The sequence below is a fragment of the Ciconia boyciana genome, chromosome 14, assembly GCF_034638445.1.
Source record: "Ciconia boyciana chromosome 14, ASM3463844v1, whole genome shotgun sequence".
Lineage (NCBI taxonomy): Eukaryota > Metazoa > Chordata > Aves > Ciconiiformes > Ciconiidae > Ciconia > Ciconia boyciana.
The window spans coordinates 11,357,998-11,484,116 of NC_132947.1; the positions used below are offsets into that span (position 1 = coordinate 11,357,998).

At 50.5% G+C, this 126,119-nt stretch overlaps 5 protein-coding genes across 20 annotated transcripts; 3 read left to right on the forward strand and 2 right to left on the reverse strand.

The window, feature by feature from the left end:
- The first annotated feature begins 15,167 nt into the window (after positions 1-15,167).
- On the forward strand, positions 15,168-32,738 carry HNF4A (hepatocyte nuclear factor 4 alpha). 3 transcript variants are annotated; one of them, XM_072879136.1, is made up of 10 exons: positions 15,168-15,288; positions 19,029-19,206; positions 21,051-21,145; positions 23,712-23,818; positions 26,356-26,511; positions 29,864-29,951; positions 30,463-30,618; positions 30,903-31,139; positions 31,803-31,925; positions 32,596-32,738. In XM_072879136.1, the coding sequence occupies exons 1-10, from the start codon at positions 15,168-15,170 to the stop codon at positions 32,736-32,738; spliced, it is 1,404 nt and encodes a 467-aa protein (XP_072735237.1). The 3 variants fall into 3 exon arrangements, with proteins under 3 accessions (XP_072735237.1, XP_072735235.1, XP_072735238.1); XM_072879134.1 differs by having other exon boundaries at positions 15,174-15,288; positions 19,032-19,206; positions 31,803-31,951; positions 32,592-32,738; XM_072879137.1 differs by having other exon boundaries at positions 15,174-15,288; positions 19,032-19,206.
- A 10,148-nt stretch (positions 32,739-42,886) lies between these two features.
- TTPAL (alpha tocopherol transfer protein like) lies at positions 42,887-57,274 on the forward strand. 10 transcript variants are annotated; one of them, XR_012045099.1, is made up of 8 exons: positions 42,887-42,940; positions 44,253-44,705; positions 45,422-45,615; positions 47,510-47,620; positions 48,368-48,565; positions 49,860-49,903; positions 50,731-50,794; positions 52,374-52,471. XR_012045099.1 is itself a non-coding variant. In XM_072878855.1 (7 exons), the coding sequence occupies exons 2-6, from the start codon at positions 44,267-44,269 to the stop codon at positions 49,857-49,859; spliced, it is 963 nt and encodes a 320-aa protein (XP_072734956.1). In that variant the 5' UTR covers positions 42,887-42,940; positions 44,253-44,266; the 3' UTR covers positions 49,860-49,903; positions 50,731-52,300. The 10 variants fall into 10 exon arrangements, 5 of the variants coding, with proteins under 5 accessions (XP_072734956.1, XP_072734958.1, XP_072734955.1 ...); XR_012045098.1 differs by lacking the exon at positions 52,374-52,471 and adding an exon at positions 51,735-52,303; XM_072878855.1 differs by lacking the exon at positions 52,374-52,471 and having other exon boundaries at positions 49,839-49,903; positions 50,731-52,300.
- SERINC3 (serine incorporator 3) lies at positions 52,651-60,966 on the reverse strand. Its single transcript, XM_072878851.1, has 10 exons — positions 60,884-60,966; positions 60,149-60,310; positions 59,482-59,675; positions 58,260-58,339; positions 57,413-57,550; positions 56,374-56,543; positions 55,551-55,641; positions 54,985-55,156; positions 54,328-54,555; positions 52,651-53,546 (listed from the first exon to the last, which is right to left on the reverse strand). Exons 1-10 carry the CDS (start codon positions 60,920-60,922, stop codon positions 53,408-53,410), a joined length of 1,413 nt encoding a protein of 470 aa, XP_072734952.1. The 5' UTR covers positions 60,923-60,966; the 3' UTR covers positions 52,651-53,407.
- A 419-nt stretch (positions 60,967-61,385) lies between these two features.
- Positions 61,386-95,218, forward strand: PKIG (cAMP-dependent protein kinase inhibitor gamma). Of its 5 annotated transcripts, none has more exons than XM_072879025.1 (4): positions 61,386-61,597; positions 83,121-83,188; positions 92,963-93,138; positions 94,285-95,218. In XM_072879025.1, the coding sequence occupies exons 3-4, from the start codon at positions 92,988-92,990 to the stop codon at positions 94,362-94,364; spliced, it is 231 nt and encodes a 76-aa protein (XP_072735126.1). In that variant the 5' UTR covers positions 61,386-61,597; positions 83,121-83,188; positions 92,963-92,987; the 3' UTR covers positions 94,365-95,218. The 5 variants fall into 5 exon arrangements, with proteins under 5 accessions (XP_072735126.1, XP_072735127.1, XP_072735125.1 ...); XM_072879026.1 differs by lacking the exon at positions 61,386-61,597 and adding an exon at positions 74,193-74,211; XM_072879024.1 differs by lacking the exon at positions 61,386-61,597 and adding an exon at positions 75,873-75,944.
- Positions 95,219-98,152: 2,934 nt separating this feature from the next.
- Positions 98,153-120,627, reverse strand: ADA (adenosine deaminase). Its single transcript, XM_072879145.1, has 11 exons — positions 120,578-120,627; positions 112,553-112,614; positions 109,148-109,270; positions 108,855-108,998; positions 107,895-108,010; positions 105,468-105,592; positions 102,891-102,962; positions 102,521-102,622; positions 101,704-101,771; positions 101,087-101,216; positions 98,153-99,838 (listed from the first exon to the last, which is right to left on the reverse strand). Exons 1-11 carry the CDS (start codon positions 120,611-120,613, stop codon positions 99,737-99,739), a joined length of 1,080 nt encoding a protein of 359 aa, XP_072735246.1. The 5' UTR covers positions 120,614-120,627; the 3' UTR covers positions 98,153-99,736.
- Between the last annotated feature and the right edge of the window lie 5,492 nt (positions 120,628-126,119).

Here is a 126,119-nt window from a genome sequence, read left to right on the forward strand (position 1 = left end):
TTTGACTGATTGAAAGATTTTCTGATTTTTCCATCTCCCCATCCATCTCATAGGCTTCAGCATTTCAGCATCCATTTGAAGCCAGGGATATATTCTAAGGGGAAAGCTGGGCGCCGGCACTCGGCCTCGGGACGGTGAGTGCGTCTAGCCCACTTTTTGCAGCAGTGGCATCAGTAAGAGCAGAGAGCGGGGCATCCCCCCGCTGCAGTTACTGCAACCCTCCCAATCCAGCCCTGCCCCAAACTGCCACCGGCATTCCCCCTAAACCATACCTTGGGGGCCCTTATTTCCCTCCCATCAGACCTGTGCCTTGTGTAAGGGACTTGGAGGACGCCCTGCCAGGCAGTGACAAAGGTGTCCTGTCCCCAGCACCCTGCGTGGGTCTCTGGGGGAGAAGGGAGAGATGCCGCAGCTCCCGGAGAGCCGCAGGGCTGGGGGCACGTTCAGCATCCTCACCAGCACCCGCTGAGGATGGGCTGTGAGCTGGAGAGGCTCCTGCGGGCACGCGGGCGCTGAAACCCCGGGGAGGCTGCAAATGGGTGTGCGAGAGGGTGGGGGATGGAGAGGGGGCAAGGAGGCAATGAGCCCCCGGCTCCACCTTTATCCTCCCGATGAGACTAGGGCGCAATGCAGGCAATTGCCCTCGATCCCCGTGCAGGCAGCACCGCTCCTTCACGTTTTGGGAGTGGCTCTTGAAGCTGGGGATCCCTGGGACCGGGCATTACAGCAGGGACCGGCGCATGATCGGGGCCAGCTCAGTAAAGCAGCTTTGGAAATTGGCTGAAAAATGCAAGATGTCAGAGCTGCTCAGGCGTTTTGGTCAGATGTGGTGAATGGTTTCAGCTGAAGAACATAAGTGGAGGCAGAATTTCTGAGTATTTTTACTTTTCACTGTGAAGCAATTATTTTTCATTGCCAAACAGATCTAATTTTTTATATGGTTCCCCTAGATACAACCCAAACTGAGCTTTTCCCCCTTGATTTCTCATGTCAGCTGCTATTTAATACCTCTTTACTCCTTGTGCTCTGTGTCCATGGCCTGGAGGCTGTCGGGGATCGGTGGGTGTTAGGACACCCGACACAGCCTCCTTCCCTGTCCCCGCTGGCTGTTGGGGGTGGCCGTAACACTGGTGCTGGCAGGGTCAGCACTTACCAGGGCAAGAAATGGCTGAGCAGGGTCTTGCTGCATCCAGGAATAAGCACTGGCATTTAGATGGGATGCAAAAGGGACAATCACTGCTTTAGCCGCCTTGACCCGATCCTGAGTGCTGTTTGCTGGTGCTTGCTGGAGGTTTCCTTGGGGAAGAGCTGGGGATGCTCCCCCCATCGTGGGGTCTGCAGGGATGCTGCTCAGTGTCACGGGGTGGCTGTGCTTGCCTGCAAGGGCTTGCCTGCAGCCGCCCCACCCCGGCCGCTTATTGGGCCAGCAGCACACCCTCGTCTTTGGCTTCGCTCGAAAACACGATGGTATTTTTATAAGGGGGAGTGAGCACAGAGGGCTGCTATCAGTGGGCAAGGAGCTCCAGCTCTGGGAGGCAAGTGGCATGAGGCTGGGGAACGTTTGAGGAGTGTCTGAGGGCTACTTTGAGCTCCGCAGGGCAGGTGTAGATCTGTAAGCCACCCTTCACAGGGACATGCTCGGTTAGTCTTCTGCTGACATTTTGTAAATGCCATTAAAACCAATTTTTATTTAAAGTGAGTGCGAAGGGGTGGTGAGTGGTGGCGGTCCTGCCAGACAGCAAGGTCTGGGTGATTTTCTTTTAAATACAGCAATACTTGCAGCGGGACTAGGGCCAGCAGTGGGGGACGGAGCAGCGCATAGGCCAGAGCCAAGGGGTACATCGGGCAGGGGGGACACCTGCAAGTATCTCTGCCGGTGGGCTCGGGGTTAGAATGGGGCAAAGACTGCAAAAAAATGTCCATGACTGTTTGTGTTCAGGCTCCTTCTCTGTTTGCTTTCCTGAAATATTCAAGCAAACAAGGTTCCTGGCAGAAATGTTTGTGGAAACGGCAAATGTTGCAGAATTTTCATGGAAGGCAAATTTCAAGGTAGTGGCTGTATCGTGAACCCAGGGCTGATGGCTCTGCTCGCTGGCGCTGGGCAGAGGCACCACATTCCCACAGGGGCCTCTGAGCTAAGCCGGGTCCCAGGAGCAATTACCCCCAGGAACGGCTTGTGTCCAAGCTTCAGCCTGAGCATTGAACAGAAATTACCCATCAAATCCCTTCAGGAAATACATCCCTCAGAAAATAATGGTGGGCTCTGGATGATGCACCAAAGGTGCGAGAGGAGCAGCTCCATGCAGAGTGAGCGGCTGTGGAAAGGCACCAGCAGCCAAGGAGCAGATGGATCCTGGCTCTAAAAACCTGAGGGTCTGCACAGCCGGGCCAGACTTATCCCAAAATGCTGCAGCCGCTGGAGGGAGTCCGGCTGCAGCCCCGCGGCACCAGGAGCCCTGGTGCCAAGGGACGGATGGGGGCCGTCACCGTGGGCTCAAGCTCCCAGTCCCCAGCACCAAGGTGCCCCTGTGGGCTCAGCCAGTGCTGGCATCTGCCGGTGGGAAGAGTGAAGGTGGGGAATGGGAATACTGTGGGCCTCATGCTGGGGGTCACCATGCATGGGCCATCTCCTCTGTGGTGACGCTCTGGGAGCTCTGACACCTTTTCCCTCTCTGGACATCCAAGCTAGTTTGACACCCACATTTTCATCGCAGCCCTGCAGATCTCTCACCTTGCTCATCCTGCCCCAGCCTGCCCAGGGCAGCACCTTACCCACAACTTTGCCCATCTACCCTAAAACTCATCCATCAGGATGGGTGGCTCAGCTCCTGCCACTGAGTGTAGGGCACCCGAACCCACCAACATGGGACCAGCGGGCACCTTTCACCTGCCTCTGCACCAGAAACCTGTCCCGGCCATGGGCGTGTGCGAGATTTTATAGGCGATAACCCCCAGGAAAGTGGGAAATGAAAGGAGAGCCATACACTCAGCTTCCTGGCATGGCCCAGCGCTCTGGTTAGGAGAGCCAATGTCAACAGATAGACCTGAAGGAAGGAGCAAAACCAAATACATGCGCACTTCTCAGAACAAGAGCTGTAAAACCTGCGCAAACCTGAACAAGTGCCACAACACTCTTTTATACAGTTGGAATCAATAGTCGAGCCTACTCGATGTGTTTGCCGACACATAAACGACAACCACCACGCCACGTTTATGGCCCAGCGCCTTTCACGGAGGATGCAGAGCCCGGCTCCTCCCACCCCATTCGGCCACTTCTCTCCCCCTCTGCTCCCAGGGGAGGCTCGTCATTTTGCCGCACGGTCCCCAAAGCCTTGACACCCCGTGATGAGAAGCTGCTGCTGCTCCTCTCCAGCATGCCAGCCTGCAACCAGTTTCCAGACAACTGGGCAAGTCCTGCATCCCACCCCGTCATGTCCATGGGGACAGCAGGGTCCACCCCACCACCCCCGGTGAAAAGCAGCAGCCCAGCCCAGGAGGAGGATTCACTGGTGCTAACATCACCCAAGGAAATTTGGCCACGGACTGTGAGGCTGGGCAGGGTGTCAGGGTGTCAGGGGGTGAGGCTGGGCAGGGTGTCAGGTTAATGGATAGGGCAACACTGCGGGGCTCAGCAGAAGGCAGAGAAGAGCAACCACCCTATGGAAGAAACCCTGCCCGTGCTGCAGGACCCCGTCCAGCGAGCTGCGTGGCCTCTTGCTGGCAGCCGCTGTGGCTCGTGCGCAGGAGCAGGTCCTGCCCCAGGGACGGGCAGGCTCAGCCAGGCTGAGGTGCCCCAGCAGGGAGGAGCAGGGAAGGCACCGATGGGCGCCCGAGGGAACCAGCCCATGCAGAGGGCCTGGCGTCGGCAGGGCAAAGGCAGCACCGGGAAATGAAGGGTGGAATAAGGAGGCAGGAGGGGCAAGGGGACAAACAGCCGGGCTTCTGAGCCACAGCCCTGGCTGCTCCCCTGCCCGGAGTCTGCTGCCTTCAAGCACGGAATGCTGGTGGGATGGCGGCGGTGGCTTTGCCAGCGTGTGGGCACCCTGGTGGAAGAAGAGCCGGGTGCTGCCTGCGGCTCGTCCATGGGCGTGTGCTGGGGACTGCCACCGTCTGGGAGAAATCTCTGTTGACCTGGGCGTGTTTCCATTACAGGTGTTAAAACCGGTGTGGAAACAAGAGAGGTGAAGGGAGGTGTCATGGGGTTATGCACAGTTCAGACCTGGCCCTGCCCTCGATGCTGCTCCCTGCTCCACGTGGGCATGCTGGGCATCTGCCCCCGTCGCCAGTGCACCCCTTCCCCGGGCACGGAGCTGAGGTACGGACCTGCTGGTCATTCCCCATCCCTGACCCATCAGGAGCCTTCCGGAAGCTGCTGGCATCTGTGTGCTCTCCAAATTAATTCGAATGCACCCCAGGCAGCCCCGGGTGGGAGCGGAGGCTCATGGAGACAGGAGAGGAATGGTTTAGGAATGGTTTTCCTCCATTAGACTCGTGCCGTCAAGATGGCGCTCAGGGTCCGACATCTCTGGAGGGAAGGAATGAACTCTCTCCTCCTTGGCACAGCGAAAGCAGAGGCGGGCTCAGCGGGAGGAAAGTCATCGGAGGAGGAAAGAAAGTGCAGGAAAGTGGGTGTTTCAGATGGGCTTGGCCCCGCAGTCAGCTCCTCTGGGCACAGAGGCTGACCAAGGCCACACTTGCTCCCGGCCCTGGTCGGGGCCACAGCCGTGCAGCACAGGGCTGCATTGCAAAGGCGCCCAGTTCTCCCTTTCAGCATTGAATTCATTGCTCAGTGCCTGTGAAAACCCAGTGAAGTGCCGCTCTAATCCCTCACCTAATTTTCCTCCTCGGGGCTAAGCAGGGCCACACATGCCAGCACACATTCCCTGCAGAGGAGAAAAATCTTGGTGCTCAGCAGCCCCTGTGCTCCCCTCTGGACTGGTGCCACAGGAGTCAACACCAGACGGTCGCAGCAGCTTCATCTCCAGAACAAAAAGCAGAGAGTGCAGCGCTGCGGTGGCAGAGGGGGATTTCTTGTAGCCTGCCAGTTGGAAAATCCCTTTTCTTCCTGCTGGGCTAGCCTTGGCTGGGCCACGGTGCAAGACACTAGCCAAAATCTTGGGCTGCTTGGGACATGGAGGCTCCTGGATTGCCCATCAACAGCACCAATGTGCACAGTCGATTAAGCAATCTCAGCCCTGAGAGTTTTCCAGATCCTGTTTTCCATGGGAGAGGATAGGGAGAGGAGGGCACCGGCACAGAGCAGGCAAGCGCCCGGAGAGCCGCGGGAGAGCTCTGGCAGTGATGCCCCGAGGTGGTTTGAACCACTGGAGATGCTCTCCGGGCTCTGCAGGACACAAAGCTTGGGGCTGCCCAAAGATGGGGAGTACCATGCATGCAGCTCCCTGCCTGCTGCCCTGCTTCATCCTCGCTTCTCCCAGCCCCGCATGTTGTGATGGCGGCTGGGAGGGCACACAAAGGTTGTTTCTCAAGGATACGGTGTTCTGGGTATTTATATAGAAACACTTTAAAGCAAAAGCAGCCAGCCTCTCCCCGGAGAGGGAGTCAGACCCGCTCCTGCTGTTAAACACACTCAGGCACATTTTCCGGAGCAGCCTCCAGAGCTGCATGTGCGGTTGGGCACCCCCTGCCCCGCAGAAACGCAGCGGCAGGCCAGAGGCCAGGGTGAGGGCACCTCAGAAAGGTGGCCCAGAAAGCAGCGGGCATTGCTGCGGGCACCGGCAGCGGGGCGCAAACCCAGAGCCACCTTATAATTCCCCTCCGGGTAGTGGCCAGAACCCTTTAAAACCTGCGGCTCTGCAGCACAAACTCCTGCTCCCCATCAAATCTCATTGTGACCAGCATTAAGGGATTAGCTGGTCCCTGCCACCGCCCCACAGCCAGCTCCCAGGCATGGCTCGTGCCCTGCAGCCCATGGGGGGCTTGCCGGCTGGACGGCCCCGTCCGAGGGCGAGACTCCCCTAGCTCTGCCCGCAGAGCTGAGCGCCCCTGGAAGATGAATGGCAGCAGATACAACCTGCTCCAGGAAACACCAGGTACCCCCCGCGTTCCCCCGGCACTCGCAGCAGGGAGAGAAGTAGCTGCGTAGCCAGTGCTGCGGAGGTTACGTGAACGAAGGGCACTGGCAGCCCCGCCACGGGGGCTCCACTGGGATTTTGGAGCAGCTGAACTATGCTCATCCCCCGAAGCATTGCTGGTCCCCGTCCGAGGGGGCCCCCAAGCCTCTGGTTTCTGTTTTGCTTTGTGCAGGGTGAACATGCCAGGTTTATGGGTGGCGATGGCTGATGTCCCCAAGCTCGGTTCTGGGGCTCTTGAGAGAGGTACCCCAATGTGGGCGGCACGGTGGAGCAGGTGCTGTGACTCCTGGGGGAAGAGGTGGTGGAGCCGTGCTGGCATCCCACGGACGCCCCAGTGACTGCTTGCACCATTTGGGAAGTGAATTGGTCATTCTCAGCCCAGTTCCCAGTGTCTGGCATTACTGCCCCGTGCTGCAGCCTCGGCAGGCCCGGGGACGGATCCTGCCAGCTTGCAGTGCAACCTCAGGTCCTGCCCTGTTTGCTGCCTGCTCCTTAGTCAAAGAGGTCTGCAGCGGGACTTACAGAGCCCTCATAATGAAAGCTTAAAAACAACTAAGAGAAAAACACTTTCAATGCAAACCTTGTCGGCTGCACAGAGCTCTGACTAGGAAGGTTTCCTGGGTCCCCCTCTGCAACTCCTCCAGTGCAAGTCCCCCACCTCTGTGCTCAGCCCATCGGTCCCAGCACCCACGGGGACCCTGGTGCGAAGGTGAGGCAGCGAGGAGGCCGGCTGGGCTCGGGGTGCTGCAGGGGGGTTTGCAGGCACTCGGACATGTTTTGAGCATCCCGAGCCCCAGACTGCTGCGCCTCGCAGAGCCTCATCCACAAAACACCCCACCAGCCTCCGCTTGACCCCGGGGCACTGCAAAAATCCTGGGGCTCCTCTTGCTTGAGCAATTTCCCCCAAGCAGGGCTTGTGCTGGTGGTGGGGTTTGTGCCTCCTGGGGCAGCCTGCACCCTGAGCCACCACACCGCGGGACAAGGTCCCCACGCCAGCGCTGTGCAGGGAGCCGCGTGCTGGGAGCTGCTCCCAGCAAATACCTGCGCTCTTTATCAGCTGGTGATTGATTTAGAAAAGTTCATGGCTTTGGCGTCCCATGATACGTTTACTAGAAATGGTTCATTTCCTCAAATGATGTAGTTTATGGTCATGATATATTTTAATTTCTTTATGATACAAGAGGCCAATGGCACTGGGCCTTGCAGGAGTGTAAAGGGACAAATAATAGCGTTCCCCTGTCTTGGAGACATAGGTCGAATACTCAAAGGCTAATTAGCAGTTTGCCATGTTGTTTATAACAGGCTGTTGGCACTGCAGTGTCCTGGCCATGGGTTTATGGGACTGTGGAGATGTGTGACCCTCCCCTTGCTGTCCCCCATGCAACAAACCTTGCATGTAGAAAGCTCCGATGTTCCCGTACAATGCTTTCCGCTGTGTTTTTTTGTTTCTGTAGTAGTAGACAGGCAGTAGACAGGATGGTTGTGTTGCACAGGAGAGTGCCGTGGTGGCCATGTGCTGCAGGGGTGCAAAGCTGCTGTGGACGTGGAGCTCCTGAGGACTGTTTTGCTCCCACTTACCCCTCTGGCACTTGCTGTGCTCTGGCGATTGCGGGCACTGGGGAGAAGACAGGCTATTCAGGCACTCTGCACACTCCTGCGGAGAAAAAGCATTTTGCACTAACTTGTTTCCTTCTGACTCCAGAAACCAGAACCTCTCAAATTGTAATTTACCACCTCTTTTAAAATTATTTTTCCATGCCCAGCCTACCTTTCCCAGTTCAGACCTGACCAATGCTCCCACTCTCGGCAGCCCTCCCCCTCCTCCTGCTGCCTCCCATCAGACACACATGTGGCCCTTTCCTGAGGTGCTCCCCCAAAGTTCAGCTCCCTGGCCAGGGCTGACTTTGCCAGCCAGCCCGGGGCACAAGGAGGGCAGCTACAGCAGCCCGCGGCTTCCTGATTCAGGAAGATGCTTTTTGCCCTTGAGGAGCCCTTGACTTGCCCTCCTCCAGGGACACGGGCTCAGACTGTCCCCCCTGCCGCCCTCGCCCCACTGCAGCTCTCCCTCCACAGCCCCAGCAGCTTTGCAGTCTTTTGCCTTAATTTCTAGCGAGGGCCGATGCCGAGAGCCGCAGCAGTGATTGGTGGTCACTTACAGCAGGCATGGCATGCTGATGCATCCACCTTTGCAAAAAGATAAAATAAATTTTTAAAAAAGTAAAACTTGCTTTGTAACCTTTGTTGATTCTGGCTGTTCTCCTCCTCTGCCTATTGCTCCACCAGCTGGAATGATTCAGGGGCTGTTTTGTGTGTGTACAACAAACGTATAAAGTCGATGAAACCTAAAAGCCCTGCAAACAGCTGGCAGGGGTGAAGGGAAAGACTCGCTTGCCTGCCAGACTGTGAGCTCAGTAGGGATCTTTTTCCTGGGAAGCCGCAAGATTACTTCAGTTCCAAAAGGATCATATTCAGCTGCTAAACAAGTTCCCTCCAGGTCCAGACATGGGCCGCTGAGATCCCTGCCATACTAAACGTGTGAGCTGGCAAGGCATGGAAGGCAGTAGGTGCTCGTTGCTGGCAGCAAACCCTCTCTCCAGCACTGCTGCTTCCCCATGGCTTCTGCTCCCCCATTTAAATAGGAGTTAAACCGCTGGATTCGAGCTGAGCATCTGCCAGCGTAGACAGTGAACCTGGAACAGCACGTGGCAAAGTCAGAGTTTTCTGGATTTCCTCCCAAATAGGCAGGAGGGTGTTTTTCTGGAAAGCGTCTGGGTCTCCATTGGGTTGGGGTTTGGACGGCGTGCAATGCTGCAGTGTAGGGTTTGGATGGGGCAAGCGGGATCAGCAGTGGGAGCTGTAGCTTAGGCCAAGTTGTAGCCTGTGGTGTAATGGAAGAAGATGAATCTAACAGTTCCTCTTCCTTGTTTGGTCTTGGGCTCATTGTGTGATTTTGTGTAAAAACACAGCAGCCAGACTTCCAGAGTCACAGAGTTCCCAGAGGACAGCTGCTCTTTTCGAGGGCTGCCATGCAGGCAGAGCAATTGCAAATACCAGCAAATGCACTGGCATTTCTGAGCACGGCTGCCCTTCTGAGAACAGCTCAAATTTACTGTCCTTGCAAAACAACAGCTCCCAAGAGTACTAATAATGACTTCCTCAAGTGTTCAGAGCCTTTGTTAGGCAGGATAATAAACCCCTTTCTGGTCCTGGGATGAAAGGCATGCACAGTGTTACTGCTAGAGCAGTATATGCTGAAATGGTCTGTCTGTCCCCAGGTTTGCAGTTCTTTCCCTACCACTTTTGCATAGCAGCTCTTTATTTTAGCTCCAATAATTGCCTCCAGCTCCAACATCCATCCCAGCTTCGGCTGAAACGCACATGTTGCTTTTGGAGAGGAGTTCAAGCAGAGTCTGCTACCTCCTTTGAAGCGTCTCTTCCCCGTGTCCAAAAACTGCCTTGATTCTCCATATGGTGATTTTATGGCCTGGAGGCCTGGACAGTTCTGGTTGGTTTGGCCACTTTTTGATAACTTTGGCATTGGTGAGAAATAGCCTGAGGTTGCGGTGAAGCTGCCTCTGTCACCCTTAGCTGTGCCGGGGAGCCCAGGGTGCCACCACCTGTCACAAGCTCACCAGTGACAGCGCGGGGGTTCTGCTCAGGCATCGCCCGTCCTGGGCATCACCCCCAGCCCCAGACAGCATCTGTCCCAACCACAGCGACCGGTGCTTCAGCGCTGGGGAAAATAAATCACCAAGAGCGATTTGTTGTTGAAGAGGACGATAAAATGCCTGCTTCTTCCCCCGGGCACGGGTCTGGCACGTGGCTGTGGTCACCTCCTGCCTGTCAGGGCTGGATCTTTCTGGTTCACCTCCACAAAATGTTTTGCCGGGGCAGGGATGCGCCGTGTGCGGCTGGCAAGGGGCAAACAGACCCTAAACAACTTCTGCTGAATCATCGGTTTTCCTGGGGACTTCTTGCTGCTGCTGGGGACATTCTGGGGACGGACGTGGGAGCAGAACCCTGTCCGTGTGTCCGTCATATGACTGCCCAGAGCGGAGGCAAAGATCCTCCGCTTGAACCAGGGCTTGTTTCAGCTGCACTCACCTGCAGCCCCCCAGCCCCTGCCAAATTCCTTGGAGCTGCTTATTAACACACTGACAACTCTGCTCCGGAGTCATGGCACACCGAGGCAGAAGGCAGAGAGGTTTGACAGTGTGGCCTAAATATCCCTGTTTACAAAAAGTCTGACAAAACGCAAGCCCTTGGCTTTATCTTTCCCATTTGGAAATCGCCACAGAGCAAATATACTTAAGGCATGAAGGGAGGGGGATTTCTATTGACTTTAGAAAAAGCTGTTCTTTAAAAACAGGAAAAAAAGCTCATCCTCGAGCTGTGCAGACTGGCTGCTAGACCCAAAAGTCTTGCACGGAGGTTTAAAGCCAGCCTGCTAATCTGTAGCAGTTCTGTGTGAGCAAGTCATGCAGTAAACTGCTCTCTGTTAATTTTTTAATGCAGAACAAACAGGTCAAGAAATGATTAGCATGAGAATAAGTTGAGCTTAATCGGGAGAATCAGAAAAGATGAGAGGGAAGAGGCAAACTGGAGTTATCAGTTAACCATATGGAGTGGCTCTGCCTCCACGAGCTCATGTTCCCTCTCGTTTTCATCCCCTCTGAAGCTGCCTTTTTTTTCCTCTCTTCCCTAATTTAAATGATGAGCTAAAATTGCTGGTATAAGCACAATGGAAGCCCTTGTTTCTCCTTCTCATTTTCTATCTGCAATGGCTGCCCAAATGAATTGCAGGTGATAAGGCTCCTACCTGGTTATTCCCGATGGTCCTTCCCATTCCGCGTGGAGAAAGGGAGCTGCTGATGTTAAGGCTGAAACATGCAAAATCCGCTTTGTGCATGTACGAGCGCTCTGCTCCAGTGCAAAAGTTTCAGTGTGATCCCGGCAGATCTGGGGACCGAGTGGAGGCATCTGTGGGCAAGGGGAAGAGCAGCCCTCGGGACTGCTTGGAGTGGAGTTTGGTCAGTGGTCGGAGATCTATATTCTCAGATAGGCAGGACTTTGTCCACAAACTGGAATTTGAAATTTCAAAGGGGAAAAAAAAAAAAAAAAACCAGAAGGGACCTTTGCATGTGTGGAGATGACTACACTGGCGACGTTCCCCTGGGACTTCTGTTCTTTGTCTTGTAACTTGGCTTCGTGCTTCCCCGACAGCTCCCTCGGTGAAACGGTGGTGGGCTCAGCAGGGCCCCCGGCCTTGTTCAGGGCTTTCCTGCTCTGGAGAGGTCTCAGACCCAAAGCCCGTCTCTGCTTCACTTGCATGCCAAGAAAAGGCCACTCCAGCCCCGCAGCGGCCTTGGAGCTGCGAGTGACAAGGGAGGAACGATCTGGAGTCAGGGCGGCAAGGGGCAGTGGTGGCATCGCTGATGACCACGAAGTTGGTCCTGCTGGCTCTGGGCACTGGCATTTCTGTCAGTGATTTCCTGAGAGTGCAGAGCTGAGAGAGAGAAAGCAAAGGGCAGGAGGGCCCCGGGCTCCCGGCTGCAGCCGGATCACTGTCCGTGCTCAGAAGTCTGCAGGCAACCCCAGACTGGGGGTCCGGTCGATAGACTGGAGGGCAGGGCTGCTGTCCTGCAGCAGGCTGGAGAAATGGGCCGGCAGGAACTGCAGGAGCATAACCCACACAGGGGCACCGACGGGGTCAGGCTCCTCACAGGGTCCATGGCAGGAGGAGATCAACGGGCACAAGAATTGGAGAGAGGTTCAGACAGTGTCTAAGGAGAAACTTACCATGAGGACAGTCGAGCATCAGTTGCCTAGAGAGGTTGTGTGGTCTCCGTCCTTGGAGGTGTTCAAGACCCAACTGGATAAAGCCCCAAGCTACCCATGCTGCTCTCACAGCTGGCCCTGCTTCCAGCAGGAGGTTGGAGTAGAGACCCTGAGGTCCCTTCCAACCTCAATTATCCTTTGATCCTACAACACCCTGTTCAAGAAGGGCAGGAGGAGCCCCGTGAGAGGAGCCTGCTCACCCACTGGACATGAAGAGCTAGTAAGCACGGTACCTGATGGCATCCTTACCATAAATGCTCTATTAAATACTCTATTCCTGATCCTCATTTACTGGGAAGCATAGATCTTATTTTCAGGGAATCCCCTTTTGCTTTGGATGAATTTGCCAGTCAGGGATATATAGATAAGGCAGAATTAGTGTTATGATGTGCCAGTGTGGGAAAGGATTTACTGCTCAACAGATAAAAATTAAATAATCGCTTGGCGCAGAACCCTTCATCCCGCGGAGCTGTCACGGTCTCCTTTGCAGCCGTCTCCTGGCGTAACAAATGGTGGGTGGTGGGCACAGAAAATGGGGACAGGAGAAGAGAGGAGATAGCCTGAAAGCTGAACTTCCCCTGAGCACCTGGTCTGGGAGCAGCCTTCGCCTACCAGTGGGGGTTTGCCAGCTACAAGTTGTCTCTCTCTGGAATAAAAACGACAAAACATCTTCTGTAGGACAGAAGCATGTGAATCAGCCCCACAACCAGCTGCTGACTTGAACATCTCCAACCTAAAACATCTGCAGGGCCACAGGGTCCTGCTGGCTAGTACAAGTCATGACTACATTGGCAAGCTGTCCCAAAACCCACTGTGCAGGGATGTCAGGGGGAGACAAGGACTGTCCAGGCAGAACATCCCCGGGCAGACATCGTCTCCCGCAGCAGACTGTGCCCAGGGAGCAGCCGACGCGTTTCCATCACAAGCCCATCTCCAGGGCAAAGGAAGCGTGCGGTGTCCTTGGCTGGTCTGGTCCTCATCCTCCATGCTGAGACAAGGGATTTGGGAGGGGGCACTGGCAGCTGGTGGAGGACACCGGTAGTCAGAAAATGACAGTCAACATGACCCCGGGCGGAAAGCGCCGCATCCCATTGACAGTCCCAGCCTCATGAGCCAGCTAATGCTCTCCAAACTTCCCCGCTTCTTATCTGCCGCTCTCCCGCACACGCTGCCTCTCCGATTTCTATTCCTGGCCCTTTTAATCCTTCCTGCCCGGGGAGCAAATGGCCTTTGCAGCCTTCCTTGCTCAGCAGGCTATTTAAGCAATTTAAGATTTGTTTTGCTGAGCAGAGCAAAACAGGCCATGCTTTTACGATATTTTACTAGACGCTGTGGCAAATCCTGCACATATTTGACCTAGTGTCTGTAGCATTTATCTAATCAAAGGGATCACCGTGGCCCAGCCAGGATTGGGATGGAGGTCCCTGGAACGAGGCCACGGAGGGGGCTATGCTCTACCTTAGCATCCCCATCCCAGTGTGCACATCGTAAAAATTTTTGGCTCGGGACTGCTCCTGCTGAAGAGAAGAGCCATTGGCACGTGAGTGTGGAGAGCTCTGGCCTCTCTCTTGGGAGCACAGACCGGATGACTGTTTCCCCTGCAGCAAAGGATTGTTTATCACGAGTTCCAAGTGAGAAAACAGGGGCTCTCCCCGGTGCTCAGCTCTGCTCCTGCAGACCTGTAGCCTTAGGGCAGAAGAGCTGTTTGGGAGTGCTACATAGGTTGTAGTTTTGGGGGGCAAGGGCTGCTTGAACAATCCTTTGTGCTCCTAAAATGTGAACAGCAAATCGTCGCTAGCATCACTGCCCGAAGGCAGGTGCTGTTGTGGAGCCAGAGACCTTGGTGTCACGTTGTGACAGTGATGCCACCATAGGCAGGGCGGCTCGGGGTGCCAGCGGGGCCGGGGCTGCACTGGGGTGCCTGGGACGCACAAATCCAAGCCAGCTGGGAGCCCAAATCAGCAGCGTGTGGACTCAGTCCCCCACTGCTGGTTGCGAAATCAGGGGGAAGTTTTCAACATAGAGCGAGCTGATACCAAGCCATTAATTGCTGGTTCTCCTGCGCCATCCAGCCGATGCCATTCAGCGATCGATTAAGTGCCCACTCGTTGATCTTGCAATTACACTGAAATGTCTCGGTCCTGTCTAAAGTGGAATGACCTGCCCAGGGCCAGCTGGGGAGGAGAGCACCTAGGTTAGCAAGGAGGACAGCACAGGCAGCTCTGCCGGTCGCTCCCGTCCCCCCTGCCCAGCACCAGTGGGTCGGACCCCAGGTCTGGGCGAGGCAGCAGAACCATCGCCGGGGCGGGTGGCGGAGAGCTGGCGGCGGCTGCCTCTGCAGGAGGAAAAATCCCGCTGCAGAGCAAAGCTCTGCTGCGTTGTAAAACACCTAATGAAAATTTTAAGACATGCTAGTCAAAACCCGAGGCCGGAGGGTGTCCGGCACAGGGTGGCTCCATCGGTGGGACAGGAGCAGCCCCAGCCATGCCCAGGGCACCCGTGCCACCCCTCGGCCCTGCTCACTGTTTGGGCACGGCTGCAGAGTGGGACCTGTTTATAGGGCATCCAGCCCCTGTAAAACTCGGTTTATAGGGAAGTAAAAGGAGTTGTACATCTTACTTTGCATAGCAACGTGTAAATTGCCAGGCAGGTGCTGACCTTCTCTGACGGGGAGGGAGAAAAAGGAAAAGGTGTGGGAGGGATGGAGGGAGTGAAAGATGGGAAAATCAGGGGGAGAAGGCAACCAACTGTGGAGAGGGGAAGGCAGTGACTGAAGTGAAGAGCAACCTTGTTCTCCCGGCGGGGTTTTTTCCAAGTTTTCCACCCCAGGTACAATTAAGACCAACACCGGCAGCTCAGCATCAAGGTCAACAGCCCGGGAAGGTGTTCCCTGGGCGGCGAACGCCTGCTCCCACGGTCCTGCCTGCGCCCGGGAGCCGGGATCGGCAAAGCACCTCGAGATTCAGTAATAAACAGTCAACAAGAATCACTGCTGCTCCACCAAAAAAAAACCAGCTTAGCAGCGTTCGGCACTGGGTGAGATGATTAAAGATTAACCCCCTGCCTCCTGCCTCCACCCCTCTGGGGAGTATAGGCCTTGAGGCTCAGCAAATCCTTTCAGAGAAATATTTGAAATAAAAGACAACAGATAGGGGACGCAGCAAAGGCAGAGGGAGGCAGAAGGGCCAATAGCCTCGGACAAGGGAATCGGTACAATCTGGCCCGTGTTTGCTGATGATAATGCGCCTTTCCAAAGCCCTAATAGACATGGAGATGGCAGATTATAGCGCGGCGCTAGACCCGGCGTATACCACTCTGGAGTTTGAGAACATGCAGGTGCTGGCTATGGGCAACGGTAAGTCCCCTCCATCTTCTCCCCTCCGCAGCGGTGGGACGAGCCGGGGGCTGCAGGACAAGTCCCCAGGGTGGCTGCTGAAATGCGGGGAGGGCTGGGGCACGGCGGGGGTGTCAGCCATGGGGTTCCCAGCAGCTCGCTGCGGGGTTTCTTCTTCCCCCGGGGAGAATTCGAGGTGGTGGAACAACGCTGTGCTCGGTGCAGGTGGGATGGTGCCCTGCAGCCCAGACACCTTGGGGACGGGCACACGCCAGGAGCTGGGTGCAATGAGAGGTCCCCACCAGACCTTCAGCCCAGGGACTGGGGCTGAGCGCAGGGCGGTCTCACCTTCCCCAGACCCCAACCAAGAGAAAAGACTAGCCAAAAGTTTCCAAGTGAAACGCTGCTGAGGGCTCACCAGACAGACAACTGAGCCTGTGGCTCCAGAGCAGAGACAGTCCCACCCCAGCAGCAGCTGGAGCTAGGCTTTCTCAGCGCAGAAAGCCATTTAATGCCTGGCAAGGGTGGAAATCGCTACGGAAAGCGATTCGGGCACTGCCCCTAGGCCACGGCCCTTCCCTGTGCACGCTGGGGTGCGGGGTGGCATCCCCTTCCCTGGAAGCGCTGCTGGGCCAGGAGGCTCAGCCCCCAGGAAGAGGGGCGAGGGGACCTGGCCGGGATAGACAAGCGTTCCCATCCCCTCAGGAGGGTAGGACCACACTTAACCCACCAGGATTCGCAATACTGGCCCACCCATTTGGGGACCAAGGAGTCCTGGTGATTAAATGCTCAGAGATAACAGGAGATTCCTCTCCAAGTCCCCCCTAAAGTCTCTCTAAATACGAGGTTAATGACTAAACGAAGCACACCGCAGAAGGCGACCCCCCGAGCCCTCTCCTCCTGCCTGCTGCGTCACCGAGGCTGCTGGGGCACCCCTGTCCCAGCAGGGCTGTGCCGGCAGCGCGGGCTCTCCCCTCACAGCCTGTGCAGGTCTTCCCTGGGCTATGGCTCTGCTCCGTCACGGACATGATACTGTGGTGCCCAAGGGGCTCTGCTGTGCCCTGGGTCGCAGCCCCTTCTCTGCTCCCAGGGGCTGGTCCTACCCACCCAGGGGTCTCAGGGCCGAGAGCAGCCCCCTTCGGCTCTGCCGATGCCCATCTGGACCTGCCGGGACAAGCCCCGGTCTTGGTCCCTCTCCATGCCCCTCTCCCACCCAGCACGCAGAAGCTCCTGCACAGGGGGCTGTGACTCGGCCCCCGCGGACCGAGGGCTCCGCAGGGCAGAGGGACACAGTAATTCTACATGACGAGATCAGGTGAGATATGAAATATGCCCTAAGGATGGACGAGTCAGCTGGGTCAGGCAGCACCAAGACCTCTCCTCCTCCTCTGCCCAGCTCCGGACCAGGGGCAGGTCTCGCCTCCAGGGCTGCTTTGGCGTTCCAGCAGCTGCCCGCACCTCCGCCTGCAAAACCTCTGCCTGCAAAACCTCTGCCTGCAAAACCTCCGCCTCCTGTTCTGGCCGAGGACTGCAGGAGAGCTCAGCCCCTGCCCCGCACAGCTCTGCAGCTCCAGCCCCGGTGGCTGCTCAGCACTGACCAAGTTTGCCACCATCACAGGCCAAACACACCCTGTGTCCAGACAGGCCTGGGGACCTCTCGCGGAGCTCCTGTCCTAACACAAGTCTCAGCTGCGAGGTCTCAAAGTCAGATTTTTTCTTTCCTCCACTTACCTTAACTGCAAATCAATCCCGTTAAACCCACTTCACTGCATCAGCCAGAAGCCCGTATTTCTGGCACTATGAAATAAACTTAATTGGAAAATTATCCATTAGGCAATAATTTAATTATTGGTTGGTTATTAGACTAAGATGCTGTAATTTCTTTGATAACAGTGCCAGTTTTTCCTGTTCTATGTTCATCTGATTACAGCATGATATACTGCTAAAAAGAGATTTATCTGGGCTGTCACAGATACACAAGTAATGTGATTATAGGCAGATCAGCTCTTCCTCTCTCGTGCAAGTCCTATGTTTAGCTGAAACTGGAAGTCTAACTTTCCTTCTGGAATGACCTTCATCCAGCCGAGCCCTTGGGATGCACTGGGAGGAAGGATGTTTTTGGAGGCAAGCTGCTCGTAGGGACGAGAGACAGCCAGAACAGGCTTGGGAGGAGCCCAGGGCTTCGGGAGCGGAGAGAGGAGCTTTGCACGGGCAGCGCTGCACGTACAGAAACGCAGCTGTGTGACAGGGTGTGCCAGGCAGGGATGCAGCAAACTGACTCAGAAAGAAATACAGGAGGGACACAAGGAATTAGAAAGACAGAAAGCAGGCAGGGAAATGAAAGGCGCTGCCAGAGCCAGGGAAGGGCCTGGCTCAAGATTCCCCGCGCTAGCTCGCTGCTGGATCCACACCAGTTACTCCTGCCGAGGGATGGCACGAGCAGGCTGTGCAGCCCCTACTGCAATACCCCTTTCTCTGCAAAATTAAAAGCTAAAATTGTAGCCCTGCCCCAGGCAGCATTGCCTTGGCCTCTCCCAGCACCCATGCTCCAGCTACCAAAGGGAGCCCTGCTGGGACCAGCCTTTTTATAGCACCCAGCTCCTTGCTGCTGGGTGCCAAGTGGGAGCGGCTGTGGCCCTCCCCGGGGTGAGAGTTAACTGCATCCCTGCCAGACCCAGAGACCAGGGACCAATAGACTCAAGTATTAAAAGCCCAGCAGGTCTCCATGGCTTTGTAGCTCCTGGGTATCATTTGTAACTGGGATTTCCACTGAGGCAGGAGAACGTGCCCGTGCTGATACAGGAAAATGTACATGGGAGGGGACAATTAGATCAACTGAATTAAGGGCTGATCCCTTCAGCCTTGAGGTTTGTTTGGCTTGCTGGAGGGGTTTTAGTGTAGGGCTTGTAGGGTTTCGAGCCTTTCAGATGTCCTACAGAGGCTGCTGCAATTCCCCATCCTCCCAAAAGAGCCGGGCAAGTGCCAGCCCCGCCAGTCTGTAAGGACTGTAAGACATCAATCTCAGCTGTGGTGCTACCAGACTCTGGAAGATACCCAGCGTACGTCCTTCTCCGTGCCATAGCATCACCCTTTCTTTCTGGGTTAGCTTGATCAGTCCTTCCTTGCATGGGTAGTGTTTGCCCACATGAGTTTTCCAGCTGAAGTCATTTGAGTTTGTTATGCACTTAAAGTCTTGTTCTCCTGAAGAACCACCCTGCAGGCTGGAGCTCCATGCCTGGCAGAGAGGCTCTCCAGCAAAGGGAGTTGGTCACCTCATTTCTCTTATAGCTCCTGCTCAGGGCTGTCTTGGGTTCTTTCGGTGCTATAACACAAACACCTCTCTAATAAATCAGCTGCTCACCCTGCGCTGTAATACCTCAGCTTTACCTCTGCACCAGCTTTTTCTCTGGCCACGCTACTGTAGCCCAAAGTGTCTGCAAATCCCCGAGGAATCGTGGCTCTGCTCTGTGACTTCTGCTAATGGGTTTCTGCTTTGTCCGAAGGCATCGCTGGAGTCAGGCCTTTGGGAGGAGCTGTCTCACCCTGTCACATGGGGAGCTTTTGCACACTCAAAATGCAATGACTTAAGACACTCGGAGCACCCACCACTCCTTACACACCTCCCTGACCAGCCCCTGCCACACAGCCTGACTGCAGCTGCCTGGTTCCTCCAAAAATCAAGTCTCTCACTGGAAACTGAGTTAGGAAATGTTGGCTGTCTGTCTCACTGTCTTCTTCTTCTTCCTGTGGCCTTCCCCAAGCAGACACGTCTCCATCAGAAGCAGCCAACCTCAACAATTCCAACAGTATCGGGGTGAGCGCGCTGTGTGCCATCTGCGGGGACCGCGCCACGGGGAAGCATTACGGGGCTTCCAGCTGTGATGGCTGCAAAGGCTTCTTCAGGAGGAGCGTCCGGAAGAACCACATGTACTCCTGCAGGTAAGGACAGAGGGGACAGAGTCACGTGGCTGAGACAAAGCAGTCCCTAGGAGCTGAACGGCAAAGGCCTCAAAGCGCAGCAGCATGGTCCTTCGTCCTCTTCATCCTCCCCGTGCCTTCCACCACCTTCCCTGACCTCACCCTCCAGCTGGGAAGGGTCAGAGACCGCTCTCACTCTGGGATTGCCCTCCAGTGATCACCGGGGAAAGACCCAGGGAGGTCTTGCCCCATTCTTTAGGGGCCAAGCATGTGTTCTGGCAAATGGATATGGCCAACCGTGGATGTGGCCAGCAAGCAAGGTGATGTCGGAGGAAGCCCTATTACAGGGGCTGAGCACCTTGCTACTCAGTGCTCTGAGTGCAGCGCAAACCTCACTCGCTCCCTGGGGGCACTTCAGTGGCCTCCCATCCCTTCTCCATCACGAGATGGAAGTCTGTCTGCCATCTACCTAAAATGCTGTCACTGCCTGTTACAGGATAAAAGAACATTTAAGGAGCAACAAGCTGGGCAGCACAGAGTTCATGTCTCTGAGGATGAGGCACCCATGTTGCTCCTGCAACTCATGCACTGCTCCTTGTGTTGTTGGTGGCAGCCCACGGCTCTCCCGTGCCATCAGCGGCTGTGACCTGCCTGCTCCGTGCTCTGAGCAACCCACACGTAGAGAGTTGCAGAGGAAACCGAGGAATCCTCAGCTCAGAGTGTCTAAATCACTTGGGCTTTTTGAGTGAGTTACTCCTGATGGCCTGACAGCCACTTGGAGAGCGTGAAGTGCTCAAGACTCATGTCTCTAAAATCTGAGTGACAGAAAGAAGCCCCAGGTTTCTGAGTGCACGTGAAGCACATTATCACTTGCACTCCAGGGCAGTTTAAGCTGGCTGCCCAGGGAGCCCCCTCCCCACAGCTCCAGTGGAAAAGCCAAGGTGCCCAGTTCTTTGGAGACTAGGGATTTTATTTAAGTGCTACAGAAATGCTTAAAAAGCTGCTTTCAGGCACGCATTTGGGCAAATCTTAGCTTGGGGCTTTAAAAAGCACGGTAGAAACAAGCCCTTTCCCAGCTCTGTATGCCTTTGTCTTTACTTTGCAAGCTTGATCAATCGGCAGCAAATTAGAGCAAATTTGCAAGTGAAATTCATGCTGCAAATGGTCACCAGGCTTGTTCTGCATGCAAGAGCCACACATGGGAGATCAGTGTGTGCCCCACCACGTGCGATGGATTTGGTGATATAAGTGTGGAGGAAAGGAGCTGGTTGCTTCCCAAGTCCCCTCTGAAGTGCAGGTGGCTGCAGAGCTGTTTGCACACCAGCGAAGCTGTCCAGAGGTCAGAACCAACCTGCCTGGATTGCAGACACAGCCCTGGAGAGATGCAGGGACTTAAACCCACTTCTTAACCTTACTAGCTCAAGAACAACCTTCTATCCTTTTTTTATTCAGAATAAATGCATTCCTCCTCCCTTCTAACTGGGATCTAACTTACAACAGGGGCTACCAAGTTGGCTCTGACCCTCCTGGCTCACGCTTTTGACTTCACTAGGGCTTGCTAGTCCATCAGGAGCATCCTATGCCTAGTGGTTAGTGAGTAAGACCAGCAGCCTGAGCTCCTGCGTGCGACTGTCAGCTCTAGCCCCTCCTTATTGAACATCCAGAGGTAGAGCAGATGGCTGAGATGCTCAGTGCAAAGAAGAAACCTCAGGTTAAAGCAAGGATGGAAATGGCACAGACCTGGGCTCCTTTCTCAGGGTGAGCCTCTGGGAACCTGCTCTGAGCATATCTTGGAGCCTGGGGCTCTGTCTTGTCCTGCCTTCAGGCTCAGTCTTGCTGCTCCTAACACCTCTCTTTCTTCCCAGGTTTAACAGGCAGTGTGTGGTAGACAAAGACAAAAGAAACCAGTGCCGATACTGCAGGCTTAAGAAGTGCTTCCGAGCAGGAATGAAGAAGGAAGGTGGGTGACGGCGTGGCTTCCCCGTGCTCCCCCCAGCAGCAGTCATGCTGGCTGCATATGTTTGAGGAAGCCCTCACAGCCCAAGGCCATTCCCTGCTGTGTACATGCTCGCCCAACCGTCTTAGCCCTGTCTTCCCTCCACAGTGCTCTCTGTGCACAGACCCAGACCCCCATCACAGGGGGGTTTAAGGAGAGTTTTGGCCTCCAGTCATGAGCCCTGTATGTGGTCAACCTTCCCGCTCCCATCCATGCAAAGTTCTTGCAAGCAGCCATCGTCCCAACAGCTGAGGGCAAGGCATGGGGGCCCTGCGTGCTCCCAAATCCAATTTCAGGGCCCCTTCTCAGGCCACCTCTCAAATGCCAGCAAAGACAAGCCCATGAGAGTGTCACAGGGCCATGCTTGTGTCTCAGAACTGCCAGTGCTTGTACACACAAATCACACCCGGGCCTCTTCAGCTCACTGTCGCTCACGCTGACGCACACATCACCTGTGCTCCCACGTAGACGGGCATCCGAGCAGTTTGGGAATGCTTCCCAACATCAGTGAGAAGCAGAAACTTCAAAGAAAACCTGGGAATTTGGAAACACTTTGGGGAAACTGCTCTAAGTGCTGTTGCCCCAGAGTCACCATGAAATCCACAGCTGGATGGGTGAGTCCAGCAAAGGTCCAACTGTCATTTTGCCCCTTTTTTTCCTAATGTGCATATAGGTTCTTGCTGACCATCTGCAGAGAGCTTAGTTTTATCTGCTACATCAGCCACAGCAGAAAGGACCCAGAGCAAGGTGGAGCATTTTGGCTATTTAACTCCATATGAAACAAGTAAAAATATCCACCCCCCTGCATGGCCCAGGCTCACCCACCAACTTCCCTGCCTCTCTGTCTCTGCAGCCCTTCCAGGTCCCCACAGCTCAGACACGACGGGACAGGATTCACCCCTTGTTTAGCCCTGCTTGGTTCTCAGGAGTATTCACAGTGGCAAGGAAACCTAGGGCTGCTGTGGTCCTGCTGGTGGCCCCGCTGGTGGTCCTGCTGATGGTCCTGCTGGTGGTCCTGCTGGTGGCCCCACTGGTGGTCCTGCTGATGGTCCTGCTGGTGGTCCTGCTGGTGGCCCCACTGGTGGCCCTGTTGGTGGAGGGACAAACTGCCAGGAGCAGCCCAGAGGAGCTGCCTGGCGCCCCGCAGAGCTCACCCCATTGATGTCAGCAAAGGGAGGCATTTGGCCCTGTTGTTCCATGTAGAGAAATTAAACCCTGTGCTCCCCCCAGTTCACACCCCCTCGAGGAGAAACTAAGGAGAAAAGGGGTCCTTGAAGACAACAGGGAAGTACCAGCAGTACCGGGGCAGCTTCCCCAGGAACACCAGCCTGTGAGAACACCTCTGAGCAGGAACATTTCTTCCCTGTTAAAGGGGACGAGGTATTGCAAGGAACTTGGCTTGACTTTTCCTGAAGAACATAGGAATCCTCCTCTCTCTGCAGCGCTCGCTCATCCCATGCCCAGAGCTTTGCTGCTGTCTGTTAATATTCAATAGAAGTTACATTAGGTGCATGACCAGCTAATACTGAGCAAACATTTGGAAAACATCATGGCGTGACTGAACTCGGGGGCCTGCTACTGATAACAAGCAGCATAACCTTGAGAGCTCCTATTTACAGCCGCTGACTGCAGGGCTTTTCTTCTGGCCCAGCCTAATTATTACTTTTTATCAGGTGGATTTATACATTGAGAACGTATCAATCCAGAGAGCCACCAGCCTAAGGCAGGGACTGTTCTGTTTCCCCTGCCATCGATCAATACCTTATTTGAGCAGATGGCTTTAACTGGCGTGGCCGTGGTGAGTTACGGCCAGCCCACGGCCTCGTGGCAGATAGAGAGGCAAATCCTCCCTCTCAGCACTTCTGCTCTGGCTGCTGCCACCTCTAGACTCAAAGCCCAGGTCCTCAAGACTAGACCAAGCAGGGAGGCACGTTGGGGTCAAACCTGTCCTGGGACTCTCTTTACAGTAAGGTATGAGAGAGCTCTGTTGCTCTGGATAGATAAATAGGAGCTGTTCTGCACTTCCTTCCTTATTGTAGCTTAGATGGAAGTTTTCCAACTGCACCTACCCAGTGCAAGAGCTTCCCAAACGGAGCTCACAGGAGTCAAGTGGACAGACAAAGAAGCCAGGCAGATACTCGACTCCTCCGTTTCACACATAAGCTTTGGGCTGCATGCGTGAGCATGACCACTGTTTCAGACCCCATATCTTGAAATCAAAAAACTCAGAGCCGGAACCTTTGAAAGGAAACTTTCCCATTGAACTCTACAGGCTTTGAACCAGGTGTTTGGGTTCTGAAACAACCCCATCCCAGGAAAGCCTAACAAAGCGAATGTGAGAACAGACCACCAGATGTAGTCAGCTCTCGCAGGCATCCCGTCACAAACCAGACGCAGCTGCACCTCCGCCCTGCCAGGCAGGGAAGCTGGGAAACTGCAGCTAAGGAAGGGGAACGCCAAACATCTGTGCTAGTTTTCGGTGTGCATTGCCATGAACGACCTGCCGCTCAGCCAAAATACTCTCTTGCAGCTGTACAAAATGAACGGGACCGAATCAGCACCCGGAGATCAAGTTACGAAGACAGCAGCTTGCCCTCCATCAATGTCTTACTGCAGGCAGAAGTCCTGGCACAACAGGTATCTCTTCTTTCTTCTTTGGCAAATACAAAAGCATCAGGCACTACTGGCCAGCGGAGCCAGCTGAGTATTTAATAGCTGAGTCTTCAAATTACCACCTCTTTTCTAAGTAACTTATCTGCCAACTCAACACTGATTTTTCACAGGCATTTGTTACCTGAAACGATCCCTTTAGTGCTCCTTGGTCCATTGTTGGTTGTAATAATATGCAATAATCTGTTCTGCTTTGATGGGACACATGAAGGCTGGAGAGCCTGCTGGAAGAAAATAGGGTAGAATCATTGAAATCCAAGGAGCTGCGGCCGCCAAAGCCAGCTGAGGGGCTGGCCTCACACGAGCAGCCTCCCTTCCCCATCGGCTCCTAGGAACTTCAGATTCTGGCTTCCTGCACAGTTTCACAAGGAATCAGTTTCATGCTTGTTTTATGCAGATATTCTTTCCAGTGTTTACTTGAAATTCCCCATTTCCACAAGCATACTGCCAAGACATTTCCTAGAGTGTTCACCTGAAAAGATGACTCTGCTTTAAGAATCTGGATATTGCAAATGGTGTACATCAGATCAGCACTGTCTGGGAGGACACAGGGCAGGACAGGAGCGCACAGGCTGCGGGGAGGGTTTGTGTGCGAGAACAAGTGATGAGGATGGGGCTGTGCTGGAGGCAAGACCTGCCACTCTTCACGGGAGCTGGGGAGAGCAGCACTCCCTGTCCCGGGGAAAATGAAGAGGGGTCCGAGTTGGCAGTCCCTGCTCTTCCTTGCTTCAAGGGCCACATTACCCCGACGGCTGCCCCTGGAGATGCTCCAGGACAGGACGTGCCGAGCTCTGGGCTCCACGCTAGGGCTCAGGCTGTAAGGTCTGCTTCCCTGAGGAGGGGATATGCCAGAAGGGCCAAGGGCCAATCCTGTACACAAGAAGCATATCCAATCTCATCCCACATCTCACCTTGTCCTACGCAGGCCCCAATATATGTATATACCCTACAAAGATAATATTGGTGCTGCTCCCAGAAGTGTGAGATAATGGGGTCTCAAGTCACCCGATCTGCAAGGGGAGGACAGTCCCGGGACTCTGAGTCCTGCAGTGGCACAATATGTAAGTCTTGAGCAGGGTCTGCTGATAAAAACTACAACCATCGACAAAGCCAGGGGAGCTCCTGCTCTCCCGCAGAGCACAGAGAGACTCATTAAACAAGGCAGGCTCCAGCACGGTAATTGGTAACTTTTATGTGCCCAGCTAATTAGAACAAGATACTGCTGAGGACCTGCTTTCTCCAAGACCTCGGGTCACTCACTCAGAGGTCTTTATTTATTTGCTAAGCCTTCCGGGCTCTCTGATTAGGGTAATATGTGGTGAGATTTTTACAATCTTATTTATTCAATAATAGCTCGAGAGCTGGAAAGCTTCCAGGTAATGCAACCTGAAAAAAAAAAACCACAGGTGGCATTTGAACTCCCTTTCCTTGGGGAGGCTGGCAGGGTCCAAGCTGAAAATGCTGGCAGGAACAGGACAGGAAGAGCTGATGTTGTACAAGAGCAGAGAGGGCAGGCGGAGGGCAGCGATGGGGTTGAGTTAATTGCTTACAGAAGCATGAGGATAAAGTAGTGACTAAGGGCAAATTTTTAGATGAGCTGGGTGAGCAGCAATGCATGAGAACCGGCCAGGAGGTTGGGTGCCTGGTTTGGGGGAGATGTTCTTTCCAGCCCTGTGTGACGTACTTGCAGAGCTCTCAGGCTTGTCCTTTGCAAATGAAATGGCCCCATTTGCCTCTGCAATCACAAATAATTCGACACGCAAAAAACGCGACCTGTGTTGCGGGCATGTTTGCACATGCGCAGTTTTGCCAAAAGGGCCTAAAGCTGGGGGGAGGTGGGAGGTTGTTGTCTTTAAAGTCTGTCTTTAGCATTTCAAATTGGGTAATGTCAAATATTAATGACCTGGTGCTCACAGAAAGCAATCTCAGACCTGGAAAGCTACCTTCAGCAGAGACTCCTTGTGCTGATGCTGACTCAGACAGGAGGAGAAGTAGACCCTGCGTGTCTCTGTCAAAAGCAGACAAGGCAGGTCTGGCCAAGCACTGGCTCAAGCAGGGTGGAAGGGGGAGCAGTTCTCTGCGCTTCGGTGGAACCAAGCAGCTTGTGCAGCAGCACTGGGTGGACATGTCCTTGCTACTGGCGAGGCTGACTGCTACATAAGCCCCTCTGTTCCCTCCTGGATCTTGACTGAGAACATTTGTTCAGTAGAAGACCTTGGCTTTAGAAACATTTCTTCTGCGCTTTCCTGTCTATTCAAGGCATGCCAGTTTACCAAGATGATCCACAGCCTCAGCTCTGAAGCATTTCACGTTCACAGATCCCAAGGTTGATCTCAATATAGATGAGTTGTGCTGGCCCACATATTCTGGGGGCTGGTTGTGCAACAGAAAAAAGTAATTGCTGATGCTGGAGTCTGCATCAACACAACCCATGCGCTGGGGATTTTCCCGTCTATGTTTCCTCTGTGGCACTGAAAGCTGAAGGATCTCTTCTCTCCTTCCAGATATCATCCCCAGTTCCTGTGATCAACGGAGACATCCGAGGGAAGAAGATTGCCAACATCTCCGACGTGTGCGAGTCCATGAAGCAGCAGCTGCTAGTGTTGGTGGAGTGGGCCAAGTACATCCCTGCCTTCTGCGAGCTGCCCCTGGATGACCAGGCAAGTCCCCCCCATCCACCCCACCTCGCTCTGCCCTGGCGAAGGCAGCGGGGAGCCGAAGGACAGCCTGGCAGCTGAGACCTTCAAAGAGAATGCGCATTGTCCACTCTGTTATCCTGACTGCTGCAGCTGATTGGGAACGGCATCCATACAATGCCAGCGCAGGCCATTTGCATGTGCAGCTAATCAGTCGATGAGCACAGTCACGATAACACTGAGCTCAAATTAGGTACATAATCAGGTGCGCATTTTGCATGGGTCTATCAGTCAATTATTAATTATAGTTTGTGCACCACTTCGAAAACCTGAAGTGCTATACAAATACTTAGGGTAATCAGACTTAGTAGGACAGATTTCTAGCCTAAGGTCTGCTCAAGACTTAAAACCAAATCTGCCTGTCTACCTATCTTTCTGCTTCTTGCCTGGGGATATGTTTGTATCCATTCTCCTGGTGTGGAATTTTTGAAACGAAACACTAGTTTGCTCTCAAGGCAATAAGAAAATCTCTCTTCAGAGTTAAAAACCAGAAATATATTTGCATTTAACACAAATTACTGAAATGACATTTGCTGATTCCATAATCAAGATAAGCACAGTGGGTTTGAAATCCTCTCTAAAACTATACTGCAGGATCTCAGGCAGCCTCAAAGAGATACAAGGAGATGTCTCCTGTGTAAGTCTAAATTTCAGAGGCCTGCAGCAGATGTTGCAGGACATGATGTGTGCCCATCCTTGAACAGCACGTCTGGATGGTGGGGAGGCTCCAGAGGGAAGGGATAGCACTTCTGGCAGGGTATAGCACTTCTGGCAGTGGCCAGCGCAGGTCCTGTCACAGGTAGGAAGGTATTTCCAATCTTCCCAGTGTTTGATCACAAAACCAGCATGGATCCTCTTCAGCTAGGATCAGTCTCCAGCCCTGTTGATCTAGAGGTAATTTTTACATCATGAAGAAAAACAATATCCAGAAAGTGAGAGCATCCAGCTGATGAAAAAACCCTGAATCCTAAAACCGAGATCTTCAGTAATAACCCAGCAGCACAAAGCCCCGGGGAATTCAGTGCTGTTAACACAGAGCATATTTCCCTCTTTACTATTGTGTGCAAGTGCTAAATTGTTTAAAATGGTAAGAAATCTGTTAAACGCCTAAGGCAAATACAACTCAAAAATTATGAAAAACAAAATGGACTCCAATGGCAAACGACATTTACACAGCAAACAGGCTGCAGCCCAGCGGACGCCTGGGCAGCTCTGCATAACCCATTGTGTCCTTGTGCCATTTGGAACAGAGGCAGTAAACCTGGCGTCCTGGTTTAAACCACGACACCTGGTCAGTAACTCTGCAAACGGCAGCAATTTCCATGTGAGCTCATTTTACAATTGTGGGGCTGCAAAATTTCTCAAAGAAGAAAACAAAGCCTAAAGAGGACATTGTCTGAACCCTGCCTTCCAACAGAGGAGAGGCTGCTCTCAGCATGCTCCACAGGCTCGTCTCGACTGAAATAGGTATTCTCTTATGACCAGCCATCCCTCATCATGAGCAGTTCCCAATCCCAAAGGGCCTGAGAGGAAAGACTGAGCTGCATTAAAACTAATCAATTAATGCCATCAGTGCTTTCGAAGGACAGTATGAGAACAGAGGCAGCAGATACTCAGGGGAGTGCAGGAGGAAGGACAGAAATGCCAGGGAGCAGGAATGAACAAAACTAAGTGCAAGCCAGCTGCCCAAGGGGCATGAGAGCCAGTCAAGACATATCCAGTGGGAACATTTAATGTTGGGAAATGTTGTTATATTGTAATTAAAATATTGCCTGAGAACGAATCATCTCTGCCAGCATTTTTATAGGAAAGGTCATACCCAACCCCTCATTATTCCTCTGCACCAAAATGTCAAAGTACTGGGTTTGTTGGGGCAAAGCCATTTCATTTCAAAGTTAAAGTTCTACTTTGTTGTGTTACAACTTTTATATTTATCCTAGTTCACAATGGGATGATGTACCTCAGGTTGATCACTGCAAGAAAAAATATCAAATGAGATAGTTTTGCCTTGTTGAAGTAATTTACTTTAACCCTGATCAAACAAGCAAATTTTGTGGAAACAAAAATGGTGGTTTCAAACTGAGCTTTCTTGTATTTACATTAGGCAGGAAATTTCTACGTGAGGGCTTTGCTCCCCCGTAGGACTCACAGTTTTTCCGTCCTTCTCAAAGTTTCATCAGACAGGAAAGCTCAGGTTTTTGCTGCTCTGGTAATTACAAGCAGCTCGGCTAACACATCCGCCCATGTTTGGGTAGCGATAGAGAGAGGCTAGATTTTGGCATATAGATAAAGGTTCCCCAGCATCATGTGTGTGTAATCTTTTTGCAAGGACCTCCACTCTGTTTATTTTGCATAACTCTTTTTCATCCTCCGCAAAAAAACCTCCTCTCTCAGGCATCAGTGTCTTTTCTAACCAGAGATCTCTTCTACGGGTGACACATTGTCCTGGCATTTCTGGTAGGGTAAGACTTCTCTTGGCTTTGTCAAATGCTGAGGGATAACACACTAGAAAAGGGGACCATTTCCAACAGGACACACTTTTCAGAATCTCTCCATCAATGTTTAATGATTGTTTTCTCCAGCAGAGGCTCCTGGCTGGACATTAAGAAGCCTCTGTGTCAGGCTGTCCAATCGTTAACTTCTGTTTCTGCCTAAATCTCTGAAATTTTTAACTGAAGGAGGGCAAAAGATTCAGAACATTCTCAGGAGCCACTGGAGGGTGTAAAATTAAAGACTTCAATCATTAACGTCAGGGCAGAAAAACATCCCTTCAGCTTCCGTGGCCCAAATGCCCATTGCTGCGGAGGGAATGAATGACCAGAGGGTGACCCCACCAGCCGGGCGGACGCGAGTCCTCAGGAGCGTGATTTCAGTGGGAGGTGGGCACGGCCCAGAGGGACAGCAGCTGTCCACAGCAGTGGATCGTACTTCTCCCCACTTCCCGGGCTGGAGCATGGTCCCTGGTTCTGCGCTTGGTAGGAGCTGCCTTGTCTGCAAATGGCCTGCTGTGAACATGTCCCACCGCTGGCGTGAGGTCCTGGGACAGTCTAGCATGGTCTTGCTCATGACATGTGCCATGAATATGGGATGTTTCAGGTGCTGTCTATTATCTACTGGTTCTGCTGGATTTATAGCTGTTTATGCACAGGAGTAAACAATTTTTTGACCTCTTTCTCTGACTGTGACTGGAGAGGGACTCTCATTCCCCATCCTTGAGTGCAGTACAGAAATGCTGGGCTTTCCCTCTTGCTTATGTGAAATCACAGCCTTGTCTCTGTCTCTGCATCACCCAAATAACTTTTTCTTGCTTTTGCAGGTAGCACTGCTGCGAGCACATGCAGGAGAACATCTGTTACTGGGAGCTGCCAAGAGGTCCATGGTGTTCAAGGATGTCTTGCTGCTAGGTAAAGAGCACACTTCTGCTCCCGGCCCATCTGCTTCTGCGAAGCTTCCCTGCCAGTGTGAAGGACAGGGAGGTTCAGTGGTTCCGGGCATCCTTTTTGCAGGGGGGTGGCTTGAGCTCTTCCGTATTTTAGCAAGCCTAGCACAACCTTTGGGCCTGGCTGACATTCACATCAAGGCCACGACATGTGGCAAAGTTGGGGGACTATGAACAGTCACATTGCCCCGCCCCGGTTTGTGTAAGCAGGCTGTGGTGTGGTTGAGAAAAAGGCTCTCACTCCTCGGTCAGCTTTCCCTTGCTTGAGTGACTCCTGAGTAAGGAGAGGCTGCTCTGGCAACACAGTTCATCATTTCTGGCAGCCTGAGCGAGGGAAGGGGCAGAAGGAGGAACTTCTTAAGTCCTCCACCCTCAAAATTATCTCACCATTGGTTACCTGGGTTTTGAACTCCTTGCCACCCTTGATAAGTCTTGGGCAATGACAAGGCGATGGTCTCTGTGCTGCTTGTCCAAAGGAAACGACCACATCATCCCACGGAACTGCCCCGAACTGGTGGAGGTGAACCGCGTGGCCATCCGTATCCTGGACGAGCTGGTCCTCCCCTTCCAAGAGCTGCAGATAGATGATAATGAATATGCCTGCTTGAAAGCCATTATCTTCTTCGACCCAGGTATGCTCCAGCTTGGTGAGGGTTACCATCAGAGGGGACTAGTCTGGGTTATGCCGACTAATACTGGTCCTGAGTTGTGGAAATGCTGCCTGGTCCCCTCTCCGGGCCAAACTGTTCTTAGAGGGAGGGGAGAAGTCAACCTAAATAGAGAAAAAACATCCATTCCAGCAGACGATAGAGAATCAGAGACAGCTCACCTCGGCCTGCGCCCAGACTTCATGCTATTACTGAAGGGCAGTTCCCAGGGAAGCAGCCTGGATAGTCTGCTCTGTGGGTTGTTTCAGATGCCAAAGGACTGAGTGACCCCTCCAAGATCAAGCGGATGCGGTACCAGGTGCAGGTCAGCCTGGAGGACTACATCAATGACCGGCAATATGACTCACGGGGCCGCTTCGGCGAGCTGCTGCTGCTGCTGCCTGTGCTGCAGAGCATCACCTGGCAGATGATAGAACAGATCCAGTTTGTCAAGCTCTTTGGCATGGCTAAGATCGACAACCTGCTGCAGGAGATGCTGCTGGGAGGTGAGTACTTGAGGGTCCTACAAGAGGCCTCTCAATGTTCCCTGATCACCATCCCCTAGAGAACCTCTATAGCCATCGTTCCCTACCCAAAAAAGGTGGAGACAGCCTGTATGCAGGTTAGCCATTGACTCACACAAAATCATCTCCCCCTGTCATTGGCAATGGTAACAGAGAGTCCTCCACTGCTATTCACCTAAAGAGATGCATTAGCTGTGCATCTGTTTACAGAGAGGTGTCCCCAGCCCTCTGCATACAGACAAGCTTTGCTGTGCAAACCCAAACACCTACCAGCCAGCTGTTTCACTGATCCTCCTCTGTGTCCGAAGGGAGTCATCAGAACAAAAGGGTCTGAAAGGTCAGGTTGAAAAAGTGTCCCAGATTTTCTACTGGGAGCATCCAGTAGGACAAAACAAAATGAGAAGTTGCCACTGTGCTGTTCTCAGGAGGAGAGGAATATAATCCTGTATAAGAGGAAATGCAGGCAGCGGGCAGGGGTTAGCGAGCCCAAGGCATCCATGGTGAAAAACAGGAAGGGTGTGCTCCAGTCACATATGCACAAGCTGATCATGCACAAAGCCTTGGAAATTTTGGTGCAGTGGGTCTGCCCTGCTGAACTGTCTCCTTCTGTTATTGTGGCAACTAATGTCATATGCACGTTTTTAGGCTCATCAAGTGAAACGCCGCATGCTCACCACCCCCTGCACCCTCATCTGATCCAGGAGAACCTGGGAACAAACGTCATTGTGGCCAACACAATGCCTCCTCAGATGCACAATGGGCAGATGTGTGAGTATTGCCAGAGAGATGGAGAGCTCTCAGGAGAAACCAGGAGCTTTCCAGCATGCCTGTGGAGGTAGTTTCTACCTTGCAAGGACCTTTCCATGCAAGACAGAGTCTCTGATAATGAGTGTGTGCGAAATTCCTATGCAGAAAGGAAGGAAAGACAAACAGAGAGGTGGGTTAGATTAGATTAGGCTACTGATTCAACAAGATGTTCCCTGGCAGACTGTAACTTTTACATAGCCCTTAAATTTAGGGATGAATGATCCCATCCAATGCCTACTGAAATCAGTTGAAAGGCTCCCCTTCCCTTGAATGGTTCAGACACACCTCACTTTGCGCTCTGCAAAAACACAGGAGAATCTGGTCCACCACACAGGGCCACCACATGGGGCCACCACTTGGGAATTTGGGCTCAGATGACCTCAGCTGACCAAAAAAGTGGCCAGTAGAGGTCAAAATGCCAGTAGCTCCCCTCATTCGATGTTTGTTATTGTGGCTCTTCCAGGGCATCTAACCATGCCTGTGTGTCTGGGCTGCCTTGCAGCAAACACACAAGCCATTAGGAGCTATGGTTTTGCTACAGAGCCTTTGCTTTGCTTACACCTGAACCTGGCACAACTGAGGACCGATCCCAGTGCTGTCAAGTCCTCTAATTTTGTTTCTCTCTCTGTAGCTACTCCAGAAACCCCACAGCCATCTCCACCTGCGGGCTCAGGACCAGAGCAATACAAGCTGCTGCCCGGAGCCATTGCAACCGTGGCAAAACAGCCCACCTCCATCCCGCAACCCGCCATCACGAAACAGGAGGTCATCTAGCAATCTGCAGACCAACTGGCCTCGTTTAGAAGACCGTGTGGGAGAAAAGCCCAAATTGACTCTGCCACTGTGAAAAGAGAAGCCATCCAGAGGTCCTTGGGTGCAAACACACGGACTTGCTTATTGGACTAGTCCACCACCACCAAAAGCTGTCTTCCTGCAGCTACGGACAGCGTGTGCCATGGGCAGCCCCCAGTCCCAGAACTAAGGTTGAAGCCTTACTGAAACCCTCAGTCCTTGTAAGAAGGGCCAGATTTCTGCCTCCCTCCACGGGGAGGTTGCAGTGACCGACCGGGGACAGTGCAGCTGGCTGTTCCCCCATTGCCACCTCTCAGCGTTGGTTCAGCACACACCAGACCCTGAGAACAAGCGATTCTCTGTGCTGTGTGAATGGAGGGCTTCCCTCCCGCAGCCATGCCAGCTCCCCAGAGAGTCCCTAGTCCAGCCAAACTTGATGGAGATGGAAGCTCCCCCAGAAGCATCGCAGCAGGTGAAGCACGTGGGTTTTGCCCAGGCAGCACTGGCAGAACCGCTCCTCAGTGTTGGCTAGTCCCAGGTCTTTGCATGGTGTCACCCTCCAGCAAACTAGCCACCCCAGCCAGGTCTAACAAATCTGTTCAGCTGACACTGGGGCAAAGTCTGGCTCACCAGGATTCTCCACTATTTGGATCCTTCTGCCTTTTGAGGGGTTTTGCTATTTCCGTGCCAGGACTGCCCTCCCACCACAGGGCTCAGGGAGGCAACCACTGCCAAATCCTTCCCTTACACCACTACTGCCTCCTCACTACCTGGACTGGGAAGTTGGGGGACCACGGGATTCAGGAGATTTCAGCTAATGGGACAGGGTCACACCTGCACAGGGCTGGCTGTGGGCAGCACTGCCCAAAATATCACCGGCCCCACTACTGCTTCTCAGTGGTCAGAAGAAGACCACTGGATGCCTGTTTGGAAGGAAGCAGGGGGGAAGGACGTATGAAGGGGAGAGACCTGTGAGGGTGGGAAGAGCCCGAGCCTCACAGGTTGGACCAAGGTCTTGGGCTGCCCAAGTGCTGGGAGTGTCGTGACCCAGGATCTCAGTTCAGACCCAGCTGTAATGCTAAGATATGCCATATAATCTACGCATCCAGTCCAGTGCCACTCCCTCAGCTTAGAGCGAGTGGCTGATAACAGATTTATAGATCTTCATAACACGGTAAGAATTCATTATGGCTCCTTCAGACCTCAGAAGGTTTGAGGGCAGCAACCTCAAAAACACAAAGCTTTGAGTCCTGCAGAGAACAACAACAGAGGTCAAGAAAAGACCCTGTCTCGCGCAAGCCTCTTGGGTCTGCCCCAGCCTTGGGTCTGCACCCACCTGCCCTGCTCCCTCCCTGCCACAGTCCCTGTTTCTCTGTGCCTGCCTGTGCCAAAACCATGCAGATCCGACCTTTCGTTTACAGCTGAAACCAGGAAAGGAGCCCTCCCACGCCCAGCGCTTGCCTCTCCGGCTGCCGGCAGGGCTGGAGCTCGCAGAGCCCTGCACGACTTCAGGCCTGAGTCATTTTTGGCAGCGCGAGGCAATAGCAGCTCTAACTAACCATAGACTAGGTGGGGTGCTGGCCTCTCGGGAAGATGAAGCTGATGGAACCACAGCTGCCGAGAGGTTCCTGGCAGGGACGAATCTGAGCCAGCCCAGCCAGAGGAGCTGCAGGTCTGTCCCTTGATTTCCAGTGCAAAAATGAAACACCTTGCCTTGTGCTGACAGCGTCAGAAGTATTGTATCGTCTCTCAATGCTGGTGGCATCGTACCGAGTAATTTATTGCAATGATGAATCCAATCATTTTCTGTAAATTATTTTGTAAATCACATTGATTATTTATAATTGGGAGATTAAATGAAAAAAAAACATAATAACCAGGCTGTCTTTTCCAACTGCAGCAACCTTTTTTCCTGTACGTAGAGATACTCTGTGGGGAATCCTTTTTGGTCCATTTGCACCAAGCATTCTTCGATACTGTACATTAATTTTTGCTGGTTACTCCCTTCCAATGGAAACAGAGGAATATTTCTTCACTAGAGTTTGTATTCATAAAAAAAAAAAAAAGAAATAAATGCAAAAATATTTTCTAACTTTTCCCAGACAGATGGATTTCTTTCTTCTGGGAGGATTTATTTTAAATCAAGGGGCTCACCTCCTTGTTGGTCTGAGCACAAAGCATATGTGTATTAAGGAAAAAGCCCAAACAAGTGTTTGATGCTGTCGCCAGCTGTCACTATTTCCTGCCAAGCCTCATGTTAGCTGGTGTCTGTCCTGAAGCTATGTGTGCTGGCACCATAAGACTGAATGACAATCCCAATTTTCATTAAAAGAAAAACAAACATGAAGAATAAATATTTGCTTTCACGATTCCAGAGAGACTAAAGACTTGAAGTAACCACACTCGGAAAGCCAAGCAAAGGAAGCCAAAATATGTGATTAGCATTTTGGACCTGTTCATTTTTAAGTCCCTCTTGTATTTCAAAGGTAATTTCTGACCACTTTGGGGTGATATTCTGCTTTGGTTCACACACAGCCAACCCACTGCCCAGGAGGAGCGCAAGGCAGACTGAGCCTACAGGGCACAATAAGACAATAAAGTGAAAGTTAATTTGTCTCTGGCTGTAAAGGTGAAGAAATACACTGACAATTAGAGAAAGCTCTTAATGACATGCTCTTCTCATCACGGGAGCCTGCTCTCAGCTGTAGCATGCCCAGGAAGATAATGAAAAGAGGGGAGACAGGTCTAGTTGGCTGTAAAGATTAGGTTTCTGGGGAGGAACAACATTCAGCATTTCCAGCTCTGATCTGCAGCAGATGCCCCTCATGTTCCCCCATCTCCCACCCCTGATGAGAAATGAGGTGGGCTGTCTCATCCCAGGTATGAGGGATGAGAAGCAGCCCGATTTCCCATCCCACTTGCACATCCAGTAGCCTCCCAGTGACAGTCATACTGGTGAAAACTGTCAGCAGGTATGAGATGCAGGGATGAGATTCAGAGCTGCGTTTGGGGAGTGCGTGGAGACAGCACTTAGAGCCTGCCTCCACTCTGGGGCCAAGGACCCGGGAGAATAGGACAGACCTCAGATAACATGCCCTCAATACCTGTGCACCCGTGATGATACAGAGCCCCAGCACCATCACCGAATGCCTGAACAAGGTCAGCAAAGGCAGTTGCAGGACATGCGTTATCTCAGCACACACATAGCGACCGAGTGGTTAGTCCAGTCAAGAGAAGGAAAAGGAGTTAGTTCCTTCTCTTTAATGTGGAATAAAAACCAGGACTACTCTGCCTGCCACAGGAACCCTCTGGCCCACAGTTGGCTTTGCCTGGGTATATGCCCTAAAAACTCCCTATATGTAATATCAAATCTTTGAAGCAATAAATTCTCCTGGATTCCTTCCCATGAACTGCTCTATCAAGGTTGCCCTTTACCTGGTTAATCTTAAATCAGTGCAGTCCTTACAGGAGGTTTCTTATTGCTGGATTCAGCTCACTTGGAAAAAACCCCACAAACTGCCCCAGAGACAACCTTGTCCTTAAGTGGCGTCCTTGATCCCAACCCTCAATTCTTCTGTCACTCCAGCCTGGAATCACCCTGAGGCACTGGTCTTGCCACTTGTGGACTGTGTTTTATCCTGCTGGGCTCCCTGGAGCCCACAGGCAATGTCCCGTGTCACAGGAGATGGCTGCTGTAAGGACAACTAGTATCGGCCTTTAAGACACAACTTCCTTACGTTGTTTTTGGACACAAGAGCTTTTTACTGTCCTCTTCTGTGCTTGCAACCTAGATTAAGGATGATTTCCTGGAGAGCAGTATCTCCGGCTGCGGAATCTTTTCATGACGTCCAAGCAAAGATCTGTGAAAGTGGTATTTTTAGGTCCTCTGGCCACTATGAAATGCATTCTTTTCATATTCCTTATATAACCTTCATCTGAAATAGCCAACAGGCTTTGGAGCCTTTTCCACAGCCTTCATATCTCAGCAGGGGGAAAAAAAAACCAGAATGGCAAACGAGTTTTATGGCCTGCATATCATCTCTGACAAAAGCAACTATTGCTGCTATTAAACTTGCAAGTGCACACACAGGCACAGATAGTCATGAACAAGAGGAAGCAGGGACAGCTCAGCAACGTGGCACTGCTGAGCCAGGCAATTCTGTGTGCCAGGCTGGCCGGTTCCCTCAAGGCTGAGTGCAAATACCACCAACCAATTTGGGAATTCAGGCCATGCACTGCACAATCCCTTTCCACTCGGAGAGGCTAGAGGAGGAGGGGTAAGGCGTGGGCATGTTTAAAATCCCTCTCCCCATTCCTAATTGAGGTGTGACCCTGATAATCATAAACACACCTAGCACCTGAAAAATTGCCAGCCAGGCCAATAAAAATGGCAATATACTGTCAGCTTTGTTAGGTGTGGAGTGAGCAGGAGAGCTCGGCACAAACAAGACTGCAGTCACGTCCTTCAGTTCAGTGTCCTGTGTAAGCGAGAAGAGGCTGCTGGGGTCAACAGAGTGCTCCCAGTTCAAGTCCAGGGGGAGAAGAGCTCTGAGTCTAACCTTGGTCTTGGGAAGGAAGGTGGTTTGCGAACTGTATTTCCAAGGCTTACTCTGGCTTTGGACCTGGAGTGATGCCAGGCTTGCCTGATCATGGCTGCTTCATCAGCTTTCAGAGGCCACCCCGAACTTGGGAGATCAGTCACAGAAGATATGAGTTACACAAACCACTGGGCCCTGCAGGCCATGCTCCAGTTCAGTCCTTCACGTCTGGCAACTCTGCCTGGCTGGGACCTGCAGTCCCTTGTGACCCCACGGACACACAAAGACCAGAGAGCCCTTCTGAGCCTGGGGGACCCCACACCAGATGACTCTGGTCTGGGGGAGCTGTTGTGATTCCCCACCTCCTCCTAGAAACTGCCACGGGTGCAACAGGCAGTGCAAGAGCTGCCTATACAGCTGCCTGTATAGACACCCACAGCAGAAAGCATCGTGACCCAGACAGGAATTCCTCATTGCAGCTGCCAACCTAGGTGTTAGCACTGGCTGGAACATGACCGGGAAAATCATTACAATCAAGTAACTCAATAATACAGTTCTCTGTTGCTCTCCAGGACTCTCCAAAACCTCACTGTGCCTTAAAAACACCTATTAATTAATCCTGCCCATGGGTTAGTATTACCATTAACTACTGATGTGGAGTGCACTGGTTTGTGGATATCCTAGGATCCACTCAGACTTGATTTGCAGAGGATACAAAGCCTTAAAGGACGTGGAGGTCCCCAGCTCACACACCAGCTAAGATGGCAAGCAACTGAGAAAAAAGCTTGAGGCAGAAGCAGCGAAGAGAAACCTTAGTGCCAGACCCAGAATCCCTGACTCTGGACTGCAGCACTTCTGGCACAGATGAAAGACAACCATTGGGATCCTCACTTCTGGGTGGTTTTTAGCCCTCTCTTAAAATTACCTTAAGGTGTGGGATTAGAGTGGCATCTTCTCACCTGGGAGAGCACGCTGGAGACATGCTGTGCTGCATACCCATGGAGGAGGCGGTGGAGACAGCTCCAGCATTGCAGGCTCTTATATTTCCACTGAAATCCTACTATTTCCTGCGTGCAGCTCCTCTCCCCTCCTCACAGCCCACCACACAGCTGCTTCCTTCACCCCAAGGCTGTACAAGTGCCTGAGATATTGCTTAGGGGTTACTCCAACACCCAACCCTGCTTCACTCCTTCCCACCGATATAAGGGCTTGTGATGGGCACCAGGTTGAAAGCCCCAGGAGCAAAAGCACCGAGTCCAACGCAGGGAGCAGCAGTGCTTCCCTCGTCCTGCCCCTGGAAAGTATCCTACACCATTTACCAACCGGGTTTCTGCAGGAGCAAACCCGAGTGCTTCTACTGCTCTAGCTAACACACTCAGCAGCGCTGCAGCCATTGCCATGAAGGGGTTGGCGAGACGCACAGGTCCCTGAGCAGCACCTTCACAGCCCCCCGCGAGGGCTAATCCTGCCAGGGACCCGTCCTACCACGGAGACAGCTGCTTTCCTTCCAGTGCACAAGGACACCACAAAACATGATGAAAGACTGGGAAAACACTGTCTCAGTTCAGAGTAAATTGGGGGTTGGACTAGATGACCTTTAAAGGTCCCTTCCAACCCAAACTATTCTACGATTCTATGAAATTAAACTACAGAAATCCCGTAATATTTAAAACATTCAGAGGTCCTGCCAAGCACATTCCTCACCAAGCTTTTGCAAAAACATTGCTGGTCTTGAAGCTAGTAAAGCCAAGGAGAGGGGAAGTCTTCTCTCAAAGCCTGGCCTGGGTACAGCTGCATGTCTGTGTTGCACCGCACACTTGGCTTCCTGGTGGTCTAACTGCACGTTAGCACGACTTTATGTGCCTGGGTGGGGGGTGCCTACGTGTGTACAGCTGCTTCGGCACCAGATGCTACAGATTTGTGTGCATTTGCATATTAGTGCCTGCTTCCATAGCTTTGCATGTGGGTCTGGCCTGCCATACGTGCGTGGGGAGAGCACGTGCAGAGCAGGGGCAGTCCTCTGCAGCACGGCATCTGCTTCTCGCAACTGAGGTTGTCATCTGTGAGATCCTCTCCTCACACGCAGGGTGAGAGCAGGCATGGAAGCCCATCCTGGAGGATGTACGCTTCCAGGCTTTGAGACCATGAATATTTATGGTAATTTAGGGCATATTTTCTTAGTCACTTCACCCTTTGAGCGCAGAGGAATAGCTGTTGGATTTGTATCACAGCCAAGCGCCCCACGAGCCAGGCACCATGTCCGGAGCAGGTTTACGCCAGCCTGGTGTGGCCCTGCCTGGGGGGATTAGTAGGGGCTGCCATTCCCCTGCAGCCCTTTCCATGCTGCTGGACTGGTGCAACAGAAGCAGCTCAGGCTCGAGATACAACACAGCCCCACGCGCGGGCAGACCTCGCCCAGCACAACGGGACTAGTGGCTCTCTGCTCTGATGCTGAGCTGCCCAAAAGGGTTGTGTAATTTGTGGGGCCCAGAGGTTCTGCCTGCACCCCAAGGACCAGAGCCCCTCTTGGCCTGAACTGCGCATAGATTATCTTTATTACAGGACTTTTCGTTTGCACAGTTTAGTGATTTAATATCAGTTTAAAGCCTTCTCTGTGAGCAATGCTGTTTGAAGTCATGCTCTCTTTTCAGCCTCAGCTTGCCAAGACTGTAAAATGTTTATTGCTAATGGTGGAAAAGCTTAAAGAAGCCAAGATAACTTTCCCAGGCTGGGTATTAAGACTGTTTGGGTAAGTAAATGAGTGAAGACTATTACATGGACTTCATTAAATATCAACCAACACCAACAGCCATTCATTTATAACACAACGGCAGGGTGCGGGAGCACCCAGGAGCAGAGCTGAGAAAGGTAGGAATTGCATGTGATAGGAGAGATGAACATGAGAAGGGCCGGATTCCCCATGGCGCTCCAGGTGTGGCTCCCAAGGTCAGGTAACACAAGTCCTGACTGAAGCTCCTGCAAAATGCTGTAGATTTGGAGCTGATGAAGTGGCAGAGTTGGTGCGGTTCATCTCCCGTCGGCTGGGAAGGGTTGCATGTATGTGGTGCAGTATGTCCTTCTCCCTCCTGCAGCTGTGGGTAAGGACAAAACTCTCCAGCCAGGGGAGGACTGTCAGTGCCTGGATGTTTGTTTTCAGTTTTTAGCTTTTACTTCCTTATAGACAGGTTCTGCCTTTACTGGTTTCTAGTCACAGGTAATTTACCAGGTAGAGTAAATTACAGAAACTCTTGCTACCATTCCTGTGATTTCATGTGCCAGTACTTTAAAACTCCCCCTACAACTTGGCTTGGTGCTTGAACCCCTCACTTCCCACCACTCTCCTTGAGTTCAACATTGCCCACATAAGGAAAACTGAGATAAGGTAGTTACTTCATTTGGCGACCATCCCCAAATTATATTTCACCTCCAGTCCTTCTTCACTATGCAGTATTCCCACTTCTACTTTCCTTCCTTATTCTCTCTTACCTGCCTAAGGCTCCTGCTCTTATTTTAATATACTTTTTCACACCTCTCTCAATGTAATTGCCCCTGATTCCCACTTGTTTCCTGCCCTTCTTGTCCCCCAAAGCAGAGCTTCCTTCACATGTCACTCCTTTCAAACATCCCTGCTTACTCCTGTTGCAGCTTACTCCTGTTGTTAACTGGTCAGGTCTGGAACTGCCATCTCCCTGCTAAATTTTCCTCCCTTGTTTGAGGGGTGCAAATTCCAACCAGACTTTGCAACGTGTAGCATAAATTCCTGCTTGCAGCTCCAGTATTTCCCAGCTGTTTGGTGTTTTGAAGCCTTTTCTCAGATCAGCCCTGCCTCCCTGCTAATTTCAGCAATTAGCTGGATCAGGTGCACCTGGGAACCTCCTTCATCCCTCCAGCTGTGAGGCCACAGACCCATCTCCCCAACACACACCTTCTCCCTCCCTCCAAACTGTGTCTGCAGCTGCCAGCTTCAGGCTCCTACCTCTGCCCTGGGGCTCCAGGTCCCGCCTGGCTGCTTCTCTCATGCTTGTGCTGCAGGTCTCTGTGCCCAGGAGTTGTACGAATGGATATGGGAGCAATGCAAGGTCTCTTGTCCTCCTGAGGTCCCTTCCAACCTCATTTATCCCACGATCTACTGGAAATGGCATGGAGCAGCATCACAAACAGGTCTAATTCACACAGATCCAAACTGGTCCCAGCTTAGGGCACCAGCTTGCCAGGCTGCACCCAGCTCTGAGCTGGCTGGGCCCAAAGCAGGGCTGGGCTGGAACATCAGCATGGGGTTGAATCAATGTACTCCCCTTCTCTGAAATGTCTCTCTGCAGGTAAACACCTGTGGCACACTCAATTTGTTTCCATGCTGGCAGATCTCTTGCCAGGCACGGTGTCACTGAAACATTTTCCACTTTGGAAGGATGAAACCTTGCAAGAGAAATAAATCAGAGCTGAATCTCAGATGCTGCAGAAGGGCCTTGTTTCCCATTGCGGGCTCCTGGGATTCCTGCTCTTTGTCCAACTATCTTTGACTCCCTCTCCTGGCTGAAAGCACGGGCTACAGCCAAGAGAAAAGAGCAGAGCCCACCGAGCTCGCAGGGACCCTCCAGCCTGGGGCTGAGCCCGTTTTGCGATCTAACTCTGCGTCCCTTGATCCATTGATCTGTGGGGTTAAACATGTGTCATTTTTCCTCCCTCCCCAGGACTCTCTGTTGAACCCTTTTTAATGCAGCAAGCCTGGGAGTGATCATCTTTTTTATTTTTACTGCAAATTCCACGCAGAGAGGTCAGGCATCACCATCTGAACTGCTGTGGGATACAGCTTTCTGTCCCCTCAAAAAACAAACCAAACCAAACCAAACACCAAAAAAATCTCTCTCTATTAGCATTTAGTCCCTCTGTCAGCATTTAAATTCAGGCTACGGCCAGCACATCTCTTGGGCTACGCTCTCATAACACTGCAGGAGCCACCTCTGCTTGCCTGGACCCTGCTTGGAGGCTCCCCTAGCTCTGACCAGGTAATTCTGCGCCTGCTCTGGCTTTCGGCTCACCGGGGAGCTCTGTCTGGCAGGGAGAGGCTCCGGGGCCCGCAGATGGTACTGTGGGCTGCCTTTCTCCTCTGTTCGCAGTCTCGGAGGTCGCCACGGTCTCAGAGATACCGGCTTGGCCACAGGTGAGGAAGGAAGGCCCAGCTCGGCGGGGAGAGGCCCTGAGGACGTCAGGCAACCGCCCAAGCACTCCTGCTTTCCAAGGTCAGCTCCAGGGAGGCTTAATATATATATATATATAATACGTGTAACAGCGCCTTTGTGCCTCACGGCTGGAGGCAATGAAGTATCGTTATGAAAGAGGACGCGGTGGAATTAAAGGCCCGAGGTGCCCCCCACGAAGCGGTCCCGGGGTTCCCTCACGCTGTACTGCGCACGTACCAGGGACGGGGCAACCCCCACGCTTTCGTGCCGCGCCTCCCCCGTCAGAGGGGAGGAGGCCTACGGGGGCGGGGGCCCGCCGGCAGCCGCTGCCGCCGGAGGGAACCGCAGCTCCCCAGACAGCCCGGGCGCCACCGCGCATGCGCGGCGGGAGCGTCATTTCCGGGCGGCCGCTGTAGTTCCGGGTCGCCGCTGCCTGGAGACGGCGCTGCTGCGCGGGAGCGCTCCGGTACGGCGGCGACGGGACGGGGCTGGGCCCGGGCCCGGGGTGGAGGTGTGGGGCCGAGGGCGCTGGCGGAGGGCGCTGGCGGAGGGCTGCGTGATGGTGCTGGTGCTGGGGCTGTGGGGCGTGTGCGGGGGTGGTGCTGGGACTGCGGGACTGCGGGGCTGCGGGGGCCTCCTCGCCCCGATGGCCGCCGCAGTGCCAGGAGCGCGGCGGAGCGCAGGGGCTGCTGCGCCGCCCGCAGGCAGACACTCGGGTCGTCAGGGCAGGGGCCAAGGATTTGGGTCTTGCACAGCCCACGCTGTAACGGGGCGAAGCACGTCCCTGTGAGTGATCCCGGCGCCCTGGGACCTTCCCCGAGGAGCCTGGGGAAGGTGTGGTAGAAGTAAGCAATTCAGATGTCTGTCACTGCAGGAGGAGGCTGGTTACGTGGGACAGGCATTATTCTGACAGGCGATTCCTGTGTGACACCCAAGAGTGGTATAGTGTGCTGTGAGTGACTCCGGAGTAGCTCAGGAAAAAAAAAGCTTGTTTTTCCCTTCCAGTCCCATGCCAAGCTATAGGAAGTACGCCAGGCTTGTAATTTTACAATTTTTCACTCGTCTCTATCCACTTGCTACTGGATTTGGAAATTCAGCTCCCAGTTCAGAAATATTGGCAGCACACTGAAAACTAGATTAAGCCTACCTTAATACCCACGCAGTGCTGGCATAAGAGTCCATCATTTTCTGACCTGCTTATCCAGCCTGTGAACTGCAGCCATTTCTTGTATTCCTGAATGCCGCTCCTCCTGCATTGCTCAAAATGTTCACGTGGGCAGACACGGTGGCCAATGCATGTATTTGCCAAAGAAGTAAGCAAAAACTCCCAGCTGTCTGGGCTCAGCTAGGAGAGTTTCGTAGAAGAGGGTGTAATTTGACCAAATGTGAGAATCTTGCTTAACTGGGATGTGTTTACTTTCCTTTAGTTTTCAGTTGGACATAGGAAATAAATAAGGCAAATTAAATTCTCTATTTTGCAATGAAGCTGTGTAATTCTGTAGTTTAATTAATTTTTTTTTAAAATTTGGTTAGGTTTCATCCAAGGTTGTTTTCTACCCACTATGCAGGATAAGAGATTAGAGAAACCTGCACTTTCTAATCCTAGGAAGAGAATTAAAATGTCTGAACTGTACTTCTGGCTGTAGTGCTGATTCTTGCAAGGGCAGTCTCGTCAGTAGGGAAGTGGAGGGATACTGGACGTAATAAATATGTAAATAATAAATATGCTTGTTAGTCTGTAGGATTGTTTGTCATGTGTAGCGCTTGGTTTTTGACAGATTCCTGCCACATTATGTCAGGAGACAGCGACTGCACCAGGACAAGTCCATCAGCGGGGTCTCCATCGGACAACAAGTTCCTGCCAGATCGGCCAAAGTATGTTTGCTCGCTGTCTCCTGATCTCGTTACCAAAGCCCGGGAAGAGCTCCAAGAGAAACCTGAATGGAGGCTCCGTGATGTGCAGGCACTCCGAGATATGGTGTGCAAAGACTATCCCTCCCTGGGGACCTGCCTGGACGATGCTTTTTTGCTAAGATTCCTCAGAGCCAGGAAATTCGATTATGATCGAGCGCTTCAGCTTCTGGTGAACTACCACACCTGTAGGAGGAGCTGGCCTGAGGTCTTCAATAACTTGAAGCCGTCCGCAATAAAGCCTGTGCTAGAGTCTGGTTTTGTCACTGTGCTGCCTCGTCTGGACCCAGAGGGACGGCATGTTGTCTGCATCCGTCCAGGTATTGAAATGCATGAATGTCTTTGTTCTCCGTCTTCGAGACGGGCCAAAAATCCATTTCCTGCTCTCCTGTGAACACTGGTTACTTGCGCAGAGTACGTGGGTTCTCTTTGAAATTTGAAAAGCTAACTTGGGAAGGGACACGTTTGTCATTAGCCAACGTTATACCAGTTCCTTTTCCTGTGTCAGTAATAACTGCAGTTATGTCAAAACGAAAATGCAGTGAGGTGGGTTGATGAAATATTGGGTGATTCAAGAAAAATTGATGTGTAGTAACTCAAATTGAAACAGGGCTGCTGGCCTACAGTTAGAAGCTTGTAATTTGTTTTGACAGTAAGTGGAGAGAGGAGCCTATGGCTTTGACTCCCATGTAAACAATCGGAGCCTTCTGTGTGCTTTTGGTGCTGCCAGGCTTGCTGTAAATTTGTCTTCATTCATTCTCCTCTTTTCCATTTACCTGCTTTCTTTCTGAGCTGAAACTGCTTCTAATAAGCTGTGCTGGGTGGAGAACGGGGTTCTTAAAACCATTGCCTTTGCTCCCTGAAGTAAACATGAGTTGCCATTTATCTCTTGCTTAAGAAAGGCTGCTCTGAACTAGGACTGTGGCTACTAAAGACTAACTTTTAAGAGTCCAGGATTTAGAAAATCAGTTTTTGGAATGTGTATTGTTAGCTTATATTTACTCTCCGACTTACCATCCATGTCTTGTAACCTCAGACAGATGGACACCCAGTAATTATCCGATTACTGAGAACATTCGTGCCATATACTTAACGTTAGAAAAACTCATTCAGTCCGAAGAGACCCAGGTGAATGGAATTGTAATCCTGGCAGACTACAAAGGAGTCAGCTTATCTAAGGCGTCTCATTTTGGTCCTTTTGTAGCCAAAAAAGTGATTGGAATTCTTCAGGTAAGACCTGAACTGGTGGGAAAATAAGCTTGTGCATTGTAAATGACTGCTGCTGTGTCTAGAGTTCTTGACTATGTCACCAGAAACTTAAGCATCTTGGCTTTTACTAGCAGAGTTAAAATATGTCTCTGCCCAACCAGTTTCTCAGACCCTTGCCAACTTACCTTGCTTGGCCTTTTTTCGACTTTTGCATCCCTAAAACTAAATTTGCATTAGAAATGCAAACTTTTGAGTTGGAACAGAAAAAAGTAGTTCTGCTAGGTAGTGCTAAGGAAGAGAGAGAGCAGTAAATTACAGTTGGAGAGAAGACACCATTTTGCCTGAATGCTGAGGAATAGCTCCTTATTTAAATGGTTCCTGTCAGCCGAGATGGAGCTGACCACTGGGCAAGTGCAAGTTCAAGTACTGCTGCAAAAATTTTGCAGAGAGGACTTTTGAATGGGTGTGATTTGAGGAGGATTTCCATCTGCTCCCTGAAGGAAGAGAGCCTTCTTCAGCATAGGGGGCAGCAAAAGAGACAGTAATAAAAAGGATCTCCGACTAGATGTGTAGAAGGAAATTGATGGAGAGCAAATTGGAGCAAGGGTGTAAGCGCAAGTGGAGTTGTACAAAATAAGAAGGTGAAAGGAGTGAGGGGTAACCTGGCCAAAGTGGCAGGAAAGCCTGATGATTTTACTTGATGTTCCACCATGCTGTCTGGAGGAGTGAGATGAGAAAAACTTCTCTTGAATGGGTTCATTCCCTCGTTACTTTTATTCTAGCCTGAGCTGGTTATGTTCTTTGTTGTATCTGTGGGGCGATAAGGAAGGATAGGGGGAATCAGGGGAGTTTATGGAGATGAGACTAGTGAATTTATGAATGCCTATATAAGAAGTTGCTCCTTTGAATTATGATCTAAATGTGTCATTTAACTGTCTGAGCCCATATTTAATTTGCACAAATAAAGTGATGGGTGTCCTGCTGTTACTAGTGGAAGCTATTCACAAAACAAAAGCTGAGCTTGGTGAAGGACATAAAGGTATGGTTGGTATACAAACATGTTGCATCAACCTTGCTGAGCTGCATCTCTTGTAAAGATGAGCTAATTCACTGACCTTCATAAGGAGAAAAATACTCCTGCAGTCCATGTTATCTGCTTTTCACTCCAAGCATTGACTGCTTGCTTTGTATGTGTAGAGCTGGTTATAAGGGAAAGAAACTTTGCTGTGGCACATGAGAGCTTAATTGCTGATTGTGAGCTTTTGCCCTGGAAAAATGTTTCTGCAAATAAATTTTTTCTGGCAGAAATGCCATAACTAACTGTTGTTTTAAACTGTCTTGTATAGGAGACGCTGTGTGTTCTTTTGGCAGTGAAGTCTGTTTGTCTTCTGCAGTTAGCATGACAGAATAGTTGGAATGGCAGAAAAATAGTGATATTAGATTTCTTCCTTATATAAAAACACATTTTAGAGTATCTTGGGCACCAAATCTTGTAGTTGGACACACTGTTAGAACCAGCCTGCTCTGCCTCTGAGCATGGTGCACCCCTCAGAAGCTAGGGTCATCACTTTGTAACTGCATCATTGTCACGGTTGGGAATACCCGAAGGACAGTGGTTACCTAAGTGTCTTTGTCAGGGGAGATGAAGAACAACATAAGAAATGAAGATTTACTGACAGTAATATATTTGTTGATGCAAGGTTTTCTTGTCTCTTGACTTTATGCTCACGGATCTCATCTTAAGACTATTCCCTATTACAAGGTGCATTTCTGTTGCCGTATTGGTTGGTACCTCAGATGAAAGTTTGGGAGCCAGTGGGTTGTGCTGGCAGTCAGTCTCAGGAGATTTTAAAAAGATGAATATGGCAAATATTTTTTAAACTGCATTATAAAAATGTTCTTCTTTACCCTTCAGGATGGATTCCCCATTCGAATAAAAGCCGTTAACATAATAAATGAGCCTCGTATATTCAAAGGCATTTTTGCAATCATCAAGCCTTTTCTGAAGGAAAAGATAGCAAACCGGGTAAGGATTTGTGTCATTTTAACATTAATGTTGATGTCTGTAAGTTCCTTTCTTGGCCACTGCAAGTAAAAACCGTTGAAAAACCTCACAGCTAGAAAAATGTTGGTGCCACTTACTTGATCTAACTGGTCCTTTCTGCTTTAATTTTTAAAAGTATGCCTGTTGGGAAAATTCTTCATGAGAGAGAAGCTTTGAGGAATTTAATATTGGCATAACATTAATATGGATCTTTAGTACATATGCTGTGTATTCAGGACATTAATTCCATCCCTGGGGGGTGGATTATCTTGGCAAGTAACACTTCGTTTATGAGGTGGTGTCACAGGAGATCTGTGTTGCCCCTTCCTTGCTCTTCTCCCTTCTGCAAGCGTCCTGCACGGCACTAGTATTCTCACCATAGGACTGGATGTAGTTGCAAAGGATGACGCTTCTTTCCACAAGGATAAGTACTTCCCATCCCATGAACAAAATGGGGGATGAGCTGAATTTGGAACCTCAGCACAGACTAGCAAATGTCAAGTCTCTCTTCCCGGGATTTAAGCTGCACTAGACTTGGATCGTCTCAAGACTTCTCTCACTAGCGTGTCTAACTGCACCTGCCCAGTGTTGTACACTGCCACTTGCCCATAAAGACATCGCTTCTAAAATTTGCTCTTTAACTCAAAATAAGCTCATTAGCTGTTTCAGTAATTTGCTGTAAAGTGTTTGATATGCACTATTAAAGCTGTCTTTTGCTGTCTTCTTCAGTTTTTTCTTCATGGCTGTGATCTGAATTCCCTTCATCAAAACATTCCTCCAGTGATCCTTCCTGAAGAGTATGGTGGTACTTCAGGGAAGCTGGACATCTCCGCATGGAATGAGCTGCTGCTAGCCTCTGAAGAGGACTTCCTGCATGATTTCTCACAGCTGGTTCTCCCATGTGACAGCTCTCCCCATGACATGCTAGTGAGTGGGGATGCTGATGAAAAGCAATGTGATGATTCTCTGCGAGGCCTGAAACCTCAGCTCTATTACTGTTATTGACAAACTAGTGAAGGGAAGTTTTCCAGCACAGTTAAGATCTGTTCTGCTAGGTGATGTTGTGAACTCTGCCTTACTCCTAAACCTGCAGTTTAGGAACAGACTGCTGAGGCACTTTACACTGTAGAACCAAAGGAAGCTGAAGAGGGCGCAGTGGGGGCAGGGCAGAGTTCGGGGAGGATAAAGGCAAAGAGCACAAGTTACGTAGAATACTTGAGGCTCATCAACCTGTGTGTGAATGATGCAAACTGGCCTGTTCTTTCTAATGATTAAAAAAAAAAATATTGCAGGATGGTAAGCTTGATAGTTTCTTATCCTCTCCCCACCCAGGTGAAAAGTGACAACAATGATTTACTAGTTTTCTGATGATCTGTTCCCTTCCCCTTCTGAAAACATCAGTAATCCAAGACAAGAAAATTGCTTTGGACCCCTGCAAAATGTAGCTCTGTCAGTGAAGATTGCTTAAAAAAATGAAAGTCTAACTTGTCCTGTCCTCTCTCACTTGGTTCAGACTGTGAGTTGGCATTTCTGGAATATCTCAATGAATGTTTGGCTCAAATTAATACAGAGCAAAACTTTCTTATTCATGAATAGCAGTATGGAGATAATCTCTGAAACTTCCTCACAGTAGGAAGAACTGTAACTGTTGTAGTAGTTAATCCATCATCTATACCAAGGCTTATTATAAACAGATGCAATCTTCATTTTCAGAAAACAGGAAGTTTTTCAGATCAGGTACTAAGGCTTTTGATTGGATACAGCTTCAAATAATGAGGTTCAGGACCAAATAAGAAAAAGCTGTGTCAGCCACCTTCCCACATTATCAGTTGTTCTTATCTTCAGCTGGTTGTGATGAGGGATTGGGTAACTCACTCTTACACAGAATTTGTAAGGAGGCTTTGTAGCAGTTGGCATATGATGTATAGAAGGCAATACTTCATGTAAGACAGCAAGGTGCTTCTTTAGCTTGTTACTTTGGGCAGAATTTGAGTTTAAGTCTGTGAAACCAAATGCAGACAGGCTATTTGAAAGCACATTCTTAAATTTCCTGGTATTGTAGCATTTTGTTCACTGTGCTTGTTGGCTCTTTTGTGAAATGTTACAACTTTGTTTTCAACTTTATTGACCTCTTTTGTCTTTGGTTGTCTGTTCCTGTATGAAGTTAGACTTTAATCATCTCTGTAATATTTACCCGTAGCTTGTATGCCTGTGCTTCTAGGTCTTTGTCTAGAGACAGAACTAAGACTCCGATGTCAAATCAGGGTAAGATACCTATGTCTAAATAAGCTGTTCCCACTCCCCAGGTTCAATCTGTTTAATGGTCTTGACTTAGAACTTAACTCTCAGCACATGCTTTGCACATGTTTTTCTGCACTATAATAGTGGTGGAGATGGGAAACCTCAGTATGACCAGGAAAGCACACCCAATTACTTCAAGGTGAAATATTTCACTCTTTGGTGAAAAAGAACATCCCTTCTAATTGGAGACTTATCTCTAGAGCACTTTCTCTGGATGAAATCTTTATTTAGTGCCAAGTGTGATTATAGGTACCAGTTATGTTTCTGTAAATATAAAACTAAAGCATCTTGAGGATTTCAGACATCCATTTTTCAAAGTGCCAAACTCTGTTTTGAATGTCTGTCTTCCTCTCAGTCCCTCTACAGCATGATTGCACTGCCAAAAAAGACCCCTCTTCCATGATAATGACTTCCTGATCTGGCAGCAGACCTCATCCTGGAGCTAGGGGGTAGCAAATGCCATACCTGTCATCCAAGCATTATAAAAGGAGACTGGGTTTTGAAAAGGGGTAAACCATTAAGCTTTTTTCTGAGTGGTAATTCAGAATTTGTGGGAGCAGGGAACTCATCGCTTGAACTGTTTAAGAATAAGATGGGAAGAGATTAATTTCCCTCACTAAAGCATGTTATTTTTTCCTGCCTTTATAAGTCAATTCTTACTCTTCTTTGACAGCCATTACCTTTAGTGCAGAAAAATCCCATACCATTTTCAACTACTTAAAATAAGGTAGAAGAGTACTGCTAGCCACTTCCTCCTCATTTCTGACCAGAATGTGCTGCGTGTTTTGCAGAAATTAATTCAGTTCTTTGTGCCACCTAGCAAGACAGTAGCACACAGCACCAGGACTTAGAAAGGTAAGTGGCTGCCCATGCTGTTTAACTGCCAGAATGTAGGGACTGGTGTTTATGTTGTTTTAGTGCCTCTTGATTCCAGCCACAATGTACAATTAAAAAAAAAAAAAAGGATGGACCGTTTTTCCTAGAGATGAAGGGATGACTGGTATTTGATACTCTTTCCTTAATTGTGCTGCAGGGTTTGAAGCAGTGGTATTTTGACAGCTAACCTGTAAGAACAGCTACTTTTATCCCCTTATGTAACTACTAGAGAGGGAGGTTGAATATTCAAAATTCAATTTAGTGTCCTTCAAAAAAAAAAAATCTAGTGGTGTTCAGCAGAAGGCTGAGGAACCTCTACAGAAACCAAACCCTTTTTCAGGCTTTTATATTCTCTTGCATGCCTTAAATACCAGGCAAACTAGATCCATCTCTCCCTCCCCTTTTCTCCTCTGCTCACAGAGAAACTAAGAATAAAGCATATGGGTTAAACATAATAGATAAGGCTACATTATCAATGCTGAAAAAAGCCTGTGTTATGCCTCCAGAACTTCTTTTTCTTGAAGCTGGCTGCTGGGCAGTTGATGTCAGGATGCTTGAACTAAGCCAGGTTTACCTTTGTCAAGCATCTGTTACTTCTAATTTGCTCTTTCTTGGCTTTAGAACTCAGAGAGAGTTGCAACTTTATTGAGCTATACCTCTACCCTTTTTTAGGTTCGTAACCAGTGCTTGGCTTGTCTTATAGAAAGCATGGCTCTGTCTTTTATGCACCTGACTACTGAGCTGAGAATGCTCTTTTGAGCTTTAGCTCTTACTAGCAAAGAAATCAGTTTGTTCCCAAAATTTCTCATGTCAGCATTTGGAAAATAAACACTTGTTTTAAGTATAGAGTCTCCTTATCTGCAAGTTAAGAGATAGGAAAAGCTTACAGGGGCTTTTTTGTTTGGTTTTTTTTCCACAGCACTAAAATGGATCTGTTCTTTTTTCCACTTGAAATAACTTTGTTTCCAGAGGTTATATGCCTTGCCCAGTACATAAGCCATCCCTGCCAAATCCAACACAAAATAAGGAAAGATACTTGAACTGCATTGGGCAGCCATGGCTTTTGGCATTAAGTGGGACAAAAGGTAGCTGCATACTGTACATAAAAGTACTTGAATTTATACTCTTGCAAATGGGTGTTACAAACCCTGAGGTATTTTCAGGAACTGGGTGAAGTATTTTTTTTGTTAAATCTCATTTTGGCATGAGTTAATCGTAGTGTTATTCAAACTAATAATTTTGCCTTCTGTTGTATGTGGGCCTAGAGGTGTTGGGTGGTTAAGTGTACATCTTATTTTGACAAAATTTATTTTTATATTGCATTTTATAAAATGGAGTGGTCAAAATGTGTAATTTTATGATGCATGACTGGGTGATTAAACACACTGTAACAGCTGCTAATTTGATATTTTAAATGTTTGCCTCGTGTTGTCTTGGGGTATTTTATTGTAAAAGTCATAAAAGCAACATATACTTAGTTCCACACTAAACACACAGTTGCAACTAAGTATAATTGCCACAGCATTACATTAGAAAAAGATGTTGCTTTCTTCTGCAGAACTAAATTTTACTTGAACAACTGTACCTGAGCTACTTCAAGGAATAGGATTTGACATTCAGAGAATCACATGGAAGATACTGTTTGTTTCAAAAGAGATGTTATGACTTACTGTTTGCTATATGGAGAAAACATCCAGTCACATCCAACTGGACCCTGCAGCAGCTAATTAGCATTTTAATCATTGTATGTAGTATTTTGCATTGGAGAATAACTGCTGCTTCTTAACACTTCTCAAGAGCTGGGACACTTTCAGTAGTTAGTCCACTTTATTCAAATGAGTTTACAGTGCAAATGCCTTAGTGCCAATAATAATCATTTCATGTACATTATTTTTATAAGCATATTACACAAGTGAAATCAATTAGAAGCTCTATTTTTCCACCATAATCATAAAGTTGTTTAAGCTAGTCATACACTTACCACTCAATATTTGGCAAACGTACTAAAAAAGAAGTTCCCATAGAAGTTGCCTCTTAGGAAAGGGCAAGTTTGTTCTTAAAAGGAATTAGTTCAACCTCAAAGTTCTCTTCTTTTGGTGAGGAATAAAGGGGTTTTTGCCACAACACAGGAAGGTAACTATAATTTAAATAAAACTTTTGCAGTGGAATGTAGAAATCAAGCAGCATGGCTTACACTTCTAGGAACTGAAGCATTAGCATACTAGTGCATTATGCTGAATATAATTGTTCTTTAAAATATATTACTAATCTAGCTAAATGTTGCTTCTATTCAAGAGAAAGGTTGTGGCTATTGGACAGAACAGATATTTTCTTTTGTGCTTTGACAGCAAAGCTGTAGTGAATTTTAAAAATGTAGCAATAAGATAAACACGACTGAAGGTTAAAATAGAAAGATAACCGATAATTTTGATCCTGCATCAAGCATTATGCAATACATAACTTTCTATCCACCTGCATGTTCCTATTAACGTAAGAAACAGTAACATAGACAGTATAACTAAAGCAATACATGAACATTTTGGCTTTCAGCAAAACATTCCCCACTTTGTAAGCTCGGACAGGTGCAGCAATTTAACTGAAGTCCCTATTCGTAAGGACAAGAGGAGCCACTAGGGTCCAAAGATAGAGAAGGAGACAAACCCAGCTGGAGGTTATCTTCACCCACACGGCTGGCCACTTACTTGTCATTGTTTTAAAATCAGCATCAGGGCTAAAAAGTAAAGAAGTCAATTAATAGATATAGAAGGCACCTTCCACTATGCCTTGCCATGTCTCATATGAATCTGAAGTTAGAACAATGATTTGGGACACTCCAGTGCAAGAGGCTTCGATGGGAGGAGTAGGGTAAGACAACTAAACCAGCAGTTTCCTGGTTGCATATTTTTGATGTGCTACTCCTAAAGGAAATATTTTTGATGTGCTACTCCTAAAGGAAATATTTCAGTGAGCTATGCAACAGATTCCTGATGGCTGCTACTCTGTAAGCATATTTGCTAATTTCTGCTATATGGCAGTCCTGGGGAAAGCAGTTACAAGCTGCAGCAGCAGCAGATGTGTCCAAGGGCTCCCAACAGATCTAGGAAATCGTATCTCCATTTAAGTGGCATGTATGGCTGTCCCTGCACATCTTTCCCAGGGTTAAGAGCCAGTAACATTAGGCTGGCCTCTGACAAACTTCCCAGGAGGCCACCCTAAACCAGTTTCATATGTGTCCTTCCTGCTGCCTGCATATCTGAAGGATGGTAGCCACCCTTTCTGCCCTTGCAGCTGTGAAGCAGTCTGCTATGACTACAGCTGCTGATCTTGTCTTTTTGTACAGTTTTTTTACATCTTATTCAGCAACACAAAATTGAGAAGGCACAACTCCAGTGCAACTGTCACAGGGACGACCCCTTATCCAGCTGGGCAGGAGTAGCCTATAGGGCAGGGTCTCCTATCCACCTAGAAACACTGTCTGGCACATACAACCCATCACTTTGTCTTGCTCTTACCTGTACCAGTTCGTGAGCGTCATCATGATGTAAAGAGAGGCAAGGAAGAGCATGAAGTGGAAGAAGGTGTAGCTGTACTGAACACCATCCTTCTCATTATCCAGGACACGGCGCACTTCTCCTTCCTCTGCAGCCCCACTGCCTGTTCCCCCAGTCTCCTCCAGAATGGCACTGTCACTCCCAGACAGTGTCAGCTTGTTCACCTGGCTGTTACTCGAAGAGCGAATGCTGCCGTGTAACCCAAAGATAGACATGGTTAAAAACTCCCTTTTCAGTTAGCTGTGTTTGCTAATAAAGCCAGCACAACAGACCACAATGAATGTCTGGGACTAGCAAATAACATTTTTAAAATCCATCTGGAAACACAAGGAAGCTCCTCAGAGAGATCTGTTTTCATCCGAGCTTTTGTTAACCTAGTTAAACAGTGTTCCTAGTCCAGGTCTTGTAACACATTTTGTTCTGTTACCTGAATCGGGCTAATAAAGCCTATCCTCATCCACAAAACAGAATGCAGTTTTATTAGCCATATTTGGGCTTGGACCTGAGACCACAGCTAGATATGAATAAACGCAGGTACCTTTTTCACTGGACCCAGATTCAAACAAAAAAGCAGACGGATCCCCATTGTTTATCATTTGATGGCGGTGCACATCCTACCTGGAATACAAGAGGCAAAGGACAAAGATAACCAATCCAACGACACTCTGGGCATCCCACCACTGCAGGGACTTGGGCGGAGCTGGAGTAGCAGGTACAACAGTGGTATTTGCCGGAACAACTGTAGCTATCTGGGTAATGATGTCCAGCAAACTTGGGTTACAGCTTCGTTCTGAAAGGGATTTCAAGGCAGGTTAAAGAGAGATGAGCTTTGCCAGCATTTAGCTAAGAAAAGATTACGAATAAGCTTGCAATTTTTCATTCCCTTTAACTGCTGATCTCTTCAGTTCCCCAGAGGCAGCAATGACAACGAATATTTTTCCTTCCTGTGAGCTAGGCCAGGGTGTAATAAATAAATAAAATCAGAATGCCCTGACACTGTTCTCTTTCCCCTCACAAATGCCCCAGTTTAGTTTTGGCAAGGGTTTGATGGTTTCAGTAAAGTTGGCTTTACTGCCTCACTAGATTTTACCTAGGCAGATCAGTGATGTATAATAATGACAAGCCCCATCAACAGCTGCTGCTTTCACACCAAAATACGTTACTCAAGACAGCCTATTGCTTACCAGGCTCATTGGACATGGCTGACCAAGTGAGATACATGGTGTAGAGCGTGATAACAGAGGACTGGAGGAGGCCAGAGCGAGGCTGATGTTCCTATTCAAAGACAGAATACCAAGCCAAAGTCAAAAGGGCAAGTTTTACCTATAGTTGGATAGCTTTACCCTACTGCCACAGATTCAACAATTATTAGCATGAAAAACTTTATTTTTTAGAAATGCATTGGGCTTTGTTCTATGTTTAGAAGACCAGAAGAAACTCCTTAGAGTAATACAATTTATGCAGTGAGTAACTCAAACATGGAAGGAATAAGCTAACCAAATCCAGTTTTTCTGTGTCCAAGACTTGGTTATTAACTTCCTGAGTTAATCCCAATTTGCTTAACAGTTTTGTAGATGTGAATCTAGCATGTGATTTATTTGAGCAATACCAGTTCAGAATCAAGTAACATGCAAGCTTCCTCTCATATTAAACACACTTACCCATAATTTCAAAGCCACAATATTAAGCCAATAAATTCCCAGCTTATTTTGCTTTTCCCTAACAGGTTTCTCTGTTCTGCCAGAACCTTCACCACTAAAACCACACCAGCAGTGCCCCATGTGGAAACAAAGTCCAAAACAATGTTAGCCAAAAAAAAGCCTATTTTCAGGAAATATGTAGTGCACTACATAGTGCATTTGTTTCAGAGCAATTTTTTTTTTAAATGTTGCTAGCTAGCATAGCTATGATAGCCAAATTTTAAAGTTCTTATATCTGACTGAATTGGTACTGTATCTTTCTTCCCTGCTTTGTACGTCAGAAGAAAATAGCAGAGAAAAATAATACCTGAACTTTTGGAAGGATAGAAACAATGGAGACAGCAATGCACAGGATCATATTAATGCTTATGAAGAACTTGTTCTCAGTGCAGTCATCAGGCTTTGTGTAGAAAACATAGAAGAGCACAACAAAAACCAGTGACAAGGCATAGAACAAGCTTGTACAGGACAGCAGAGCTGGAGGGAAAAAAAATTAACTGTTACAATATGCATGTAGTTTCTAGGTCATTAAATCTAAGGTGATTTAATGACCAGCTACCACTGTAAGGAGATAGTCCCTCTTCCTCACTTGGAAGTCTGGTTCAGAAAACTAGACTAGCAGAATGCATTTTTATTAGGTACGGCTAACTTTCTGCTTTGGCTCACTACGTAGTGTAGCTCAGACTAAAGCTAATGCTGTCATCAGGGGAATAACACCTGCCTTTCAGCGGGAGTTTAATTGGTTTAACTGATGTCAAGCCACAGTGTCAAAAAGAGAGTGCTTTTTGCACACTTCTCATGGACTATTTATAAGCCCTGAATTCCCCCTTCTATGCTAAAGGCCACCCATTTTCATTTCCATTCTGCTATGTTCTTTACAAGAAGCTACAAAATGCTGTTGCAGCATTCGTAGCTATGAGCAAAGAACCACAACAATTAGCACTCTGTAATTTAGTGGTCAGCTCGGGAGCATGCACCGAGGCGTGCTTTGTGTTGTACTGCAGCCACGGTCATCGACATAACTGACTTCCTGAGGACCTCAGCAGGGGAGATGGCAAAGCAAAGTCAGAGCTGAAGAGATCCAGGCTACTAGCTCTGCACTCACACTGCAAACCAGGCAAGTGTTGTTTATTATGACTGTCAGATCTGCTGATCACAAGCCTAAAATATTTTGCATTTTATTTAATGAGAGAAAGGCAACACTGCAGCTATTAATTCCAAATGTTTACAGCAGTGACTCAAGGAGACTGTGGAGTGTAATTCTAGGTATGTTTGCAAACTAGCAAGTGATATTCTGTGGAGTATTGGCCAGCAGAAAAAAAGCCTTTAGAGTTTAAGATTCCTACCTGCATACCAACATTTAGAGTTTCCCTCCTCCATTCTCTCAACCCAGCTCTCATTCCAGGAGTGAGCAAAGTCCACAAGAAGCACCAACTGGATAAGAATGAAGCAGAAGGCTCCACAAATACCAATAGCAAACCAAGCTAGAAAATGGAGCAAGAAAAACAGGGTTAGCTTTCATCATTTGCATGCTACCCCAGTTAAAAAAAAAAAGCTCCTAATTATACTGCAGACAAATAATGAAAAAATCTGAAACTATATTTAGAAATGCAGATACTGTTAATCACTTTGGCCTCCATCCTGCAGAAGCATGCAAGAAGTCCCCGCTATTCAAGGGTGCACCCTATGCTAGTCAAGCTGAGCATGGGAATGTTTAGCCCAACATATCTTCAGAATGAATGCAAGATCTAACACAAGACATCTTTGCGTACATAAGTACCATCATGCCACATTTCTTTGAGGATAAACAACCCTTTCAAGTTCCTGTGATGTGGCCAGACATTAAAGGTTTCTTGCACAAATTTTTCAGAGACTAGGGAAGTATTTAGCGCTTGTCAGTGTTCTGAGCTGCCTCTAATCTAAGGAGTGTCAGAAGACTCAGCCCAGTAGTGATTGTGTCATGGGAGTACCGAATTATTAATACAGAACACTTCTGCACTTGAAAAGAGATTGCTTATTGCCATAACTTCAGTTGGTCACCAAAATACTGGATGAACCAAGATACTCTAATGAAGTACGACAGAATCTGTGTCTTCTACACGATAACTTTCACTATCACAACTATAGCCTGGTAAGTCTGTGAAAAGGTTTGAGTTTATTAAACAGAATTCCATGACGACATATTAACTGTACCTCTTGTGAAAGGCCCTTCAGGAATGTAAAACGCTCCAACCATGATAGCCACAATGGCAGCTATTTTGAAGAACCAGAACCTTTAAAAGAAGGTAAAGTTGAAAATATTGGCCTTACTTTGCACACAACAGTCATGTTTTACATGATCTGCAAGCAGCTTGCTGTACAGAGATGAGTGTCTAACAGAAATGTAAAGAAAAAAAACTTGTGTTCAGTGGGATTACAGATAAAGATGTTCACCGAATCAGGGGGAGAGGGTGATGCAACGGTCAATACATTGGAGTCATGGGCTGACAGAAACCTCAAAGTTCAACAAAGGCAAATACAGAGCATTGCACCTGGGACAGAAAAATCCCCTGCAACAGGACAAACTAGGGGCCGATTGGCTAGAAAGCTTTGCTGAAAGAGGAGCTCCTGCTCCAGCAAACAGAACGTGAGTCAGCAGCTCATCGCTGCAAGGAGCAAGGCTAACTCTGTGCTGTTCAGCCTGGAGAAGGGAAAAGGGAGATCTAATTACTGTTTTCAACTGCCTAAAAGAAAGGTGTAAAGAAGACAAAGCCAGACTTCTTGCAGGTGCACCGTGGAAGGACAAGAGGCAACGTATGCAAGTTGTAAAAAGAGAAACTACAATTAGGTATTGGAAAAAATTGCACAGGTTGCCCAGAGAGGTCAAAGCATCCCCATCCTTTCAGGCATTCAAAACTCAACTAGACAAGCCCCTGAACAACCTGCTCCATGTTGGCCCTGCTCTAACCAGGGGGTTGGATCATATGATCCCCAGAGGTCCCTTTCAAATTAAATGACTCTCTCACAATTCAGTCATCTATCCCAGAACTAACCCAGTTAAATCAGTGAATCCAAAATCAGAAACCAGTTTCTGCTGGCTTACTGAGTCAGACTGGCCTAGTGAATGACCAAATCAGCACTAGACTCAGCGCAAGGACGGCGATATAAACGAGCTGAAATCTAGCATCTCTGTGGAAACGCAGAGGGGTACCCAGAGCACTGCCCTTTTGGTTACCCAACCTCCGAGCATTATCAGTACATTGAACATATTACATAAACAGGAAGCTTTTTAGTAGACTAAAATGTTACTCTCTACTCAGTTCAAAACAAACTTGAGGCTGTCAATGTATACATAAACAATTTGCCACTGTGTTCAGCAGAGAAACTTGAGAGAGGAAACAAGCTGGAAGACCAGACAGCTGGCTCACACACATACCCATTGTGTACTGAGGCTCTTGGATCATTACTTGTTTTCACTTCTATCATGAGCAGAGAGAGGAGAAAGAAGAACACTGCCATGGCAAAGCTGATTCGATAGACAGCTCTGTATCCAACAAACACGTCGCAGCTGACAAAGCCATCCATATGCGGTATCCGAGTATGAAGACCCTCATCACAAAATCCAGGTATCTGAGTAAAAACGCATTTAATTGTGAATTTATGTCTGCATTTGCAGTTACATTCTTTAAGCACTCTAACAGCTAAGGCTTTCAGTCAGCTGTCTCCTGGGAGATCTGATAACAAAAGACCTTGCGCTCAGCCGGCCTGCATAGACCTTATTATCATCTTTCTTTCCCCATGTCATCACTAAAAGCATCCAGGAAGATTAAGATACCAGAGCAGCAGGCCTCTGATAATGACTAGCAATCTCCAGGTCTGGTCTGGTTTCAGAGACCCCAGGCACGTACTTAAAAATGTACATTCACTGAATTTGCTATTTCAGCTAGAAGCCATTCTGCACATGCAGTCTCTTAACTTGGGGGACATGGCACATTTGGGTGTTTGTGTCTCTCATGTAATCTATTCCAAGTAAAGCGAATCAATAGTCGCTGGCACAAGTAATGGTTTTGCATACAGTTAGAAAGAGGTTTTCCCCTCCATACCTTTTTCAGCTGCTCTTCCATCCCTGGTGCCAGCATAATGCAGGCAAGAACAGTGCTGAGGAGGAGGAGGAAGGCATAGATAAGACGCGTCACTGTGGAATTCTTGCTGTTGGGACAACATCGGCACAGTAAACACGAGGCACCGCTGCACAGGCAGGGAATCTGAAGGACAGAGACAGAAATAGCAAGGGCATTCCCCTCGCAGCTGACACCGGCGGGGTCAACAACACCGGGAGAGGAACACCCAAACTCCATTTAGAGACGCTCCGCTCCCGGCCGGACCACACAGATAAACCGCTTAATCGACATTTCTGACTGACACCGTGTTTGAGAACACCCGCGGGTAACCTGGCTGGTCAGCCCGGGCTCTCTTCCTGGGGCTCTGCCGCCTGGCAGCGGCCAGCAGCGCGCCGCGGCCCCGCGGCCCCCGACACCGCCCGAGGGCAGGCCGCGTCTGTTAGCGACCGGCCGCCCGGCCAGGCGAGGAAGGAGCAGGGCAGCTACCGCCCGGCGCCCGCTCCGCCCCGAGGGGCTGAACCCGCCCCCGGCTCTCCGCAGCTGGCGGGACCAGGCTTCTGCCCACAGGCCGCGGGAGGGGAGCCAGCAGGGCCACCGGCCCGGGGCTCGCCCGCCCGAGCCGGGCCCCGGCGGAGGCACCGCTCCGGGCCGGGCCCGCTCCCGGGAAGGAAGGGGCGGGGGGTTGGCGCGGCAGCCGCAGCCGCCGCCGCCACTCACCCAGCTGGCCAGCGAGCAAACCCCCAGCGCCGCCCCCATGGCGCCGCCGCCGAGCCCCTCCGGCCGCTTCCTGCTTCCGCCCCCACCCCGCCGCGTCAGGCGGCCGCCGTCCGGCGCCGCCGCTCATTGGCTGCTCCCGCCATGCTGGCGCGCTCGGGGGCCGGCTGCCCGCCAATGAGAAGGCAGAATGGAGCCGCGCGCGAGCGGGAGGGCGGGTAGGGAGGGCGAAGGGCGGGGGAGGGGAGGCGTTGCGTGTGGACGCTTCTTCCGCCTTCTCCGGCGCGAGGCGGCCGCACGGGCGAGCGAGTAGGCGGTTCCTCCAGCAGCCCAGCCAATGAGTGAGGCTGATGGGCAGGCCCGGCAGCCATTCAATACCTCCCGCTCCCTGAGGCCGCTGGGCGGTGCCTCGGCCCTCGGCGGTTGCCATGGCAGCAGCGCGGGCGGGCAGGCGGCATGGCGCCGTGGCGGGCTTGGCCTGGCCTTGCCGGGGCTGCCACCGGGGCTGCCGCTGGGCCGCTCCGCCACCCGCGGGGTTTGGGGCCGAACACATTGCGTTTCCCTGCCCCTGAGCGCCAGCAGCCTGCAAGGCACCCTGGCGCGTCCCGTGCCCCGTCTGCACGGGTAAAACTGCCCCCCCTCGGGTTCCAGAGGGCACAGGGCGTTACCGGCGCGGTGACAAGCGTCACGTCCCTGCAAAGGTTGCGTTGAAGCTGTGTGAGTTACACTGCGTCACCGCGGAAGCACTGACCTCCGGTGGGAGGGACCGGGACCATCGGGACGCCTGAGGAAGCGGGCGGGCGGCTCCGCCGCTTCACGTACAGCCCTGCGTGGGTCACAGGGCTGCGAGCGGTGGCTCACGGGCTGGGGACACGGCTGTCACCTGCCCTGCCTGAGGCCCGGGGGCCCGGTCAGCCTCTCGGAGCTGTTTGACTGGGGGGAGAGCTGTAGTTCACTCCTGTTCTTGTCCCGTGGCGATGGGAACACAAGCGCTGGTGCCACAGAACTCACACCACGTTGCTGCCCCTTTTTCCCTGCGTGCTTTGCTGAGCGCCGAACGGTGCCCGTGGGTTTTGGCCTGTGCAGTGTTGTAACGGGGCTCTGCGTGGAAGCGGGAAAGCTCACGAGCCTTTCGGAGGTGGGTTTCTCAAGGAGTCGCTTCTGCATCCGTTCACACTAGGCTCACTTCGTGTGTGGAAGGTGCACGGCTGTAAAAGCTAGAGATGTACTCCTTTAAAATGGAAGAAGAGGTAGAGCAGCCATGTGGAAAGAGACACCGTTCTGCCGCTGCCCGGAGCACGGGGGCCTCTCTGGTTTTGGGTTACCGGCAGTTTGGAGGGGTAGGAGAGAGACAGCTGAGTGACTACACTCCTCGTCGCTAAAGTCTGGGAGCAAATGAAATGGATGAGAGATGGCTGTGTGGGTATAACAACAGTGAGAAGGTGACAAAAGTTTACACAGAAGGTTAGGAAAGCAGTTTGGAGCTATTTAATTGGCCCTAGTGTTGCAAAATATCAGAGGGCAGGGTCAGGACTGACCAGTTTGAGTTACAGGGTATGTTCTGGCTACGGCAATTCCAGGTATTGCACATCACTTCCCACTGTGTCAGACCCTTCTTTCCTCCACAGTCCCTTTCCAAGAAACCTGCTTCCATCACAGAAAGGGACAAATAATCAGAATTACAGCTTTATTGCCGTCTAAAATTGCCAAGAAATGACAAAAACCAACCAGTAAACCAGCCGGCTTACATTCTTCAGCAGCTTTAACACTCAGAATATATGAACATTATGTTAACAGTATTATCTCTCTTGTAATCAGCCTCATTCATGAAGACACACAGGCTTCTTTCAGAAAAGGATCACACTGTAAATCATTGAAAGTGTGCTTCCTTCAGATAATATAGGAGCCTTTATTATTAACATATTTTTATTACCCTTTTGGGTGCACCAGCTGGATCTGTAAGAAGGCTTTTGCCACATCCCTGCTACTTCACTGTTTGTTCACATGAATGTAGGCAGAATAAAGGCAGAATCCAAAATTCTGTGTTCCCTTCCCAGTCGTCCTGGGTAAATAATTTCTTAGGTATGTTACTAATACAGTGATGAAACTCAGCTAAATCCTGAGTCAGAGATGTTTTCTTCACAGGAAATTTGTGAGACTAATAGTTTTGTTAAGTACTGTGGGATCCTCCACTGGATTATGCCAGGGAAAGACAAAGGATACAGATAAAAAGCTCTTTCCTTCCACTGTCCACGTAACAAGAGATTTCCAAGAGCTCATTTTACTTCCCAACATAAACCCCCTCTGATTCTGCATAACATCACCTCAAACCACACGTGTTTAACAGGAGATAAGGATGAAGTCAGCCTAGTGACTGTCAGCTATGGGAACAAGCCAGGATATGGCAGGAGGTTATCCTAGTTTGTACAAAAATACCCTGCTCTGGTATGTTAATCAGTTCTGACAGAAGAACGAAATGGTGCATCCCTTATGTATCTATACGTTACATCCCATACATAGCTATATGTTAGTTGAAATGCCTAGAATAAAAACCTTGAAATTAGGTAATGTTTGAAGGAAATGTGTCAGATATAGTCGTTTGAAAGTAGTTCTCCACAGTTCTTTGTGCAACTGAGCTCATAAAAAAATGTCACTCAAGCTTGTGCATTAGTGCTATTCTTGTTAATCTCAAGGGTCTCCCTGTCATGATAACAAAAATCCAGAACTTCTCCTGATGTTCTCCGGAGTATTTGAAGGTCCCTGCTCTGCATGGGCTGTATTTTTGCAGGTTACAGATCCCATATACAGGTTATAATAGAATAATCTTTTGACCATCCAGGATCTTTCAGTCAGGTGAAGGGAACTGCAAATTGGAATGACTGGGTCAAACCAACTGTAAAAATTAAAAAATCATACATAGTCTGTGTTTCTGCAGTAGTGTTGCCTTGACCCATATACAGGTCTAAATGCCTTGCAGTGCTCTGGCCTGCATAAACTTCCAAATTTTGAGGTATTGGCATCAGCTTTCTAATATAACCCTCCTAATTATTGGGCTTCTGTAAAGTGTTTGGCTTTAAACAGTATTTATAACTGTGCTTTGATTAGATCTCCAGAGCATCAAGAATTACGGAGTTTTCTTTAGGGACAATGGCTTTTCCAGCTGTTTAGTTCAGTCTTTGGGTTGAGCTCTATTCCACCATCCAGATTGTAAACTGTGCTTTGAGAACAGCCGTCAAAGTCCTCCATCTGTGAGGAAGTTAGTCATTAGATAATGGGCAAAATACTGCTACGGCTGAAACCACCAGTGGGTTTATTTAGTCTTTAAATGGTCAGAGTTAATAGCTTCTACAAAATCATGATGTTCCAGCAGGGTAGTAGGTTCTCACAAGTATAAATATCGTTAAGTTTGTGGAGGTCCCAGATGACTTTTCACTAGGGTCTAATCTAACTGTGTGCTGTAGATTCAGGGACGCACTCACCACTACCCTGCAAAGGCCAACATGTGCTGTCTGCTGCGGTTCCCCAGGGAAGTGCAGGTGACTGGTGCCAACAGCGTGGCTCTTCTCTGCGTACAAGCTGGCTTTACACTCACAAGCCCCTGCAATTTGAGATCAATAGGAATCAACCTAGTCCACACTCTCAAGTCTTCAAATATGCAAGCTTCTTTTCTCCGCAGTCCTTTGCTCACGATCTTATAATTCTCATCTTCCCTTGACTGCGTGCTCTGTGACTGCATTAGCACCTGCCTCTGCACTTCTCAGACTCTATTTTCCTATCATGTCATGGATATGTGAGTCATCTTATTTGTGATCTGCTGAGCTGAGTGAGAGTCATAGTAGAGTTGTGCGCTTCAAGGCCATTAGTAACGCTGCTAAAACTTGCATAATACATTCTTCTGTGTCTAAATCCCTGAGAGATTGAGTAACTGTTTTCTTTTTCACCCCAAGTGACTATGCAACTGGATGAGTCACTGCTGTTATGATAGAGGAATTGTGATCTTTGTGCCTTTCCAGTTTTGTTTGGCCAGAAATCTATTTTATAGGACACCTTTGTTCAATCTCCTGTAAGTCCTTATATGTCACCAGAGACCTTTTCATTGACTTCAGTTCACTTTAGATCATGTGCTCTGGTCTGGAAACTGCGTTAGTTTAGATTATTGGTGAAACAGATGGAGAGAAATGTTCACTGTTATCCAATGCCCTGGAATGATATTACCAAGCTGTTTCATCTCATTCTTTATGGAAGCATTAGTAAAACTTAAATGTATTGAAAAGTATTTAAATAACATTAAATAAAAGCTTATTTTTAAAAAAAACAAACCACAAACAGAGATATACCGGAGGGAATATTTTGTACAAAAGATCTGCAGTGACATCTGTGAATGAACCACAGAAGGGACTAGCAACAGATGGCTGGTAAAAAGGAGGAGGGAGTGAAGGGTGGCCTTTTGTGATAGGTGAACGTGGTATCCCTGCAAACAGCACGGGATGCTCAGACAGGGCGTTTGGGGAGCAGGATCTGACCCAGAAGGGGCTGGCACCATTGGAGCAGCCTTAGCCCTGCTCTGGCATGAGCTAGTAGTGACTGTCCCAGGAGGAGCCTTGCAGCCAGAGGCATTGCTGGAGCTTGGCACCTTCCCCATGCCCGTAGGTGAGACAGTGTTAGTGCAGAGCCAGGCATCAGCCCCTGCTCCACCTGGCAATGCTGACCGAGGCTCGGTTTTGATGCTAGAGCACCTCAGGCTGTACAGGGCATCCAGGCTCCTGCTTTTAAGTAGCCACTTCAAGGGTGGGTAGCCACAAAGCGAGCCATTCTTCTGCTCAAGCATTGTCCAAGCACACGTGCAAATGTTGCTGAGTTTATTGTTTCAAATGTTTTCATTATTTTGCCTTGCCTGATATATTTTTTTATAAGGCAGGATTTATTTCCCCTGTCTCTGTGACCCCATCTCTCCCATGAGACCCTTCCCTGAAATCCAGCTGGCCAGCCTTCTTGTATCAGTGATCACTGCAGCAGAACAGCTTCTAGTGAAACAATAGTGGGAGGAAGTCAGGAATTTCTGGATTTAATCCTGCCTCGAGCAGTGATGAGTTGTGTGGCTTTAAGTGAGCCACAGGACTATGTGAGTCAGTATGTAAAGTGAGAAAACCAGCATATCCCAGAGTCATGGCAGGCTCTGTTCGTTCATCTTTCCACACAGCTTAAAATCAGATGAATGCCTGACCCAATTTTTTCTCATACTAAGAAGAGCAATACAGGATCATACTAGCCATGGTCATTTCTTTTAGCTGGAGATTTCTTTTCCCTTCTTTTTCCATTGTCCCCCACACTGGTGCTGCTGCTTTCCAAGATCCTCTGAAGCTAGTGAAATAGTTTTTCCTCATAAATCTTTTAAATCATGTAAATCCTCCTGGCGTACCAGCTGACATTTTAGATGTTGCATTTTTGCACTTGAGCCAGGAAGCATTTAACATGTTACAGTTGCTTATGTTGTTGTATTTTTTTAAAGAAGGGAAAACAGTTCCTTCCTCTTGTGTCTCCAGCAGAGAGACTGTTTCTCCTTGAGGAAGGAGTTCACATGATCATATAGATGCGTCAGATAAATCCCTTCCCACGTTTGATATTTGCTAAGTTACATGATTGATATTCCAAAGCCAATAGCTGGGATGGTTGTGCGATTTAACATCTCTGGAGCAATTTTTTCTTCTGTTCACAAGCTTTAAAGAAATGAAGTCTAAAAATGAAATCCTTCAACTTAGAAAGATTCATTAACCAAACACTCTCAACCATGTTATCTTCACAAATATTTCTCCCTGTTTGTTTGTTTAAAGCTGGCCAAAAGTTCCAGAAATACTTTTAAGATAACAAAAATCGGCATCCAGATCGGAAAGGAACTCTGTATTTAGAAACTCTGAAATACTGCTGGGGGGTGGCTGCGCTGTTAACTGTTTTCTGATTGCTCTGAACCTCCATGGCGTTGGAGGGTGAGTCATGGCATTCTTCTTTATATAAATGTTTTTCCCATCCTAGATGATTTAGAAAAAAAGTACCCTAGGGGAGTCTAATAATACAATACTCTCTCTAGTCCCATCATTGAGTTCAATAGGGTCGTTGCCCAAGAGAGGCTCAGTCAAGCGGTTTCCCGAAGGCAGAGTAGAGCAAGAGCTGACGAGGCTCAGTATTCTCTGCGTCCACGTGCACTGGGGCAGAAACAGCCACAAGCTTAATTCTGGAAGGGAAGGAAGGGAAAAACTGAGGGCTGAGTGTTGGTTTATCAGGGGATCTTACAAACCAGCTTCCTGCTGCAGAACACACTTGAGAAAACTGAACCTTTACTACAAATTCACATAATTTTTTAAAACATATGCTGAGGGTGTCATGTTATTGCAAAATTTAGAGTGTCCATAGGACCTTGCTAAGCTTGACCTCCACAGGCGTTTCAGTGGCAGAGGCAGAATGTGGCAGAGTGATTTTCCCTTAATGTAAGTAATAGTTCAGTTCTGAGTTTACTGTCTTTGTGAGTGTCTGTCACGGTTTAACCCCAGCTGGCAACTAAGCCCCACCCAGCCGCTCGCTTACTCCCCCCGGTGGGATGGGGGAGAGAGTCAGAGCAGTAAAAGTGAGAAAACTCGTGGGCTGAGATAAAGACAGTTTAATAGGGAAAGCAAAAGCCACTCACGCAAGCAAGCGAAACAAGGAATTCATTCACTGCTTCCCATGGGCAGGCAGGTGTTCAGCCATCCCCAGGAAAGCAGGGCTCCAGCACGCGTAACGGTGACTTGGGAAGACAAACGCCATTGCTCCCAACGTCCCCCCTTCCTTCTTCTTCCCCCAGCTTTACATGCTGAGCATGACGCCATATGGTGTGGAATATCCCTTTGGTCAGTTGGGGTCAGCTGTCCCGGCTGTGTCCCCTCCCAGCTCCTTGTGCCCCCCCAGCCCACTCGCTGGTGGGGTGGGGTGAGGAGCAGCAAAGGCCTTGACTGTGTGTAAGCACTGCTCAGCAGGAACGAAAACATCCCTGTGTTATCAACGCTGTTTCCAGCACAAATCCAAAACATAGCCCCATACAAGCTGTTATGGAGAAAATTAACACTATGCCAGCCCAAACCAGCACAATGAGATAATGGCAGAAGTTTTTTTCAGACTCTGAAGGATGGGTTACAATGTTTAATTAAAATGCGTGTTAGTATAACTGTGTTTGTTACCATGTTTCTAGGGGCTTGTGCAGGACCCACTGCCTTGACAGGCCTGCGATGCAGTTCTCATGGATATTTTCTTTTCACAGCTGTATTTTCCAAACATGTATTTAATATTGTTACAGTCCTCAACTAATTTCATGCAAGAGCCATCAAAGCAAAGCAGAAACGGACATGCTGGTGCCCATGTGTATGTCAGAAGATTTCATTGCACTAGAAGTGGTTTCTGGGCTGAGAAATAGTCCCTGTGAGAGCACAGAGCCTTTGGTGAGATACAACAGTATAAAAGAGGTGTCTCTTTTCCTTTCCTGCTTCAATGGGTTTCATATCACTGCCTTGAAGCTGCCTACAAGGTAAGTATCTAACCCATGGCAGTTATCAAGCTCTCGCTAGCCAGTGAAGATGGACAGATGGGATGAATTGCTCTCTGATATCTGATCTACCACCACTCCCCTAGTCCTGGCCACTACTTACTGTCACGGGAACTTTGATGTCTTATTTTTAGATGAGCTTTTGTGGTTTTAGAATGAAAGTCTGATTGTAGCCGGATACTAATTTCAGTGAAGAAAATAACGTGCAAAACCTGACACATGTTGGTCAACAAGGAATGTGCTGGGCAGTGGCAATCTTGACTCAATTATCTGTCTGTAGGGGTTGAAATTTAGTTAGTGTTTTACAGTTAGGCACCAGCTGGTGTTAAGATGTTGCTTAACTGAAGAGCCATTATTTACGTTAATAAAACTGATACCATGACACATTCCTTATGGCGTAGATGTGCTATCATATCTTGGCAACAGCAGCAGAAGGAATTATTCTGCCTGGCTTGCAGTCTTGTCTTCATTGTAGAAGAAAAAATAATGAGGCTGTAATTACCCAGCTTGGAACTAAATGAACCCAACTGCAAGTGGTGAATGGTGAAAGATGACTCCTAACAGCTTCCCAAACTTAGCTTGTTTGGGTGCCATCACTGACGGTGCCAGTGTCAGCTCCTGGCTCTCGCTGGGCTGTATCCATAGCCAGCAGGCACAGCTCAATTGTTTGGACCGTGGTGGTGTCCCAGTTTGAAGCACCATTGAACAAATAGTGGTAAATATACCATAAGCCTTGCCAAAATTACTTGTTTACATGAGGAAGTCAGCATGCAGCAAAGTAGGATGAAATTCATAGCACACCATATTAATTCTTGGGGTAAAGAAGAACCCTATCACGTACTGGTTTACTCCAAGTGAGTAATTACTCTGCAGGTGGGATCACATGCTCCTCCCTCCAACATCCAACCTGTCAATATCAAATCTATGAGGTTTCTCTAATTTTGCACCTTAAATTTATCTAATAAACCAGTACATTCAATGAGTCTTTTTTTTTTCTCCATCGTGCAAATAAAGATGGGAAAAGGAGAGGTCTGTTATTCCATTAATTCTCATTCTCGGTTTCACACAATTCCTTGTTAGCCAGCAATGCAACAGCTAGCAGGCTTACTTCCCAAATTGGTTTAGATACTGAAAAGCTGGTGACCTTCTGCCTTCAGCACAGAAGTGGCGTGTTTGGTGGAGCTGTTGGAGAGACGAGGATGAACTTCCCATAGCAATGAAGAGGCATAAAGGAATGCTTCTAGGTGCCCAGCTGGTTACATTCTTGTTCAACTCATCCTTGAAGACTGCTGAGATTTAACTGTATTATTAGTGATATGTTGGATAAATAGTAACTAAAAAGGCCTCTTAGTCAAAGTAAAGAGGATTTTCCCTCCTGGTTGCTCTGTTTGAGCCCTCATTTCTGCAGGACAGCAGGCAGTGCTCCTGTGGAGCACACACCTCTTGTCCAAACAGTGAGATCTCCTCTGGTTGCCATAGCACGGGAGAGAGCGGAGGCCGTTTGGGGTAGCGATGCTGCAACGCAAGCGCCCGTTTGGTACAGCATCCCCTTGCTTAGCAGCTCAGTCGGCCAGGTCCCAGCAACTACGGCCAGCTTGAGAAGGGCAGCTTGCAAAGTGCCCATCTACAGAGTGGGCCATTTTACAGATATTTAGCTGCTTGTAGAGGTTGCTCCCTTGAACATGCCTTTGCAGGATGGCCAACATATAGAAATATGTTGAAATATAGAAGTAAGTCTGTCCGTATAGAAATAATGGCAGGACTGTCGCACCAATGGCTTGCAGCATACATGGCAGGTCACAAATATTGCAGCCACCTTTGCATGCAGGGAGGAGCTAGTAGGCAGCACAGCAGTGTGGGCAAAAGATATTTTGGACCCTGACTGGCATTTATATCTCACTCAGTATTAGAGGGCAAGGAACTAGACCCAAACCCAGACTTTCAGATCAAATATGATTGAAACTTTCTGACCCAGGACAGCCTGGATTGTGGGCTTCTATTAAAGGGTCTTCTGCAAGACCTTCTTATAAGACATCTAAGTCAGGCTTGTATGGAGCTAAGGTTTTAACTATGGCTCGAGGAAGCTGATGTCTATTTAAACACCATCACTAATTCTTCTTGCTATGGATAATGTGAATAAAGATACTTGATGCTTTATCAGGCCCAGTTTTACAAAGCTGAAAATGATTACTTCAGAGATGTTATAAAAGGAAATTATTTAATCAACAAAAGTGAGTGGCAACTGGAATCTGTATGAAAACATTAAACTCTGTGTCCAAAAAGCTATAATCCTGCTTAAAAGTGAAAATTTTACACCTGTCCAAAAAACCCCAGCCCAGCTTTGGGAGAAAGCAAGAATCTGAAACAGATATAGTGAATTCAGGGATTAAGTGGAACCCTTTAAAAACTGGAAATGCTAGAATAACCATAAGGGAAGAGTCATGACACAAAAAGCAGTAAATAAAACACAACTCAAGAGCAGTGGGGAGTGAGATTGGCCATTATGAGGTGAGGAAGGTCTGCTGGCACGGACCCACAAGAGCATCGGGCTGTCCATCTGCGACGGACATGGAAGAGCTGCCAGTAACAGCGCGGACAAGGTTAATGTTCTGGGCTGGGTGATAATCTGTCTCTGTAGTGGTCATTTAGCCTTCTGTCCTTCCACTAGCCAACGGAGGCCAAAAGAAGATGATAATACCTCTTTTCCTTTATTTTTGCCTTTCTTGGCTATTTAAAGGATTAAGCTTTCGGAGGCTGGGACTATATCTACTACTACAGTAGGGATGGAGTGTGGGATCTCAGTCTGAGACACTGGTGTAACACCACCAGGATCACTCGAGAACTGATGGCTCTGCCTCCTGCAAATCCTGTGCCCTGCGGCATCCCCCATTTCTCCCAGGAGCCAGTGCCGTACTCAGCCCACACAGTCAGTAAGGAACAACAAGGTTTTGTCAACCCCTGCGTCCACCCCGGGGTGGCAGAGCCCTTCTCTGGGCCACCCAATACGCAGGGTGGCCCGTGACCTCTGCTTATACCTCCCTGTGTCAGCCACCGCGCACCTGGGCAACACCTGAAACCCAGGGCAGGTTCCCAGTAGGGTGCTGGGAGCAGAGAGCTGTATGCAATGCCTGAGTGAAATGCTCCCAGGTCACTAGGCAAACCCTCGTTTTATTTCATGTACACTGTCAGCACAAACAGAATATTTTGTTCCCTGACCAGAACATGGAGCTCTTCCCACAGAGCGCCCTGAACTCCTGCTGCTCTCAGATCAGATCCCAGGGATGCTGCACCTCCCCAGTCTTAGTCTTCATGGCCTTGGGAACAGCTAGAATAGACAAACGGCACCGTGTCTAAGGGCATGGGATGGCAGAGGACACAGGAACAGCCTTATTGATCTTATCCTGGCTGTCGCAGTGGCCAGCTGCTTCACGAGATGGCATCTAGTTACAAGTACCCCCTTAACGAGCCAACACGGAAAGCAGGGAATCGTGCCAGGAGGTTAGGCTGAATTTTTCCTGACCTTAGGTAGAGAGTGAGTGTATGTGGTGAAGCCTGAAGATTGCAGTCCTTTGACTCAACACAGAGGATTAATAACCTGAGTTTGATCCCTCAGCCTTCCAAAGCAGGAGTACTCCGTTCAGAGTCCATGGAATAAAATTACGTGAAAGCCCATTTAGCTGAAAGCACAAATTAGGATCAAAATATTTACATGGCTCCTGCACATCTGCAACAGGAATCCTTGTCTGGCTGCCAAACACTGGGGAAAAATCATAACCATTGGCTGGGCGGCTCTGACACACATTACAAAGCTGACAGAGATGACTGTTTTCTTCTAATTTAATAGCATACCCCTTTGCTCTCCGAAAGGGAGGAGCACAATGGCCAACCCAGCCTGCTACCTGTTTTCATCCCCATCTAGCAGAACCGGAGGGACAAAGGGAAGGAGTACCTGTGTGCGGACCTCCGAGGATCTCCTGCTTCCCTGCCAGCAGGACCCGAGCAGTCAGTCGCGATCAGCTTAAGCAATACCTGTCCTGTTGCACCTTCTCATCCCGACAATCATTTTTAGCTCTTTCTGTATATCTGACCCTTCTTGGCAAGCAGAATGAACCTATTTAATTAATACTTGCGTTTAGTTAATACAGCCCCCCGTCTGAATACATCCCTGAGCTGACAGAGATACTGCTATTCACCCTGTGTCCCAAACAAGAAAGCTTTCGCCAGTGGGATGATTTTCTGGTGAAGCATGTGCTGGATACATCACCTTTGTGTATTTACACTGAAGAACCTTCTGGATTTCTTTAGACAAACAAATCCCTTACCAAGCAGGATTTACGTAGTTTTGTTTTGTAGTCTTTGTGCCACCAGCCAGCTGCCGTGCTTTCTCCTATCAGCAGCAGGTAAAGTGCTTCTTACAGAGAGTGCGTCAGGGAGTTTGTAATGGGCTGTGGGACCCTCTGGGTGAAACGTGGCGTGGGGCAGCGCCGGCCCTGACGACTCTGGCTTGCCATGAGATCTGAGTTTGAGACCTGCTTGTATTTGTGGCAGATGCAAAGAGGTAACTGGCAAGCGACTTATTTTGCAAGAGCTTTTGGGCAGACGGAATTTTGCAGAAATGAGGGATTAGAGGGTGCACGTCCAAGATGGGCTTTCAGCAAAGGCTTTGAACCAGACTTTGGAGACTATTAAAAAAAGTTCATTTATTTTCCAAACTGAATACATTCCCTAGGGAAAAAGGAAAAAAAGTAAGTTTGGGCTGAGACTCCAACCTATCTAACTGGGAGAAACCTTTCGGAGGTGTTTGGCTCAGCAGACAGAGGAGATAAGGTCCCTGGGGCATAGTGGCCGGGAAGGGGGAAGGGACCAGCTCGTGGAGTGAAATTGCCCAGAAGCAAAGCACAGCCACTCACTTTGCAATGAAAAGCTTTATCATCCCTGCACAGATTACTGGAGCTAAAAATAGCTCCAGCTCAAAGTAAACAGTTTTTTGAGTGTGCTTTGCCCTGCTGGCACGTCAGCCCCTCACCAAGCCACCGTGCCAGTAGCCACGATGCACATCCCCGTGGTCCGGCACCGAGAGGGGCTCCCCGCCACCAGGCTCGAGTCTCAGCCCCTGCCTGCTAACAGAGCTGACCCTGGAGCGGGTTCGCCAACGAGTTTAGCCTCATTACAGGGTTTTTTTGTGTTTCACTTGTTGATGAACCTTTCTGGATGAGCAACTTGTGTAAAAACAAAATGGGTCTGAATGCAGAGTAATTCATTCAGGCATCCCAACACCCACTCTCGCTTCCCTAATCAACAGCAAACCGCGTCCTTCCTTTGACAGCAAAAAGAGTGGCTTGTCACTAAAGCTGCTTCTACCTCTCGGTTTCTCTTCTTCTCATGAATCTCCGAGTGCAAGTTGTTATTTGATGGCTGAAGACATCCACACTTTCCTTAGGGAGCCCAGCAGACTGTTGAAATATGTTCTGTGGTTTTTTTGATCAAAAGTTTATTTAAAGTGTTTATTTTGGGGGAGGAAGTCTAGAAAAAAATCAGGTTGTCACATTTTTTCCATGCGTATCTTGTGCCATTCCACATTTCCTTGCAATCTTGATGACATCAAGTGACACAGAGAGCTCAATGCCTGGGAAATGCAGTGGGAAGCTGCTCGTACGTGAGGAGGCTTCACGCTACATCAGAGGGCTATCGCAGCGCTGCTCTTAACACTGGCAGCACGAACTTCTGAGGGAAGCAAGGCTCATGCTGCAAAAACATTCAGGTCAGAGGTAGGTCAGATCCTTCTGAAGTGACAGCTTGTCTCCCTGGGCTTCGGAGCTTCCTGGAGGGTCCTTTGTGCCAGTGGATTTTCTTGCTGGAGCAGGCAGTGCACAATCCAGCACCGCAGTGCTGCTCCGGGGGTGGGTTTCTTTACGATAGCACCCTCGGGGATACTCTCATGTCATTTTGACACTTGTCCTACGAGATTGCTCTGGCTTTGTACCTCCTCCAGCTAAAGGTTGACAGTCAACCCGTGGGACAGCTTCTTGCTCTTCCCAGGGCAGTGCTCCCCCATCCCGTGCTGCAGCAGAGCAGCGACGGTAGCACCTGCAGCACGGGCTGCGGAGCATCGTGGGACCAGCCCTTCCCTGGGGTGCTGCTCTCCACATCCCGCTCTGTGATGCAGAGCCAAAATATCTCTGCAATTCTCTGCAGCCCAACTGCACGGTCAACAGCAGCAGCAGCCACCAGAGCAGAGCCAAACCTCCTGGTGTCCAGAGCGGCAATGTCATTAACGCCAGTCCTAGACCACACAGGACAGCCCAGTATAAAGCAGCTGGATGCAAGAGGCAGCAAAAGCCTTGCCAGAGACAAGTGTATCAGTCAAGTAGAAGCCACAGAAGAGTACGGCCAGCCATTAAAGGCTGATTGTGGCTGCAGCCAAGTCAGTCAGCTCAAGGCTGTAATACCGTCCATCATGCAGAGTGCCATGCCAGGCAGCTATAACGTCTTCTCATTATGGCGAGACAGGAACTGCATTTAGTCATAGTCCACACCTCCGGGTGAATGTCTTACGGTGTACGAAGCAATGGGACAAGAGATGATGAACCTGAGAATTAGCTAGAAGTTAGGGTGGATTTCCGGAGAAAAATGTCAACTTTCATTTAAAAATAGGAAGAATGAGTGCATTGAAGACCATGCACTTTTATCTTAATGTGTTAAGATTTCAGGCAAACTTTTTGGCATCTCAGGACTTATTTTTTTTCCCTTGTGAAAAAAAAAAGATTAATAATCTTTTTTTCTACTTAAAAAGAGTTTTGATGGAAAATGTTTGACCAGTCCTTGTAGAGGATAGTCTTGGATGAGGAGGTCGCTGTAAGGACACGTGTGTGCATGCAGGAAAGGACAGACTCTTTGATGGATGCTCTGGGGGGTTGTGCCCGGGACCAGGCACACAGGACTGGGATGTTTGAGTAGGACAAATAGTTAGGACACATCTTATTTTAAAAGTACAGATCATATACTCTGCTCCCAGCATTTTGAAGTGCTTTGTTATTACCATTGCTATATATTGAAAGTATTGTCACGGTGCTGGCCACAGGCTGCCAAGAAAATGCCTGGGTTGCTAGTGCAGCATTTGCATCCTTACCAGATTTGGCCTTCAAACCCCACAGTCCAAGCATTAGCGTAAAGCTGTAGCTTTCTGGATCGCTTTCAAATACGAGCTGGAGTAAGTAGAAAACTGCAGCCTTGGCCAGGCCAGCACAGCAAGGCAGAGCCCTCCTCCCTCCGCTGCATCTCATGAAAACAGGCAGGGCCTTGTGGTGAATCCCTTACCATTACTTTCGGGTAAGTAGTAATGCGTGACTCAAAAGCACCAGAGAGAGAGACTTTCTGCCAAGTGATACATCTCAGGAAATCAAAGTGGCTTCCCAGGGCTGGTTTTGAAATAAAACCAAATTGAATCAGGAGGCAGAGCTGCACGAGGTCAGTTTGGGGATGCACTGAGCAGAGGTATGTTTTGCTTTATTGAGGTCTGTTCCCCTTCCTCTGTGCCTCGATATTGTCATCAGGGTGTTTCCTGCGCTGCCTGCTGCTTTTGTTGGTGTTTTTATCTCTTCCTGCGTATGATGGCAAGGGTGTGGGTATCTATCACGGCAAATGGCATGTTTTTGGGCACACACAAACAGATTCTGGCTGGATGCGGTGATGCCGGCAGAGGTGGAGCGGGTCCGGCAGCACAGCCGGTGCCGGGGTGAGAAGAGAGGCTGGTACTCTTCACCAGCACTGAACGGCTCCGGGGCCCATCTGTCATGGGAGAGCTGCAGGATGGCAGAGACGCTACTTCTGTGTCTGTCTGGTGCTCAGCAAGATGGCAGGTTGGGAGAGCCAAGTCCTCTTGGCTCACACTGCTCACTTTGCACGCAAGCTGAAAGAAAAGCTCATCTAGCTCAAGCAGGGACTGGATTCGGTCCTTGGCAAATGGCCTTTGTGCTCTCCAGTTGAGTCACGCCACTACTTTTCTCCCTTACAAGGCTGAGGACTGGAGTGTCCTTATAGCAGAGATGGAACGACTCACTCACTCTCTCAGCAAAGCAATTAGCACTAATGAGCCCTGTTCCAGCCTGGGCATTCAGGCAGGAGCAGGCAGCAATATCGACACCCTCGTGTGCTCACACACCTTCCCACCGTGCTGGTAGGGCTTTGCAGGAGCACGGGCCAGGAGGAAGGCTAGAGACCTGGCACTGCAACCAGCTTGTTCGTTTGGCTTCAGCAGCCCAGTGGTGTCTCCAAGGCTGATGCGACACAGGGAAGTGACACCACCCAGAGGGATGTTCCTCGGCCCCTGGGGTGACAAGAACAGCCAAAGCTTCCTCTTCTCCTGGAGCAGCCCCGAGCTCGCCAAGAGCTCCCAGGCTGTGCTTCACAGCAGGGTGGATACAAAGGTATGTGCTTGATATGCGGTATTGCCTTGCCCTAAGCACCTTCCCCCCCCTTAAATCCGGGTGCTATCACCAGCTCTGTTTCACCCCCAAATAAGGCTGGCACCCAGGGGCAGATGAGCTGAAGCACGCTTGGATTTTACCCCACGGGAGTCTGCAGAGCAAAAGGCACTCTAAAAAACCACAAAGCTATTTTTTACCTGGGAGGCACTTCCCCAGCTCTACACCTGGTAAAATAGCTCAGGCTGCATGGGGTGTGATGGTGCCTTTGGCCAGGCCCCGACGGAGAGGCTGAACGGCGGGATGCAGCTGGGACGTGCGTCCGAGCGATGCGCCGGAGAAACCTGGGGGAGCAGCGAGCGGGAGGGCAGGAGGAAGTGCCCTGCAGCAAAAGCCGCAGCGCCGAGCATCGAAGGAAGGATGTTTGGGCACATGCAGCTGCTGGGAGATGGGGTTACAAGGCGAAGCTAAACAAAGATCGCTGCAAAAAGGAAACGGATCCCTCCTGCTGACTGTAAGGTAGGAGCCGAGCGGTAGCTGCTTGACATCATCGGGATGAGCATTGGATTACAGCAGGCAGGGACTGACTCGGGAAGGGAGGAGAACACGCCCCTCGGCCCCAGAAGTGCAACTTCATTTAGCAGCTCCCAGTCCAAGGAAACTGCAAGTCTGAAACTGGCTGCGACTCCCCCGGCCGGCTTGGCTGCTCACCACAGTGGGCAGAGACGCCAGGAGGGTGAAATCCAGCCTCGATTTCTTCCTCGGCAGCAGGACCGCGGAACTTGGGATTCGAGAAGCAGTGGGAGCTGGGGTGGCCGTAAGTAGGGCTGGGCACGCTGCTGCGGGCGCGTGGGGCAGGCGACGGGCTGGGATGGTCGGTGGCCAGGAGACCTGCCTGGCAGGAGACACCCCGGCTTGGGAGCCGGAGCTGCGCTACGAAGGGGTGATTTGTTTAGAGGTACAGTTAACTTTTACCTAACCGACTGTGAACAGCGAGATTTTTGCTGCCCACAGACCGTGGGCTGAAAAACTAAGCTGCATCCTCGTTTTTCTGCTTGTTAGGAGAAGCCGTTGTAGGCTGATGGCAGGGAGGTGGCTGCTGTTTCACTTGGAAAATAATGCAGTTCGGTACTTGCTGCAAAGGGGTAGCAAGGAGAGCAGACTCAGCGGTTAGAAATCACAAAGGAACGTGGATCAGTGACCCCCGTGGGGATTTCTGGCCTCATTTCTGACACGCGTCCATTTACTCTGAGCGACTCGCCGGAGGGAATCCCTCACAGCATCAGGGTGTCTCTGTGCTCGCATGGGAACAGATACCAGCCTGCGGGACAGGTGCCCGGTGCGCCGTCTGTGCGGGGCCATGGTGTGAATCCATCCTTAGGGCTGTCAGGAGCTGCAGGGCTGCCCAGGGCTCCCCTTCAAACTGCGGGTGCGAGCAAGAGCTTTGCAGAGCATGGTGGCAGAAGCAGGCTTGGAGACTCCCTGGCATCCAGCTTTCCAGGCAAATGTTTTAAAAGGCAAAGACTTGGGATAAAAAAAGAACTGCTGTGTGGTGGTATTCTCAGGAGGCTTTGCAAATTCCTCCACCTCGGAGCTGTGTGTCTTTCTCTCCACTCGCTGGATTCCCCTAAGCAGCTGGTAGTGAGCCGTGGTGGTGAGCTTTCACATGCATGTAATGCCTTTGCCCCAAAGGGGTGTTTGGGAAACATTTCCCTTTGCTTGGAAGGGGTAAATGGGTCCACAGAACAAGAGCCAAGTATAGCTGTGAACCCAGAAGCAATGCCCTGGGTGGCTGGGCTGGTGGCTCAAACTAGGAGTAGGACATGCTGGGGTCAAATGAGCAAGAGGCAGCCGCAGCAGGGATGCTGCAGCAGCGCAAAGGTGAGAGGAGACTTGTGGAGTGGGGATGGCTTCACCGGGTGGCAGGGACCCTCAGATGGTTGCAGCCCCTCAGGCTCTGGGCTGTTTGCTTGCGGTGAGGTCGGTGTGCCTGGCTTGGGTAGCTGCGGGGCACACCTTGGCTTCTGAGACTCTTGGCTGGAAAGGGCCACCGTGCTAATGTGTGGCCACCCAAATGAGAAATTGTCACGTTTCTGCTCTCGTGAGGGATGGCGTTTGGGAAAGAAGGATGCATTAAGAGATTCTCAATGGCTGGATTCATTTATAGTGCAGATGTAGGTTAAATAGCCATTTACAAACACAGACACACCAGTAGTGCTTAATATACCTCGAGCCCAGACCAGGGCACCGAGTCCTTCAGACAGAGTTCCACATGGATGTACAAGTCCCCCATGCCATCATTTTCGGGGACACTTTCCAGAGAGTGTGAACTCAGATGCCTCAAAGAGCTGCAGACCATTAAATATAGCATGCAGGTTCCCAGTACAGGCAGCTTGGTCATGAAGAGATGAAAACCCAAGAATGTTCATAGCCATGCATCTTCCAACCATCCGGTATTTCTGTACTCAGTGCTGATTCTGAGGAGCTGTACAGGCACATGGTGAGCTAGAAGGTGGAGTTTCGCTTTTTTCCTTTATCCTCTTATCCCAAAGAAAAGTAAATCTACTTTTGAGCTCACTCAGAGGAATACCCACAGGCATACAACCCTGCCCCCCAAAATAACTATGGAAAACATTTTCCAAGTTGCTAACATTTCCTGATCTCCCACATTTCAGAGACAGTTCCTGCAGCATTCTGCTGAGCATTAATCCATCCAGCTCGTCTGGGCCACCAAACACTAGCGTTATTCCTATTTTACATGGGCTGCACACAAAGCAGATTATTTTCCTGGGCTTATACAGGTCTGGCAGAATCAGGGATGAATCTGCAAGTCCATAAGGAACAGCAGAAGCTTCAGCCCAGCTTTTTGTTTGCCTTTCTGTGCCACCCTGTTCTGATCTCTTCCATTTTCACATTCAAAGCCTGGATCCAATTGTTTCTCCACACTACTAAGGGTTTCCTTAGCATCACCAAAGCTGTGTACATGGACTGATCCAGAAAATAAATTTTTCCATCACAGTACCCATTTTAGAGAGGACAAGAGGGAAAAAACCTCATGCTTCTAGTTGTCTCTAGCCCATGACTAGAAAAAGCCAAGTCATAAAGCGAGCTGCTCCCAAGGCTTGCCAGCACCAGCCAGGGAGAAGGGAAGGTTCAGCTGTAGCATGGCCTTTGTCTCCAGCTCCTCACAACAGCAGTTGGAGAGGTCAAGACATCGCTGCAGGACTCAGCGGGCACTTGTAGAGCAAGCAGGAAGAACAGCAGTTGGACTACGAACCACCTATTCCCCTTGTTTCAAAACTCTCACTCCCTTCGAGCCTATGGGTCTATGTACTTTACACCACCCGTTTCTGGTTTGCATGGCAAGTTCCCAAACGCTCCCTTCCCAGCACAGCCCCGGAGAGGCTCGGTGCTCTTTGCACAGCTCCTCCACGCTGCCTTTCACACAGGCACGTTGCTGGTCGCAAGCCGCTGCCTTGGGAACTGCCTGGCGAGTGCCGAAATTCCAACATTTGTTGATATTTGCAATGATCCAATAAGCCAAACATATCCCCACCAGAGCGTCATCAACTTTACTGGAATTACTGTCTCCACAAAGTGTAATTAATCTGTGGTGCTCATTGCCATGAGATCACTGAACAAAGGGCTCAGAAGGCTATTTAATAGATACAAGGTAGTTATCGGTAACGAAACAGTCCTGGGTATGATTAAGAGGATATTGCATTTTAAGGACTATAAAACTTCCTGGTTCAGGGTAATTAGTAACTGATGAAAAATATTCTGCTACAATTACAAGTTTTCTTGCACCTCTGAGGCCAAGGATGCCAGGCGCTGCTGGGGCCAGGGCACTAAATGAGGGTCTCTGTCTGCTCTGGGGGGACTGGGCTCCTGTTCCGATCAGCGATGCACACAGCCTGTTGTTTACCCAGGAGTCAAGAGACACGAGAACGACCTTCTCTGCTGCCATCACCTTGCTTGAAACCAGAAAGGATTTCCTCTCTGGATCAAAAGCAGCACCAGCACAGCTGTTGTGTAGAATAATGCTGAATTCTGCCAAAAAGCATTCTGGGATTTTTTGGAACATATATTCATTTTGAAGCAATGCTGAGAGCACAGAGTTTGTTTTGTGTGCTTGTTCCTGTTGGGTAACAGCTGATAAACACGGAGGGAATCTGAACCCCAAACATGTGCATCATGCTGATGCTCTTCTAATTCATTCCTGATGGGGTATGGATGTTTAGCTATCCAAAGAACATTTCTACAGGGGTCCCAAAATAATCTGTGGGACCTTGATGGGTTATAGGACTAGATTAGGAAATGTAAAGTGTTCTTTAACATGTTACTTTAGCCCATCCTTAGTCACACTGCATGGACTAATCCACCACACCACCCTTAAATCCCCAGACTCCCCATGTGGGATATTGCCTGGCCTTTGCATGGAAGGGCCTTTAGAGCTCTGCCCATCGCCCTGGGAGCAGCAGGACTAGGCGAGCCAACAGAGGATGAGCCTTTGGGGACAGAGCAAGGGGCCCAGCTTCAGATTTGCAGACTCCAGATCCACAAGCGAGGGCTGTGGGGAGACACTTCTAGCCAGAGCCAGGGCTGCGGGGTTGGAAAGCAATACCAGTTACTTAAGAGTTTGTCTCCAAAATCAGCTTTTTTTTTTTTTTTAGAGAGAGAGAATGGAGGTTTCCCCCCACATCCCATCAGGAACAGGGCTGCTCAGTGATAACTTCTACTTCAGAGCATCATTGCTCCAATTTGCTGTACGCCTCTCTTGGCAGAGGACCACGTATGTTGAGATATTTTGCAACACATCTGAAGTGCTGGAGGTTTCACTGTTTGGGCTGCATAACACACGAACCAGAGCGAGGCAGGAAGGCAAAGGAGGAAAATAAAGACTTGTGGATTTCCTTCCTGCTTTTGTTTGCCTGCTTGGTGTCCCAAAAGGGCGACGCATTTTCCCAGAGTTGTGGGAATACCGTTTCTTTTCCGGTCCAGAGTTTCCAGTAAGCATTTCACTAAGTGGGGTAAACACTAACAAAAGCATATCGTTAAATCCCCATGTCTTTGTTTCGCTACTGTCATTATCATAATTAGTATTTTCCACTTCTGTAAGCCTGTCATCTGCAGATCTGAAATTGCTTTACAAATATTTGAAGCATCTAGCAAGGGGAGCGAGTATTAATAGCTCCATTTAACAGATGGGCAAACTGACACACAAAAGCAGCAAGTGCCCTGTCCTTGAAGCAGGGCCAGAGCCAGCAAGTAGTTGGCTCCAACAACTAGGGAGTTTTAAAAGTGGGTCAAAAAAATAAAGAGAAAGGCTGTAGATCTGTCCCAGCTTGGAAAATTATGGGGAATAGCTCCAGTCAGAGTGGTACTCAACCCAGATGGGCCAGACAGATGAATTGCTGGATGAGATACTGCTTATATGGTTAAATGGTTCATCTCTTGCTCTCTGTTCTGCTAATATTTGTCCCTGGGACAAAGTGAAACAAAACAGTCCATGATGTTCCAAAAAGTCTGAAAGCTGAAACAGCTGCTAAAATAAGCAAGTGTCTTGTTGGCTGGGCTCTGCAGGTCAGGAGATTGCAATGCACCCACAGATGTTAAGGCCACAGAGGAAATGTCTTTGAGTGGGGCTTGGGGACAGTGGGAGAAGGCACAGCTGTGAATAGCAAAGAAACCCAAGGAGCAGAAGACGGCCCAAGCAAGATGACTAAAAGTACCAGATCTGACTTCCCCTTTTGCCTCAGAGAAGCTGACATGGAAGTTTCACTTCTTTAAAAGACAGTGGAGCTGCAAACCAATATTCATTTACACTCTTGAGGCAGCCGCCGGGTCCCCCCGTGGTGCAGGTCAGGAGGCACAAGTCGCTTTGGTTCTCCCCAGCACACCCACATGAAGTTAACAAAAGGAGAAGCAAAACCAAAGGGAACTTCTCTGTGAAGCCAGGCCCCCAGCTGGACTTTCCTTGCTCTTAGACACCACAGGCCAAGTCTCTATTAGCACAAACCCCCCTGAGCAGACGCGGTACGAGCACCACCATCCCGCAGCCCTTCGCCCGATGTCTCCGTGCTCACCAAGCCAGGCTCCAGCTGAGCCTGCTGGGCAGAGCCCTGCCAGACCCCCCGGCCCCCTTGCTGTCCTAGTCACAGACGGTGGAAAAAACAGCAGAGCTTTACGCTTCCCAACAAAAGCACAGATACTGTTTTCTTACGTTTATTTTCTTTTCCTTCCCCAGAAGCTGCTGCCCTGCTGCGTATGAAGCTTGTTTGAAGTCATGTCCAGAAAGAAAGTCAACTAAATCAGGTAGGGATTCACACTATGGACTGATATAATTTTTATTCATGATTTTATTTTACGTATATTACATATTATTACATAAACAGGAATGGGTTTTTTCCTTCCTGTTTCATAGAGTCATTTGACTTCCCTCTGTATTCTGAATTACTAGATGCTAGAAAGCTGCTACGGGCAGGGGGAAATCAACAATTCTGCCATAATGACTTTCCTGCTGTATTTTCCATACTTCACAGCCACATACTTGTACCAAGCCATGTTCCAATGCTGACTCTAAGGGCAGCCCCTAGTGCAAGCCGTGCTGCACGGCCTCTCCCCTGCAGCGATGGGGACCTTGTGTGCAAATCCTGCTCACAGCCTGCCCACACACTTTGCACAGGAATATTGTTTGCCCGTACATAATCACATAAGCGAGTTTTGCGCTGCACGTAGAGTCAGCCCAGCAAGATCCAGGGAACCCCCAAAGCTTAACCTTTTGCAGTGCTTGCATAAATGGCAGATCTGCCAACTCAGACCGTCCTTTCCGTGGTTTCACTCCCATGGCTGCTGCGCTCAGAGCATCTCCTCAGATCACCTTGCTGCTTTCTCTTGTTCCTGCGCTGAGCTTCCCCTTACACAGAGCTGCCACCAACACATTGTTTGCGGATCTGACGATACAGGATCTCAGGACCCTTTGGTGCACGTAGACATTTCTCCTGCAGGTCTCAGAGCAGTTTGTCTCTTGTACCCAGCATCTTTCCCATGTATACCAGAGACACCCTGTGTCCTTCTACACCCAGGCTGCATTGCAGTGGACCATAAAATAGTTGGCAATTCATCTTGTTAGAAGCTTTCCCTTTTCTGAGACTATAACTTGCAATGATCACTGAGCATCCCCCGCGTAATGCTCCAGGCATGTCCCAAGCACCGCTTCAACTCGTGTCTAGATGTCATATCCCTGGTCACCTTTGCAGACAGATTTACCCTGCCTGCAGAAAAGATCAGAAGCTGGTATCACCTGACACAGGTGTACAAAAATTCTCCATCCATCACAGAAATACTCAGAAAAGGGTGTGTGCAGGCCAGCAGAGCTTTCTCTGCCCAGGTAGGGGTCCCAGCAGGGTGGCACAGCCAAAATGCTCATTTCGGTGGGTAACAGAAGCATGGGGCCACCCAAAGGGCTTAGCCCAGACACCTCTCACTGCCAGCCGATTTATCACTCCTACACTTTCCACTTCTATTGTATGTAAAGCAGCAATAGCACCATCCCAGCCACCTAATCCTTCTCACAGGTCCCAAAGACAGCTCTTCCCCCAGCCCCCATCTTCCCAGGCAAGCACTGCCCCTGCCCTGGGCTAGGAGTCCTGCTGGTAGCGTTCCTCTGTGCAGGGAGCAGAGCTAAGCCTGGCTTTGCTAATCAGCCTCATTCCACATTGACACTCTTAAGAGTTGCCCTGGCTATTTTTAGGCACCTCTGGGAGCTGCCAGGGCTCTCGCACCTCAGGAGGTTTCGGGCTTCTCACTCAGCCCTGTACACCACACCGAGTCAGAAGGACTCTTTGGACACTGGATGGGAGTTCCTATGGGACTGTGCAAGCCAGAATGAGGAAGAGCCAAGGCAAGGGGCTCTCAGCTTCACGCACCCTGTGCTAAGCAGAGCCTCCTCAACTAGAAGCAGCCAAAACTTCACAGTTAGAGCCTGCACAACACCTCTTCCAAGCTAAGCTCTCCTTCACAGCTACACAAGCGCTGCTTTCACACAGCAGCAGAGCTCAACTCCTCAGAACACAAAGAAAAGCTAGACAAAATTACTCTTTTTCCTGCTAGGTGTAAAAATAAAGACCCACCCTTGCTTACCTCTGTCCTTGTAGAAAGGTCTTCCTCCACCCAGAAACAGAGCTATCCCATCAAGACACGCTGTGATTTCACCTTCCTTTTATATGTGACAAGGGCAGCTGTGCTAGAAAATAGCCCCAGCTGCATCCCCTCTGCACTTATCTGACTTCTCCTTGCCCAGGGAAGCCTGCAAGGTGTTGGGGAGGTTGTGCTGGGGGGGAGCATCCCTGGGCCTGGAATTCAAGCAGGGTAGGTGATTAGGTAGGTGATTCAAGTAGGTGATGTTCACTCAGAGGTCAATGCCTTGGTGTGATCAGAAGAGCTGTGGGACCGCTGGGGAGTTTCCAGCCTTTGAGGTGAAAACCAGCAGGGACTTTTCTCCCTTAATGATTTGGGGGAAGACAGGGAACCCAAGTCTGAAGGAGATCCCCATTGCAAAGGAATCCACCCTGTGGCCCAGGCGTGATGGGGTGTCTGCACATCACAAGCAGGGACAGTACATGAGTCTTCCTGGAGCATGCCTGCAACAGCAGCTGTGGGGCTTTTGCAGCTGAAGGGTTTGAAGTACTGGTCTGTGGTTCATCTGCTTTGCAAGTTCGGGCATTAGCAGATCTTCCACACAGTCACTGGCTTTTTTCATGTAGAAGTATGTTGACATACAAAGGCAGCTAAATAAGAAGTTGGGAGAAAATAAAAATCATGGAGAAGGCACTCATACTCCTTACAGCTTTGAAAGGCTCTCTGCAGGGGACAGAAACCCATGGGTGCTGGCTCACAAGGTGACGGGTGCTCATGGCTGTGCTGGGTGAACATGAGGGCTTTGCCTCGCTGCTCTTTGCTGTGCAGAAGTCAGAGAGCCGTGTCCACCCACTGCGAGCCTGGCTTGAGGGGGTGAAAAAAGGGAGGGGGAGAAAGGTGCCAGCCTGCCATGTCCCAGGTCTGGTGGGGCTAAGCGTGCCTCATCCAGCTCTGCCACCCCATCCCTCGGAGGGATGTGCGTCTTTCAGAGGTGGGGGGGAACTGGAGTGCCCTGATTTATTAGCACCTCAAAGCTGTGGGATGTGAAAAACAAGCTCGACCTGGGAACAAAACAAAAATACAACTGCTGTCACGGCAACTGTCTCCAGATGCACGAAGAGACCAATTATTTCCATTAATCAACTTAGAAGCTGCAGAAGAGTCTTAAGCTGCAGCCGAGGCTCGATGCTGAGGGGAGGGAGGAGCAGAGAGCTCCATCAAACCCCGGTTGCCAAGGCAAACCGTGATTCCTCCCATGGCAGAGGATTTTTGGAGCAAACGCTCAGCACCCATGCCCCGCGGGGACTGGCAGAGGGGTCCCACCCGCTCCTGGCACGGGGATGCAGGCTGGCAGTGCTGCGTGGCTGGAGCTGGGCACTGGGCTGCCCTCCTGACAGATGGACGGACGGATGGACGAGTGGCTCCCTCCCACCATCGCCCACACGTCCTGATGCTAACGAGATGCTGGCAGGGCTGAGCAATCCCCTCCTGCCTCTCCCACTCCTCCCCAAGCCTTCCGCTCTCCCCTGGGGACCGCAGCAGCACACACAAGGACTCACCCTACCCCGATGCCGAGGGTCAGCCGTGATTTTGAAATCCAGGTGGAGCATCTTTTACGTCAGCTGGGAGCCGGGCAGTGGCCAGGAGGATGTGGGGCAGCAGGAGGTGCCTTGGGACAGCAGAGACCCTGCAGTGGGGGTCCCTGGGGATGTGCTGAAGGCCAGGAGGGAGGGGAGGGAGTCTGGGGAGCTTGGAAGAGCTAAATGCAAGGTTTCTGAAGTTGTGGAGGAGTCAGTTTAAGCCTAAGCTTAGCCTAAGCTAAGCAATTAGTTACCAGTTCTACAGGCATTAAGTGATCTGTACTGAAAAACAAGGGCAAAGCAAAAGAAGGGATCTGTTTATGAGGACAGAGACTCAGTCCCCCTGCTGTATCTGCTCTCCTGCTATATGAATTATAATTTTCCACTAAGTCCTAGAGCTCTAAAAGCTCTGTTCCTGCAAAACCACTGCAGTGGCTGGAGAAGCTGTGATGTCTATGCTGGCTGAATTCATTGTATTTAGTGTAAGAGCCAGAGCGTGCAGAGTTATTACAAGGAATCCCACAGCAAAAGCCTTCCAAAAATACCAATGTGCCATGCCCAGCCTTGACATCCCTTCACCGCCAAAGTGTGGTGAGGCTTTTCCACGCTATTCTCACCTGGAAAGCTGCTCAGCACACGTGCCCCGGTAGGAGATCGGGCTGCTGCCCTGGTCCTGCCTGTTTTCTCACCTAGCCGGGAAACCTGGGGCTGCGCAGTTCGGAGCACATCAGTTCTGGCCAATAAGACCCACCACCACCACATTTTGGAGGACATAGACCGAGCAAGAAAGCAGGGGAGCTCTGTGCCTGGCGCAGACCCTGTCACCAGCCTTACCAACGCTTGTTGCACATGTAGCTGCTACCAGACCGGGCTCCCGACAGGACATCTGCAGCTTCTGTTCAGCTTCTGGCCATGTATCTAAGCCCTAGTGCGTGGGGGTCATGAGCCATAGCGAGGCCTTCAAGGCACGAGCACAGGTCTAAAAATACTCTCTAACCCCGATAACACCGTTACAGAGCCCTCCCTCTTTGATGTGCAACCCCTCACGCACACTCCCAGACAAGAGCCAGTGGAAAATTTGCTGAAATTCCAGCTGGAAGTTGTCAGACAGTTGGTGGAAACCCCCTGACCTCAAGTGCTGGCTTCAGCCCTGCGGGATTTTTTTCCCTCCTCGCTGGATGCGACTCTCCCAGCAGGAAACCTCACAGCAGACCCACAGGGAGCACAGAAACCCTGGTGCTCCCATCTCTGTGCTCTACGAGGCCCCCCTCCACAGTAAACCATCTTACACTGTAAATATTTTAAAAGCCCAGCAGGACTGTTGAGTATGTTTTGCTGTTGTTATGGATCTGGCCCCAGCAGGAGAGGTCTAATAATAGTTAGTCACTGTACCCTGGAATGAAAGGGCAAAGAGCACTGCACGACGCGGAGAGCTCGAAGATGGCCATATGAACTTCATGCCCTGGTCCCTGCAGGTTGGCAATGAAGGGATGCAATGCGTGAGCAGAAGAAGGGGTCGCATCCCTGTTTCCCGGCAGAACATTGAAATTTCACCCCAGAAACACAGCAAGGTTTAGCTTGGCTTCGTGGCTTTATGAATCCAGAAGTTTGGGGACCAAAAGAGAGCGTTAGATCCTCTGGCATGACACCAAGCAGGCGGGAGAGCATGTCCCTGGCCGGGCTGTGGGACCAGGGAGTCATCTCCATCCAGAACCCGCAGCTGTTGGTCCCAACTGCCACTGGCAACGGGCTGGTGCAGGGCCACAGCTGGGCAGCAGCACCCCGGGACGTGAGTCTGCTGGGGCTCCTGCCCCCGGGGACCTCGGCGTCCCCGTCCCTGCCCTCGGGGACTGCCTGCTGTGGCTGCAGAGGTGGCCGAGGTGCAGGGGTCCCCTCCTTGGGTGTCCCAGGGGACAGCACGGCAGGCTGAGCAACTGCTCCTGCTTGCCCCTGAGGAACAGAGAGGTCTCTAAAGGAAGGCAGGGTGGGATCAGGCGTTGACTCAGGCTTAGTTAAGCAGGGAAATCCATTGCTGTGCTTAACCTTTGAACCTCCTTCCTTACAGCAGCCCAGGTGTGCTGTGCTGTCTACCCTACGGGGCAAGGATGTCTAAGCAGGGGGCTAAGCCACCTTATGCCCATAAGTGCCACGGATGCTGTGCAGAGGTGAACAGGACTTTCTCTGACCTAGAGGGCCTTTGCGCTTGCTGCAAAGGCGGGTTAGGTGGAGAGGAAAATACTGAGGAACGCAAGAGGTAAGAGAGGCAGAGCAGAAAGGAGCAAAGCACGCAGCGAAGGGGAAGCAGGCTGAATTCAGCACAGCCTACTGACAGCCACCATTGGTGCAGAGACCAAAAATAGCCCTTCCTAGTCATAAAAAGCTTACAGTTTAACCTAGACAAGGGACAGATGCAATATCGTGTGAAGGGTTTCCTTGAAACTGGAGTCCGGGGCTGGGTGTGACTGTAACATCCATCTGATCACTCAGAGTTAGACCCTGGACGCTGGCTCAGATCGCAGGGCTTGTGTTTGCTCTGCAGGTGCACGGCCCTGTGTTGAGTTTCACCCGCCCATGACGTTTCCAGGTCATTTGTCTGCCACTCATATTATTTGCAGTAACTGTTTGCTCGTAGTCCCTGGGATCTGCACTGTGGAGAAGCAGGCAAGGGGGGAATGGGAATTAACTGCTGGCTTGTCAGTGGGACCAAGAGGGGCACTGAGCTGACCCAAAAGAAATGCCCTGGTTTCTTCTACCAAAAGGCAGAAGAAATATTTAACCCTTTCATTTCTTAGCATTCGCCTTCTAAATGGGTAAAATTCAGCCCTGGTGTGCGTAGGGCTGCTTTAGCTGCAGCCCCCAGAGCAGAACCAGCTGCTCCGTCAGCTGCTGGGTGACTTCCCTGGAAAATGACAGTGAGCCCAGCTGCGGTCCGACAGCGAAACCAGCTCCGGAAGCCGAGTCCATGCCAGCAAAGCCAAGACTATTACAGCTCCAGATTTTTTAGTCCTCACAAGACACTACGGAAAAATAAGTCCAGGCCAAACGGCAGGTTTGGCAGAGCCAGGTTATTTCAGCAGGGCACGGGAGCAGAGGCAGCTCTGGTGTCTGTGGCAGCTTGCGAGGGGCTTCCTCACTTGTGTTCAGCTGCCCTGGGACAGGCAGCACTGTATCCCCATGGTGGAGGGGACACAGCCTCCCTCCAAGCAGCACAGAAAGCTTTTGAGGAGTGTGCAACAGGCAGCAGGTCCCAGCCCCCTGCCCGTGGCCTTTGTCACCGCCCGTGGCCTTTGTCACCGTACCACGCATCCCCTGCCCCGTCCCTGCGGGCTGGCACGCTGCGCCGAGGGCGCAGGGACCTTTTCTGTTACCATCAGCAGCGAGGAGGAAAGGGAGGCAGGAAATGACCCTCTGGGGACCAGTTGAATCATCTCTTTGAAGCGCCCTGGAAACCCTTGCGCAGTGTATTTGTGTGCTGCGGGCTTACTCCTGCAATGCCTGGCAAAAGCTGGCACATCATTGCCGGCCCGTGGGAATAAGAAAAGCAGAAGGTGGGGAGCCGGCGGGTGATGCACCCTCCTTTGCACCCCCCTGCCACCGCTAGATGACTGTCCACGGTGACGCAGTTTCAGGTTGAAACGTGGGCAAGAGGGAAGGTGGTTCCTTTCTTGGCCCTGGCAGATGTTAAAAGATGTTTCCCATGACTAAAAACCCACTGAACTGTTTTGCACCTGCCTGGAAATGTGGAAATGCTCTTTGAAAAATCAGGTTTTTCTATCAAAAATTGAGGCGACCGCTCCCATCACCTCCTCGGTCCAACCGCTTCCCGGAGGCAGAGGCTGGGGTGGCTCTGCCAGCGGGGAGGGATCTGCCTGCAAGGCTTTGAGAGCCGCCCACCTTCAAAATCCTGAAGGAACTGCACAAATTTGAAAGCTTTGCTCATAAGTCCGCCCCTCTCCAGCTCTTTGCACGGCGAGCCGAAAGAACTCTCCCAGCCACGGAAAATAAATAAATCACACACGCCATCTCCCGGCCGCCCAGCCGGGACCCAGCCCTGCCCCGAGCAGGACCTGCTTCTGCACACTTGGTTCCTTCCCTTTTTTAACTCCAGATCCCATCCTTTTTCGATGTGATGAGACATTTAGGCACTTGGCACAGCGCTGTGCGGCTGAGCACATCTGCTGTTGGCAGCTACATCAAGGGACACTGGGAAAATGCTGCATCCCGGGGGCTGCTCAGCTCCTGCTCCCCAGTTTGTGGAGTCCATCCTATGAACCAGGCGGTCCTGGTGCAAGGGCAGGAGGACTCCTGAGCATATCAGCTCTGAACTGGCCTCACTGATGTGGAGATGGACCCAGGCTTGTGTGAACTGCTCTTAGGGAAGCCTCCCAAGTCCGGGTGACGTCCCTCCAGCAGCTACAGAAGGCCAGCAGCCTCTGGGCTCCGATGAGGACTTGGCTGGGAATGATGGATGCTCGTCCTGTCCTGGGGAAAAGGTGCTTTGTTCACTGAGATCAGCCAGCCTGCTGCCTCCGGAGCGGGTGCCTCTTCCCGGGAAGGGCAAGCCTGGGAAGGAAGGAGGGAAGACAAGCAAAAACAACAGCAGAGATCTCTTCCTGGGGCAAAGGATGCAGCTTTTCCCCAGGGTTCATTCAACAGAGGCTAGATGGATGCCAAGCCCTGGGACAGGCGGGTGTTTGCAAGGATCTGCTGGATTTGGAGAAGCAGGTTCTCCTGGGAGGTCTGGGTGGGCCAAGCCCCACCGCCCACCAGTGAGCCGGTGCCAGCGCTCCCTGAGCTGGTATCAGCACCAAGAGGAGTCCCTGGGGCTACCGAAACGTACTGGGTTTATGAAGGTTTGAGGTTACTGCACCCTGCTCAGTCTCAGGAAAGGAGAGAATTTAACCTCTTTTATCCTGCCTATTGCATCTTCATCAGCATCTTCTTTCTACTGCCATAACATAGGGGATTACAGAGGGAGGAGTGCGATTCCTGCCAAGGCCGGTAGTCTGCTAGCAGATTTCCCTGGTAGGAAGATCAATATTAAGCAGGATCTGTACAGGAGCTAAGCAAATTTCTCAGTGGGACATTAACCCCAAGACACAAAAGCAAGTGAATGACCAGAAATTCAGTTATTATTTTTCTTTAATTACACACAAGTGTTTCTAATTGGGACCTCCTTCTAGTATTGACAACATCAGCAGGGCTAAAGGCATTTTTAGTGGGCAAAACTGAAGATAAGACAACTGTTAATCTCTAATTTCCATGCAGAAAAACAAACTGAGTGCCAAACTGACTAAACAGGAGCAGGAACCAAGAGCACCAGGTTTCCAGTGCAGAGGCAGCACGCGCTCGCTAGCTCTATGCCTGGGAGCCAAGACGCCTGCGATACGTTCCCCGAGCTGCTGAGGGCCCTGGACTCCGCGTGCTGTACAAATGCTGGCACGTTAAACTGTCAGCTAAAATGAAAAGCCAGCAACTTAAGGACTCATCAGGCTGAAGTAAGAGCTGGCTCGCAGTGGTGCTTGCGGGTGATGAGTGGCCACTCCGAGCCTTTCTTTGTGCTCTGCGCTTGGCCCAGACACAAGCCTGGAGTGAAGGGATCCAAACATCTCACAGAAGGGCTGATTTTCACATGTTAAAGTGCTTATCTCAAAGCAGTCCAGCCCAAGACTTTCCCAGTGACATCTGACAACCAGTGGAGGCCAGTACTGATCCGAAGCCCTGTACCTATAAAATTTTTCCTTTTCCCTGAGCTTTCCAGCGGGTATCCATCGAGGCCCTGATCATTTCCCATTAGAAATTCAGGTTGGATCAGCACCCCATCCCCCCATGCAGCGAGCCAATTTGGCCTCTCTTCAAAGCTCCCGTGACATTTTGAGGAGGAAGGAGGGCTTTTTCTGTAATGCTTTTTCTGTAGGAAAAAGCTGCTGCAAGCGACCTTGCCGCTCCTAAAGGAAAAGGCCAGAAACTCAAAAGGAGAGGCAAACGCCTTCTCTGCCTTGCTTTGCAATGGGAAGACAGAACAAGGGCCGGTAAGGCAGCTGGGACCGATCCTCCCTGCCTACCTGCCCTCACCCAGCACGGCGGGTCGCCCAGCATGGTGGGTCACCCAGCATGGTGGGTCACCCAGCACGGTGGGTCACCCTGTGTGGTGCATCACCCGGCACGGTGGGTCACCCCGCACGCCGCCCCACGTGATGGGGTTGATATCTGAGATGGCAGTAGCGCCTGTTAAAGGAACCGGAGCAGAGTTACAGAGACTATTTTTTTCACGCTGTAATTTAACTCCACGGAGTAATCTAACCTGGAGGGAGCCATGACTCGAGGCTTGCCGAGCATCCTTGACCTCACAGCTGTGTTTTCTCCGCAGCGCTTTGCAGGCATATAGAGATGCAATGGAGGTAGAGTCCAGCACATACACCGACTTTATTTCCTGTGATCGGGCTGGTCGGAGGAACGCTGTCCACGACATCCAACATGATGCAACCACCATCAGCATGCGCAAGCTGACCGAGGACCTCGGTGACCTCGCCGTTGAAGGAGCAGGTGAGCTGCTGCAGGCACCAGCAAGCCCAGCTCCTGGCACCCAGGCTGGAAGGGCAAGGCATGAAATGGCAGCGCAGCTGACCGGTGCTGGCTCTGGGAGCATCACACAGGTGCTCAGGAGGAACATCCCACGCCTCGCTGCAGTCAGTGCCTTCATGCTCGGTGGGTACTCAGCGAGTGGGAGATTGCCTGAGCCGAGGGGCTCTTGCAACCAACGAGATGGTCGCAGGGTTCCCGGCACCCGAGTGCTGCACGCTCTAGGCAAGGCCCTTTGCTCGGCTGGTTTGTAGAGGCACCGGTGCTCAAAGAGGACACGGCCTGACCAACAGCCTTCCCAGGGCAAATTGCACATCAGCTATATCTTAGGCTTTGTAAAAATCAAGTGTGGGATGGGTTGTGGTTTGCTTTTTCTTTGTTGGTTGTTTTATTTAAAAAAAAAAATCAGCCTTCAAATAGTTCCACAGTATTTTAAATAACAACAGAAATCATTTTAACCACCACCAGCCATCTCCAAATCTCCCCCCGTAGCCCTAACACGGCAGCAGTACCACCCTGCTCAATACCTGCTGGCCAGCAGACTACAACCAGCATAAATCCTCCGTTCAGAGCCCACGCAACCCACAGTCTGATTTCACTAATACGCCACAAAACATACAGCACCACTGCAGGGGATAAACTCATTTTTTGCCCTTTCTCTTTTACTCCTCCAATCTACAATCTGTAACTCCAAAAACACTTTAAAACACATTACCCCAACATGTCCATACTAGCACATGTCCATCCACCCGTCCATAATAAGCACAAATTAGAGCTCTTCTAACAGAGCAACTCAGGTAGCGGCCAGGCTGTGGGGCAGACATTCCTGGAGCACTTGCAAGTTGCCGTTACAGGTTGGACAAGGAGAGCACGTCCCTGCCCCGAGGCTCCCTCCCAGCCTCACCAGATGTGTTGAGAGTGTTTGTACTCCAGGAACGTGAAGGGAGAACCCAATACTTTTAAGCCACAGGAGGCTTTAAATCTGGCCACAGGAGGGTAGCGATAGATCTTCAGGTGGCAATGTGAATAAAACCGGCTATAGCGATTACTGATGGCTTGTGCCCTCTGCAGAGTGTAACTGTGCTTTCTTCCCAATGCTCCCTTCTGCAGGAAGCCAAAGAGATGCCACTTCTTCTGAGAACGACCCTGAAGCAAGGCCAAAGGGGCAAGAAAACAGCTCCTCCCCATGACAGTGTACAGGGGGTGGGATGGGCAGGAGGAGGGCCTTGCTGTGAACATTAAACAAGAATTTGCTATTGAATCTGCGGACAAAAGCCAACCTGGAACAGCAAGTTGTCTGTCAAATGCCTCTGCTGCAACCGTTTTTGTTTAGAGAGCCACAAGATGCTGTGCAAGGACTGGCACCTCCAAAAGACTTCTGCTTCCATCCCTAACGATTTAGAGCAACACTGCCGTGATTGTAGTGATACGAGCCAGTCTCAAGATGCCTTAGCTGCAATTTTCCCCTAGGGGAAAAAACAATTTCAGTAATAATAGACACATCAGACTTTCCTGTCCAAGGTACCTTCCTCCTTTGCAAATTTAGACTATTATTTATTCTTTTTCCATAGATTAGAAATTTAGATTATTGGTTTTTCTAAGCCTCACCCTCAGCTGCATCTTAGACCTGACCTGGCCTCTGGACTGTCCATGCGGCCCCTCGTCAGGGTGGGCAGTGGGGAAGGGACCCGGCCAGTCCCGCTGCCTTCATGTCAAGCACCGCTCACCTGTGCTGCTGCCGCTTAGCATCAGGAAAGGACCAAAGCACAGCTCTGTGGGGACGGGCTCCACCTACAGACTCAGCAGCACCAGCCACAGGTGTCTTTTTCTTCAGGTTTTAGCATTTTAAGACATTGTTAAGGGGAGGGGAGAAACATTTTGCTGGTTTGACTGTTGAAATTCAGGCTTAACTTTGCAAGCTGTTAGCTGAGATGACCTCTGATAGGATCTCACACCATTCTCTCTTTTAGGAGACATGTTTTGTGTTAAAGATGGTTTGATAAAACTATATAAGCTGTTGGAATAAATAACACAGCCTTCAAGTACTGAAGGTGGTTTTTTCTGCCTGGATGTTTCTTCTTCCTCGGTTTCGTTCCTCTGTAGGTGGTTGAGCTGCAGGGTGGTTACACCAGCTTCCCCTAACAGGGAGGTAACGGAGCAGTGTTACAAGAGAGTCCCTTCTGGTTGGATCTGTGAAACCCCCTGGGTCTGCAGCACCCAAGTGGAAGCAGATCTAGTTGGGCACAGAAAATGCTAAAAGTCTGCCCCCACTTTCCCAGGTTAGCTGCCAGGCAGTGCTTTTCCCACCGGTGTTTCATACCCTGGAGGTATTTAAAAGACGTGTAGATGTGGTGCTTAGGGACATGGTTTAGTGGTGGACTTGGCAATGCCAGGTTAACAGTTGGACTTGATGACCTTAAAGGTCTTTTCCAACCTAAATAATTCTATGATCCACCCGTGGGAGCACTGCTCCCCTCCATGTTACTACCTGTCTCGTCCCACTCGGTGGGTTGCAAGAGGGGTGAATCTTTTTGATTCCCCGACGGTTTGTGTACCGACAAAAGCCGATCTCTGCTCAGCAGAGCCGCGTGGTCGGTAGAGTCACGACAATGACTCAGAGGAACAGTCTGGCCAGCAACTTTATTAACTGGCAAATTCCACAAACGGACCAACTTAACGAACTGGTGAGCCCAACAAACAAACAGAGGCGATTTGGCGATGGAGCTATTTTCCGGGCAGCCCGTCACAATTTATCCCAAACTTGCATATACTGGAAGAGCGCAGGGAGAGAGAAGCGAGAAAAGGAAAGGAAAAGAGAGGAGGAAAGAGAAAGGAAAAGTATGACCGCCCTTGGACCCCACGATGACAATGACAGACGTAGCAATCCTCCAGTGGTGGGCACGCCCTCGGTTCCCTGGGGGCGTGTCTTTTATAGGCTAATCCCCGCCTCCAGACACGCCCCTTCAGGATTGACATGGTTCTTGTTCTAGAAAGTTCTCAATCTTCTGCGCAGGCACTGGGGGAGAGGGGTGGTGGCGAGGGGTCTCTCGGGCGGTCGCAAGCCCCTTCCTCAGATCCGCCCTGTGCGACCTCTGGCCGTGCACGGTCAGGTCCGTTGGAATCCGGAACCGCGCGTCCTCCGACGCGCTCCCCACGTCCCGCGCGTCCTGCTCCTGCTCTCCCCCACCCCGTGCTCGCTGCCCTGCCGTCGCCATGCAAATCGCGCCTTGCCTCGCCACAACGTTTGAGACATGAACTCTTTCAGTCTCTCACGCCACCCCAGAAGGCAAGCACAGGGCTGGCTTGCGACTTGGCGGAGTGGCCCAGACACCAGCAGAAGAGGTGCTGGTGGGAAGAGGTGTCTTCCCTCTGCAGCACAGAGCTACGAGGACATCGCCGGTGTTTCACCCAGCCCAGGCAGAGCCGATCCTGCCGGAGCTGCGGCAGGCAGCTACAGCCCAGCTGGGATCGGTGGCCGGGGCAGGGACAGGCAGAGCTGGCCTGAGAAATACTCTCCACTGGTGACACAAGGACAAGCATCACCCGGGCAGCCTGGGGAAGAACTGTATGTTACAAGTTTGAGATTTATCAGAGAGAACAAGACCATAAATAAGCAGAGAAGCGGCTGCCAGACAGAGGGACAATTGTCTGTGGGCCTCCGGGAAGCGATGGCCGCAAGGCTGGGACAGAGATGTCCATGGCTCCAGCCCCCACAGGAAACAAGCATTTGGCAGCCAGGTAGCGGCTGCATCTGCTGCTTTGGCAGCTGCAAACCAGCTCAGCTCCCGGAGCTGCCTGGATACTATTGCAGCTCTCTGCCCGGACGGCGGCCAAGAGCCTGCTCCCATTTCCCTGTGCTCGGGAGCAAAACAGCAGGTAGCTCCTGGGCTTGGCTGACCGCACAGTTGGGTCTTTAAGCCCCATTTCCAGCTCTCCTCACTGCCACCGAACAGTATTTTTGGCTCATGCTGACACACACAAAGGAAGCTGAAAGGCAATGCAGAGGGACTGTGCACCACGCAAGACCTCCAGCAGTCAAACACGGGCTAATCTTGGGTCTCCCTGGTCAGAAAATATCTGTTCCAGAATTATATTTAGGCAGATGATTAGGGACCCGTTGGCCAGCTACCCTCAGAGGACAGGCGAGAGGCATCAGGTTCCCCCCACAAGTGAAAGAGCCAGGTCAGCTGCCGTCGCCGATTGTGCTGAAAGACCAAGGGCACTGGCTTAATCCAGCCACATCCTGACTCGCAAAGCTGCTGAGCACACGGATGCCCCGAGCCCTTCATTTCAGTTGAACATAGGGGCATGCCAGACCTCCCGACACTCTAACCGAGCACTAAACGATCAGAAAGTCTTTCAGCAAACACTCCCCTGCCTGAGCTGACAGTGCCGTCCAACAGCCCGGCAGCCAGGCTGCACCACTTCTGGCTCTTGGCATCAACTGACTGTGCAAAACTCAGGAGACGGGGGGAGAAAGAAATTGTAAACTATTTTTGATATGCACTTGAAAAAGTGCGAGTACACAATGATGGTGCTGCCACTTCTAGCGGTGAAATGCATGTCCCTTTGATACTGAAAGGAAAAGGACACGTGAGGTTGGAACAACCTGCATCCATAAATCCAACTTGCCTGCCTAGCAAGAGAGGGGGGTACCTTCCCTCTGGCTTGACCTGCGTTAACTTTCCAAGTGCTCCGACCTGGCAACAGGAGAAGGCAGGAATCGCGCTGCCAAAGCCCCCATCACACCTACCGATTAACCCCCGTGCTCCAGCAGGGCTACGATGGCTCAAGTTGTGGACCACGGTTCTTAACAGTCTCCCTTGAACAGAAAGGCAAGAGGATTTATCTTTTAATATAAATCTGGATTTTATTAAACAGGATTAACAATCAACTGTCCAGAATCCAAACAAGCAACTCTTCTTCAGAAACAATTTTTGCAGAAAAATTACCCAAAAAAGCCTGTTTCTTACTGCAATCATGTTCTTAAAAGTGAGGCTTTATCATTTGCTTTATAAAAGTAAGAAATTCACTCTCTCATATCCATCTATCTAGCTACATATATAAGCATAAGTGTAGCTATAAGCTAGCTATAAGTGTATATATGCACCGTGTACTTCAGAGATGAGTTTTTTTACTCAGAAGACAAATACAGAAGCCCAAAAAGAATGGAAATACTCCCAGCACATGGTCGCTGCTGTCTGAGACTGGACCAGTCTCACACACTGTCCGTGGTAATGGTAACCACGGCCCCTTGTCAAAGGCAACTTTTTGGTACAGTATCTTTGGAGTAAGCATCTTTGCAGGCACCTGGGATGCTAAAGCACACCACACACTCACGTAAGAAAATGATTGTCTCCTCTGGATGCACGGCTCTATTGCATATTAAGTAAACATACTATAATGCACCAAAATTGCTTAGGAATTTTGGTGAATATTTCTGTATAAATTCTCCACCAAACTGAAGATCTGACTTCTAGCCAGTGTTGTGGTTGAGCGAGAGAAGCAATTCAGATGGGACCCAAGTCAACATGTGGCATTGGGCCCTAGCTTATTAATTTACTTATTCAGTTTTAATAGTGCCTGAAGATTACATCAGGTCAGGAAGAGGGCAGATGGTTAAAACAGGCAATCAATCATGGTTTTTCCAAGTCCTAAACAAAGACGGAGGAAGAGTAAATTGCAGCTCACAGGAATTCTCCAGGATGAGTACAAAACTAGGAAAAGTCTCAGAAGGCAGATTTTGGCCCAAGATGGTAAAAACATGTTCCAACTTCCTATGCATGTGTGAGCATGGTCACGGCCAGCTGTGAGCACAGCTGAAGCCTGAGCCCAAGGTGTGCACGTCTGCGGCGGTGACATTGGGAGGCCTGACGCACGGGAGTCCTTATCCAAGAAAGGATGCCAAAAAAAAATTGTGGTGTGTTGTTTTTTTTTTTTTTTTTTAAATGCCCTTCAGACCTGTGCATGGGCAAGAGCACCAGCTTCCAAACAAGTTCCAATCTTGTTAGTACAAGACTAACCCTGGGTAAATATAGCTGTGGCCAAACCCTCCTACCTACACGGATGGGAATAAAGCCTGCTCACTCCCTGTCAGCACTAACACACTTTTTTCCTAGAAAGGTGAAGATTAACCCAGGCCACAGTCACAGTTAAAGGTGGTTATTTCTGCCCTGCAGACAAGGGCTAGGCAGGTCAGTGGGGCAGGACAGATAAGGCAGGGGAAGAGGGGGGAAAAAAAAAAAAAGGCAGGGGAGGTTCTTCTGTTCACATTTGCAGTACAGAAAGACTGCCAGATGGAGAAGGGAGTCAGGCCAGGAGGCAGTTTCAGTCTGCTTGCACAACAGCAAGATAGGAAGCTGGATGTCCATTTGGGAGAGAGTTTGTGGGGATATAGGTAGGTTTATGTGATAGCCTGATTCTGCTTAGCACTGTAAGGGTTAACACAGGGGTGCCAGTAATAGAGACCGGCTCCGGGCACCTTCTCCCGGTGCTCCCACTAGCACAGAGTCAAGCACGCATGAAGAAGGGCCACCGCTCCATGCCGGCTCGCAGGGATGGGTCACGATGCGTTGGGGACCATCCCATAGGCTTCATACAGCGTGTCCAGCAGTTCCTGCTTTTCCTTCTCAGGTAAGAAGCTGGACTGAGCTGCGTTGATGTTCTGGGGAGGCAGAGGGGAACACAAGGGAGACATTAAGACACGTCAGACATGAACACAGGGTTGTGCACATCCCAGCATCTGGCTCTGAGCAGCCACAGGCGAGGGAGAGTGTAAAGTTTCCACTCCAGGATTCATTTCCACAGCCCTACTTTACAGGGCCACTGCTCCGCCCATCGCTAGCAGCAGTCCCAAGAGGAATGAGGCTGGCACAAGTAAAGGTCTTTAAATATTTTGGAGTTTTTAGGATGTGCACTTTAGACCCGCCCCTACACTCCCAGCTCCCCTTTGGACAAGGGCCTCTCCCAGCACAGCGGTGCTGCTGGGACACAGCCGGGCTGTGCAACGTAACCTGCGTGGATGCCTTGTGCAGGGACCTTGCTTTTATTACACAGAAATAACCTGGCTTTTGCAAGAGCCAGAGAGGACAGCTGGCAGCAGAACAGCTGTGGATCCAGGATCCCAGAGCTCAGGGCTGTCCTCGTTCCCCCTTCCAGACCCAGAGAGTGATGTCTGTAGGAGAAGGGGACTTGTTCCTCCAGGCAGAGCTGAGAGCAGGACTGATGCTTTCTTGTAAAGCGCATCCTGCACTTCCCAATCCACGCGAGTATCTTGGGAGACACGTAGGTGAGAGTGCTGAGCATGACTTTAAATGCAAACCAGGAAAGCTTCCCCTGGTAACCAGGTTAGTCAAACTGTTATCCTGTCTTTCTGTCTTCTGTAAGTAATTAGAAAATCAAGGAAGTAATCAAGACACGTAAATGACTGTGTGTGCCAAAGCTGAAGCCAGCAGTCACTTTGTTTCCAGTTCAGTTGTTGCATACTCATGTTATACATGCAAAAACTGCAAGCGCTTTCGTACCTGCTGAATCTTGCTAATCTCTGGGCCGGGCCTTGAAATAACCTACCTGCAATTCCAAATCCAGAAAAAAAGCAACAGGCACCTTCCTTCCTTACTGCTAAGACCTGCCGTGAGGACGTCAGTGGACAATTTCCACTCTGACCTGTTACCCATGAAGCCCAAAGCAGCCAGCCCGAGTGACGCAGCCCCTGCAGAGCCCACCCTGCACTCGGATGCCCTGCTCTCCACACCCCGCAGCGCTCCCAGCATCCCCCTCAGCCTCGTCCTTACAAGGCCAGCACAGGATTTTCTGATTTCCATTAAAAACTCTTCAGCTTATAAAGAAAAACAGCAGGTTGTTCTGGACTGCGCTAGGACATCAGCAGAGCATCCAGCCGAGGCTGACTTACCACCCTCTTGAACTCCTCTTCAGTGAAGCCCATGTAGTCCTTCACTATGCTGTAATCCTTGTCAATATTGGAGTTAAAGATGAGGGGGTCATCAGTGTTTATAGAATAGTTAGCGCGATCCTTCCTAAATCTGTATGGAAATCAGGTTGAACCGGTGGGTAAAACACTGGATACGGCACTGGTCATGCACTTCTCCGGGTAAAATGCGATAAAAGGAAAGACCTCGCAGCTGTCCCTGCAGCTTGCATTGCTGGACACAAACACAGGGCTCAGCTTGTCTCACCGCCGCTCTGCACCAATCTGCTTCTCCAGCGGAGAGAGGAGCAGAGCATCGGGGCGTCTCTTGCTTAGAGGTTCAGCAACCTCAGCTCTCACCCACAAACTAGGGCTAATGGCCGGTGTGCAGCATCTCGTGCCCCACAGCTCAGAGCAGGGGCAGGAGGGACAGGAACCCCCGCGCCCCCTCCAGCCGCAGCGGGCCCCTCTGTGCCCAAGGGCGAGGATGTACCACATTTTCCTAAGTGGTTAGATGCACGTTACCTTTGTAAAGCAATAAAGCAGCTATAATCAACCCAAATCCTGGTTATTTAAGATTGAACATAACGGAGAAGCCTTACTGTGCTACAGGGTGTTTCCCGAGATCTGGAAGACATGCTCCAGTAAGATAACTGGACCAGGGGCAGACCTGTTTGGGGGAGTTAAACATGAAAACCAGAATCAACCACGCAGATCTGAACCACAGCGGTGTATGCAGATAGTTAAGCATGCTGGTAAAGCCAGATACAGGTTTAGAGCTTTGTTCCCAGCTACCCCTCAGTGCTGCTCCGATGGAGCAGTGCACGTCCCATGACACGGACGGAAAGAGCCCACAGCCCGCATGACTGTGGCAGGAGCCGGTGGGATATTTCCCACGGCCAGTCAGCAACCAGCCATGTGTCAACACAGCTAAGAAGCCACTGGCATTAAGTATATACATATATATTCCATGTATTAGTTGGATACACCCATTCTGGGGAAAAGACAAAGAAATCTGCCCATGCACCGTAACTCCCAGGCACTTCCACCCTCCACTCAGACAGGCGCCGGTACAGCACCCTGCTTTGCAGGCAGAGAAGCCTGCAGGCTTGAGGTATATAAATTAGTGAAGAAGCTGCCCAAAATTTATCCTCAGCCAGAACAGGATCCATTCCTCTCAGCTGCATACCTCCTGCAAGCTGCTGTGCTCACAGCAGAGCTCCCAGCAAACAGCCAGGCGTCAGCACCATTTTTGCTGTGGAGCTTTAGTCATCCAAGTTGAATGGCAACGTCACCATACACGTGGTCAGCACTCGGGTGTCAGGTCGTGTCCCTGGCTGTAGCACAGCCCAAGCAAGGGCTGATTTTCCACTCGGACAGCAGCTACCTGGCTGTCACCCTCCCACCACACATCCTTACCTCAAAATGCATCTTTGCTCTCAACAGCTCCTTGTAGAGCTCAGGGTCCTCCAGGACATGGTAGCCATGGCCAATGCGCTCAGCCTTCAGGAGATAAACTGCCTAGAGGGCACAGGAAAAGCATGTACAGCCTCTGAGCTCCAGCTCAGCTCCTGCCTGCCCAGAGATCCCTGCCCCACCATGGGTGCAGCCCGCACCACTGAGCCAGCTCCGCGCAGATCCTTCTCTGAGCCGTCTGGGCCAGGTCTTTGCCGGGGTCCCCGATGTTTGCTCTGCTATGAATACGGAGAGGACTTGGGCTCCTCTCTCCCCAGTGCAGGGGATGCAGGGGCACTTCCCACCCCTGCCCCAAGCCAGGAGCTCCTCGTACCTCCTTGATCATGGCAGGCGGGCCGGCCTCCCCAGCATGGACGGTACGATGAATCCCGCATCTTTCAGCTTCCTGCAAAGCAAGGAAGGACATGCTCCTGTCCCATCACCCGCAGCAAGGTCAGCAAACCCCTGGGCTGGCACCGCTCTCGGGGGCACAGCAAGCAACAGGGCTCTGTGTGAAAAGCCCCCAAACCATGAGCCCCGCACCCCGAGAGTTGCATGCTCTCTGCTGTAGCACAGGCTGCGAGAGAAGAGCTTGGTGATGCCAGAAGCAGAGAAGCTTAGAAAGCCTGGTTACCTTCCCCTGGTTACCATCCCAGCCAGACTCCTCCAGGGTCTTTTAATACCAGGTGAGCTCACCACTGTCTCCGCTCCAGACAGCAGCAAGCTCGAAGCTCTCCTTCCTCCACCCACTTGCCCTTCTGCATGAACCTTGCAGCTGTCTTAGAAACTTCTACCTTTTTGGCCAGCTGCAGCCAAGTGAGAGAATTTAAAAGCCCCCAGGGCAGAGATGAAGCAATGCTCAGGCACCGAGCACCTCCCTCCTGTATGGGGCTGCGGACAGAGGCAGCCCAGCCGGGAGGACCCTGCGGCTGCAGCTTTGGGGGCATTTTGAGATGTTCTCCCTGGCCATCCCAAAAAATCCCTTGCCAGGGCGGCCACAGACCACCTGGGCTTTGGGAAGCCATGCAGCCTCGAGGGAAGCCTGGCTCCTGCCTTGCTGGAGAAGGGCCATCCAGCCGGCGGCCATGGGCAGGCTGCGAGCCCCATCTCGCAGCAGATGCTCTTCCCAGGCACTCCTTCAGGGCTTTTCACTCAGGACTTCTTTTCAGTTACTTAATTTTGAGCTCCTCATGTGCTGCACACACCGGCCCAGCAAAGGTCAGGCCAGGCTCTGCCTGGGATGGCTACAGAAGAGCCCTGTGTGCATCGACCTGAAAGGCACTCTGTGCTCCCTACATTTGAGTGAGTGTTGATTTTGCCCAAACAGCTAATTTTTGACACTGTTTTAAATAACAAAATCCCTCTGCCTGAAGTACCAGACCAAGAAGAGAGACAGACTCACAGCAGCACAGAGATTTTCCACTTGTTTCTACACAGGATGAAGAGAAACCAGAAACTCTCACCCCCCCAGTCCCAAGGCAGGCATCTCTAACTATCCCAACAGGAGCCGGGGACACAAGCAGAGGGGTCAGGAAGAGCACGTGCTCCAGGACCCTTCCCCACTAACCCTCCTGGCTGCTGAAGCCTGAGCCCCTCCACCCAGGAGGGAGCTCGTGTCTAACATCCATCCATGGGCATACCTTCCCTGGAGAGCTCTAATCCCTTTTTCAACCTATTTGTCCGAGGACACATGGTGCTTCCCTTGGCTTCTCCTCCAAGGATCCCTGCTTCCTTGGACATGGTGGTCCTAGGATCCTTGGCTCTACACTTCCTGGTGCTCCTCCACAGCCAGCAGCCACAGTCGAGTTTTTGCCGTTCTCTGCTCTTCCCCCGCCAGCAGCCCCAAGAGATCCCAGGCAGAACGTGCCTGCCCAAGGGACATCACAAGGCTCTCCAATTTCCCTGGATGCATTACGTACCCCACAGAAAGTAGCAGCAGTATTTATGGGGATGTACTTCCCTACCACAGAGGCCAAGAGGGGCCGATGGATGGGAGCGGGGTTTGCTTCATCATCTCAGAGCCTGAGCGAGCCCCCGGCACAGCAACAAGATGCATCCTTCAGACGGAGGAGTCTGGACCTGCGTACTGCTGGCACACCACGGCAGGACGAGGCGCACCTGCCCATCGGTTAATAAAACCCTGTGCCTGCGTCTCAGTTTATAACCACTCAGTTCATCCAGCACGGCACAGCAGCACAGGCAGACCTTGTATCAGCTCCCGCTGACGGGGGCAAAGACCCCGAGAAAGCCCCATGCCATTGCGCCCTGAGCGCTGCTTGCAGACCACTGTCCTTTTCAGCAGCGATGGTGTACAATCTCCTCTCCCGCTGATGCAGGGGACCAACAACCCCAAACGCCCACCAGCAAAGAGGAGTGAGGCGCAAAGCTTCCCCTTTGAGCCGCCGCAAAGCCCTGAGGTCTAGTGAGAGTCTCGGATCAGGCTCCTGAAGCCATTCCAGCGTTTGCATTCGAGATGATCAGATAAAAGCACTTCAAACGTGCAGCAGCTTCTCTGCTCCTCGGGTGATTTCTGCCAGACTGGAAAGGTCAGTCTCTTCCACCCTTGGCTGTGGTTTTGCTGAGCCCCAGGAGCAGACCCCAGCCGACAGCAGCGGGGTGCTGCCGGGGGGGACGTGGGCTCCACGTCACTCACGTTGCACTCAGTGCTATGGGGCAGCATGCCGAGCTCCAGGTCTAAGGCCGTGTCTAAGCAATGATGCCTGCCATTAATCATTTAGGAAATATAAACAAATACTTTTGCTATTTAACAGAATGTTTTTAATAGCTGCAACGAATTTTTAAGCTGTCCCAGCTGTTTTCAGTCTGCATAACATACTGCATGTCCCCTCACACACATCCCCTCAATATATGTTTTTCTCATCATTTCTTTTAAGAAGCTTATTAAACAAACCTCGTAAGCCTTCTTATGCTCGGAGGAATTCTCCACCTTCAGGGACTCATCCCCAGCCAGGTCAATGGCCACCACAGAGTTGTTTCGATACTTCTTGCAGAGCTCCACCACCTCTGGAGACCAGCCTGGAAGAGACAGCACCAGCGTTCAGGAGAAAGCACTGGTAAGAGTCACACCTTCAGCATTCTTCTAAACAAATACTGGTCATGTAACTAGAAGGCTAGAGCTATTTTCTTTGGTCTTTCCTAAAATTTGGCGCTCAAAAAGAAAGCTAACAAACTCCTATAAAGGTCTGCCATCTTCAAGCAAATAAAAGCTGCCAACTGATTAGTCCATTGTCAATCAAAGGGAAATCAAATGCATTTACCAGCTATAAAGCTGCTCTCATCTCTGTTTTTCTTCTCACTTTCAGCAGGGGAAAAAAAAAGAAAAATAAAAAAGAAAACAGAAAAAAACCTCCAGACATGGTGGTGACTGCCGCTGGCCCAAGGTAAGCTGAACCGCCCAGCCCAGGCGGTAACATGGTGCGTGGGAGAAATCCCCCAAGTCACTCCTGAGCTGTCACCCCGTCCCAGGCTGGGCACGGGGGGAAGGGAAGAACCCGTCAGATGTGTTGTGTCACGGAGGAGTTTGGGCTGGGAGGGATCGCTGGGGGGGCCCTGTACGGCGGTCAGCCCTGCCCTGTTGCAGAGCATCCTTGACTCCCCCAGACAAGATGACAGATGCTACTCCTGGTGGGAAGGAGCTGGGCAGCCTCCTGAAAGGCTGACCTTTAACACTCACGAAGTTTTATCTTTTTGCCATCGGTGAGAAAAAGAGAGTAACAAGTGGCCAACAACTACTTCAGAGCTATCTCTGATCAGGACAGAGGATAACCTCTGAGAACGGACATGCACCTACCAGCTCATATAGCGCTTACCCTTAGCAAAAAGGCCAAGAAACAGAGATAAACGGTAGTGTTAATAATTAACAGGCACCTGCTGTGTACATACAATCCCCAAATCATACAAACACGTAAGAAAACGTGTGCAATTTCATCCTCTTTTTTCATCACTTCCCAACTCACTGGGTTAGAGCCATTATTTTATTAACAATATTAGCTAGTTCTGGCTGGCATCTCTGCCTTTCTCTCAGCAGTTCATAAATTACAGGGTGGCTTCTCACTGTGCAGCACATCCCGAATGCAGCGCTGGCTCTGGGCAAGAGTTGGTGCCCTGGGACACAGGCATGAGATGCCAACCCAGTCGTTTGCATGAGCAATCCCTCCTGCTGCACAGGCACACATATGCCCTCGGGTGCTCCCGCCACCTTCTGCCTTTACCACTTGTGCGTTGGCAGGGGCTGTAACTGCAGGCAAGTGTTGCACTGCCTTACAGCTTTCCAGTTTTGACAAAGAAAAAAGTTTTCTTCCTAGAAACCAGGAATTTAAGGGTCAAGTTTTCAAAGTATTGTTTGGGGTTGATTGTGCAGGAAGGAAAAAAAAAAACACTCTCAAATCTCCCAGTTTCCAAGAATATAATTTTTCACATTGCTAGACATAAATTAACCGTGTACTCATTAGCAAAAATCTTTCCACCGTCTACATGCCTACACCTTTCCACCACCTACATAAAACTGTTGTGAGATATGAAGATATTCATAACAAAGTCCTCACACAGAACCGCTACTGTCATACAACCTCGCTCTGACTGCATCTTTCCCTAGAGGAAGATGCTCACAGAACTCAGCAGCCCAATGAAACACTGGAAATTGGGTTTTCTTCCTATTCTGGGTCACAGCAGCTGTTTCTGATGAGGTTCAGAACTGTTGAATTTATAAAAAACATTTTATATATGTGACTTAAGTATATTTTACTTGTGTTTTCAGCTTAAACCAGCAGAGACTGCAGCCAGCGGACTCCCTGGCTGACCCATGGTCCAGGCTAATGAAGGAGCATGCTGCTGTAGCAGCGTGACCATGAACAGGGAAAGTGTGAGATCTCATGTGGTCCTCCTCCCATGACCATTTGCTCTTGGACCCACCAGATGGTCATGGCAGATGCAACTGCTTGCTGCGACAAGGGCTTCAACTGGCCCAAGGAGAGCTCCAGCCTTTGGGCAGAGAGTGAGGTACGAGCAGAAGTCACGCCTCCCCCAGGAGAGGACAGAAGAGCCCGTTTTGTCTCTCTAGCAAGACCTTTCAGATACTGGTTGTAACCACAGACCCCCACTCTTGCATCCAGCAGACCCTTTCCCCATAGTGAGGGAGCAGAGGACCCCACCAAGAAAAAAAACTACTTCTCAGCATTGTCTGGTCCTGCATCGGACCCAGGGCCATGGGACTGGGGCCTTCCCCACATTTCTGCAGGGACCTGAACCCAGGGGACGTCACCCCCCGCCACGCGTCAGGGAAGGGGAGCAGAGCAGCAGGGGAGCTGCAATACATTACTTGGCATATGGCGCATGCAGCATAGAATAGACCTGGCTTTGATGCGGAAATCCCTTTCTCCATCCTGTAGTCCCTGATTTACGAGGTTAACGACTTCATCTGGAGTGAGGTCTCCCCTGCAGGGAAGAAAAGCCGTCAGCAAGAGGCCGGACACCCAGCAGGGAAGCAGGCAGGAGCTGCAGGTCCAGCCCAGCATCCCCATGGGACACCCCATGCAAAACCCAGGCTGCCCAGTGTCCCACTCGCGTTAACATCCAGAGGAGCCTGATGAGACTGCCCAGAGCTGAAGAGCACCTTTTACACCCGCGCCATGCCAAGATTTACAAGATGTTGGGCACAAAAGCATGCAAAGATGATAGTAAGATTTAGAAAACCCTCGGGGAACTGGATGCCAATCCTGCCTGAGCAGAGGAACCCGCTCCTTGCCAGAGCATCTCATTAGGGCACACAGCTGCCTGCAGGCGGGCAGGGGCAAGCCTGGGGGCTCAACGCCCATCACAGCACATGCTGTAAGCGGCCACAGAGCTCAGCACTGGTTTAATCAGAAGCACACATTATAGTGGGGATGGCAGGTAAAGAAGGGATCGGATCGCCAGCCCCCTCCAACATTGCCTACCATCTCTGCCAGCTCAAATTCACATTTTGCAGGCAGGCAATCCCCATCTGAACGCTGCTTTCCCTTGCACAGAGACTGGCTTCAGCCAGAAGTTTAAGCACAGCTGCTCTGCACCTGCAGAATTAGGTGCCCAAAGCAAGGGACACTAAAACATAGCAGGATGCAGAGATATTATAAGAGGAAAAATCCTATCAATGTGGAAGAGAGGCGGAAGAGTGCTGGCGCTCGCTGCGGTGGAGGAAAGAGGAGGTTTGGTTACACCAGACTTTGAACACACGCTGGTTTGAACACACACATGCCCGACCGACCACCCACCGGCTCCCCGGCACGGTGGGAACACTCACTCGGTTTGGCCCCAGGGGATGGGATCCACGCGGCAGTTGGCCAGGAGGTGAGGGCTGTACCGGACCTCCACGTAGATGACGCCTTCTTTTGCTTTTGTTTCCACGAGCTCATAGGCGATCCTCCTCACTGCCTCACGGTCACCCCTGCAGGGACGGCAGTGGGACCCGTCACCAGGACTCGTCGCCCTTGGGGCACACTGGGGATGGGCGAGGTGACCTCCAAGGCTGGGCAACGTTAGCCAAGAGGTCCTGCCAAGGGTTGAGGGGGAAGAAGCAAAAAGTGGGGTACTTACGCAATGGCAGGCATGTAGTGATTAAACTTCTCTAGAAATTGGGTAAGTGTCAGTGGTGTTTTATAGCTGACATGCTTCAGGAGGTCATCAACAGTGCTGCCAGGAAGAGGAACTCCTCTTTTCCTGGAAATGAAGCTACGTATTACTGATGGGGAAGATTCTCAATTTTTAATCAGTCCATTTCATACAGCAATCCCATCCCAAGCTGGCAGCATTTCTTCACAGAAAAGATATGGCACACGTTGGCCTTCCAAAATCTCCTCATAGATGCAGCCCTGAATCTCAGCGGGGAGGAAGGCAATCGAAAATACACACAAAGCAAAAGCAAATGAAAATACAAGCCCAGACTGACCCGGCAGGAGCACAGCCAGAGCACACTTTAAGCTTAAGAAGGAGTTCATCTAAAGGGGCTCTGGATTATTTCTTAGCACCTCCTAGTCCTAGTGGCAGAATTGCCAAAATTCTTTAGAAAAGTTAATTTCCACTTATGCAGGCTCAAAGGTTTCAAAAATCACGGAGACACTCCCAGGCACAGAATCACGCACGCAGAAGCATCGTGGCTCATGGGTTTAATGCCGGCAGCTCCTGCGAGTGAGCCGGTTCCCAAGCCAAATATCGTGGTGGCATCTTCTCTGATGGGGACACCTCCCACGCAGGAGCAAATGGCAGTCCAACAACTGCTCTCACCAAAGGGATGGAGATGGTAAAGCCCACCTAAACTCTTCCAAGAGGGAAGAAGCTGCTTGTCCCTGGAGTCCCAGGTGGGTGGAGGTGTCCCCGGCGGGGTGACAGCCAGGCTCAAAGGGGCTGCCAGCCAAGGATGCTGCGCGCTTCCTGGGCAGGCTTGTCCACCCCCACTCCACAGGTTGTCACTCTGCCCATGAATGCCAACCTAAATTAGGAATAATAACTAGACATTTGTTTTTAATCCTCTTTCCTGCCACAATGAATTACAGCCGATTGACAGATCTCTCTGCTAATAGAGACAAAACACCACAGACAGCTTTGGCATCCCAATGCCAGCAGCCGCCCCGATGAGCAATCTGCAGGGAAGCAGCCCAAAGGACCCCGCTCCTGGGCCCAGTAAACATTGCTCATTCCCCACTCAGGCAGGAAGGAAACCAGCCCCACGCTCAGCCTTCACATGCAATCTGCACGGATTAAGTTGCTGGCACTCGGCAGGGGACGTTCATCACTGCCAAGGCATCGGTTTTCCTCCCTGCCTTGCCCTTTCCATGGCACTGACACATCGGTCTCTGCTCCAAGAACCGGCCCACCTCTTCCTCCACTTGCCCAGGGAAAGTGTCCGACAGCAAAGCCATTTCCCTGACCTTCTCCGCGTGCTTCCCAAAGGATTACCTCCGCGCAGCCAGCAGCGACAGCGCTTTGGGATGATCCACAGCGCAGAGACGCTGGAGCCAGGTCTCTGACTGAGGGGGTCTGGTGGATCTTGCCACCACGGCTTTGGGAGCTGCTGCTGCCCCATCCAACCTGCCTGGTAGCTGGGAGCCTTCCTGCAGCAAAGCTGCCCCAGGGGAACACGCTCGTGCCCACCAGCACCTGGGTGTCCTGCCCAGAGCTACCCCCAGCCATGGGCAGCACCATGCACACCATTCCACTGTGGAGAGGGCACCTCTCCTGGGGACACCCAGTCCCATGAGGGGTCTGCCATGGCTCTAAGCCCTTTGGCTGGGCAGGGGAGATGCAAAGCCTGACCCAGACCTTGCAGAATTGGAGCCAAAGCTTCTAAAAATGGCAGAGTTCAGTCACTGCCCAAGGGCGCTTGTGCGGCCCAGCAGCTTCGGGTTATTTGTACGTGGTCAGCTACCACCTGGCAAATTTATTTCCAGCTCTTTACCCTTAAAAATAGACCACAAGCAGCTTTCTGTGTCCAGAGTGAGGTTATTAAGGCAGTCCCCTACATCTCCTACACTGCCCCATTGCTTTTACGTTTGTGTCAGCACTAGTTTTAGAGCCCATGAATAGCACAGCCTTGCTCCACCCGAGGGCTGGCAGTTCCCAGGGATGCCAGGGCTGCTTAAAAATAAGAGGGAACTCGGCACGCGCTCAGGCAATGAAGGTTTCTGCCCTAAGCAGGAGAGAGGCACGGATCCTCAGATGGCTGGTGTCTCCTGGGCTCCAGGGCTCCTACAGCCCTCCTGGGGGACTACACCAGCATTTGTCCTTTGCTGGCAGCAGGGACTCAGCAGAACCCCAGGGAGTCAGCACTGACTCTTCTGTCCATCGGGACTTGTATTCCAGCCCTGCAGCCCACCAGCAGCACAGGCAGAGTCAGCAGGAACCCTGACTCAGCTTGCCACGCCAATGTCCTGCAACGAATGAGAGGGACGTCTCTGATCCACCTTCTTTACTCTGACTGCACTGCAAAATGTATGGCCGCTCCCTGCAGAAAAAGCTGCTTCAGAGAGAGTATTTCCCCCTAGGATCGCATTGCCTTGGAGTCTGCTGGGCTTACAGGATGCCAGAACCACTTCCCATCCTCCTCAGAACTGCTTTCCTCCCCAAAGTACCAGAGTTGTGCCTAAGAGCTGTTTCCTGAAATCTTTAAGCTTGCCACTTTCTCGATCTGAGGGTATCTGCTAGCCTCCATTTGCTTTTTGTATAGCGACAGCTGGAAGAAGTCTTACGTTTATTTTGCTTGCAACCATGGAGCCAGGTCCTTGCACCAGTTAATCATTCACCCTGGTGCTTCCCACACAAGCTACGCTGAAGCAAGAAGATGCACGTGGGCTCTGTCAAGGAAACAACCTCTCTAAGTCACTGCCGAGTGCTTTCCCGGGTCACCCTCACACAAGCACGACTCCTTGACTACTAGCACCAGGCAGACAGCCTGGGTTCAAAGGCACGCAGCAGCAGGGCAGGGAGGAGCACCCAAGCTGGTTTTTCCTCCCAAGACTGTGGTACGGCACCACCACCGAGAAGACACTCCCAGCCTGCTTTCATTTAACTTGCTTTTGCAATTAGGAATGTGGAAAAAGAAACGAGAATACACTGACTCTGCCATTTCCCAGGTATACTTCAAAGGCAGACAGCTCTGTCTACGAGACATCTTCTATACTTTTCTCATGGTGCCTCCTCTTAGCTTGCCTGGCTCACGGGACCCATGACCACCTTGCTCACGCTCCTGCTACCAGTGCAGCCGTGCTGCAACATCGCCTTTTGGGATGTGCTCAATATCCTCACACCGTGCAGCCAGAGGACCTGTCTGTGCAGAGCTGAGACCAGCACCAGCGTGGTTTGCTGCCTGTACAGCCAGGGAGAGAGCTTTCCCAGCCTGCCGGCACAAGCCCTTCTGTCGGAGAACTGGACAAGCAGAAGGCATGGGAGTAGGGACTGGTGCTTTTGGACTGCAGCTCTCAGAGCTTTCTTCCCCCCGCAACTCACCTGCCGAAGTGCAAGATTGTTTCTGGTCTAATGGCTCCATCCAGGTGGACATGAAGTTCAACCTGCAATAAGATAAATTGGTGAGGTACTCTTAGAGCGCCAGCAAAAGTTTAGAGATAAGCAGCTGGTGCTAACGCAGGGATAAATGCAGCCAATACAGGGACAAAGTCATAACAAGAAAGCACAAAAAAAAAAATTTAGAACACCATCATTATAAAGTTTCTTTTTCAATATCTAAATATTATCTAAATATTTTCTTATTGCTGCTGCAGCTCACACATTTAATGGATCTTTAGAAATTTATTCTGTTTCCAGTAATCTTCAGGAACTGCCCTATCCTTATTTAGCTTCCATGGTTTGGAGTTTGGGAAGAGTGGAAAAAACAAACCCCAAACACCTTCGCTTTCCAGCTTGCTCCTTCTTGAATTCACAGACACCCAAGCATCAGTTAATTTGCTAAGAGTCATTACACAAAAGCTTTGACTTCACTTCCAAGAATCAGCTCCTGATATATTGTTCATTACTTGGTATTATCAGAGCATACAGGCTTTCTAATCCTACACATGGAGTCAGCCCCGGTACAAGGTGCTGTAAAAAATTAAAAGAACAAGAGTTGCCCCGTAGAGCTAACAAGCTGGTTTCAAAATAAAACACTTAAATTTTGACTCATTGGAAATGGGACAGTAACTCAGATCTCTTCACTCTGAAACCCTGTTTCCCAAGTATTGCTGAAACAATGGATTTTGGAGAAAGAGCCCCAGAAAAGCAAGAGCAAGCTTTTTCCATTAGGCAGCTGGGGTTTTTGGAGAAACATAACAAATGCAATTTGGAAGTCAAACTGGGAAGGAAAATATTAGCTGTAAAATGTTTTGGCTAGATCTTCAGATTTCTAGAACAGTTTTCTTTAAAGCAACGGAATAGGCTACAAAATACATATTTAATTTAATTTTATTTTTTTAATGAAGCTGTAGAGCAGCAACTTAATACACAATGTTCTTGTTAGTTATAACATTGTGCACATTTTCCTGTGTAGATGATTGCTGCAGGATGCTGAGGGTAAGAATTGAGTAGGATTCAGAAGAGGACTGGATATTTGCATGGATAACTAAACCGCCCAGGGTTACTAATTAAAACCCACAAACCCTCTGGCGTCAGGGTAGGTATCAAACAATAACTACGAGGAGCTGGAAGAAAAATAAGTAAGCAGTCCCTACAAGCAGGGCATTGCGTAATTGTCCACCTCAAGATCCTTTCGCTCTCCTCTGAAGCATCTGCGAGCAGCTGATGTGAGCTCGACGCTGCTGGCCCAGCTCCCGGTGCAGGGCTGGCAATGCCCATCTCTGGGATGAGCGCTGATGCCCATGAGCTCGCTCCCGTCCCCACCTCCTCCCACAGCCGTAGACGCCTGCCACGCAGGTAGAGACACCCATCTTCTGACTCATGGTCAGGGTTTTCATTGACCACTTCTGCTGCAAAAGGTCATCATTGCTGAGGTGGGACAGGGCTCAGGTCACCTGCATAGGATGGCCGTGAAGCTACCATTGAAATGTATTCTGGTGGGATGCAAAATGCAGGTGCCAGGCTCAGGGCAGCTTGAGCTACTGACCCTGCACCGTTGCAATCAGCTGGCCCAGGGGTCATGAATATCCCCACAGACACCACTGCTAGCAGGTTGTAAAAAGATATCCCTGTCACTTCTCCTACCCTTAAGACACGATCTGAATCTACAGGGATGAAGATTTTCAAAGGGCAAAACCTGATCTTTCCCCCCACCTCGAGTTACGCAATCCTGCTTATGAGGACTAAATGTCCTGAGAAGCAGCAGATAAAATAACAGACTATGGACATGATCTGCATCGCCAGATGTGGACGCCTGGCACATTTTCCACTCTTGAGCTCCGATTCCTATTTCAAAACCATGCAAACTCCATTCCTTGAGGTTTTCAACAGCCCTTGTGACTTTCTGCTGGAGTTACAGGCTTGAAACTCTCTCATGCTGGATATAAAAACCAAGCAACCCGAACCTACCGAGGTCTTCTCACTCCAAGCATTTCTCAAGCATTTCCTGCAAGAACATCCCAATGTGACATTTCCATCAATGCGAAAGCAAATTCAGTGGCATCCTTCATCCATGAAAGCCACCTCCTTCTACCACTACTGCAGGCAAGATGCTTGTAAAGCAGCAAGGTTCCTCTCCAGCACCAGCGACAGGCTCTTCCTCCCCTGCCATGCATTTCTTTGGGTCTGGAGGGACCTAAACTAAATGCTAAGAAACTCTTGTGCAATGCTGCTCAACCCAAAAAGTTGTGGGGTTCCTCAGGATCAGTGCTGGGGGGGCTGTTTTCTGCAGCTGAGAACTAATCTATGCTATTTGGATTACCAAAGGACATTCAAGTGAAGAAGTAAAGGTTTGCCTACAAGAGTCTCCACCAAAAGCCGGCCCTAGATAAGGATGCAATCAGCAGAGGCACAACCGAGCAGCTCAGCTTCCCCAGGCACCTCGCTCACTAACGCCGCAGGTTTCCAGGTCTGTGGGAGGCTGCTCACTGCAGAGTACACTTCAGCTCTCTTCCTGCGTGTTTGTTTTGGGTAAACAAAGCACAAGACTTTTCCAGATGCAAGTGGGTGACATGACCTTGCTTTAAGTCAAGGAAAGTACCCAGATAAAGATGAAAGAGTTTTCTCTGAACTGTGGCTCCAGGAGACGATGCCTGAGCAAGCAGAAATAAGGTGAATGCAGGAGCCCAGAGCCTCTTCCAGGGCTCTGCTCCTCGGCACACAGAGGTCCACGCACACATGCTCTCCCACCCCAAGCCCTCCGGTTTATTTGGAGGGGAAGCCTGCACACACAGATTAAATAGTGATCTCGACGCTTGGTCCAGAACCCCACCATGGGCTGCACCAGCACTGGAGCCTTCAGCCATGCCAGGACCAGCGACGCCTTCCTTTCTCACAGCAAACCTGTACATGGTACCATTTGTTCTGATGAAGAACGAGAAAGCAGGAGAGCTCTCCAATGCTTTCCTGGGGCAGGAGCACCGCTCTTCCCCCAGCTGCAGCGAGGACCCTCGGGACCACCTTTGGAGGGGGCTCAGCACGGTGTAGCCACCCGTCAGCCCTTCCTCTGCGCCTCGTAGCCACCCATCAGCCCTTCCTCTGCGCCTCCACGGCGCTGCAGCTGAGAGCAACTTCACTGACCGCCAGCCAGTGCATCAAAAAACCACAGTGCAATTCCACGAAATCTGAGTTTTACTAAAGAGTTGTCGAAAGCCAGAGGGATGAGTTCAAAAGACATAACTGGCCATAAATTGTGCATCCTCAGCACAGACAACCCCCAGCAAGGCTGTCAGAGCAAACCGAGCACTTTCCATTTTTATGCAAAAAAAGTTTTAGCTCAGGCACAGCACATGACTCATTAGTGCATATACCAGCAGGCTAGTTCAGATTTTTAAAAAGGAGAAGTTTTAAGGGCACTGCCTTGACCTTTCTCTTCGGAAAATACTGTAATGTTTTCTTTGAAACTTAATAAGCTTCAAAAATAAATTCAAACACAAAATGAGGTACTGCAAACATGCATGTTCCGTTCAAAGATCAAGTCTGATTATTTTCAATTTAATGAAATTAAGAGGAAAAAGTTAACCAAACATTCAAAGTAGCTACAGTCAACAGCTACAGTCAACCCAACAGAATTTCCCTATTACTCTACGGTTTGCTCCGTGGACCATGGCAGAGCAGTTAACTGCTCATTTCGCCTATTATGTGGCATAAAAAGTACCATCCAAGCTAAGGCACTTGAGGGAATTTCTGTATTAGGTCGTTTTAGGGTCTTTTTTAAAATACCTACAACGAACAAGTCAGCCCTAACACCATGGTAAAAGTAACACCAACCTCACCTTTTATTTTGATGGTTTCCAGCAGACGTTAATAGATAATCCAGGCAGCCGCTAAAGTTGCACATTTTAAAACCCTTAGCAGTTACTTTGCCCAGGATTATTTATCAGCACGTTAAAAGGTGATAATTTAAAGTTCACTCTATTGATCTTGATAACTGAAAAACAGAGTAATTACAGCTGTCATCTACCAATTGTTAGATACATGTGGCAGGACAACGTTAATAGAGAGCAAAATTCAACAAGAGATAAGACAAATGCCAATCGATGCAAAAAGAATGAACTGTGTTCCCCAAATACCAGTTTTATGAAAGCGTGCTGTCAGGAGCAAAGTTATGCTCATCATAAACTCACCACAAACGCTCATTTAGAAGCAAGAGGTGAGAGTGGATCAAGAGGGACGTGAAGTGGAAGAGGCACAGTATTATCCTCAAACCTGACAACACCCACAAATGCGTTTTGGAGACGAATCTGCCATACACTTTAAGGTTTGAGCCTTTAAAAGAGAAATGTGGGAGACTACAAGACCCACTCACTGCTCCATTGCAAGAAATATTCCTGCTTTCTAGAGAAGCATTCATATGACACATGGCTTCGGTGACTGCGGGGAGGAGGATGCTCCCATGCTGAGCAGCCTTTAGTACCGTTCCTCCCAGCACCAACCACGCAGCCTCCACCGACCTGGTTACCAGGCTCCTGCTGCCATTAATAGGCGATGGTGGCTCTGCGTCACCCTCCTGCCGGGACAGCTCCCACGGAGAGGCAGGGCCACGTCCCTCCCTGAGCCCCCACAGACCTCACACCCGCACGTGGCTGGAACGAGGCAACGCTTTGGGGCAATAAACGGAGTCCTTGCACTTTGAGCAGCACCAAGCCAGCCTCTTACTGCCATCACATTTGACAAGTGGAGCCGGGCAGGTTACCTGAGAGTGCGCCTGCAGAGCATTACTGAAGATACGAGCACGTGCATCGCTGCGTAAGGTACGGCTGAGCTCAGTGCAGCCTCGGTGGCACCAGGCTTTGACCCGTGCCAAGCCAGTCAGGGGTCAGGTTGTGCACGAGAGCGGATGAGCTGAAGAAAACGTCATCCTCGGCACACCCTCGTGCACTCGCACTCCCCACAATAAGGCTCACCTTTTTAAATTATTTTTTTCTTTTTGTTTTTTAAGTTTCGTCTAAGGCAAATACCTGTACTGTTGGCTCGGCACAGATGGGCAGGTCTGTCTCGAGCAGGGGCAGGCTGCAGTGTTGCAGGGAGCAGGGCAGGACGCCCACCCAAACCCCCCTGGGTACAGCCAGTGCTCTGCAGCAGAGCGGGCACCTTCGGTGCCATCTGGATTTGGTCACCAGGCGCTCTCCTAACCATTGACGGGGACACACACAGCTACAGCCAGTTCTGGCCATCTCTCCCAATTCCCAGATAGGAAGGACATGTCGGAGACAACAGCCTTCCTTTGGATAGGGACAAGCTCCGAAATACCATGACACACAGAGCGTGCCCTGGGAGGGCTTGCGGGAATACATGCCCAACGCGACCTGAGCTCATTTTGGAAACAAGCATCCAGCAGCAGAGCTATACCAGCCGCTGAGAGGGTGCGGGCCTGACCCCAGAAGGCCCCGTTCCCATCCTGCTCCCCACACTGCGGCTCAAGGCACATGGGAGCTGCAGAAGACAGCCACCTGTCCCAAAGCCCCCAGGCTGGGGCTGGCCTGCGGGGAGAGGAGCCAGCAGCGAGAGAGGACACCGTCTCTGCTCTGGTTGTGGAGCAGAGAAGGAAGAGGCTGATGGTTGGCATCTAAGGAACGGCAGTCTTTTCTGCTCTTTGAACCCTGCTTATTGTAGGCCATAAAAGTTGCCCTCCAGCAGCTCCAGCAGCTCCCTGTTCATCTGCTGCAGTAGCTGGGAGTCAGCGAGTTCCCGAAAAACGCGGGGCAGCCCCGGCCCCACGTTCAGCTGGGGCTCGAAGCCACTCCAGTTACCAGAAACATCTCTAAAACACAAAACTGATCGTTCCCAATGGCAGAGGGTCTAGGGGAATGAATAGGGCTCATTAACTGACTTCAGACCCGTTTTTTTTTTTTTTCCCAAGCCTGACTTAGCAGGTTCGCAGGACTGAAAGGGACTGCCTGACTCAGGAAAACCAGTCTCATAATTGCGGGCAACCAGACAACAGAAGCCTGATCTTAGCGGTCAAACCCTGCACGGTTTTTCCTAGGTCTCCCTCTTCGGCATCACGCTCTCCCACACGCTGGAAAAGTAGGAAGAAGCACAAGTGAAAGACAACTTAACTTGCTTCTCTCAGCCAAAAGTTTAAAACCACTGGGGTGAACCAACAGCTTTTGTTCTTAGTGGAGCTGATGAAGCACCAACATCTCCCAAAATTGAAGTAGCTTTAAAAAGGCTTTAACCACTAGCAGATGTCAATGCTCCCTGGATTTTGGTATCAAAGTTTGCCTGCTATTGCACGGGTCACCTTCCCGGAGAGGGAAACCTCACGCAGCGATGGAATGAACACGAACCAGACCCACGCACACAGGCTTTTCCAAGTATGCTAGACGTTTCTGGTGCGAGCTCAAACCGAGAGATAAATGGTTTGGGAGTGGTAGGGGATGCAAACAGCAGCAAAAAAAAACCCTTTTGGGTTTTCGGAGGCAATCTTCTTCCCTGGGAAAGCCGCACGCAGTTGCCACCACTCAGGTTCTCCCAGAGCAGGACCACCACGACCCTCACATCTCTTTTCTTGGTCTGCCCCAGCCCCTCGCTGCCGACCAAGAGCCCAGCCCTGCCTGGCAGTCAGTGCCAGAGCCCAAAGGCAGCCAGGCAGAGAAAACCTGCTCCCCATAGGCCAGCTGAGCCAGACCATAACCTCAGAGCTGAGCTGTCCTGCAGCAGAGGCAGCACTCTGCCATCAGATATAGGGTTATTGCTAACCACATCTCTTTCATCTTCTTCCTTTGCAACTTTTTTGATTCATAAACATGTTACTGTATGATCCTACTTGAGATGTATTTCTACAGTGCATGGTGAGAGCGAAAGACCGGAGCACTCTCTGACAGCAGTCACCAAGATGGTATCTCGGGTATCTGAGGAATAACTGAACGAAACGTTTAAAAGAAAAAAAACACACCACACACACACCAAAAAAACCCAAACCACAAAACAAAAACACCACCAAAAAAATAAAAGAACAAAACCAAACCCCCAAACGAAACAAACAAACAAAAAGAACCCCAAGAGAAAACGTTTGTTTTAGAAGACCAAGGCAACAGCCGGAGCGCTGGAGGCTTCGGGGCTTCCCACGTCCCCAGCCATGCCCTAGCGCGGCGACCGGCGCATCCCCACCCGGAGGAGCAGTGACCGGCGCTGGGATGACCCCGCGGCGGGGACCGGGACCAGCACCGCTCCGGCGGCGGGAACTGCGGGATGGCCGGGACACCCGCGGCAGCTCCTGCGTGTCCCTGCGGGGAGCACCGGGCCGGGGCAGCGCAGACCTCGGCCGGTACCGCCGACCGACACCGCAGGGCACACCCTCGCGGCTCAGCCGCCGCGCCCGGGGCATGCCCCAGCTCCCGCCCCGCTGCCCGCCGCCTCCGCACCGGGGCACGCCCCGGCTCTCACACCGGGTGCATGTGCGGCGGCTCGGCTGCGGTGCATGACCCGGTTCTCACCGCCGGTGCACGGCGCCTCATCCCCGGTGCACGTCCCGCTTCTCACCCCCGGAGCATGCCCCTGTTCCCAGCTCCAGTGCACAGCACCTCAGCGCCGGTGCTTGTCCCGGTTCCCAGCCCCGGTGCACAGCACCTCAGCCCCGGTGCTTGTCCCCGCTCGCAGCCCCGGTGCACAGCACCTCAGCCCCGGTGCTTGTCCCGGTTCCCAGCCCGGTGCACAGCACCTCAGCGCCGGTGCTTGTCCCGGTTCCCAGCCCCGGTGCACAGCACCTCAGCCCCGGTGCTTGTCCCGGTTCCCAGCCCCGGTGCACAGCACCTCAGCCCCGGTGCTTGTCCCGGTTCCCAGCCCGGTGCACAGCACCTCAGCCCCGGTGCTTGTCCCCGCTCCCAGCCCGGTGCACAGCACCTCAGCCCCGGTGCACGCCCCGCTCCCAGCCCAGCGGCTCCGGCAGCGCCGCCACCTCACCTTGGGGTCCCCGAAGGCGCACAGCTCCCGCTCCATGCCGCCGCCGCCGCCGCTGCCCCGCTCCGCTCCGCGCCCGCCGCCCGCCCCGCCCCGCCCCGCTCCGCCGGCCGGGCTCGCCCGCCCCCTGCCGGGCCCGCCCCGCCCCGCGCAGCGCCGGGCACCGCGGCATCCCGGCGGCAGGGCTGCCTCCTGCCGCCCCGGGTCCTCGAAATCGCCCCGAGCCCCCGAAATCCCACCCGGTAAGGCCCCCGCCCCGTTTCCCGGGGGAGCCGAGAGCCCGGGCGGAGCCCCTCCTGCTCCGGCAGCACTGAAGGGAAATCTAACACGGTGAAACAACAGCTCCGCTCCTAGAACTGGAATGGACCTCCGGCTTCGGTTGCAGTCTTAAGCCAATGCAACAATATTTTTTTTAACCTAAAAAGGACTTAATTGTTCAGCTTAGGAGCGATCATCCCTCACCCCCTTTCCTGCTCACAAAGCTGCTGCGCAGTGACTCACTTGCTTTGTCCGATGGCTTTTTGGACTTGTTTGGTCCATCGCATACCTGCTTTCAGCTCCTGCAAACTCATACTCAGCGTTTCATTTCTTATTTTTAGTGACCTGGCCACGTTTTACTCTGCTGCTCTGCCTCCTGCCTTCCTCTCCCATAGGTGATGCACGTGGCAGCCCATGTCATTGAGGGACAGTGGGGCAGAAAGTCCTGCTCCTCCCCACCGAGCATGGCTTCTGTGGTACTGGAGAAAGCAGAACTTTCAGCCACTCCAGTCTTGAAGCACCCACAAAGTCACACCCGTTTAGCTGAAGGCAAATCTGCAAGGTGGAACCACTCCCCAGAGTGAGCTTTGAGGAACATCCCTTGGGTCCTTGTGCAGCCCTGGGAGAGATGAGATCCAAGCTGCCCGGAAGGTGCTGAGCAGGCAGGTGACATTTCCAAAACCACTGCAGAGCCGAGAACCACAGTTTTGTTCTGCATGACTGGCGGTCACTTGCCCAGGTGAGGCCATCCCCAGACCACAGGCTGGGCCTGCGGGGAGCCCTGGAGATGAAAGCCACTGCGTCAATGTAAAATACTATTACTTGCTCTGGCATGCAAGCAGAGAAAGCACTTGGGGCTGGAGGCATGAATGCTACCACAAACGGTTGGAAAGTAAAGTTTCCTCTTCCCCTTCCCCAGCTGTGTTTACACCAGAGGGACACTGTTTGTGGAAGCTAGCAGCAGGGGATTAAGCTACGCCAGGGCCCTGCCCCGCGGGGACACGGAGGGCTGGGCGCTCCTCCAGCCCTGCGCTGTGACAGCCACGCTGCCGCCCCAACAAGGTGACATGAAACAGCCCAGGGGAGTGAGCAGCCCTGAAGCAGGGGGCTGCAGCCTGCTGCTAGGCACTGCTTAGTGAACGCGGAACATGCTGCACACTCGTTGCTCCACAGGGAAACGTCACCGGCGTCCCTTGTCACTCCTTCCCAGCTTTGCCATGAGAGCAGTGATGGAATTTCTGCCCCAAAGCCAACTAGGCATTGACAAAACAGCAGTTTTTCAGCTCGGATCCCAAGGTCATTTGGGTATGTGCACTGCAGCGGAGTCCGTGGGAAAAGCACAGGGCTTGGCTGGGGAGGAAAGTTCATCAACATGTTCTCTTTTATTAAGCACCACCTTTCAGAGATGCCCTGACTGCATCCATACGGTAGAGATGAAAGCACATTAGCCACACTTAACTGGCAAAAAAATTCTTTACAAAATAGTGACTGGCAGGGGAAAGTAACCGAAAGTAACTGTTAGCCGCCAAGCACAGTGCCAGCACCGCTCGGGGCTTTCCGGAGCCTGTGGGATAGAGCAGCGCAGCCCCGGGCCCACAGGAAACCGGGGGGAATAAGCAGCACGTATTTTCTGCACTAAAACTCGTGATTTCTGGAGTCACCAAAACCTGACAGTGTTCCAGGCTCCCAAAGCTTTGCGAGCGCTGAATTTGGGCAAAACTCCGCTGGCTGTGCACAGAGGGTCTCAGCAGAAATAAAATGCTTGAGTGTGCAAATTAGCAACTGGGTGTGAAACCATCCCTGGGCGAGGTGAGCTCTGGCTCACATTGACCATTTCACCTCCACATCACGGGCTTTTTCAGCAGCCACTTGAAAAACATCTATTTTGCCTGGAGAATGTCCCACAGCATCACATGTTTGAGGTCTGACTTCTGCTTCAAAGCAGCTACAGCATAAATGGTCACACTGTGAACACACGGTACTGTCTAATGGTCTTCTGTGGGCACAGCCCTGCTCGATGTGTCATCTACACCGGGAGGACAGAGGTTACTTAGAACCTTTATTTGAGATTAAAGGAAATTACAAGGTAAAAATAGCATGTGGGTAATTTTCTGCTGGGAGAAGAGTTATTAGTGAAGGTCAGAAAGAGGCAAATGGAGCTGAACTGGTCCCATCGACTGGGAATAGTGCAGTAAGGTTTTGTAAGTGTGTAAAGTTTTGTAAAGTTTGATGCGTTTTTTTCTGCTTAGCAAATACACATGTGCTGCAGACTCAGCTCTTTCCAGGAGTGTCAACAGCAGGGCTGCATAGTGCATTCATTGCACGCAACTGTGTTGCAGAGCCTTAGAAATAAGGCTTGGAGTTGGGCTGATTTTAATTGACCTGACCCTGATCCACTTTATCCATCTTTACCACAGGCTTAATCGGGTGGTTGCAACAACTGCTGTACTGTTGATATTAAATGAATGTTTTCCTACAGAGGACACCACATCTCTCTGCAGCCAGAAGGCTCAAGAGCAGCAAGAGTCTGTTTTTTAATGGTTGACGGTGACTTCCCACCTGGGAAGCCAGAAGGGCACGGACAGGGACCTCCGTTCCACCTAAACCCTTGCTTGGACATTTGTGTCAGCCCAATACTTCAGACCTCATTTGCTTTCCCTTCCATTTTAGTCATACCTTTGAGTCACGTGTAAAGACAGCCCTGTGCTGGGTTCAGCTTCGAAGAACGGTGCTTTTGAAGTGGAGAAGAGACCAAACCCCTCTGTCCCCTTCAGCATGACAGCTGGTCCCCAGAGCCTTGCTGTTAGGAATAGAAAGCAAACCACAGCCTGGGGGGAAAACATGGTTATGAAGGGCCCCAGTGTGATTTTGCTCACTCGGTTCCCGTTGTTGCCCCAAGTTCATAGCCTCTCCTGACCTGTGCAAACAGAAGGAGGAGGCAGTCCCAGGCAGGAGGACGCACATCTGGGCAGCTGCGGAGCTCCAGGGCTGTTGGAGTGCGGGTGAGGGATCAGTGCACGCACTAACAGGGCCGGGAGATGCAAGAGGCACCCCAGGCTGCATTACCACACACGAGAGCCACCACAGGCTGGCAGGGAGGGTAAGAGGGACAGGGACACATCTCATGCTTGGGGTGGTCTGGCCAAGCATGAGGCACCTCATGAGGCTGCTCTGGGGCCATCCCTGGGGGAAGTGACTGCTCATCTGCACAGCCTGCCCATGGCTCTGATCTCTGCTGTTGATTATTTATCTTTTGTATTTTTAGGAAAATCCCAGGCAGCAAACTAGGGGTAAAACTGATCTTGGAAGATATTCCAACACTTATTTCCCAGGGGTTATACTAAAACCTGCTCCCTTTCTTTTGCCCCCACAGGTTAAGACAAGCTGTGTGTCAGGGTTGCTGACACCCACAAACAACTTCCCAAAAAAATACTAAAAAGTGTGCTTATGCTGGGCTTAGATTTTCAAGGAAAAAAGCACTTCTCTGTTTGGTTTCAAGGTTTTTTGTTTGGTGGTTTTGTTTGTGGGGGGGTTTTTTTGTTTATTTTTTTTTTTTACCAGATACCACACAGTGTCACGCTACAGCCCATTGTAAGTGGCTAAGAGTGGAAAAAGTGTTTAGATTTATTCTACCAGGAAGGTATTATAAATGCTGATGTCCTGTGTAAACACAATATACTGCTATACTGGTCATTTTTGCAAGAGTGGATGCTCTCAGCCCAAACATCCATTGCTTCTGCAAAATTTTTGGTTTTGAGACAAAGCCCTAACTTATCTCAGCATTCCCCATTTAACCTCTGCAGCTTCCCTGCAGGGCAGGGAAAACCTCTGCCCCAGGGCAAGCCATCGCCAGTCCCCATGCTGGAGTCACTGGTGGGAACCCAGCTGCATCCTGCTTGGCTCCTGGTGGGGATCACAGGACCCTGTGGTCAATGGGAAAGGCAAAAACCCAGCTGAGGAGCCACCCTGCTCCCCAAAGGGATTTCACTTCCCCTCTGCTCTCAAAGGAGCTGGAAGCAGACCCAACACTGGCCTCCAAAAGCAGAAGCAGCTCCTGCATTGCACCACAGTCCCAGGCTGGCTTTCCCCCAGCTCTCCATCAGCAGGGAGTGGGTGACAGGCTTTTCCCAAGGATATTCATGCAACTGCAGCGCCAAGAGCATTAGGGCAACCACAGCGTGCCACCGAGCAGCTCCTCGGAGGGCTGATGGCTACCTGGGTACACCTGAGAGCTGCTGCTGGGCAGGCCTCCCTGGGGGCTCCTGCCTGGTGCTGCTCCCAAGGAAACCACAACCCTCACACCACTAAATGCCAACACTAGCCTGAAAATAGAAAGACCTATTAACCTCCACAGTGGAACAGCCACCCCGCCCCAAGACATACCCCAGGGTACAGATGAGGCTATCCTGTCAACAGGTTGCATTTTCCCATTTTGGGGCATTTTTGAGCAGCACAGAAATGCACACCCGGCTGATGACAACATGGCCAGCACAGGTGCCCGGGCACACCCCGGCATGCAGCTGCCAGCAGGGCCACATGGGCTGCTGCAAGCCTGCCATGCTGATCCCCTAACCGGATTAAGACTGTAACAGAGGGCCAATTTGCACAGAGCATCAGTCCATGCTAACGTATTTCAACCTATTCTGAACATCTCCTGGATCAGAAGGGATACTTGAATTGAACTATGGGGACATCAGGCTGCTCCAGGGCCCACAGGACGTTAGTATAGCACAGCTTTAAAGGTGATACAGCAGAGAAGAGGCAGAGAAACACAAAGCCACTGTTTTGGGTTGTGAAAAAGAGCAGTGGTCTGGATCTGGAAGAGTTTCAGACCTGGAAATGCCTCCAAAGCCCACCCTGGAAGCTGTGGGTTACCCAAGGCTAAAGGCAGCCCCGCTCTCACCCAGCTCTTCAGATCACAGGGTGCAGACGGACCCAGTGCCCACAGGCAAGAGGAGCGCACAGTCCCCGCAGCATGGGGCAGCTTTGCCTTGGCAGGAGCACCGCCCTTCCCTCTGCCCTACCCGCTTTGTCAGCCTCTTTCACAGTATTAAAATCAAGTGTGCAAGTTCAAGACCAAGGGTAGTATCACTACAAATGGAAGCAGGGTTCACATTGCCATGCCGTGGAGGTAAGGGGCAGATAGCTCATCTCCTCCTGGGCCCTTGGGCTCTGGCTGCCCTTTGATTCCTCCTGTGGGTAAAGAGAAGGAGCCAACTCCGTCCTGTGGAAAGACGTGGCCCCGTCCCTCTTGTGCCAGCACTGTCAATAGAAGGAGCTGAGAAAA

Coding starts and splice junctions, on each gene's coding strand:
- HNF4A (XM_072879134.1), top strand. CDS start 15,174: ATGCGCCTTTCCAAAGCCCTAATAGACATGGAGATGGCAGATTATAGC. Junction 23,819..26,355: donor CAGAAGTCCTGGCACAACAG/GTATCTCTTCTT, acceptor CTCTCCTTCCAG/ATATCATCCCCAGTTCCTGT. Junction 31,140..31,802: donor GCAGGAGATGCTGCTGGGAG/GTGAGTACTTGA, acceptor GCACGTTTTTAG/GCTCATCAAGTGAAACGCCG.
- TTPAL (XM_072878853.1), top strand. CDS start 44,267: ATGTCAGGAGACAGCGACTGCACCAGGACAAGTCCATCAGCGGGGTCT. Junction 45,616..47,509: donor AAGTGATTGGAATTCTTCAG/GTAAGACCTGAA, acceptor TTTACCCTTCAG/GATGGATTCCCCATTCGAAT. Junction 47,621..48,367: donor AGGAAAAGATAGCAAACCGG/GTAAGGATTTGT, acceptor TGTCTTCTTCAG/TTTTTTCTTCATGGCTGTGA.
- SERINC3 (XM_072878851.1), bottom strand. CDS start 60,922: ATGGGGGCGGCGCTGGGGGTTTGCTCGCTGGCCAGCTGG. Junction 56,544..57,412: donor CTCTAAATGTTGGTATGCAG/GTAGGAATCTTA, acceptor TTTTCCCTCCAG/CTCTGCTGTCCTGTACAAGC. Junction 55,157..55,550: donor AGCCATGTCCAATGAGCCTG/GTAAGCAATAGG, acceptor AATCCCTTTCAG/AACGAAGCTGTAACCCAAGT.
- PKIG (XM_072879025.1), top strand. CDS start 92,988: ATGGAGGTAGAGTCCAGCACATACACCGACTTTATTTCCTGTGATCGG. Junction 93,139..94,284: donor CCTCGCCGTTGAAGGAGCAG/GTGAGCTGCTGC, acceptor TCCCTTCTGCAG/GAAGCCAAAGAGATGCCACT.
- ADA (XM_072879145.1), bottom strand. CDS start 120,613: ATGGAGCGGGAGCTGTGCGCCTTCGGGGACCCCAAG. Junction 108,999..109,147: donor CACTACATGCCTGCCATTGC/GTAAGTACCCCA, acceptor CCGTCCCTGCAG/GGGTGACCGTGAGGCAGTGA. Junction 105,593..107,894: donor CTGCATGCGCCATATGCCAA/GTAATGTATTGC, acceptor TGTCTCTTCCAG/GCTGGTCTCCAGAGGTGGTG.